This window comes from Phodopus roborovskii, unplaced genomic scaffold, assembly GCF_943737965.1.
Source record: "Phodopus roborovskii unplaced genomic scaffold, PHOROB, whole genome shotgun sequence".
NCBI lineage: Eukaryota > Metazoa > Chordata > Mammalia > Rodentia > Cricetidae > Phodopus > Phodopus roborovskii.
In genome coordinates, this window is record NW_026126540.1 from 32044363 (window position 1) to 32187694 (window position 143332).

Consider the following 143332-nt stretch of genomic DNA (forward strand, 5'->3'; position numbering starts at 1 on the left):
ACCTCTGCAAATGGATTGAAGAAGATGAGGGAGCCAAGAATGCCCACAATGAAGGTGGGAACATCCTGAGGCTGGAGGATTGTGCAGAACCTGAGGGGACCATTCAGGATCTCAGCTAGGGTGGGACAGGAGGCCTTGGAGAGAGCAAGGGCAGAGAAAATGAGCTCAGAAAGGACCAGAGAGGACATGTGCATGTGGGGTGGAAGGGAGTGCTAGTGTGCAGGACCTGTGCACATGGGGTGGAAGGGAGCAGAGAGTGCTAGTGTGCAGGACCTTGCACATGGGGTGGAAAGAAGCAGAGAGTGCTGGTGTGCAGGACCTTGCACATGGGGTGGAAGGGAGAAGAGAGTGCTGGTGTGCAGGATCTTGCACATGGGGTGGAAGGGAGCAGAGAGTGCTAGTGTGCAGGACCTTGCACATGGGGTGGAAAGAAGCAGAGAGTGCTGGTGTGCAGGACCTTGCCTGCCACTGGAAACTTTGGAGGGAGCAGAAGAGTGTCAGGATCTGGTTAATGTTTTAACAGGGTTACTTAGGCTGCTGTGTGTGGACAAGGTACTGTTCAGGTGAAGGAAACAGGGAAAACAGTTTAAGATCAATGAATAATCCAGGTAAAAGATGGTGTGATATGGACCAGGTAGTAGTGACAAGTGATTGGATTGGGATTCTTATTTATTTATTCATTCATTAATTGCTTAAAAATATCTGTGGGATTGAAGAGATGGCTCAGTGAATAAGAGCACAGATTGCTCTTCTAGAGCTTTATTTAATTCCCAGCATTCACATGGCAACTCCAAGCTCTCTGTAACTCCAGTTCCAGGAGATCTGACATCCTCATAGATATACATGCAGGCAAAACATCAATGCACATGAAATACAAATAAATTCATTTAAAAAAGAAAGAAAAAGAGATAGGAATATTTACTTGTAGACCAAGTACAGTGGCACATGCCTTTAATCACAGCACTTGGCAGACAGAGGCAAGAGGATCTCTGTGAGTTTGAAGTCAGCCTGGTCTACATACTATGTTCCAGGACAGCCAGAGCTATGTGGAAAAAATGCTGTCTCTAAAAAATAAAAATAAAAATCTGATGATCTGGTACAAGCTCGTGAGCAGTCTTGACAAAAGCTGGTTGCAAGTAGGAACAAGCACTGGGGGAGATAAACTTTAAAACAGCCAAATTTAAGGCCACAAGTGAAAAGGGAAAAGGGTAGAAGATATGATCCCTTTCCCTAATTAAAACAAAACAAAACCCTCTCTAATTGAACCCTGTGGCATGGTGTCTTTCTCTTAAGCACCGCTTTTCTTAAATTACAACAGTAGCCTCATCAGGCTTGGAGACACACTCCTTTAATCCCAGTGCTCAGGAAGCAGAGGCAGGTGTCTATCTCTGAGTTTGAAGCCATACATACATAGCAAGTTGTAGGTCAACCAGGGCTATCTAATGAGACCTGGTCAAAAAAAAAAACAACCCCCCTTTCCAAAAGAACATGTGATGATAGGGTGTTTGTTTATAAACAGGGTCCTATTCTGTAGTCCATGCTGGCTTCGAGTTTATGGTACTCCTCCTGTCTCAGCCTTCTGAGGGCTGGGATTACAGCTGTGAGGCCCCACATCTAGTACCACAGTGCTCCTTTATTACCCCTCCGGGCTCTTTTCTAAGCATTTTGTATTATTTGATGTGCTTAATATGTTATGGTTTTCCTCACTTTAATATGCCACGTTTCACTTATTTGTAGGTTGGTTTGTTCTTGTGGAGTGTTAATTCCATGAGCATAGCGCTTTCCTTTCTGTCTCTTGTTCTCTCAGTGCCTGGAGAACACTGCACTTAGCAGGCAGCTAACCCGCTATTTGTTATTTGTAATGTCAATGTAATATAATTATATAACATTATATAATAATATAATAATGTCCGTATTGTTTGTTAAAGGGCTGAGTTTCCCACACCTTTACTGTGTGCTGTTATTTCTGATGCTAACTATATCCATTACTCTTCTTAATACTGTGGCAAAACATCTGAAGAAGGCAGCTTACGGAGAATGTTCAGGGTTAGGACCCATTGGAGCAGGAAGTTGAGGCTGCAGGACTAGGATATGGCTGGTCACAGTATGCTTGCACTCAGGAAGCAGGGTGATATGAACTTGGTGTTCAATTCATTTCTTTTTTCTTCAGTGCAGGGCCTCCTCAGCTCAAGGATTGGTCCCACCCATATTCAGGGTGGGTCTTCTGTAGCGGCGTCTTGTTTCTGATCTCTGACCACAGCCAAAGAGAGCCAGCCAACCCCTCCTCTTCCTTATAAGGGGTCATATTTGCACACCTGAAGCCATGCCTCTACAAGGAGGTCACTATTGAAAGTCTGTTGACAAAACAAGATGTCACCACAGTCTTCTTACTTGGCTTCTCAGGAAAGCCCTCAGAGACACCTCTGGACATCTTCTAGGTGGCTCCAAGTCAAGTGGACAGTGACTAACCCTCTGGGGAAAGTTCCTGATGAAGCAGATGCTCTGGTCTCTACTCTGCAGATGAGGCAACAGGCTACCTGACTAAAATCATTCTCCCAGGGTGGAGAGATAGCTCTGTGGTTAAGTGTTTGATAATCCGGAAAGGACAGAAGTTCTGTCCCCAGTATCCACATTGGATGACTCACAATCTCTTCTGGCTTCTCCAGTCATACACATTGACATGTTCACATACATAAAACTAAAATAAACCTTTTTTAAGTGGAGAGGGACTGGAGAAACGGCTCATCAGGTAAGAACATGTGTTGTTGTTGTTTTTTATAGGACCCAAGTTTGGTTCCCAGCATCAACAATGTAGTTCACACATCTTAAAAAGGAGTTTGAGACCTGTTGGTGGTGATGCACATCTTAAATCCCAGCACTTAGGAGAAAGAGGCCAGCCTGGTCTATGTAGCCAGTTCCAGGACAATCAGGACTACTTACAGAGAAATCCTGCCTCAAAAAACAAACAAACAAACAAAAAATTCGAGGCCACATAACCCGTTTAAGAACCCAGAAAATGATCTTCAGAGATTGTTGACTGACTGAAGGGGTAAGAATTTGCCTCAGAATCAAAATATTCTGACTTGTCCTTCCCCAGTTTTACTATGTGCAGGGGGAGACTTTCTCAGGAATCCCTTTTATAACCGAGGAGCTGAGGAAAGCCTTTTTTTTAGGTGGGGGGGGGGGAGATAATTAATTGTCTTCAGTCTGCTCCCGAGGAATCTCACTGAATAGCTAGGAAAGCTTCAGCTGTTCGAAGGAGAAAGAAGGGTATAAGCCCCAGAACTCTTGCCTAGACCCAAATCTGTCAGTCCTCCCCCAAGATGAAGAGGTTACCCCAGAGACTTCATCTACATAATGAGGTGACCTTTCTTGAATCTGAGCTTTCTCGCCAGTTACTTAAGCCTTCACCATCTGGCCCTTGGGGAGACTCAGAGCTTACAAGCGCTGTGATTTCTTTTCCTGCCCTGTTCATGTTAATGAATTTATATACCTTTTCTTTCTACTAATCTGTCTATTGTTGATTCATTTCAGTGAACCTTTGAAGGGAGGAGAAATCTTCTGTTTTACCCTTCCACCAGTTTTTCCTTTTCCTGTCTCTGTAATAAAATGTCCCAACAAAAGCAGCTGAAGGAAGAAGAGGTCTATTTCAGGTCACAGTTCAAGGCACTGCGGTGGGAAGTCAAGGCTCCAGGAGCTTGAAGCAGCTGGTCACACTGTATCTACAGTCAAGTGACAGATGGCAATCAACACATGCTTGTGCTCAGCCCGCGCTCTCCATTTCAGAGAGTTCAGGATCTCCTTCACAGTTGTGATGGGTTTTGCACACCAACTAACATAATCAGGATAATCCATTCAGACATGGTGGAGGTGACAAATGTCTTTAATTCCAGCACTCCAGGAGGAAGGCAGAGGCAGCTGGGTTTCTGTGAGTTCAAGGCCAGCTTGGTCTACATTTCAAATTCCAGGCTATGTAGTGGGAACATGCCTAAAAAAGGGGCGCAGGGGGGTTCTCAGCTAGAAGGCCTGGGCAGTCTAAGGGACCCCAGACAGTGGAACCAGGATGTAACCCTGGTGCACAAAAGGACTTTGGGAACACATCCCCCATGGAGGGATACTCCCTTAAGCTAGAGGCAGAAGAGAAGGCCTATCCCTACTCCAAATGACTTGACAGATTTAGATGACCCCTCCTGGAAGCCATCACCCTACATGTGGAGTGGGGGGGGATGGGAGGGGAGAGTGGGGGGGAATGAGAGGGAGGGAAAGACGGAGGGAGGGAGAGGGAACTGAGATCTATATGTAAAATAAAAATTAAAAAAAGGGAAAAAGGGGGAGGGAAGGAGGGAAGAAGGAAGTAAAGAAGGAAGGAGAAAATGTGTAATTTGAATTAACTGAAGAGCTTAAAGTCACCTGCCTTCACCTGTCTCTCACGTCCTTACGGAAGGACTACCATTACTGATAAAAGTGTCTTTGTATGGTGGGACATCTGACCACCTCGATCTGACTCTGTCATTGTATATTGGTAGCTAGGGAAAAAAAGGAAGAAGGAAAAGGGAGAGGGGGAGGGGTAAAACTTGCATTAGAAAAGAAGGTTCAGAAGTGGGAAAGATGGAGGAGCAGTGGAAGTGATGCTGTCTAAGACCATACAGGTCCCAGTGTGCAGTTGAGAAAAAGCCACATAGCAAACACTGGCAGGCAGGAAAGGAGCCCTGGTCCTTGCTGCCCTCCTCATCCACTGGTGACCTGGTAGTGTGTCAGTACTCATTTTCTTCTGTGGCAAAGACTCCCAGACAGCAAGATTTTCATCAAGCAGGCTGCTGCTGAACCTTTGGCACAAATCTCCCCAAACGCAGCCCTGATCCTAGGTGAGATCAGACCTCATTCAGCCCACCAATGACTGTGAACCCCTCTGCTGTGGGCAAAGATGAAAGGAAGGCCAACTTGACTGCCTGACATCTGGTGGCCAGGAGTGACTAGGGAACTCCCACAAGTCAGCCGTTGTAGTAAGGACTACCTCAGTTCTAATGCTGACAGCTGATACACAGACACACAGACACAGGCACGCACATACGCACTCACTCACACGTGAAGGGGAAAAATGGTTTTGAACAGCTCAGGACCAAGACAGATGGCTGTGGTTGATAGAGTCTGGGGAAAATAGCATCTCCTGCAGTTGGGTTATCATATGAGAGATCGCTAAGAAAAAGGCTTTGTTCTGTGCCGGATTCTCTGGGCAATTAATTGTAGAAGATCTGCCATGAGGTCCCTGCTGGGTTTGAAATACTTCAGACATATTTCACAGATATCTGTGGTTACTTCAAGCTTTCCTCTCCCTCCCCCATCCCCCCCCTGCTTCCCTCACCCCTTTCCTTTTCTGTCCCTCTGCTCCTCTGTATTTCCCCCATCCAATTTTCCTTTGCTTCACCCTTTCTTTGCCGGCTCTTTTCTTCCTCTTCTGTGGCTCCCAGCTTTCACCCATAAATAGCAAATTATAAGTGCATAGAAGGGGACAATGAGGGCTCATCGAGTGGGGTAGAAATTACAAGTGACTTTGGGGACGGACAGCTTTGGTATCCCTATGTGGTACTTCGCACTATGAACTTAAGGGCTCCTAAACACCAGGCAGCTCCGAGAGGCCTGGAGGAGATGTGGCTGCTGGTTGCTTCCCAAGGGCCCTGGGATGAGGCTGGGGATGGGATTTGGAGATCCCCAGCAGATGGTCCTCCCCAGCTCTTGTGGATGAACTAAAGAGAGTAATCAGTAATTAAAGTTCTTCATACAAGTCAAAATAAAAATTTGTTCTCAGTGTCTATGTGAATTACCTCCTGCGTGTGCTTAAGAGAGTCAGGTACTGTGGCCAAGTCACCCTACTTGAAAACTTACAAAACAACGTCCCCAGTCCCCATCCCAGCTACTGCAGTGTCATAGAGCCCAGGGACTGGAGGCCTACTCTATGGTGAAAGTAATTTCAAGGGCATTTATTCATGGAATCAATCCATTATCCCGAATCCATTCTGTGATGCTTCCATTGACTGCCCGCCGAGTGCCAGCACGGTTACATGGTTAACAGAGGTTAGTCTGTAACCTCAAGAAGCTTGCTAGGAAAAACATGCATTAAACAAAGAGCCTACGTCGGTGGGAAAGCATTGCCCTGGTCATCTCTACCTAGCGGCGGAAGACATGAACTCACTCCGGAAGATGGAGGAGGAGAGATGTTTTTTACTCATAAAAGGGTGGATGATTGCCAAGCTAGTGGCAGCAGTAGACGAAGGGAAACACTTGCCTCACGGAGTACCTGGCACATCCAGGCATGGCTGGAAAACCACAGCTAACTGGCAGTACCAAGAACATAGGGAAGGTGGAGAGAGATGGCATGTTACGTGAGCTTTCTGACCCAGCAGGTCCTGCTGCCCTTCTCAGCCCCAAGGAAACACACAGACACTTTATTAGTTATAAAGCTGTGGCTATTGGCTAAGGTTTCTTATTGCCTAGCTCTGTCTTAACTATTAACCCATTTCTACTAATCTATGTATTTCCATGTGGTCTGATCTTACCGGGGAATGCGGAACCTACAACTCCTTTGCCTGCTACATGATGACTGCTCAGAGTCTCTGCAGAGAAGAGAGTGATTTCCTGTTTGTTCCTGCTTATATCCTGATTCTGCCCAGTTATGACACTTCCTGTCTGGCCAATCAGCCAATCAGTGTTTTATTCATTAACCAATAAGAGAAACATATACAGAAGAATATTCACCATCAATCAAGGAGATGCTTAGAACTCATCTAGGATGTTGTTTTGTTTTGAGTCAGGGTCTTAACTATGTAGCCCAGGCCAGTCTAAACTAGAACTTAAGACAGAACTTAAGAACTAGAACTACTGCCTCAGCTCCCTGGAGTACTGGGATAAGACATATATCTTGGAAGGGCAGATAGAAGATGGTGAGGTTGTTAAAACACAAACTAAGCCACTATGTAGTCCTGGATGACCTGGAACTTGCTGAAGACCAGGCTGACCTTGAACTCAGAGATCCACTTGCCTGCACACAAGCAATACCACATCTAGCTTTGATAGCATTTCTCTTTGCTAACTTTTTTTTCATTTATTCATTCAACTAGCATTTGTTGAGCACATGCTGTGTATTAGCCTTGATTTTAAGTGTTGAGCACACCCTGGAGAACCAGGCAGAGCAGATCCCAGCTACTCTGAGCTTCCATCCTCCTGGGAACGCATACAATAAACATAGAAGCACACAGAACAGAATCCCAGGAGGACAGAGAATAGGGCTGCCTTCTTTCAGTTTCCATGAAGATTTATTTCTATTTATCTCTATGTGTCTTTGTATGCCACATGTGTGAGGAACCTGGTGAAAGCCAGAAAAAGGCATTGGATCCCTTCAAGCTAGAATCACAGGTAGTTGTGAACTGACTGGCGTCAGTGCAGAGAACTACCTTCTTTAACACCCTAGGGCACAGAACAATGTTTTCAATTAACTGAATATGTATTTTTTCTCTTTTTCAAAAGACAGAAGCTTGCATCCTTGCTGTTTTTCAGTGTAACTGAATAGCCCCTGTTTCAGCTACAGTGTTGGTTCATTGTGTTTTCCTTCTTTAGTGAGTAACACTTGGGCACGTGAAGGGTTAAGCACACTTGCACGTCATTCTGGAAATATAATAGGCATTTATCATATTACTGTTATGGGAAAATATGCTCTGGATTCCAAATAATTAACTCGCAAGTGAACTTTGAAACCGTCAGCCAGGCTCATGTATATTTGGGGGGGAAGTTTGCCAATGTCTTTGCACTCTTTTACGGGGAGGGGCAGCATGCCAGCCAAATCAGCCCAGACAGCCCTGGCGATCACGGGTAACAGATGTCTCAGAAAAAGCACCCCATCCAGAAGGTTTTGCTAGGTTTTGCACTCAGTGTTGGGATTCTTAGAATCTCAGACCTGTGCTGACACATCTACCCGGGTACAAGGACAGCCACTGTAAGCCAACTTTTTTTTTTTTTTCTTCACCAGAGGGACCAAGACAAATTCTTCAGAGTTCTTCACCTGGACTATGGCATGGCTGGAAGTGGCAGCCAGCCTGGGCACCCGGCCCAGCAGCCCTACGACATGGAGCAGGAGAAAGCTTGGGGGTCAGCCAATGTAACTCAGCGAAGTCACTCCAACATGACAAGCAGCATGGCATCTAGCCTACCCACAGCCTCTGAGGCTTCTCGGTATTTTAGCAAAGGGAGAACACACACAGAGAGAAGGGCAAGAAGTGGGTGATCTAAGGCTGCTAGGTTATGAACAAAACAAAGCAGGATTTGCTGAGATGGTGAGCCAGGAAAGAGAGCCTTCAAATGCTCAATGTTTGAGGCTGGGAACAAGGGTGTTCTGTGGACCACACCTGGGACTAGCTTGAGTCTGTGACTCCAAGTGATGCTGTGTAGCTGAGAGGCTCTTTAGTCAAATCAGAAACACTGATCAGAGAGGATGTGATTGTGAATCCAGGCAGGTCTGTGTTTGGTCATTCCGTTGCTGTGACATTAATACCTAACATTAAGACCACGTGATGAGCCAGGCTAAGCAACACACATTTTTTTATCCCATCCATCAGGAGGCAGAGTCAGGTGGATCTCTGTGTGTTCAAGGCCAGCCTAGTTTATATAGTGAGGCACAAACTCCTCCCTCTGGGGTAGGGGGTGTGGAGGGAGACTGGGTGATTTTTATAAATGAAGGATGTTTGTTTAGTTTGCGGCATTGGCATGGACCTCCAGTGAGAGCCCTGTGACGTATTGGTACCTGTGGCCAAGCGAAGGGGGAAGCAGGTATGAAGTGGAGAGCCTGGGTGAGAAACAGCAAGACAGCAAGGAACAAGCTTTAGATAGCCAGCTCTCTTTCCTGTGCTATGACCTCCTCACAGAGGTGGAACTCCATTATCTAATCACCTCTTCATAGTCCCTCTACCTCTTAACACTATGACATGGCCTTTCACATTTCAAGGACCCACATTCAAACTACAGCTGACACATCCTAACATTTTGGCCTTTAGAAATCATATGAAACCAAGTTTCAAGCAGATGTTGAAAAACAGAACCTTCTAGATGGGTGCAGGAATCTATACTTTTAAACATACCTTTAATCCCATCACTTGGAGGCAGAGGCAGGTGGACCTCTATGAGTTTGAGGCCAGCTTTGACTCACTTGCTCTGTAGACCAAGCTGGCCTCAAACTCACTGGGATTAAAGTGCTTGGATTGAAGTGCTGAAAGTTTGAGGCTAACATGAACCACAAAGTGAGTTCCAGGCCAGTCTGAGATACAGAGCCAGGACCTATCTCAAAAACCAAAACAAAAAAGCTTGGTGCGAGTTAGGTGTCAATAAACCCAGAATCGGGCCCTAAACTCATGCATTCACTTTTAGAGCCATTGTTCTCTACCAGGAATGAAAGAAGCAAGCACAGTTTTGTGGAGAATGGACAATGTTCCCTAAATAGAATTAGACTTTCCTTTCTGTGATAATCCCAGCATCAGAGTTCCACCTATTGGAGAACCTACTCACTTCTCTAACACTAGGTGGCGCATCGAAGGTTCTGAGTACCCACCTGTGGGTGAAGCCTTAGGGGACTACCCACTCTCTACCATGGTCTCAAGATATAATAGTCTCTGTGTGTTTGAAGACAGATGGCAGCCTGTGTAAGCTATTCCTAGTCTCAGCTCCGGGGATCCTTGTCTGTGTAGGAGGTAATCACCGAGGAAAGCTGGCTTCCAGGACTGTTGCGCTCACATGCAGAGCCTTGCTTAGGCTGAGCTGTGAGGTAGGAGGCTCTGCTCTTTTCACAGGACACTTCCTGGTGCCTAGAAAAGCAGTCAGCACCACGGGAGAGTGAGGAGAGGGGGTTGCTTGTGAGAGTGTAGTCTATGCCTGCTCTCCTGAGGCAAAATCCTTTGCCCCCAACATTCTTTCTTTCGGATGACAAAAGAGAACGTAGATAGTCACCTTTGTTTGTTTGTTTTGCCTTAAAATTTGAACTTCTTGCTGTTTTTTGGCTTATAATTGATCCTTTTGATTATAACTGTCTGTGGGTCTGGTAATCTTAAACTGGTAGAATCTCTTGACCATGCCTTACTTAAAAACAAATTTTGTTCTTCACAACATTTAATTTAAACACTAGGTCTGGTGGGTCAGGTAGGCCTGTCACCCCAGCTGCACAGGAGGCTCAGGCAATTTAAGATCAGCTTGGGTAACCTAGTGGCCCCTGTCTTAAAATAAAAAGGGGGCTGTGGACATATCTCAGTGGTAGGGTTCTTACTGAGCGTGTAGGCAGCCCCAAGTTCAGTCCCTGAGATGGCCAAGGCAACAAAATAGAACACATCTTGCTGCCAAGCATGATGACCCTAGTTTGGCCTTCAGAACACATGATAGAAGGAGAGAAATGACTCCTACACATTGTCTTTTGATCTCCCCACAAGCATGGTAACACACACACACACACACACACACACACACACACAAATAATAAACGTTTAACAAATTAGAAATTAGGAAGAATTCTCAGGAATGTCTAGATTTCCTGGATCTCTTAAAGTAGGAAACCAGGTCCTTCACGAGTGGTACTTGCCTGGGATTCTTAGGGACTGTATCTTCAGTCCACCCAGCCCCAGCCCTTCTCCCCCTCCTCCTTTCCTCCTGCCCCACCCCATGCCACCTCCCATCTGTTCCTCAGAGAGGGTAAGGCCTCCCCTAGGAAGTCTATTAAGTCTGTCCCATCATCTCGTTGAGGCAGGACCAAGGCACCTCTCCATCCCCCACACCCCTGTGTCTAGGCTGGGCCAGGTGTCTCTCCATACAGAATGGGCTCCACTAAGTCCATTTGTACATTAGTGTTAGGTCTTGGACCCACTTCCAGTGGCCTCATATATTGTTCCAGTCACACCATTGTCACCTATATTAAGGGAGTCTAGTTCAGTCTTATGCAGGTTCCCCATTTGTCAGACAGGAGCTCGCACTAGCTCAGGTCAGCTGATTCTGTGGGTTTCCCCATCATGGTCTTGACTCCTTTGTTCATATTATCGCTCCTTCCTCACTTGAATTGTACTCTAGGAGCTCGCTCTGCCCAGTGGTTAGTTGTGGATTTCTGCATCTGCTTCCATCTGTTTTTGGAAGAGGGTTCTAGCTTCTCTGGGGTTGTGGATCGTAGGCTGGGTATCTTTTGCTTATGTCTGGTATCCACTCTTCTTGTTGCCGTTTCTCCATCTGCTCCACAAGCTCCATCTGTGCTGAGCTCCCTGATGGAGAAGATTAAGGGGTCTTCCAAGACTCACAAAATACCTACCTTGTCCCAGGCTGATCTTGGAAGGGATTGAAAGTTGAAATGAAAGTGTCCTGAAGCAAGCAGCTAACGTATGGACAGGACACGGGGTGGATTTGGTGGTAGGAACCTTCTGCATGTCTTCTCAGTTGATGCCTTTGCTCCCCCTTGGGACCCTTTCCAACTCAGTTCTGCACCTGTCTCTGATTTCCTAAAGGGGCCACCATCAACCCTGGTTCTGGTTCACATTGACTTCTCCCACAGTGTGTGTGTGTGTGTGTGTGTGTGTGTGTGTGTGTGTGTGTATGTGTGTGTGTGTCTGGGAGGCAGAGGCATTGTAATTGTGCCTTTCTTTCCCTGTCCAGCAGTTAGCACAATCACTTGCATATTGTAGATATTTCCTAAATGTGGAATTTAGAAAGAACCTGATGCTGGGAATCTGCTATGGAGATGTAGGCCAAAGGTTGAAAGAGAAGGTTGCTAGGCATCAGGAGGGGAGGGGAGGGGCAGGTTTGGAAGGAAAAACCTGGGGACAAGGGATTATTGAATTTAGAGATTCAAGGTTGGAGGTCCAGGTAGAAGGCCCAGGAAACTGAGTTTTGAGAAGGGTTTGGCAGCTTAATAGGGCCAAGAGCTCTCAAGCAGGCTGAGATGGACCTTCAGGTAATTCCTTGGTCTGTTTTTCTCACATTTTCTATATTCAGTTCTTCAGAAAGTGCAATTGAAAGGTTCCCAGATCCCATACATTTGTCACAACCTTCATATTTACTACCCTCAGGGGCTATGACCCCTCTCACCTGCACTATGTCAGAGGCCTCTGCCCATCACCTTCCTTCCACTTTTATTCCTGTTGCTCTTCTTTCTACGAAGCCCTTAGTCCAAAGTGCTTCGCAGCCATCAAGGTCCTATAGTCTGACCTCTGTGGCTCCTTCAATCAAATTCCTCCCGTTTTTCCTTTGTGCTATATTAGAAATCCTTTTAAACTGGGCCATGGTGGCACATACCCTTAATCCCAGCCCTCGGTGGCAAAGGCAGGAGAATCTCTGAGTTCTGAGTTCAAGGTCAGCCTGGTCTACAGATTGAGTTCCAGGACAGCTAGGGCTACAGAGAAACCCCATCTTGAAAACCAAAGCAAAGCAAAGCAAAACAAAACAAAAATACTACCTGGCAGTGGTGCATGCCTTAATGGGAGGCAGAGGCAGGTGGATCTGTGTGAGTTTGAGGCTCCAAAGCTATACAGAGAAACCCCGACTCAAAAAAACAAAAAACAAATAAAATAAAATAAATAAACAAAAAATACTTTTAGGGGTTGGAGAGATAGCCCAGCGGTTAATAGCACTGGCTACTTTTTCAGAGGTCCTGAGTTCAATTCCCAGCAACTACTTGGTGGCTCATAACCATCTATATAGTGGGATCTGATACCCTCTTCTAGTATAAAGTTGTATGTGCACACAAAGTACTCATATACATGAATACATCTTTAAAGAAAAATGTTTAATTTCAGAACATGCTAACTCTTGCTATCTCCTTCAGTTGGGGCACTCTTCCTTCAGATAACACCATGTCCTCCTCTTCCCCGAGTCTAAATCAGGTTTCTGTTTTAATCTCTCTCTGACAGATCCTCCTTGATCAGCTCATCTAGGACAGAATTCCTCTCCTCTCCTTGTCTCACCCATACCACACACACACACACACACACACACACACACACACTATTCCATCACCCCACTTTCTTTAGAACACATGCTATTGTGTCATATATTTGTTTCATTGCCTGTGTTTCTCCTGAGAATGTAGTAAGGAACAGGGACATTGCTTCACATGTAGATGTTTAGGAAATAAAGGCGTCTAGTATGCAGGATTGGAGACAGCAGGGCCATTGTTTCCTTGGGGGAAAGACTGGAACATGTAATCTATGCAAGGAGATTTTTCAATCAGTACTTAAATATGTGATAAATACTGAATTTGATACAATAGAAGTATTTGTAGTTCCACTACATATGCAGATCAAATGCCAAGAGTTGTTTGGGGATAAATGATAATTGCAGGGCAGACTGCCTTCAAGGAATTTATAGCCAAGAGAGAGGGGAAAGGACAAACACAGACTTTTCAATTATCTGGGTATCCCCCTATGTCAACATCTCCATTGTCTTGTACAATACAGGTATTGAATTTGGGGAGGGGTGAGTTATCAGTATAATCATTTTGTTTGTGTATATGTTTGCATATATGTGTCCTTGTGTGTAGAACTCAGAGGACAACTTCAGGCATGGTCCCTCAGGTGCCACACACACACATTTTTTTTTTTTTTAATGTGGGTTCTAGGGATCAAACTCAGGTCCTCATATTTACATGGCCATTTCCTTGGCCGGTCCATGTTTACTATCAGTGCAGTATTTTGCTCTCATAGTCCAATAGCCCCTTTCTGAGTTCTGAAATCTGCTGGCTGTTTCTTTGGACATAGCTATCCAGTCGAGATACTGCTTGGACATCTCAAGCTCAAACCTTCATCCTCATGGTGTGAATACTGATCTTAGTCACCAAGACTCCCTCACACTCACCTGGACATCCCACAGAGTGACACCAAGGCTTGCCTGCTAAACCCACTCTGCCCCTGTAGCTGCCTGTGTGGTCTTGGTTTCTTCCATTTCCTGGATTTTCAGCCATCCTGAGCGATGACATCTTCAGTCCTAGGCTAAGTGGTTTTATAAAATGCTCATCTGTTAGCCACAGTTCCCTACTCTGTTGCTTCAAGGGCGCCTCCTAGACCCAAGCTCAAGACCCAATCCTTCATCCTTCTGCCCTCTGACTCTGTCACAGACTCCTTACCAGTCATCTAGTCTAGTTGGGGACCCAGCTTTCTGTCATGGGCACTGAGTCTTTCCTCTCTGGGCCTCTCATGGTGTGCTTCCAGGGCGCATGGCGTCTTCGTACTTTCTCCCCCTGTATTCTGCTCCATGGAATTCTTAGTTTTCTTTAGGAGGAAGCTTCCTGGGCCCTATCCTACCCAGCATTCCACCCCAGTAACACAGAGTTGGGAGCCCTCCTCAACCCCATTTTCCAGTTATGCACTGGTTCATGTTAGTATCCCCAACTAGATAACAATCTCCAGGGCAGTACGATCTGACTTGCTCGTCTGTAATGAGTCGTTCAGCACTTTGTTCGGTAATATTGAATAAATAGGGAGGCACTTGCATGGAGAGCACAGTTATAAAATAACCACAGTTCAGGTTTATTGAGTGGTTTTGACATATGAGGCATTCCTCTCAGTGCTTTACAAGTATGACATGGGCATCACACACAACCCTATCAAGCAGAGGTTTATTTCCTTTTTTGTATCAGATGAGCAAACTGAGGCACAGAGAGGTTAAGCAACTCGGCTCAGGCCCACAGTTAAGAAGTGGAGGCATCTGGGTAAGAAGCCAGGCTGTTTTCAGGGTCCAGATTCTATACTAGAGTGAAACAAAACGTGGGAGTTCACTATAAAAACAAATTGAAGTCTCCAGCAAAGCACTCTTCTATTGTTTATCAGGCAAAAGACGCGACCCCAGGACCTAGCTTTTGGGAAAGAGCCAAGGTGCACGAACCCAGGGTTAACTTTCCATCAGCTCATCCCAGGTGGTCCGCAGCTGCGCACCAAGGCAGCCTAGCAGCTCCCGGGCGGTGGGCGGGGCGTAACGGGGGCGTGTCCCTCTGAGGCCACCGCCCTCGCCCCTGCTCGCCACGCCGGGAGCTGCGGGCCAGGCCAGAGCTGGAGGGCGGGGCCTGGGGCGGGGCGGGAGCGGGGCAGCCAGAGCCGCTGCGGGAGGCGAGGAGGAAGCTGCGCGTCTTGGGAGGCGTGCGGGACGCGTACTGGCGGACTATCGGCCGCTGGGAGCTGCGGGACCCCCGGCGAGGTGAGCGCGGACGGACGCGGGTCGGGGTCGGGGGCACGGGGAGCGTAGCGTGGGGGATCGACGCCCGCCCCGGGCCCAAGCCCCTTCCTCCGTTCGACCCGGCGCGCGCGGAGCGGGCTCGGCCGACGGCGAGGGGAGCCCCGGGCCCCCTTCTCCTCGGTTCCTTTTCTTTGCCAGCGTCTCAGAATCAACCGCCGGGGAGGTAAAACAATAGCGGGCCACCTGGGACGCGGCGCGCCCGGGCTCCCACCGCCGGCGCCCCGAGTCGCGGCCCCGTGCCAGCCCCGCGGCGCCCCGCGCTGCCGAGGGTGGGGCTGCCCGCCGCGCCCCGCTCCGTGGACCGCGACGGGAAAAGCCCGCGAGTGAGAGGCATTTGGTGAAAGTGTTTTGAGAACAATCATAATTGCCCGGCTCTGGGCGGGGAAACTGAGGTGTAGGGCACGGAAGGTAAGACTTGTACAAGGTCAGGATGCACACATTGGCTGCCCTAGCCCAGGGAAGGGACCCGGGTGGCTCGGCTAACCCGCGCTTCGGCCTCTCTTGGTTTTGCGGCGGTTGTGTTGGCCTTGGATAAACGTCTGCTGTGTTTGTTTTAGAAATCTGCCGGCTTTTGTGGGACCGCTCCTGGGCTACCGAATGCTAGCTTACTTCGTGTGCTTCTGGGGCAGGTGACAGCACCGCGATCTATCACCATGGATGGAGATGGACTTTTTGATGAAGAAACCCGAAGTGTCTTTACCAGTCAGGTTGCTTTGGCTGGCCAAGGTTTTGATAAAACCTGCCTAGTTCCCTCTGGGGGACACGAATGAGAGATCTCAGACACCTTCACTGCGAAGCCAAGGACATTTCTGTATAATCAACGGATGAAAGGGTTCCCTCAGACGCTCTTTTCTCCCATTTTCCTTGAGGATTAATCCACCAGAATCCACAGTTCCGGTGGAGACTGCAAGGCATACAATGTGGCAGAAGCCTAGAGCGCCTTCGGAATTGCTCTGGACCCTGCCGTTAGCATAGAGGACTCTCATTGCACATGCCACTCCCCTCCCCTGCCCCCAACTCTCTCCTTCTGTCTTTGACTGGTTCTCGTTTTTCCCGGTGAAGTTCTGTTTCCAAACTGTTCCCTGGAGCTATAAGTGGATTGGCAGTAATGAGAGATTAGGCGGTGGGAGAAGCACGGTGCCCTGTGCCCTGTCCTCTGCCTGCTGCGGTCACCGCCGACATGAAGTGCTTTTTCCCAGTGTTGAGCTGGCTGGCTGTGCTGGGTAAGTGACTGCTGATCACTTCTATGGCTGTGAAAGTTTAACCTGCTCTTTCTGCTAATGCCTTGTGGTTCTCTCCCATCAACATTGGGTGTTGGGGGACAGCACGGGGTAGCCAGAGTAGGTGAAAGTACCAAGAGGGTCCATTGCTGACCCAGGAAGAATGGTGGAATGCTGGTTGTGTTTACTGCCTTTGGTTTAAGCTGCTGTCTGTGGCTTAGGGATTTCGTGTGGGTTGAGGCTTCTCGTGTTTTCACTTTTGTGTTGGTCTACATTGGTTCCAGGGAAGTTACAACATCATCCTCACTCTGCTGGGAAAGGTGGTTTGATGGATGACAGTGCCTTTTTCTCTTTTATTGTTTCTGGAGGGGCAAGTGGGAGTAGTGGGTGGGCCAGGGGTTGAAGGAAGGCTTTGTCTTGTCTACGAAGTCTGTAGGCTAAATGTGTTTGAAAACACTAGTCCTGTGTCAACGCACCAAGGAAGCCCAGCTCATGGGCCTTGTAGGGGGTGATGTTGTAGACGTTGGAGCGGACTGGCAAGGGGTATGTTAGGATGGTTTTTCATACCCTCAGAGAAAAGTCCATAGGCTCAGAGTCAGAGGAAGAAACTATGATCTCAGAAGTGATCTCCTGATGGCCTCTCTTCAGGGTTCCATGTCCAGCGTAGGTCACCACCCCCCTTGTCCATTCTTGTTATGCTGTGGAGCACATCTCCGCTGTGTATCTTCCAATGCTTCAGTTTATAGTAAATTCTCTCACCGGATCTCCTCAGACCTCAAGGATGGACACACCCCCTGCATTCTCTGTGCGACTGTCCTCCCAATTCAGAGAAGTTATCGCTGTTGGCCATTTGCTTCTCCATTCTAGGTATTTTGCACTTACGGAATTTTCCCCTGGAGATTGTCTCTGAATTATCTGCTCCCTTAACAAAAGTTGGCAAGTGTGTGGAATGAAGATGGACTTTGTTAGAGGCTTGAATTCTTATCTCAGTCTCATCTTGATTGACAGCTGAATCTCAATAAAACATCCCAAGTCTGCAATTAAGGGATGTCCTAAAGTCTTGACTGCCTCTCAATGTGTTTGAAACTCACAATCGATGTTTTCATTTGGTGGTGCTCAAACTTGGGTACAGACTGATGTCCTTAAGGCATCTTTTAAGAAAAATTTTGATAGTCAGGTACCGCTCACACCAGTGACAGCAAATTCTCTGGAATGGGAGTGGAGTCTTTGGCTGAGTCAGGAAACTAGTGTGTGAGTATGTTAGTGCCAGCCTTTTCCTGCCCAACACACAGGCAAGCATACTTCTGTCTGTCTGTCTCAGAGTTTAGTCAGTCTGTTCTGTTGTTGGGATACAGGGTTCCCTTGTCTCCTGTGTGCTGGGTAAAGGAAAGTGGGCAGGTAGGTTTCCCTTGGCCAGTCTCTTAGACTGTATTTGTATGTGTTGTACAGTATTTGTCATTGTGTCTCAGCTTGAATCAGCAGTTAGTGATTCATGGAGATTGGAAAGGACGCAAACCGCTCCTCCCCCCTCCCCACTGCTCCTGACTCTTCCCAGGGTGTGTGGCTGAGGGGATGAGTGGAGCTCAGGGCAGAAGGAGCCACCAGTGGGAAACCAAGGAACTATGGCATTTGTGCCCTTTCTTTCTTCCTTCCTTCCTTCCTTCCTTCCTTCCTTCCTTCCTTCCTTTCCTTTCCTTTCTTTCTGGCTGTTGAAATGTGAGGCTGCCTGCTGGTCTCCCTGCTGTTGGATCTCTAGGTCCCTCTGTGGAGGGGCGCTGGGTCCCTGGCACCCAGTGAGTGCTGTCATTTTCTTTCTACTCCCACCCTCCTGTGCAAAGAGGGGCCCTGAAGGAAGCTGAGTCTCCAGGTGGCTGTAAAGGGCCCCTGGGGTGGGAGGCCAGCTGTGTGTGAAAGTGGAGATGTTTGGAACTGTGGACAGGCACACTAACGCCTGCCCGGTTCTGAGCCCCGCTGGAGGACTCTCATCTGATAGCTGGCATGGTGGCTAGGAGGCTTGCCGCCTACTGGCCTTAACCTGGGAGAAGCACAGGGTGTGTGGGGAGGGAACAAGCCCACACTTCGGGCTTATTTCCTGCAGGCCGCCTAGTGTGGTCTGATTCATGTGTCAGCATTCTTGTGGTGCAATGGGAATTAGTGTGTAGTGTGAATTCAAAATAGTAAAGAATCCCGAGGTTTCGAGCCCATGTAGGTCACACACCTAGAATAAAATTGTAAAAGTTGAGTCACGTTAAGTGCTTGAAAGTGAGACAGATAGAGGAACCACCTTCCAGAAACAGCAATTTGAGCTAGAAAATCCTGTGACCATCTGTGATGGGGACTGCAGGGTGACTCTGTGAGATGTGTGTATACCTTAGGCCTGCACATTTCTGTTCCCTTCCTTTGCTAGAGTGTGGAGTTTGGTTCAGATTCCTCTTTTGTTGCCTGTTTAGGACACTGACAATGCAAGTCTCTGTCCCTGTCGTCCCGACTGCCCAGTCTCCTGTCCAATTCTGTCCCAGGTGGCTCTCCCAGTGACCAGCCATTGGCTGCTAGCTACCACCCTCTTGTTTCCATTTCAAAGGTACCTTAGGCCTGGGCTGGTGAACAGCAGAATCTCCACTGACAGAGTGGATGGAGCCAGAGGGGCAGAAGATGAGAGAGAGAGGTTGAGGCTCATCTGAGTGTGAAGAAGAGGGAATGGGGAGAGATGGGGTCACTGGCCCTGTGTCTGTGCCTGGTGCAGCCTGTGTGAGTAAATGTGACATGGGAAGCTGACAGTGGCGTGCGTAACAGAAGAAAGGAGGGGTTGTGTCTTCTTAATCAGGAAGAGACCACTCTGGAAAGATGCATGTAGGCGGTAAACATAGAAAGCTTGGTTCACTTTTATGTACCATGAAGACTTACACCTTCCAGACCAGTGTGGGATGTTGCGAACAAGATAAAAGGGCTTTGCAAGTGTTAGCAGTGAGGAATGTGGGGGATGGACCAACACAGAACATCGGGATGGTTAGCGTGCATTTGTGTTCTCCGGTGTGTTCATAGGGTTTGGAAAGCCTTGAGTTTGAACAGGGTGCGATGAAGTTATCACTTTAGTTCCAGTTATTAGGGAGAGGCCAGAGGGTGCCTCCAAAAGAGATGGAAGGAAACTTTGATGTACTGGTAGGCATGAACTCGGAGGCAAGAGCATGGTGATCAAAGGCAGAAGAGAAGGAGGGAGCAGATGACAGAGGAGGGGGTTTACGTCATTCAGGGGAGGGTTCTAAAGCAGGAATGGGCACCGTGATTGGATGAGCCAGCACTACTCTCCAAACACTTGGCTTCATGAGACCATCCCATGAAGGTGCTAGTAAGGAGGACTGGACTGGACTGGCCAGGATGCCTCTTGTGGTAGTCTGCCTTCCATCATTGTTACAAAATGCCAGACATAACTAGCCTAGAAAAGGTTCATTTGGGCCTGAAAGCTCTGTTGCTTTGGGGCAGACAGGGCATCATTGTGGGGGACAGGTGAAGCTGCTTACCTCATTGCCAAGGATAAAAAAGGAGGACAAGGAGCTGTGTTTTGTACTTTTTAAAGGCATGTTCTCAGTGACCTGAAGACTTACCACCAGGGTCCCACCTTGGAAAGGTGCTGTCTTCTCCCCACACCGCCAGCCTGTGGTCCAAACCTTTGGGTGTATAGGGGTCATTTAAGATCCAAACAGTAGCATCTTTAGACTGTAAGGATGGTTTGAGTCACCTCTCTGTACCCAAGGCCGGGTTATGCCCCCTTTGCTATTCTGTCCATTACAGCAGGGCCACGGTTATTTCTATAGTAACAGTAATTCCAGCTCTCTAAACTCTAGTCCTTACTGTGAAACAAACCTATCATTCAGACCTCAAGGCAACCTTAGGCAGTGGGTACCTTACATTCCCATCCTTTCATAGATGGGGATGTTGAAGTCCAAGGAGATTTTAAGTAACTTGCCTAAGATGGACTGTTGGCCAGGGTAATGCATTGCACAGTATTTGGGCCCCAGGCTCCTTCAGGCTTGTTTCTTGTGTATAGCATTTATTATCAGTATTACCTCATGGTCCAAACAACCATTCTGGCTCCAGTTATCAGGAGGGAAGAAAGGAATACTGAAGGATTCATGATGATTCTTGTATGTTCAGGAAGGTATGCACATTTCTTCTGCTAGTATTCTCATTGGCTTGAACTTGTGCATAATGGCCATACTTAACTGCAAGAAAGACTGGAAAGTATGCTCAGTCTAAGTGCCAGGGCCATTCTTAAAACCTGGGCTTACATTGCTTTAAGGATAGTGCAGGATTTGGTGGACAAATATCAGCCTGTGCCATAGCCACAAACATAAGTGGCTGAGTATAGTGCTGAAGCCAGGCGCGTCAGTTCCAAATCCAGGGTTCTTTCATCAAACAAGCACTGCCTCTGAGAGTGAGGCCCGACTCTGGCCAGTAAGGAGCCTTATTGGGAAGACATGAGCTAGACAAACCAACAGTTGTTGCCGAGGAAGCAACATAAGCCAGCATATAATTACAAAGAGCATGTGTGGCTTTCACAGTGAATACTGTGTTTATAGGGTGTGCCGTGCCAACACTTCCCGTAGTGTGGCCTTCAGTATAAAGTGCTTGAGGATGGTCTGTCTCTACATGAGCTCCAGAACGGTCTTGTGCCTGCCACCAAGGAAGTAGGTGAGTGGGTTCAAAGGTAAATAGACATGCTTTTGTTTGGTTTGCTTTGCAATGCTGGCAATGGATCCCACCTTGAGCCACCCTAGGTATGACGGTGATTACCATTGAGCTATGTTCCTAGCCCTCACAAAGAAAATACTGTTTTTCTATTGGCTGCCAAGCCACAGAAGGTAAGGAAGTATCTTTGCCCTAGAACAGCAGTTCTCAACCAGTGGGCCAACACCCCTTTTGGGGGTCTCATATCCAGATAGCCTGCGTATCAGATATTTACACTGTGATTCATAATACTAGCAAAATCACGGTTTTGAAGTAGCAGTGAAATAGTTCTATGGTTGGGAGTCACCATAACATGAAGAACTGTGTTAAAGAGTCACAGCATTAGGAAGGCTGCTCTAGAAAGAGCTGGAAGTTGTCAGAATCTGGTTTGGAACCCACGTTTCTAATTGTGGCACTCAGACCTTCATTCTACCAAACGGAGATTCTGTATCTTTTCTATTCCCCCTGTGAATCCTTTTGGCAATCTGGTGAACCTGAGCATAGCATTTAAAAATATATAAATACCCCCTCCCCAAAGGAAATCAATTACATTCAAATAGCGCTACCAAAGTATTTAAAAAGAACTGTGTGGTATTGTAGCATGCCTCTTTAATGACACATTAAACTAACAGCTCCTGACATCGAATCTAATAAGCATTAGTGTTGGAATGGTGATGAGTGTTTGGTATTTAGGATGAGTCGACTTCATTGATAAAAGTGTGATCCTACTTTGAGAATCACTGATACTGGAAACATTCCTGGGGTAATCAAAGGGATTGTTCAGGTTCACTTAGAGGCTAGTGAGAATAAAGATGTGATTTTTCTCTTCAGGTTTACATGTCTCCTGAATTCCCCCACAGGTGGGCAGGGTCAGAAGCAAGCCCCCAAAGTAGTGGTGGTTGGGGGAGGAACTCCAGTATTCTAATTTCTAAATGTTGGCTTTTCAGTGTAAGGAAATTTAGATCACCTGTGTATGGTGTTTAGCATGGGCAGGATGTGGAGGGGTGGGCAGGAGTCAGCCGTTATAACGGGCCATGGGGATGACTTTCTAGGTGCTGAAGAAATGACTAAGTGACCTGAAGTTGAAGTGGAAGCTCCCCATTTAGGTTGGAAGGTGCTAGAAAGAGGATGTTGTAGATTGTAATGAATTGGGGGTTTGGGCTTAGAATCCAGAGCTGGTCCTGCTCTCATTGAGTTGGGAGCCTGAAACTGGAGGATGAGGGTCTGGGTGAGGACCCTGGTGCTTCCTGGCTGTGGGTGCCCCAGGGCACGCTAAGTATCACTCTTCACCTCACTTTCTTAGCTTCCTTTGGGAGTCCCTCATTTGCCACAAGCAGGCACCTGTTTCTTTTATGCTTCCCGGGGAAGTGAAGCATGGTTCTTCCTTATAAAACGTTGATTTTTCAATTTAAGAAAATTTAGGACACCTGTGTGTGAATGCCCCCCCCCCCTGATTTTCAAAGAAATGAGCAGTTACATAAAAATCAAGCTTGCAGTTGTCGAAAATCACATGTTGCCAAATTCCCTCACCAAGAACCCTTTATTAAGCAACTAATTGAGAACCACAGAGGCAGGTAGTCAACAAAGACCTTAGCAGCGGACCTCCCTTAACCTTGAAGTGGAGTTTGTTTTTCCGTTTTTCAACTCTGCCTTCAGAAGGGCAAAACTCACCAGCTGTGGGTGTATTCTTCAATTTAGTTTTCAGGCAATTGTCTACCCAGTCTACATTTTTTTTTTCCTTTTTGCATCTATAATTATAGTAGTAGGAGAGAATGATGAGCCTGGGGCCCTGCAAGATCCTAAATCAAAGATTGAATTATATGAACTCTACAGGGCTGGAAAGTGGTCAGATGCATTTTAAAAAGCTTTATAATAAGGCTTTATACTAATGAGAGTTCAGGCAAAGTTTCTGCCTAGCCCTTTAATTAAGTGTACCGGATAGGAGAGTGCCTTCTCACCATCCAGGTGAGGTTTTGCTGAGCACACCCAGCCCTCTAGGACAGCACAGCGATTGTTAACCTGTGGGTTTTTGACACTTTAAGGGGCTGAGCAACCCTTTCATGGGGTTGCATATCAGATATCCTGCGAATCAGATAATTTACATTACGATTTGTAACAGTATCAAACTTACAGTTATGAAGCAGCATTGAAATAATGTTATGGTTGGGGTCACCACAATGTGAGGAACTGTATCAAAGGGTCACAGCATTAGGGGGTTTGAGAACCACTGCTCTAGGACATGATACTCTAAAGCCACCAGGGAAACCAAAGGTGAATTGATTGGCAAATAGACTGGCCAATACTGTTGTCTGTTAGAGGAGGGATGTCTATTGTTGGGAGTCAGAGAGGAGCAAGAACAGCAAAGAGACCCCTGAGGAGCTGGTCACGGGAAGACACTGGAGAAGCTGGTCACTGGTCCATCTGTAATGCTCTCTGGAGCAGCTTAACTTTTAGACATTTCTGGTGGGATTATGGGAACTTCTCGGAGGGCAGGGAAGATTGTCAGTGAACCAGGTCCTTTGGTGCTGGTTGGTAAGAACTGGAGTAGGCAGTTAGTTGGTTTGCGAACAGGGTTTTGAGATCGGACACAGGTGGCAGAGAAAGTTGTCAGTGGGAACCCTGGAGGATCACTGGGAGAAGTGGTTGGCGAGCTCCCAGGTTGTCACCCGAGGTGGAAGGGTCCTGAGGTAGAAGGGAGGATGCATGCTTGCTCTTGAACCAGATGAAGTTCTCAGTTGTCTGTGCTCATCACTTGATAATCAGAGCAGAAGCAACCAGCAGAGAATTCAAAGAAGCCAGTGCCGTCCGTCCGTCTGTGCCTCGATGTCCCCCATGCCCACCCCACCCCCTGTATTGAAATAGGGAAAAATGGAAGCCAAACTGATGCTGGTCATATGTTCCTTCTGTGATGGTTCTCTGATGCTGTTTGCCCAGGCATGCCTTAAGTTGGTGTTATGTTTGTGTGCAAATCAGGTTTTGCCCCTAGCACCATTGTCTGATATCCAGAGTGTGTTATCTGCTGTTACTCCCTGCGAGGAGAGGTGACCTCTGCTTGCTGCAGGGTCTAGAGGCAGGCTTCCAACCTCCACTTCTCAAGGGCCCATTCTGTCATTCCTTTGTCCCTGAGAGCTGCCCAGTTTGAAATCTTTTTCTCAGAGACACTGTCTATTAAGTAATAATTAGTGTGCTTTTCCTTTGTGATAATCAGTATGGTAGCTCACTTTCATATGATTCTGCTGTCAGCCTGTGTGGACAGCAAAGATGGCTGAAGTCCACACACACCTGTATGCTGCGGTCTTGGCACGTTGGCTCTAACCTGGGAGTGGAGGCACTCTCAAGTGTTTTGAAATCTCCTAGGTGGCCGGCCAGCTTCCTGACCACAAGTGGTGGCTTGAGGCCTCTGGGACCTTAGGTAACTCAGTGGTGTGTGTCCCTTATTTACATTACTAACCTTGGCTGACTTTGGCTGACTTAGCCAGGAAGCACTTTGAGTGAAGAGGGGGATAGGAGCTGAGCTGTCACTTGGTACTGCTGGTCAAGCTGCAGCCCAGCCCAGCCCAGCCCTGCCCCGTCCCAGGACTCACTTACTAAACGACTTCTAGAGAATGTACACATTGTGTAATCAAAACACCGAGTCAGCTCCATAAATATGCATATTATATCAGCCCAAAAAGGAAGCAAAGAAAGAAAAGGAAAAAAGACTTTCAGAGAATGGAATGTCACAATCTCTTAGGTAGGACCTGCCTACAGGAAACGTGGAGTCAGCTTTTTTTGTTGTTGTTGTTTTGTTTTGTTTTTAACAGAGCTTGTGGTTTGAATTAAGCCATGATTTAAAACAGTTAATAAAATGCTGTAGGCTAGAGTGTTGTATAACAGATGATGAGATACTGGTTTTAATTTAGATGATAGTGTATATTTACTTTATTATTATTTGTTTTTAATTTGAGGCTTTTGATTTTTGGCAGAGGTAACGAGAACGGAACTCTGTTGTACATTGTAAAATATGTAGGAGGTAGGGGCTGGGCTTGCTTGGTGGTAAGCACTTGCCTTTTACCTGCAGGGGTGACTGAGTGTCATTCCTAATGCTGGAAAAAAAAAAAAAAAAAAAAAGACAAAGACAGAAATTAAAATGTGCACATTGCTGTCTTTGTCCCACAGCCCTTGCTGGATTTGCTGCATCTTCCTCACCGTCAGTGTATAGTGTCTCAGACACTCGTGTGCATGCTCAGATATACATTTTTCTGACGTGAACAGAATCACACAGAAAGAACATTCTGTTCCACAACACGATTTTAAAGGGGCGATTTACCTCACTTCTTTTTTCAGGCTTAATTTTATAGTCATATCAGAACTGATTTGCTTATTTTATAGCTAGCTGAAGCTGTAATTTGTAAAGTCGCCGGGGAATCGTGAACTCATTCAGTAGCTATACAACAGAATAATTTCATCTCCCCATCATCAGGCAACCAAGAGTCATAATAACAACACTGGCCTTAAATGTTAGTATATTTAATGAGGATAATCGACTTGTTTATCCTGAATATTTTTCTCTGAAAAAACACATAAATTTGACAAATTAAGCGCATTCATGTTTTACTGACCAGTTTGTCATAATGTTGAAATTCTGTTAGATTAAAAATGAAGCCCATTGAGAATTTGTTTAAGGAGACAGCCATAAACACTGGGGTTTGTGTCTGACTCAATCCAACATTCTTGTTTGTTCTCTTACTGGAACAGATCTGAGCTCTCCATTTCCACAGGGTATTCCCAGCTCACACAGTGATGGCAGCTAGCCTCCAGGCTCAGGGGGCAGCAACCCCTCCCTTGAGACTTCCACCCCAGGATGAGAACTTGCCTTGCCTCCTGCAGTGCGATTGGCCTCAGGATGGTTACTTCTTAGGCTCACTGGTGGCTCAAAGAGCCTGGCTCACCTTTCCACTGCCTCCTCAAAATAGCTGTTATTTTGGGGAGGTCTGACCTTCTGTCACCCTTCCTGAGACCACTGCAGGAGCCCTCTTCTGTTAGAAGCTACTTTAAGACTTCCCGAAACCTTTTATCCATTCACCCAGTCAATATTTGAGTGTCTACTCCAAGTGCTCTCTTATCTCAGATGCCTGGGAATGAAAAGTTAACGCCCTGACAGGCATTCTAACTAGTCACCTGATAAGTATTTTTAATCTTTAATAAATAGGGGGATTAATTAAAAACACTTTGGTACAAAGGCTCTCTCTTTCTCGCCACCTCTCTCCCTCCTCTTTTCCCTCCTTCTGTCCCTAAGGTAAGTCTGTTTTCTGGCTGTCACTTTGACATCCTTTCTTTCTTTTCTTTTTTCCCCCTCAAGTCTTTAACGGCCATGGGTCACTGATACCCAAGACAGCCCATGACAAAGGACCTTTAGGGGAAGGATTTAGAGTATTGCTGATGTGGGGAGATGAAGCAAGAGATGGTACAGGGACAATTCTTTCTGTTGAAAATATGCAAGTACCCTGAGCACCGGGTATGTATAGACTCTTCCCATTGACTGCCGGGATGCTGTCTGGACACAGGGACCAACTGTTGTTATTGACTGTTGGGGATGGTGTCTGGATACAGGGACTGACTGTTGTTATTGACTGTTGGAGATGCTGTTTTTCTTGGGGAAGTGGGAGTTTTTCACCCTGGACTCTGAATTTCTAGGAAACCAGAATAAAAGAGAAATAGAGAAAAGATACACTTTACATCCGATGGGAGACTGTGTCTTTGCATTGAAAGTTTGATGGTCAGGTGATTGCTCTTCTTCCCCTTCCATTCATCCCCATCTCCGTGAGGTGTGACTTCTGTCTGTCAAGGAGTCTCTAGCCCAGGCCACACCACGGCTGGGCCCTACCCCACCCTAGCTAGGCATCCTTACAACCTTGATGGCAGCTCGAAGAAGGTATACCTGTGCTCTCCTCTCCTGAGTTCCTGTTGGACTCCAGGGTAGCCAGGGGCATCTCCCTCCTCCAGTACTCTTTAAGTCTGTAGGTTTATGCTGGTTATAAACTCTGCCTGGTGGACATGGCTGTGGCCCAGTGCAGGCAGCTGCTGTCCCTGAGAGATCTGTGCTAGGCCTGCTTTCATGCCTGAGGCCATTCTGGTTTTCCTCATTGGTTTTGTTTGGCAATGGTTCAGCCCTGGTCTGGGAATTCCGAAGCACAGATGCATGTACACACTTGTTATTTTTTGGGGGGGGGGCAGGGCGTGTTACACATCTGTTTCAGGCTTGCCCCCAAACTAGACAGCCCTTTCTGATTCTGCTTACAGATAATCTGCTGAACATTTTTATATTGTCTTCAGGTGTTTAAGAATGAGCAATTACATACTGAACAGTCCTGTGGCAAGATCCTATTTGAGCCTGCTTGGCTCTCTCTCTGTCCCTTTCTGGAAATAGTGATGCTCTCTGGCTGGGAGACTAGAACAGTGGGCTTCTTAGAAGGACCAGAACTAATGGGTCCCTAGACTTGAATTTGTTCAGAAAGAATCCTGGCAGATCTCCTGTGCAGTCCTCTTGATTATAGAGGTGAATTATTCTAGAGGTGAGGAAAGGGATGGTGGTAGCCTTGAGGGTGGAGAGTGAAGGGGTGGCATAAGGGCTAGACAGTTCCCCTAACATCAACTCTGCAATCGGCTTTGTTGCACTTAAACCATCGCAGGAGATAGACTCTTTCCACTCTTACCCCCACCACTGAGGCTCTGCACTTTCCCATATTTGGCTTCTGGGGAGAACAGGGCCTCATGCGAGTCTAAATCCAGCTTCCATCTCTGATATCTGTGTTTTTTGGGGGAAAGGAGTGAATGCAGGAGCCTGGCATTGCTGCTAAACATAGGATTCCTGTACATGCCTCCCTGCCACTGTTACTCAGCTCCCATCCTGGAGCTGGTGCTGTGCCCATCAGGAATCCGGCTCTTGTTTTCTTCTGCATATTTTCCCTTCTGCCAATGTGTAGGCATTCAGCTTTAATCAAGGAGCCTTTTACTCTGTGATCTGTGGCAGGGATGACTGAAGTCACGGAGAGGATTTTAAGTAACTAATCTCTTAAGACATTCAGAACATAATCTCCCCAGCCCATGAGCATCCTGCCTGCATCTGGGAGATTTGTAAAGGTTCTGCAGAGGAGGATGGATGGGGCCTGGTATTTGGAAAGGGCCCAGTGTCTTTCTAGCTGGCAGCAGGTTTTTGTGTGTCACTGGCACAGGGACAAGGCCCGATGTTCATTTGCCATGTCAAAACAGTTCAGGATGCCCCATGAATGTGACCAGTGTGTTATGAAGTCTCCATGCTGGTACTCAGAACAGTAAGTGCACTAGAGTGAAGGTCTCATCCCAGCTCACGCATGATTCTGCAGTTCATGTCTGGAGCTGGCTCAGGGAGATGCTGTAAAACCCATCAGAGACTGGCTGCCCACAAATGAGATCGGGTTCATAAGAACATCAGAGTGCAGGATCTGACATTTCCATGTGCTTTGCTTACGGTTTGGATGTGACTTCACACGGATCTGTGTGCTGGACTAAATTGGATTACAGTGGCTCTTCAAGTTGTCGTGTATTGATTTTCTGTTTTTCTACCTACTTTGAATGTGAGCTCACGTTCCCACTACCAAAGGTACCCTTTGAAAGAATTTGGTGGCCAAGACCCCAAGTGCAGCCTTAGCCGTTTCTCTTGGTAGAATGATCAAATCCCTACCAGTGTAGACTATTGAGGAAGATTAGTTAAATTAGTAAAATGACTGAATTACCAAATATTTTTCAAGAAATTCACTGTTATTACTTGTAAGTAAATATTGTAACTCAGTCTAGGCTAATGGAGTGCCTAATAAAGATCCTTGGGGGACCCGCTATAGGAGAGAAGTAAGAATGATTTGCAATTAGCAGACCCATTGTTGATGCAAATGGAGTTTCTGAAATACTAGATTGTGCCTGAGAACCGTTTGTTCTCCTAAGTATTTTAAATAGTCCCAGGGAAACTCCCGGATGCGGGTAGTTTACATGCTGTGTTAAGATCTGTATTGTTAGGACCCTAACTCAACCATGTCGGCAGTATCAGAGATTCCATAGTTTTCTCTTCCAAATGCTTCCACACACCTGTATTTGTCTGTCACGACAGAAGCCAATACCTTTAACACATGTGTAATGTGTTCTGTGTGCTTGTCAGTGTGTCTATTGGAGGAAACTCAGCCGCCCGTGCTAGCCTATACAGTGGTAGCAGGCAGTCAGCAAGGATGCCATTTATAGATGAACAGTCAGGTCATGCATAGGAGAATTGGTGCCACTTGTGGGTAACGTTTGTAGCGAGTGGTGTAACACTAGACTCTACACTCCCATCCTTACAAAGATTATGTCTGTTTCTTGTTGTAGTGTCTCAAGACTCTTGCCCTTGCTTGGCACAGGGTTGATATTAAGATGAACTGTATGATGTTTACCAGTTTCAAAGGTCAGAAAAATGAGCCAAGTGTCAGCAGTGCCATAGGGTTCAACCTAGTGGTTGCTCATTTACTATGTATTGAAGGTTGAATGTATGACCTAGGTGTGTCCAACTTGTAGGTGGTACAACGTGACCTTGTCATTTCCAAAGGTGATCCCAGAAAATGGTGCAGTCGAGTTTTTAAAATTGTATACTATTTTCAGTAAGTTTATGATGTTGTGTTGGGCCATACTCATAGCTGTCGCCAGCTGTGTGCAAGCTGTGGGCTGTGGGTTGGGCAGTTTAGCCCATGTGGTTCTCTTTAGCCAAGGAAATGTCAGCTACAGTATTTAGAAAGAAATTCCTAAACTTCAAGTAGTGTAGTCTTCTGATGCAGCCTGGGGCCACTGGGAGGGCAGAGGGGGTGGTGGAACCTTGCTTTGTGTATAATTCCCATGAAAGGTTTAGGCCCTTTTACAGCTCCACATGGGGACATGTGTATCTGGGGCCGGCAGTGCTGTCAATAACCCGAGAAGCTGGGAGAGTATGCAGGAAGTCTGAACTGAAAGGCAGGGGTAGGGGTTGGCTGGCCTGGGCAGGAAAAAGGCAGGAGAGAAGGCTTAGCACAGCTGAAGGATCTCTCCAGGCCAGCACTCCTGAACCTGTTTGTTCACTGACAGCTTTGTGTGGCCACAGAGCTGTTGTGGTTTGGATCTTGAAAGTCTCTCAAAAGCCAATGTGATAAAGATTGGGTCACCAGCCTGTGATGCTTTTGGGAAGCCTTTTAGGAACCTTTTAGGGGGGGGGGTGTGGCTTAATGGGAGGATGTATGTCTTTGGGGTCATGCTCTTCAACAGGCCACTTCCTGTTTATGTGTTTATGTCCTTGCCCCCATGAGGTTAGCCCCTTGGTTCCATCCCTGCTCCCTGCCGTGGTGTTCTGCCTTGCCAAAAAGCAAAAGGACCAAACCGCTATGGGCTGAAACCTCTGAAATCCTGAGCCAAAATAGCCTTCCTTTCTTTTGTTTGTCGCAGCTATCTTGTGACAGTAAGGGAAAACTGACAGGTATATACCGGATGTTCTGTTACTTCATGGACATGAACATTCTTCCTCATGAGCTTCCTTTGAGCCTGGAACTTATGTGTAGGGAGTTATGGGCTGGACTGGCACCCACTAGTCCATCAGAGGCAAGAGTTGAACTGAGGAGAAGGCCCAGCTGGGCCTGCTGGAAGCCCAGCTCCTGGCTGGGATCCCATTCCCTATCTGTGGAACTGGGAGTTGGGCCCAGGCTGGAGTTGGATCAGAACTACCCCAACCTCTCTTATGAGAACGTCTCTGCATCTGTTAGGATTTCATGGCTGTCTTTCTGGTTTCTGTACACAAATGTCCAATTGTACCACCATGCTATGATGCTCAGCATTTTCTCACAGGCACAGGGTAATTTCTAGTTCTGCTCAAGCCCAGTTATTTGCTGAGCATCCTCCTGTGCCAGCAGGATGGGGCTGAAGTGTGAGGGGAAACACAGATGTATGACCTGGCCTCTGCTGGTGCAGGGATAATTGATTGCTCATGTAACAGTTACTCTTTTGTCTTTCTGCTGGGGGGGGGGGGTGGTCTGTATGTCGTATTACTCCGTGCACACCACTCCAGGAAAGGTGATTCTCCTTCCAGCTCTGGAGTAAGTGCTGATCAATCTAAACTAGTCACAGCAGTCCGACACTGAGATGGGGGCCAATGAGATTGGACAATGAGATGAGAAATCTGCTGGGGGGTCCTGGGGAAAACATCTTCTCATAGGAATCATAGGAAAGGGGAAAGCTCCTCCCACTAGATTCTTGGAGGCGAAGCAGCCTCCAAGCCTTGAGGAAGGCAGGTTTGTCAAGAGAGAAGAAAGTGGGAGGGATTAAGGTGTTTGACTAAGGTCCCTGAGAGCGAGCAGTCCAGTCTCCATGCTTTCTGTTCTCCGTGCTTTATCGGATGAGTTGATATTTTTGGCTGCTCATAGTTGGAGGTAACCTATATCAGGCACTCCCTGAGTGAGCATGAAATGGGATTTCTTTTCATGAAACAGTGCCATTCAGATTGTCATCAAAAAGCATATTGTTAGGAGCCAGCGCTCAGGCCTGTGGTAAGCCAGAAAGAAAAGTGGGTAATGCCCTGACAGGGAACACACGAGTGATTGCATCTGGGGTGGATGGATTCTGAAGAGGGATTAGGGTCTGCGTGGAAGAGCAGGGGCTGTCTGAGGAGGGGGCTAGCATGAGCAGACCTGTGGACACAGGTGTGAATGGGGAGGAACCATGGTCGGAATGCTGACGTTATATCCCAGTTTCACCGGGATCGGACAGTACCTCAGACGGTGCATGTAGACTTTGATTTATACATGGAAGTATTGTGGGCCCTTGGGCAGAGGAGAGGATGATGAGCATGGACCCTGGTGTGAGTAGGATTAAGGAGCTGTGAGTCAGGCTGACTGGAGGAGGCCAGGAATCAAAGCTAAGTGGACAGTTTAAGCTACCAAAGCATTCTGTTGTAGGGGTGTTCTGAGTTGGGAGGGTTAGGGAATGGGGGCGGTGGTGAAGACAATTGGGGAAGATTGTGACGGAATAGAATAACCAGTGAAAGGTGGCTTGGCTACTGAGGGACGGTGAAACCTGCACGCTGATTCTGGGGGCATGTGTGTAATGACTTGGAAAATGACATGCAATGGAAATTTGGGAGGGTAGGATTTTAGGGAGATGTTATTTGGTTTTTGCCACTGGGGCTTTGAGATAATGGTGGAAGAGCCAGGAGACCTTGAATTCAGTGAGACAGTGGGCTAGACTCTGAGAATGAGAGACCAGGAGTGACTGAGACATGACAGACCACGGATCAGTGGACACACACTGAAATGTGGTGGGCACCACTGGCTGCCACTGGTGTAGGGTCTGCGTGGCACGTGGTCTTCAGGGTGTAGCTGCTTCCCTTCCCGGTCTTGATTTGCTCAGGGCTCTGCAGCGAACAGGCCAGAGCTTACAGACCAATGTCATTTCCTCCCTGGGATTCTCACTGTTTTGTACAGCAGGTTTTCCTCCTGACTTCAGGACTCTTCAACTCTCCAGGAGACGGAATTCTTGTTGATGAGTGGTGCAGCCACTCTCTGCATGATCGCTAGAGAGTCAAGTGTCTTTCTCTGGGCACTGTTTGGTGACTGGTGTCTACTGATGACTGCTGGGTGTGTCAATCAGTGAAATGTGGAACATCAAGAAAAAGCTCTAGCCCCTGAATAGGATGAATTGTCACTCACACCTTATTCAAAGGCTCCTTTTTCTTAAAGGTTCTGGAGTCCAGAGCTAGGCGCTGCCAGTCTGCACTGCACACTTGTTAGGGGTTAGTCTGGCTGCTGTCTGGCTCCCCTTACTCTCCTAAGAGCACAGGGCCCGCAACTGCCCGGGGCACTTGACATCTGGTTTTCGTCAGGCAGCAAGTGAGGGTGCCTGTGGGGGAAGTCAGCTCTCCCTCTCTCACTGTGTGGCTGTGGGAGCTCCCATTGTTGACTCCAGAAGCACCCAGAAGAAAACTCTTCAGGCTTAGGAGACAGATGGCATTGCCCACTTGGGACTTTTCTCTCCGAGCTGATAAATTTTAAGACAGGGCCAGCACTGTCTGTCTTCCTAATGGAGTGCTCGAGCTCTTTTCCCTCTGCTTTCCCATAACCCAGGGTGTCGTCGTGAGTGTTTGTCAAGGCTGTTTTGCTTACTGGCAGCTGCTCGTATTTCATACCCCAGTCTTTCTTCTTTTTTCTGACGGGCCCGTGCCACATTTATTCCCAGGAAGAGGGTGATACTTTTGGCCCAGCCTTTCATTTGTCTGTCTGTCTTTCTAGTTGTCCATCCTCTTCCCCCAGTTAGCATTCAGCAAACATTGGCTTGGGAGACAGTAGCATGGATTTGGGCAAATTATCGAACTCTCCTAAAGTCTCATTTCCTAGGCCATAAATGAGGAGGCGTGAGCATGATGGTGAGAGCCCCTAGGGAAAGCACTTGGCACGGAGCCTGGTACACCGCTCCTGTCCTAGTCAGTGGTAGGCATTAGTGTTGGCCAGGCCAGGGTTGCCACCCTCCTCAGCTGACCAGCCACAGGTTGCCTTCAGCATGGTATGGCCATTTGGAGATTGGCTTTATGCCGTGGTACATAGTTTAAAGCCATAAAGACGTGACCCTTGACCACATTGTCATCTCCCTTGGGATTTTTTTTTTCTTGTTCAGTTTTGATAAGGCTATTGTGACTTCACTCTAGAAGACTGAGCCCATATTTGGTTGCCTCTGAGTGCTTGCCAGTCCTGAATGTGATTGCGGGCAGCTTTGGGTGGCTACTGTGCCTCGCTCACCGTTTGGATGTCACTGCCTGGGTCTCCCCTGGCTTTCAGTGTCACCTTTTTGACCATTTGTTACAATGTGACTTGTAGGTATGTCCCCTGACATTGGAACTTTTTATGTCTACCCTTCTTTGTCTTCCTGGACCCCTGCCAGTCCTGCTCTTCTCTTGCCTGTGGCCAGGCTTTCTTCTGTTTGCTCTTCTCCCTGTACACTGAGAACAGGGCTGAGCCATCGTGTCCCAAGCTGTGCGTGAGGCTGGAACCAGCATTGGCCCTCTGAGTGTAGGCGGCCTCAGAGCATTTACTTAGGTAATCTGGGGAAGGTCCGCGCTTGATGCCGGGAAGGTCAGGCTCTGGTACCTGAGTTAGAGTTGCTCGAGACAGACAGGTAATGGGCAAGTGCGCTGGTCAGCTGTCAGGCTATCCTGGCTGATGGCAGTGGCCTTAGGCACATTCTCTCAGCTGCCTTTCTCATCTCAGCTGAGCTCTGTCTTCCTCGAGTGTCACAGCTTACAACTCGGTCACTTCTGCCCCTGGCCATCTGGGTTACCTGGAATATGTCTCAATGCCACTTTTGCCTGGCTCCTGCTCTCTTTCAGCTAATTGAGGAAAGTTGTTGCACTGCTGGCGAGCCACGCACTGACCTTGTCTTGATGGATAATTTGTGGTGTGCTGAGAGGAGTGATCCATGTGTGAACTCGTGTGTCCTCACAGTTTCAAGTTTCTAGAAGTTTTGGAGCTGTGCTGTTCTTGGCCCATCTCCCAAAGTCTCTACCTTCCTGGATAAAACAGCATTTCATTCGAGGTTAGACCAAGGCGTGCTCTGTTTGCTTGCAACAATGCCTGAGGGACTGCTGAAGCCTGCGATCCATGTTTCAGCCGCAGGGTTCAAACTGAGACAGTGCGAGCAAACTGCAAGTCACAGTGACTTACAAAGGGAACTTTGTGTTGCATTTCAGGGAGGCCGTGTGCACAACCGCTCGCTAAGGCCCAGGAAATGAGGTGCTGAGGCCGGTGGTTGACCCTGAGCTGAATGATCAAATTGTTGCCGCTTTGTGCTATTCCTGCACCCCACATTCCAGCAAGTAGCTTTTGTGACTTCCGTGTGTCCTTGGTTTCCCTGAGCCCAGGGTTTCCCCAAGTTCATGGCCTCTGTGAAATCCCTGGATGGTTCACCCACACTGCTCTTTAGGTCTCGCTCTATTCAGTGTCTGTGGCTTGTTTTCCAGCGCATCTCTGACTTAGCTACCTAGAGGGTTCGTGGCTCTCTGGGGTATCCTGCCTTGGAGAAGGTGAGCAGGAGGTGCTGTGTATTGTACTCCCACAAGCAGTCTAGGCTCTGTGTGTTCACGTATGTTCCTCCAGTCAGCCTTACAGATGCCTGCCCATGGGTGGCCATGCAGTTGAGGCCCAGAATGTCATGGCGTTTCTTCAGGTCACAGGCAGCATGGCCATATCTTTGTGCTCAAGCTAAGGTTAAGGAGCTTAGTGTTTTAGTTCAGTTTTATGTTGTGGTTTGCATTAAACACGATTCACTGATTTAAAAGTGTGTGGTTTTTCTGAATGCTGTCCAGTGTGAACAGTTACAAGTCAGCAGGAAGGGCAGCTAGGTTGGGCAGCCTGGACACATGGAAGTGATTATGTCTATTACAGTAGATTCCACTGTAAGTAGTTCCCTGTGCTTCTTTGCAGTTGGCCTCCTCCCTAACTTCCAGCTACTTGGGAGCAGAGAATATGAATCCTGTTATTATAGACGTGTCCTGTCCAATATGCCAGAGGCATGGAATCCTGCAGTGTTTCCTTTTGGGTCTATCTTCTCTCAGCATAATGCTTCATGTTGCTGTGTCTAGTTTATTCCTTTTTATTGCAGAGCAGTATTCCAGTGTGTGGATATACCGCGTTCAGAAGCAGCTGGACATTGGTGTTGTTTCCAGCGTGTAACTGATAAGAATAAAGCAGTTGTGACACTTACTTAGGTGTTTGAGTGGACTTGGTTTTTGTTTTACTTGGGTAGATACCTAGGCATGTGATTTCTGGGCCATCCAGTAATTTTATGTTTAACTTATAAGGAATATCTAGGCTGTTTTCCAAAGTGGCTGCGTCATCCCACACTTTGGCCAGTCCTATGTGAAAAGGACCTGGAACTTGGAACGCAGAGCCTCTTCTGTTACAGTGTCCCTGTGCCTTGCGCCTGGCTTTAAACATGGGTTATCAGGGACAGTATAACCCTGGGGAGCTGGCTGGTGGTGGAGATGTTTCCTTGGGGAAACCCTTAGCTGCTTTCTCCAAAGGCTACCCCCTTCTCCTGTTGGCTTTCATCTCTGTTATAGCCTTGGCTGTCACGAAGACTTACTGGTGGAGTTCCCTCTGCTCTGGTGGGGACCCAGTTGCAGCCTGTGGACACTGGGACGATATGCGCTGTGTGGTTCACCTCTGATGGTTTTGTTCCCACCTAAGATGCTGGCTCCTGGCCAGAGCTGCAGTGTTAGAGAGGACACCTGAGCACAGACGCCATGGGATGCTGGGGGCATTGCCTTAGCATCTCGGTAGCGGAGGGGGGTGGTGCTGTTTGCTGTTGTGCAGGCTGTGAGGGGCCTTCGCTGTTTTAGAGCCCATTTTAGGCCTGGCTCTCCCTGCTCAGGGCTCCTCTTGACTGGCAGCCAGACTGCAGTTTCCTGCATTGCTTTCCTGTTAGGTCCCCTGTGTTTTGAAAGAGCCAAAACTAGACAGGGGCGCTATCAGGTTACAGCTCTGCTCTGTGTGGAGTCTGAAATGGAGAGGGGATGCAGGAACATGTGGTTGATTTACTTTTTGTTTTCCCCCTTATGTGAGGCAGAATTTCCTGAGTGGGGCCCACTGATAACTAGGCATTTTCTGATTCAGAGGTTCCAGTGAAGGAACGCGCGATTCATGTTTTCTATAGGACTGTTGTTGCAGCGAGTGCACCTACTGTGGAAGCCCATCCTGCAGAGTGTGTGTGTCTGGAAGCAGCCCCGCCAACCCAGTGCATGTTAGGGAAAGGCAGAGAAAGGCAGATGGGCTTGCCTGCCTGCCTGCCAGACCTGGCCTTGGGAGTGAAAGTTCTTCCTGCCCCCTCCCTATTCCTGCCAGTGTCTGTGAGTGTGCATGGATCACGTGGCCTGTCTGGACTTTGCCTTCCTTACTATGGAGTAGAAGTTTCATTCAGTCTCATAGGGGATGGAATCTGCTGTCATCTGCTACTGGAGCTCCCAGGGTTTAGCACATCAGAAGCTTTTTAACCTGTGTAACAGCTTGACATCTAGAGGTGGCTATGTCTCTGGGTTTGTGCTTAGCTGCAGAGACAAAGCTAGCACTCAGAAAGCCGCCTGCTGTCTCTCCCTTTATCTTGTTGGTCCCTGTGCTTGTCCACCCAGGAGTGATTTTGGCAGTGAAGGCTCCTTTCTTGCCTGTGAGCATAGGCAGGTTTGGAGTGTCTTGATGGGCCCTGTGACTGACAATGTCAGTAATAAATGTCAGAGAGCAGCTGGGGAGTGTCGAGATACAGAGCACCATCCGGAGAGTTAGGGTTCTTACAGGTCATTCTAGCAATCCTCTTGCCTTGGCTTTGTCAGTAGCCTGGAAGTATTAGGGGCTTCTGGATGGATCACGAGAGCAGAGACAAGAGCATGGATTTGGGAAACAGGGAATCTAAGTTGCCCAGGCCTCTGGGGAATTAGTAGGGGCAGGAAGCTTGCAGAGGCCGGCCCACAGTCCCTTTTGCATAAGATGAGAGGGCAGGGTCAGATGAGCTCATTGCACTGGGGAGTAAAGCTACACAGAGGTTCTGCTTCCCACAACAGCCTCTTGGGTGGGAGTCCCTGTGGGTTAGTAGATAATTGCGGCAGGGGCCGAGGTAGGGATAGGAGGACTGCTGCTTTGGGACAGATAGGGTCCAGGTAGGGAGATGTTCTCAGGCCACACTAAGGAGAGGCACCCAAGAATGATGCTGCTAAGCACTTTTGCCTGTAGCTTGTTGGCAAGTGGCCCGGATGGCCTCCGCTGTCATCTGCTACTGGAGCTCCCAGGGTTTAGCACAGAGGTGATGGATGGTGCCGCCACTGCAATGCTTCTGCAGACCAGCCCTGTATCTGCTGCATGCCAGGGCCCTGGCTTCAGAACACCAGCTGATGGGCTCTGTGTTCCCTGTTCCAAACCGTGAGTTTAAGTCCTTGTTAGGGCTTTGCCTCTGGGAACCTCTGAGCGCTGTTGAGCCATCGTGCTTCTTACTAGTACAGCGGACATCTTGTTTCCCTACAAGGAATATGGTTTGACTCCCACTTGGTCCATGGTTTGTTTTTAGATAAGGTCTCACTCTGTGGCCCAGATTGGCATGGAATTCATGGTGGTCCTCTTCCTCAGCTTCCCCAGTGCTGGTTATTACCATCATTCATCATGTCTTGCAGTTTCGTTTCTCCAACTCATCTTTTACCTTCCAGGAGCCCTAACCAACTCTAGCTCCCGGACCTCTTTTCTTAGGCAAGGGTTCCCTCCTTACCACCTGCTCTGAGTTCCAGGAGGACCCAGAATTCCAGTGTTCTTAACTATTATTGCATTTCCATTAGGAAGACATCTTATCCTTGCCAAGTGATCCCAGACTTTCCCTCCTCTTCCAGAACCCAGTAAACTTTGATGCCCTCTACACACCTGAAAAGTTTTATGTCTGTACATATGTGTATGTTTGTGTGTGTGCACCCTCGTTCTTTTACAGGCTGTGTGCAAACGTGGAGTCAGAGGACAAACATCTGAGAGTGGGTTCTATGTCCTCCTGTGCCATATACTCAAGTCTAGCTGCCGGTGACTTCCAGGTGATTCCTGGCCCTTACCTCTTACCTCACTGCCTCAGTGCTGGGATTACAGTGGGCACATCGGTAGGTTCTGGGGATTGTACTCAGGTTGTTACGCTTGTGTGAGAGGCACTTTTACATGGAAATATGTTTCTGGTCTCTGTGTTTTAAATAATAATTCTGTTCTGTATTTCAAATAAATTTTATTTATTTATTTGTTTATTTATTTTTGGTTTTTCAAGAGAGGGTTTTTCTGTATAGCCCTGACTGTCCTGGAACTCACTTTGTAGATCAGACTGGCCTGAAACTCACTGGAGACCCATCTGCCTCTGCCTCTCAAGTGCTGGGATTAAAGGTATACACCAGCAGTGCCTAGCCAAATAAAAAACTTTAGTAGTAAAAGCTTGAGGCCCTTCTCTCTCTCTCTTTCTTTCTTTGGACAGGGTCTCACTATGTAGTAGACTAGGCTAGTCTTGAACTTAGTGAGATTTGCCTGTGTCTGCCTCCCAAAGTATGTGTCACAAAGCCTGATTTTCTTTTTAAAGATTTATTTTATGTAGTTTTCAAAATCCATTTTGTTTATAACTCCCTCCCTCCACCCCACCCTCCCCCCCGTGTGTGTATGTGTGTTATGTGTGTGTGCGCACACACACACTCGTGCTCATGCAGAAGAGTGCAGGTGCCCATAGAGGCCAGAGGTGCCAGAATCCCTGGAGCTGGGGTTATATGGAGTTGTAAGTTGCCTAATGTGGATGCTAGGAACGAAACTCAAGAACGTACATATTCTTAACCACTGAACCGTCTCTCCACCTTTTTCTTTCTTTCTTTTTTTCTTAATCTCCAAACATTTTGCTAGTGCTGCCAGGTTGTACAGGATCACTAGAAGTGTGAATTTGCTAGTGTTAGTAACTTCTGAATGAAAACACAACTCAGAAACTTCTGGCCTCCTTTTTCTGCCCTTTAGCCTTACCAGTAGGCTCCGCCTCTATTTGTAGAATGCCCTGCCTCCTGCAGTCATTGTTGATCTTCTCTAGAGAGTTTTGGCAGCTGTGAACCTCTGCCTTTCTTCACTGCTCCTCTCTGGAGAGTCTTGGTAGATGACCACGGCTTGCTTTCTTTTACCTTGCTACTGTGGAAAAAGTCAAATGGGTACCAAAGGAGAGGGAATAAGATAATGAAATTCCATGTACTTCTTCTAACAGTTGCCAGCTTGTGGCTCATCTTGTTTTATGTGAACCATCACCCAATATGATTTCTGAGAAAACACAAGGTCTGCTAGTGTATTCCCATGTGCTGTTCAGAACTCTAGTCTATTAAGCTGAATTTATTAGGCATTTATTTTTCCATTAAAAAAATTCATTTTCAGAGTAAGAAGAAGGTAACCTTTTCATCTGCAGTGGATCAGTGCAAATGTCAGGCAATACTAAGAGTTGAGGAGACACAAGTCGGGATACTGGAACGCTGCCTGGGGACTATAAATCAGGGCAGCATTGTTACAGAGCTTTGAACAATGCCTGGTGTGGGTGAAAGGTCCCTTGGGGACAGTTAGAAGACTCTAGATTGCAATGGAAAGTTGCAGGCCAGTTGAAAGTTCATCATTTGGAAAATGAGTTCACTGGGCAGCACCTGCTGTTAGCCTAGGAGGCCCTGATACCCAGCAGTTGAAACAAATGCTCTAAGAGGACTACTCTGGTGTAAATGTTTCCTCAAGTCAGAAAAGAAAAATGCAGAATGGTACCTGCAGAGCGATGCCATTTCTGACAGTTTTAAGACATGCAAAGCTCCATGTTGTTTATGACTCTGTAGTAAAAGCATAAGTGTATCAGAGTACTTTGGGGCAGGCAGGTGGGAGTGACAGGGTTGAGAAAGTGGCAATATTGGGACCCGAGCAGAATCTATAATACAGGCTTCCCTGGGTAAAAGCTTAGAGCAAGAGGTGCAAACTGTCAGGGTTTGGCACAGCAAGGATGTGCACAGGTGTTTGTTATTTACACTTTCTGAATGCTTAAAATCTTCCCTATTGAAAAAGAAAGCCAGCTACTGGTAGTGTACACCTTTAATCCCAGCACTCAGGAGGCAGAGGCAAGTAGATCTCTGAGTTTGAAGCCAGCGAAGTCTACAGAGTGAGTTCCAGGACAGCCAGAGCTACACAGAGAAACCCTGTCTTAAAAAACAAAACAAATAGATAAATAAGTAAATAAAGAATAAATAAGTATAAATAAATGGCTTGATGGCCACTGGGTCGGTAGAGTGCATGTACTTATAGTAGTCTGAGCCACTGAGGGAGACTGAGGCAGGAGAATTGTGAGTTTAAGACCAGCCTGATCAAAATTAGTAATGTAAGGAATCCAAATCCGTATCTCAGAATAAAAAGAGAGGTGGATGGGAATGCTGTGTCTTCTAGTGTTCCGTGTTCCTTTCTTGAGTTCAGATAACTTGGCTTTTTTTTTTTTTTTTTTTTTTTTTTCCTGATCCAAAGGAAGTGTGTTTTTTCATCACCTAATGATAGCTCATGGCTTTGCCTATGAGTTCCTAGAGGCCCATGACTCCAGGTATTTCCTGGATGTCTGTGTTGAGCTGTACAGTTCCAGTGATCTGGGTGAGAAGCCGCGTTGCTGGGTTTTCACTGTTCCTCGAACTTTGAGGGAGAAGCTCCTGGCCTTGTGAGTCAGATCCATGCAAAAGGCAGCTTCCCTTGTCTCCTGCAGTTGGGCCACACCTGTCTCCACCCATGTGGTTTGCACAGAAGTAGGGAGAATGGGCAAGGAGGAGATGCCACCTTAGCTGCTAAGGGACAGTAGGCTATAGATGGTAAGAAGGAATGCTTGAGTATTTGCTACAGGCTGCAGGGCCTGTCTTTAGTGTGTCACAAACAATTGACCTCTCCCTGCCAGTCCACTCTTCCCTCTGCTGCTTCCCATTTCCCTCCCTTCCAGCAGACCTCACACCCCATCTCAATGACTGCAGTCCTTGTTACCTGCCCTGCATTACCTGCCCTGCACTACCTGCCCCGCATTACCTGCCCTGCACTACCTGCCCTGCACTACCTGCCCCGCACTACCTGCCCTGCATTACCCCTGCACTACCTGCCCCGCACTACCTGCCCTGCACTACCTGCCCTGCATTACCCCTGCACTACCTGCCCCTGGACTGTCTGCCCTGCATTACCTGCCCTGCACTACCTGCCCTGCACTACCTGCCCTGCATTACCTGCCCTGCACTACCTGCCCCTGGACTGTCTGCCAGACTTGGCCACTCACTCCATACTCTGGCCAGGGTGTTTACTGAGTGAGCCACCCTCCCACAGTACCTCATACGTTGGCACCAAATCAGATTTTGTTTTTAATCCCATGCTTGACTCCTTTTCCTGGGACTTCTCTGGGAAGCCATTTAGGTGGAGTGGCTCAGGCTGCAGATGCTGGGAGTGACCCTGAGCAGATAGGCTGGCCCAGCTGGACTCTCCTGGGGCTGCATCTGGGGAGTGGCATCTGCATTCCCATAGCTGGGGGAGCTGTATATTGTCACACATGAAGCCCCTAGTGGAGGGTTTGGGCTGTCAGAGCCTGTTGCTGTCTTCCCCATTCTTTCTTTTTTCTGCCCTCTCTTCCTTCCTGTGCTTCTTCTCTTCCTCTTGTTTCCTCCTTGGTTTTTGGTTGCCGACAGACACATTAATAAGGAAAAACCTAGAGGTGAGAATTATAAGTGGTGGGCTGGGGCAGGGGTGATGGCATCAGCTCACCAGATCACAGAGGGGTGTTGGGAGGGGTCAGTGGATCCATCAGAGATGGAGTGGGGCCAGAAAGCCAAAGCCTTGAGTGAGTAGGTATATTAGTGCACACCTGTGATCTGACCCAGTATGTAGTGACGCGGGCTCCCAAGATCATCTGGACCTATATAGTGAGTTCCTGGCCAGCCTGGGCTACCCGAGATCCTATTTTTAAAAATGTCATAGCCTTGAGTGTTTAGAGACACTCAAGTTTGTATCTGATGTGGCTCACCATGGGTGGACCTGTCTGCCAGTGGTTGGTAGGGTGGATTGATGGAGCCAGTGCAGACAGTGATAGTGATACTGCTTCCAAAATACAGAAGGACCTTGAAGACTCTTGGTGCATTGGGGGATTCTATCCTTAACTGCATTTTCCTAGTGAGTTTGATGGAAGTAGGAACTACACCAGTCTGAGAGGGTGTGTGTGGGTCTGTCTGTCTGTCTGTCTGTTTTCATGGCCTTGGGAATTAAACCTAGGGTCTTACCATGCTAGTTGAGTGAGTGTTCTACCACCAGGCAATATCCCCAGCCCTTATGTGTATGATTATAAAGCAAGAAGGGCAGCAGGTGTACAGACTGGCTAGTAAGGAGAAAGGCTGACGGTTTGGGTCTGTTGGACTCCGACTCCAGATACACACTGTATGTAGGTTGGAGACTGATGGGGTAGATAGAGAGTTTTACTTGGCAGGCATCGGCCATGCAATGTCTTGTATGTCTGGATCTGCTTGCTCCATCCTGGTCAGACCTGAAGAAAAACAGTATGCAATTCTGACAACACACTGAGGGCCATCGACAGACTGGAGCCTATTTGCAAGAAGTGGGGAGCGGAACTGGCCCATCAGCCAGCAGACTGTGCCCATGAATGTCCTGGAGTCTCAGTGCCAGTGCCAGCATCCTGTTGATGGCATGCACTCAGCTGCTACCCGTTGAATAGATACATGAGATTGCGCTTGTCCCATTTCCAAGATCTCAGAGCCCTGGTGGTGTCTGTTCAAGAGAGGACTTTCCTTTCTTTTCTCCTCTCCTCTCCTCTTCCTTTCCCTTCCCTTCCTTCCCTCTTTCTCATCTTTCCCCCCTTCCTCTTCGCATTCCCTTCTTTCCTCGCCCATCCTTTCTCCTCCTCCTCCTTCCCTCCTTCTCTCCCTGGCTGGCACTAGGATCTTACATATGCTAACCAAGCTCCCTGCCACTGAGCAATATCCCCAACCTCAAAGGAAGAGCTTCCTATCAGGGCTGTTTTCAGTAGAGACCTCACCTTCATGGAGGGTTGCCTATAGAGACGGGCAGTCAAGCGTGGATGGTGGTTACAACCCTGCACCTCAGAAACCCATCCCTTCTCCACTTTGGGACTTTTGGGTCAGGGAGCATAAAGGAGAGTGAGAGAACTCTTTGGTCAGTGAGGGCAGCTGGCAAACTTACAGGTATAAGCCCACCCCCACACAATGCTTTTTATAATGTTTCTAGGTAAAATGCCCTAATTTGAAACAACACTAGATAGAATTTAAGCTAGTAGTGTGAATTGCAGTCCCATCTGCTCAGTTCCGTGGCCCAGTAGATCTGCAGAGCCATTTGTCACAATTTGTTTCAAAGTCTGGAAGATAAATAGTCCTGGATGCTCTCCAGACCCTCCCATGGAACCCTGCATTTGGAACTGGAAGGGGCGGTTGGTGAGAAACCTGGGGTTGGACAGAGGAGGGTGCTGTGTTATCAGAAAGAGGTACCTGGTATCCCCTCCTGGGTTTGCTGGTGATTGCATGGTGTCTGGTACAGAGGGGGCTGGGCAGACCCCATCCTCTCTAAAACAGGAGGACAATTTGATTGTTCATTCATTCATTCATTTTGTTGTTATTTTTGTTTGTTCGCTTGTTTGAGTTCTTATTATGTGGGACACTACATTCTAGGGATTGGGGAACTGGTACCAGTATTTCTAGCCTTAAGACCTAAGATGCCACATGTATCACCATTATTTTATTAATGTTACTTAAGCAAAGCATTTTAGATGTGAGGACCTTAGCTCAGAAATCTCTAGCTTTTGCTCTTGATGCACCTGAAGCCTAAACAAGAAAGTAAGAGGCGTCCATGAGGGCATGGATAGCAGAGTAGGTGCATGGTGACAGTCAGAGAATAGAGCTAGCTGGTGGAGGGCACCTCCCCGGGGACTGTGTTGTGGCCTGGGCTTTGTTTGATGGGATGCCTTCTGGGAGGACTGTGATGGGGTGCTGGTGTTTGTACTTTGTACTGGGCTGGGCTGGAGGAGACAGGCTGGTGATTTTCCCAAAAGCTTATATTGGTCATCTGCCTCTTGGGGGCAATAGGATGAGGCAAGAAAAGGCTGTAGATGGTGGTGGCCCTCAGCCCAGGGAGGAAGGTGGTTGTGGAGGGGGGTGTGTGTTATGTGCTGTACTCACAGCACAGGAGGTCTTGGTGATGAAGGAGGTGAGGGCAGTTTCCTGGCAGAGCAGACTAAAGGACTTCAAACTGTGACTAGCCAGGAGCTGGCGTCAGGGTGGAGGACAGGTCTTCTCCCAGATGAAGGACTTCAGGGGCTCTGAGGCCTCCTGTGAATGCAAGCCAGAGACTCCTGGGCAGGTGTCCATTTAATTCTTGGAAGGATGGGTCAGTATTTCAGTGCCCACAACGATGGTCATTATCCTGTTTGAAGAAGAGAATTCTTGGTGCTTGAGCTATTGCCTTAAGTCTTTCCTGGAACATTGTGGGTGGGAAATAAAAAAATAGCCCTGTTCTGTCTGTGTGTGGGGAGTTGGAGAGGTTGACTTTCTGGAAGGCCGCTGATGGGGCCCCAGGTGCAGGCGCCTGGGGAAGTGGCCAAGCTGAGGCAGGAGGAGGAAGAGGGCCAGGGCCAACAGGTGTCAGGACTGAGCAGAACCCAGGGATGACTCCTGGGTGAGGGTCAAGTTAGGAAAGAAGGAAAGAACAGACTTCCTGAAGGCCAGGGAGATGGAGGCCGGGGGCAGCCACAATAGAGGGACTGTTTGGAGGGGCAGGCAGAGCAGACGGAAGTGGTGAATTTATCTAAATCTCTGGAATTGGTGGCTCAAGGCCTTGAAACCAGTAACCAGTAGTCAGTGAAGGGAGTAGGGAAGGGGCTAGGCTTCTTGGTCCACTGTGTAGAGGCAAAGGCTGAGGTTACCTAGTGCTACCTTAAGTCTGAAAGACTTTCATGAATTCTGAATAAGACTTGAGGAAAGTGCTGGTTCTGGCCCTAGTGGCAGACAGGTGTGGGGATATTGGGAACTGGATTTGGGTGCTGGCCCAGGCTTCTTCAGCGTATGGTGGGCTTAGAACAGTCAGAGTGTACACAGCAGCTCCTGGCACCAGATGGGCATCCCAGATTGTCTGTAGAAGTTGTATAACTTTTATTATTATCTAGGCTTGAAGTCCAAGAGCATGCCTTCTGCTAGTCAAGTTTATCAGGTTAAAGAGGAGGGAAACACAGAGCCCACCCCTCCAGCCGGAATCAGGGTCACTTGTCAGGTGGGCGAGGAAGAGGGGATGTTGTTACTACTGGCCTGGGAAGCACTCAGCCCAGGTGAGGAGTGACAGATGAGCTGCCTCATTGCATGGTTAGGGGTGGAGGAGAGCACCAGGCATTGCCCAAGGTTGGTGGCAGACAAGAGACAGGAAAGAAGGCAGCAGATGACCGAGGGCTCTGCAGGGGGATGGAGGAGGAAAACCAAGAGGTATTCTGGGCACAAGGCAGGATAGATATGGTTACTTACAGGCAGATGTGAGCAAGTGAGGATGGGAAGGAGATGGGCTTGGGCAGGACCATGCGCTCTTGTTTTCTAGTGTTTTCTCTGCTTGCTCCAACCACCCCCTCACCTCATTTTTTATTGCCCAAAGATTTTTAAGCAATATTTTATTAGGAAAAAGTTTAAATTTATCTTTGTTTTTACCATCTCCATATACTACTTTAGCTTGAATTTTTATTCATTTATTGAGTAGGCAGTGCATACGTATGTGCTTATCAAAAAGGAGTAAGAAAGAATCAGGGTGGGATGGCATACAACTTCAATCCCAGCGTGTGGGAGGTAGAGGCAGGAGGATCTCTCTGACTTAGAAGCTAGCATGGACAGCCAGGGGCTACCTAGTGAGACCCTGCCTCAAAATTAAAAACAAAACAAAACAAAACAAAACAAAAAAAAGTACAAAATAGGCAGTCAGTGCAGATTATGTCAGCTTCTCATGCCTCCCCCTTTCCCCAACCTCCCCACCCTCCTGGTTTCTATGTATGGCCATCATTTTTAACTCTTTGATGTTGATGTAGTAAACTGCCCACGTCTGCAGAGCTGATCCGATCTTGAGCCTTTAGGTTCAGTTTCTGCAGCGTGGAGGTCTTGTCACAGCCATGGGCATCAACTCCAGACTGGGCTACCTACCCACCTTCAGAGAAGGCAAAGCCTGCAGGCTTAGGGGATAACCGTGGTTCTGGATTCTGTCCAGCCTTTCCTAAACCTGCAATTTTAAGAGCTGCTTCTAATTCCATTCAGATCCTTCCTTCAAGGATGCTCTTCATTCTGGCTTTCTATGGTTTCTCAGTGTTGTTTTGATCCCGAGATCATGACTCTGCAATTTTTTCCCTCCTCCCATCACTTAAGGGAGTGCCTTTTCCTGGCATAGAGGAGTGTGTAAGTTAGGGAACCGCAGGTGCTTTGAATTTCACAGTTCAATTCCAGGAATTACACAATCTTAGAGCTGAGAAGAGATTTTAAGGATTATCTCTCTTCCCTTTTTATTTTTTTAAATTGATATATAGAGAATTCATCCCTAGAAAGGAAATTATAATATCAAATCCATGTACCCACAACACACAATGCCCTAAAAACCAAAGGAACCCTGCAGAACATCATTGGGTAGGTGGTGACATTCTGTGACCTCCCCTCCCCCAACCAATAGCCTCGGTCAGGAGGACAGAAATGCTTGATTCAACTATGACAGGAATGCTTGAGCCGGGGCATCTTCAATGGCTGGATTGTGGGGCAGTGTGCCCTGCCTAGGCCTGGGGCTGATTTCTTAGCTGGCCTTCAAAGGGACGGATTGCCACTGAACTCTGGGTAATACCCAGATGTAGCTTGAGGAAGCCCAGAGCTGTGTCTCTGCAGTATGCATCATCGATCCGTAGCATTTGAAGCTATTTTTCTCTGCAAGCGTCCACAAAATTCATTACTTTACAATGAGCCTGGCAGGAATCATGGCAGTGGGAAACTCTACACGGGTCCCAGGCTCTCTTTCTTTTGGAATTTTGCCTTGGCAAGTAAATCAAATACACAGTAAACATACTTGTGTCACCACCATCCCTCAACGGGGAAGATTTAGAACTTCTCCAAAGCAGCTCCTGTCAGTGGCCTTGTCTGTTCCCCACTGAGCCCTTTCACTGTCCTGGGCTCCGCCTGCTTCCTGTGCACTGGAGCTGGGCCTTGTGGCTGTACAGGTATGGCCAGCTAATCCTGCCAGGCAAGGTTGACAACAATTAATGGGCATAATCTCTCTCTCTCTCTCTCTTTTAACCCCCTAGAGCCAGAACTTCCTTTGATGGCTTTCCTAAATCTTGAAAAAGGATTGAGTGGGGAATTGAAAATTCACCTTCAGATCCACGTACCCATTCATTGCTGTGTGAAGTTGCCCTGTCTGTCCCTGCCTCCCAGGGCTGCTTATTCAGAGTGCTGAAGACTTAGGTAGCAGTCATCTTGAAGCTGCTGCCTGAGATGCTGCTTAAATCCTAGTGCTCATGTCACCACCTGATAGCAGTGTGCCTTGCAGCGGAGGATGCTGGTCCCCTCCTCAGATCCCTATCTTAATTTGCTGTACACAGAAGAGCTCTGAAGCCTTTCTCTCCCCCAGCAGTAGATGGAGTGGGAGTCCTCCAGGGGTGCTGATTGGTTCTGAGTTTTGGTCCTCAGGAAGGCATTTCAAATGTGCAGCCCCACCAGAGTGTCAACCTTTTCAGCTGCCAGCCATTCATGGGACTGTGTCCTCTTCTGGTCCTGCCTTTTGGGTGTATGCACACATGTGTATGCACTCATGTTCCTGGAGATGGAATCTGGTCCCCTCCCGTAGGCTAAGTACATGGCCTGCCGCTGAGGCCAACCCCCACTCTCCCTCAGCCTAAGCGTTATTTTCCAGCATGAATGTCTCCTTTGTCCTTGCCCTCTCCTCTCGGGCAGCTTTCTGAGCCCTTCCTTGATTGAATGTGTAAATTTGGAGTCCACTGCTTTCCAGGAATGGACTTTGCCTTGGTGACTTTGGCTCTGTCTTGACCTTCGTGGCCAGCAAAGCTTATTTGGGAGCTTCGGGGTATGCAGCTGATAGGGACTGTGAGGGGATCGAATGGCAGGTATTTTAAAGTGGCCTTGAATTAACTGTCTTCTGGCATCCTTCTCCACAATCGATGGACAGGTTATTGTGGCCCGTGAAGGCACCGGCTGTCAGGAAGCTTGCCATCCTGTCAGCTCTATGATTGTTGCCTCTGCTCCCTCTGTCTTGCTGAGCACTGGCTGCAGGCGAAGACACAGAGCTACAAGGCAGGGTGGATTTCTTTCCTGCAGCAGTCAGTCACTCAAGGCCTGGGACGAGGTGGCCCTCAGGGCACCCTCTGTACTCCTGTGTCTTGCCACATTTCCAGTGAATCTCTGCCCCACTACCTACCCCCTTCACTGATTCCAGCCATAACGTCTCTAGCTGAGGCATCAACAGCTCTAGACTTGACCATTCCTTCTAGAACCATCTTTTAAGTTCGAAGTGCACACCCCCACACCTTCCCTCCTCAGCGGTCCGCCACTATGCACAGGCTGAAGCTCAAATTGTCAGCCAGCCTCCTGGGCCCCACATGGATCTAGCTGCTCTCTGCTGTTGCTTCATGGTTTTCCTCTATGCCTGTGTGCACCTGCCGCCCAACAATGCAAGCCACTGTCCTCTGGACCTCCAGTTCCTCACTGTGGCCCTTTTGTCTTTAGACTCCTCACTTTGTCTTCCAGGTGTCCGTCAAAGCACGATTTACACCCCCTTGCTCCTTCCTGGACTGGGAATATAGCTTTGTAGTTTGGCCCTTAGCATCTTGTTCAGCAAAGAAGCAGCGCCATCAGTGCTGTGGGAGGAGTGGACCTCTTTTATGTCACCTGTAAAATGGGAGCGGCCGGTTCCCACAGGGCGCTTATGCAGTTGCCTGAGGAGGACCCCAGGGAAGTGCTAGTGTAGTACAGGCTTGGACGGTGTCTGCCCATTTCTCCTTCTGGTGAAAACCCTGGCAAAACCCTGGGAGAAGTGAGGCCTGCCTCTGGGGAGCTGGTGAAGTGTTGAATGAATGAGTTTGTTGACTTGGGCACAGCCATATCAAGGACACCCTCTCCCCATCTCCTCAGACCCATGGGTATGGCAAGCCTTCCTCTCTTCCCTGTACAGCTGTTGGCATTGTATGCCGGAAATGTCACTGTAGCTTTCTCCTTCAAGATGTTTACAGCCCAAGACTGCTCCCTTACAGACACCCCCTCCTGAGATGAACTAACCCTGCTTCCTCACTCCGTGTCTAAAATAAATCCAGACCCATCTCCTCAATTCGGTGTAAATTTGATGAGTTTCTGAGCTGCTGCTGGTGTGTCACCGTCAGAGCTCAGGGCCAGCTTTTCTGTTCATGTCTGTGCCCGTCCTTTCTTTGTCCCTGTGTTCCCCCAGTCTGGTTTCCAGCACCCAGCTTTTTGGGTCATTACTCTCAACACTCAGGAGGCTGAGGCAGGCTGATTTCTGTGAGTAGGACAGCATGGTTTACATACAGCGGTCCAGGTTAGCCAGGGCTAGTAATAGCCTCTTTCAGTCCCCACTCCCTACCCCCAAAACAAAATAAAAAAACCCATCAGGAACTAAGTCATGGTAAGGATGGCCACATGATAATGACTCTCATATCTTTTGTCGTCTTCTAGAGAAGGCTTAATCTACCTGAAATAGTAGGGTACACCTTGGGGAGCTCCTTACAGAGTCTGAGCTGCAGCTGCATCATGTTGTAGAGGCTTTGAACCCTCACTGCTAGGCCTGCCCCTGCTACAGATGTTCACAACCCAAATCCAGCTGTCTCAGTGGCTGCAGGCCCTCACACTCCCCAGGGGTTTAGAAATAGGCTGCATGGTGTGTCATATCCTTGGCCCTGTCATGGTCAGCCAGAGGGGATGCCTACCTTCTCAGGGCTCCTTGGGCCATCTGCCATTCAGGCGCCCTTTTTAATGTCCTGGAAGGCCGATCTGAATCTGGGCTCCTGGTGTCTGTTGATACTGCTTGGAGGCATCCGATTGGGAGATGCCAGCAGCAGGGCTGTGGTAGAAAGCTCAGACCGGATCAACATGGAACTGGAAGTTTAATAACTCAGAAAATAAGGAGTTTCAGGAAAGTGACTGGGCTTAGAAAATATAAGTACTGGGGTCATATGTGTTCATACCGGCCTCTGAGCAGTTAGAATCTGGGCGGAAGGCAACTGACATCCCTCCCCCCCACCTGCCCAGCTTACCTGGCCAGGCTGGCTATAGCCATCCTTTTCTTCCTAGCTCTGTTCTCCTGCCCTATCAAGCCTTTGGTCATAATTCCTGTCACATTTACACAACCTCAGGGTAGTCTGCATTAAAATACTGCCCTCTGACTCCTTTTGTGGGTTCTGCAAAGCAAGTGATTTGAGGAATTGGCTATGATCCTTTGTTATGAATTAGAAAACCCCATGCAGGGAAGAAGCCCATCCCTCCTTACTCATTCTTTTCTCTACAGATGCTAAAAGCCCAGTACCTCCCCCCACGCATTTGGAGGTGGGGGAGTGGTTATCTTTGGAAAAATGCTTTCAAGTCTTTTTATAGCTTCTTTTTCTTTCCCTTCTACTTGGTAACATGCCTTCAGCACTGTCCAATGTTTACATTTTCTCGTGTGTGCGTGCGTGTGTGTGTGTGTGTGTGTGTGTGTGTGTGTGTGCGTGCGTGCGTGTACGTGTGTGTGTGGGGGGGGTTAGGAGATAGGGGGTGGTTGCTGGCAGCTGAACCTGGAACATGCTGGGCAAGCACTCTGCTGCAGACAGAGCTAAACCCCCAGTATCTTTTCTGTGATTTTAGTGGCCAGCTTATTAGGAAAGAGATGGCCATGATTTACTTAGTACAATCTTTGGCTTGCTTTTTTTGTTCCAAGGAAGGAGTTGAGACAAGGTCTCACTATGCAGCTCAGGCTGGCCTCAAACTCGTGATCCTTCTGCCTCTTGTCTGTGAGGTGGGGTACTTCCAGGTGTGTTATCACCAGGCCTGTCTGGGGTGTTGTTTCTTAGTGGACCTCTCTGCTTTCTCTTGTGAGCTCCTCCCATGGTGTAGTCTGATACTTTTACCGCATGCATCCACTGCTCTCTTGTCTGGATTGCTGCAGACCCCATCTCTGCCCCGAGGCTACTTTGGGTGTCTATGATGCTGACTACTCTGTGTCCCTCAGAAGAACAAGCCAGATGGGCCCACAACTCACTACCTATGTGTAGTCATGCTCAAATCTTCCTTGAGTTGTGTGACCCCAGGGCTTCCCACAGATGAGGGCAGTGTGCGACCTGGACCACTAACAGCAAACACCAGAGATGAGGGAAAGGGAGGATCGATGAATGTCACCATAGGCAACAGGTGCCTGGGAAGTCCCCAAGGATCTGTATCAGTGCTCGAGACTACTTTTCTGTTGAGTGCAGAGATTGCTCTCCAGAAAATGCTAAATGTGTTTCAGGGGCCTAACCGTCCGTGCCTAAATCCCTGCCCTAAGCAGTTAAGTCTAGTTGACAAGACTCCAGGTGCCCATCTGACCACACACTGCTTGACTTGGGTAGAACGAATACATGCCATAACGGATCCATGATTTTGAGGACTGTTTTAAAAGAAAAGGCTTGGGGGAGACCCCCCCCCCCAAACTGAGCCATGGCTCAGTGGGTTAAGGCTCCTACTGCACAGCTTAGAGATCTGGAAGTCAAGGTGGAAGAGAGAACAGACTCTAAAATGTTGTCCCATAACTTCCACACATGTGCCATAATACACCTGTTCACACAATCACGCACACATTCATACATGCACTAATAAAAACAACTACTAATGGCCATGTTGTAAGCTGCCTGGATACCTGAGTGTGGCTGGTCTAGAGAATTTGTAGACACAACAGTCGCAGCAGTGAGCATGTGTGAGCAGAGCCCTTGGCGCTCACACTGGCTGGGTGAAGGACATGCCCTAGAGGGCAGAGTATCAGGGAGGCCCTTCATCATCACCGCTGGTGGGGAAACAACCTTTGTGAGGTGAAGAATGAAATGTAGGTCAGGATACTTTAGCAGGACCAGGGTCAAACGTCTAGAGTCTGACCTTGCGGTTTCAGCACAGTAAAACTTTGGAAACAACAAAGCTTTAGGCATCGCTACATAGAAGTCTCTAGCAAAGTAGCAAAAGCACCTTCCACCTTTACAATAAGAATGAGTTGTATTGGCTGATAAACAGAGCTCAGGGCAAGGCCTAAGGAGGAAGGAATAGATTTTGTTCATGGAGGAACCAAAGTGCAGTGGAACTCTTTCTTAAGGGTGGGTTCTACTCACTGAGAGAGAAAGCTCAGGATTGGGGCCTAAATGATGCTTGGGATTTGGGGGGCTTCAGGAAGGCTGGCTCCATAGAATAGCAAAAAGATCAGCAGGTTAGACAACAGCCACTCCAGCCTTCCCAGTGAGGGCATCAGTCATTTTCTCCCTTTGAAGAAAATAGGCTCATGTATTTAACAAGCCTGGTTCCTCCAATGCTTTCTCCCAATTGTGTCCCCTACAGCACAGGGCAAGGGGACAGATGCTTGGCTGAGCAGGGATCCGAGCTATAGAGCTTTCCTCTTGTGATCCTTTGGGCTGCTCTGAGATCCGGCTGTGCAATGTCTCATATGCACTGTCTGCTGTCTGTCGTCCATACTTCTCCACTCACCTCAGACACTCAGTGGTTATCAGTACGGGCTTATCCCTGGGCATTCTAACTACTGAGAGGCCCACTGCAGCATTTCCAGGGGACCAGAGGAAGCTTGTCAGGAAGGCACTGACAGGCTAGCAGAGCCTGCCATGGAGTGCAAAGACGACTTCTTTGAGAGCTAGAGGGGCTTTCTGGAGTAGGAAATGCTCTGCTCCTGTGACCATTTCTCCTGAGAACCTATGCATTCCTTGAGGGCTATATACCTTATTTTCTTGGTACTAGGGAACAGAACGAAGACAGTGTGTTGACGAATGTGGCAGACTGAGTTCCCCCTGGTTTCCTGGAGCAGTGGCCACCTCTTCATAGCCAGGCCTTGTTCCTGAGGCCATTGGGGAAGCCCTTCCCAGCTTGCTGACTGCCTCTGACTGCCTGAGTGAGCGACATTTTGACATTGCCAGGGGACTAGAAGATGCAAGGGCCAAGCCTAGCTTCTTCTAGTGGCCACGTTGGGCATCGTGCATTGAGGACATTCAGATGGCACCCTGCATCTTTTGGGAGGACACACAGGAAGGACTGAAAAGCCGATGCTGAGGAGGGGCTAGTTCTTCTGGGCCTCCTTGTTTAGGTGGGATGGTGGGGCCAGTGAAGAAACAGAAACACAGCAGCGACTCTGCCAGAGGCAGAATCTGGGGTCCAGAGACTGGACAGAGATTGAGTTCAAAGCCTGAAATAGTGGCAGCAGGAGCCGTGGATGCCCTGTGATGGGAGCATGGCTTGTGCTGGTTTTCTGTGGCAGTCCTTTACAGGAAGTCACATGAAGTTTGCGGTCTTTGACTCCCAGATAGTGGTGCCACGAGGCTGCCCTTTGCAAACCCAGCCCATTTCCGTCATTTCTGAGACCAGAAAAAGAGTGGGCAGGGTAATTATAAGGCTCACGTTTACAGGCAAGTAATCTGATCCATCTTTTCATTTCCCCCATCTAGAAAATAGAAAGCATCCAGATACAGAAGCATTCAGTATACAGATACAGATACATTCAGACAGAAATGCCGTGATTGACTGTGAGCGCGGGGAGGGAAAGTATCTACCCTGTAGCTGTGGGCACAGGGTTGGCGACAGGCTACAGATTGTCCACTGCTTCCCATCCTTCTGGAAGCTTCGTTCCTGCCATCTTTAATATGAGTGCAAGGGGGGAGAAAGGGATGAGAGGAAGTAGAACTCTGGGCTGTTTTCCCTACCTCTGCAGCAGGGGCAGAATTGAAAGTGCAGGAGATGTGGTCTTTGTGCCATGAGATGCTGAGCCTGAGGTGAGGTCCTCCACCAGAAAGGTGGATGTTGCTTTGGGGATGGTTCTTTACTGGACCTTCACTGAGACAAAAGCAGGGGAATTCTATCAATTCAGGTGAGGGAAAGACCAAAAAAAAAAAAAAGTTTGTCAGTAATAAGAAAAAAATGCACACATATGCTCATCAATATGAGATGACCCTGTGATGGAATATTATAGCCATATAAGGAGTACACATCATTATGAAGTTTATTTTATTTTCTTTCATGTTTGTATGTGCATCGCATATGTGCCTGGTGCCTTCGGAGGCAGAAGAGGGTACTGGATCTCTTGGAACTGGAGTCATGGCCAGTTGTGAGCCACCATGTGGGTGCTGGGAATTGAACTGGGTTCTCTGCAAGAGCAGCCAGTGCTCTTAATGGCTGAGCCACCTCTCCAGCCCCTAAAGTGTAATAGTTATGGGAGAATTCCGAGCAATGCTGTATGCTTTCGGCAGTTATATACACACGGCCCCATATCAAAGGTCTGAGAGAGTTGTCCCTAACGGACATTTGTGACAATCTGAGAAGATGAAGAGCGCGATCACTATAGTGATCAGAAGCCTTGTGATACTTTGATTTAAAAAAAAAAAACAAAAAACCTTAAAAAACAAAACAAAAAAACCCAAGCCAGTCTTTTGGCCTGAGTAAAGAATGTAGTGTCTCCAGGCTGTGGCTTAGCAGCGACACAGCCTCAGCCTTCACTCATGAAGGACTGACTGCAAGGAAGCGGAGTCCCTGCCTAACACAGTAGCTGAGCGTCTGTCTGTCTGTCTGTCTGTGGGAAAGGCCCCGTGCTGGTCATTCAGCACTGCAGGTGTCATGACATAAAGTCATCTGAGGCAAAGTGAATCGTTGGTAGTTATACCTTCTTAGAAGTGGCGTTAATAATTTAACATTTATTAATCATCTTTAGGCCATTTCTATTTTAGGCACCATTGGAGGAGATTCACATTTTTTTTAAGACTGAAAAGATGAATGGATGAAACTCGTGCCCTTGAGTCTCTCCGCTGGCCCAGTCTCCTGCTGGTTCCCTTGACTGTTAATTTGGTATCCCCGCTTCTAGCCTTGCCCTCTGCTCTGTCTTGCAGCTGCCCCCAGAGCGATGATTCAGAAATAGGAATCTGCTCTGTCTCCCTGTGTGCTTTCCTCAGTTCTCCAGCCCTGGAGAAAGATTGCCTTTATTAATGGCTCTCAGCGCCCTCTCCTGACTGAAATGGAGGTGCCCTGGGGTCACAGGACAGACCCAGGCCAGCTTCCTGGAGCTGCAGCTGTGCTTTTGTGAGGCATGTCCTGCCCTACACTTTTGAAGCAGTTCAGATGCCACCTTGTCTGCAGAGCTGTTGTGGGTCAGGCCGAGGCGGTTTCACCTGGCACCTCGCTGCTGCCATCATTCCCTGTTGGTCATTTCTATCAGGAATATCCGCTTCGGTGAAACCATTTTACTTACCCTTCGCTCACAATGCTGTCTTGGGGTCCATCTTCGGGTAGACTCTGAAAGCACAGTGAGTGAAAGAGTAGCATGTGCAATGGTTATCTTTGCTGTGTAACAAATCATCCCCAGACCAAGCAGCTTAAAACAGTCCCTGTGTTGAGCTTACAGAACGTACAGATTGGAAACTTTGGGCCGAGCACAGTGGGCTGGCTTGGCTGAGGCCCTAGCCAGGGAGGCTCCTACAGCATTGCATACTTTGCTCATGTTTGTCCCTCTTAATCCCATTGTCTCACCGCCCCCACCTCAGTTCCCTTCTGAAGGGGCCGTTTTGATGAAAACGAGTAATCAAATACATGTCCATGTGCCTGCGGTTTTGCACAGTGACATGTCATATCTGGACTTTAGCCTGTCTCTGAGTGGGCGTGGCACTGACCCAGCCATAACCTTCATTTTAAATGTACTTTATTTAGTGCAGGTACATTTAGCCCTATTCCCCTCACTCCCTAGCCTTTGCCTCTGTACTGCTACACCACCAAATGAGTGTCACTCCTAACTGGCTGTAAGAATTATATCAGGTCATCTGTGCAGAGGATGTAGAACAGTGCCACATACTGTTCAGGGCTCAGGGTGTTCAGCTCAGCTGACAAGCATTGCATCTGCCTGTCCCCAGACCTGGAAGAGGGTCTGATAAAGGGTCGGTTTAGCTTATCCCACTTCCGGTCTTCCCTTGGCTGAAGGTTCTCAGTCTGGACTCCCCAGATGCTGTCACTGATGGGTTGGTTGAAATTCCTTTAGGGTCTTTTCTATCTGGAGATTGCCTTGACTCGCTTAGTTTCCCCTAGACATCTGGGCTCTCCAGATTCCCCATCATTCCCTTCAGGGCCAACTAGGCTAGGAGGCAGATAGGTGCTTTATCACTCATCTCTGATACTCACTGAGCCACGCCATGGCGCCGGGGAAAGCCATTAGTCATGTCCTGTGCTATGGAGAAAGTTACTTAACCTTGAAGACCATTTCCTCCTCTGGTAAGTGTAGCTATAATGACAGTGGCCTCATTCAGTCCAGGAAGAGTCCAGGTGAGGTGCGCAAACCTGAGAGAGCAGGGCCCTTCCCTGGCCTCATTCATCTTCGTCTTCAAATGCCATATACTCGCTCATTTAAAACCTGGAGAAAAAAAAAAAAAAAAAAGAAAAGAAAAGAAAAAGAAAATGGGGAACAGGAGATGTTTTGGTTCTTGTAACAGGTGGGAGGTAACCCTGCCCTCACCACTTAGCAACTCAATATGATATTGTGAATGCTTTGGTATTTTCTAAGGACAGGGTTTTAGCATATTTCACTATATACATAAGCTGCCTTGCATCTTTAGCCCAAAGTTAAACATTAATGTTCCTCTTAATACTCCTATACTTAGAGCTGTTGTGAGACCCATTTTTAGATCGATATCTCATGCTGGTAAAAGTGAGATGAAATTTTAAAATACTCATTTGTTGGCTTTCCAGTATTATTTGCTCTTCAGGGTTCCCCACGAGACTGGTATATGGTACATTACGTCATTTCATTTCTATGTATTTGTGCGTGCTTGCGTGCGTGTGTATGTACACATGTGCACATTCATGTGTATGGGTGTTGTGCCTACATATATGTCTCTGTATCATATGCACGCCTCATATCTGCAGAGATTAAAAGAGGTTGTTGGATCCCCTGGAACTAGAGTTAACAGACAGTTGTCAACTATTATGTGGGTGATGGGAATTGAACCAAAAGCCTCAAAGAACAGCCAGTGTTCTTAAAACTGATGAGCTAGTTCTCCAACCCCATGAACCTTGGTTTTTGACACAGAATCAAGTAGGCTAGAGTGGCTGGCCAGCAAGGCCCAGGGACCTGCTCATCTCCACCTCTCCAAAGCATAGGTTACAAGTGGGAACTGTCACACTCAGCCTTTTTTTTTTTTTTTTTTTTTTTTTTTTTTAATGTATGTTCTGGGGATCAGAATTGAGTCCTCATGCTTACGTGTCAAGCACTTTGCTGATTGAGCTGTCATGAAAGCCCTATTTCCATATTCTAGGTTACCTGCCTGAGTCAAGCAGAATTCAGAGTGTTGAGTGAGTATTGAGGGGTGGGGCTTGAGCCCAGGTCCTCAAGCTTTCGAAGTCAAACAGGAACAGGAGGGGAAGTTCAGTTGCAAATAACCACCGATTTAATGAAGCATGCTCTTAGTGCAGGGCCTTTGTGCCTGTCTTGGGCACCATCCCCTAGCATAGTGTGTTCAGGAACCTAGAAGGCATCCTAATCACCACAGAGGTGCTCTCTCTCTCTCTCTCTCTCTCTCTCTCTCTCTCTCTCTCTCTCTCTCTCTCTCTCTCTCTCTCTCTCTCCCTCCCTCTTTCTCTCTAGATAGAGTCTCACTGTATACTGGAACTAGCTGTGTAGGCCAGGCTGCCTTAGAAGTCATGGAGGTTTGCCTGTTTTTGTCTCTGCCTCCCAAGAGTGTTGGGATTAAAGGTGTATACCACCATGCCTGGCCATCACCGAGGGTTTCTGTGTAGAGTTCCATTTCATGGGCATGCCTCATTAAATCTGTGACTATTGGTGATTGAACTTACTTTAAACCCCTCCTGTTCCTGTAGGTCTCAGATGGAGCTGAAATTTCCAGCCTGCTGTTCATGGCCAACTTATTAGAAACTCTAAGGGCCCACCTTGAGTCATTTCATTAGCACAAATTCTGATATGGTTAGAAGAGGCTCACTGGGTATCAGAAGCCTCCTGTCATTAATATTGCAAGGGAGTTAGGAGCTCAGGACTTAGGACTTAGACCAAGTGTATGAAGCATATGCATATATCATATATGTGTGTATGTATATATATGCTGCAATATAGATATTGCATGTAAATGTTTATAATATACTAGTAAGTAAAGAAGACGTTTTGTACTGCAGTCAGGTATCATTTTTATTTTGGGGTAAAGCTTTGGTTTATACTCCTTGCAGAGGAGTGCAGTATAAAAAGGGAAATAAAACCACTTGTCATCCTATTGCCCGGTATTTGTTTTCTTTTTATATGGTTATATGTGACACTTGACCTTTCTCTTCTCATTGCAGAAGTAGCATTTGCTGGTTACAAAGCAATCTGAAGACCTGAAGTTGTAATTATTATTTCTAAGAATTGTTCCTCATGCGGAGGAACCTGCTGTTGTAGGCTAAGCAGGGTCGGGTGGATGCCGTGGGCAGAGTTGGAAGGTTGCAGAGTGTGGAAGGGATTAGTGTATTGAGAAGAAAGTTCACTTTATTTCTGTATTACGGTGTACTCCCTGCTGTAATCCCGGCATTTGAGAGGCTGAGGCAGGAGGATTGCCAAAGGTTCAAAACTAGCCTTGCTAACTAATGAACAAGACCCTGTCTTAAAAACAAACAAGCAAACAAACAAAAAACTGTAAGAACAACCCTATCTTCAGGGATGAAGAGCAGTTTGTAGGGTGGGAGGGAACGACAGAGAGAGGTAATAAACTGGTATGGCTGGCTGTAGCTAACTTGCAGGATAGTATTTGTTTATTTGTCAGGATTGATTGTAATCCTCTTCCTGTCTGGATGAGTTGTTCTGACCCTGTTGCCCTGCTCATTCAGGCACTTAACATTGTTTGTCCTTTGTGGGGGGTGGAGTATGGGATCTGTGTCTGTGTAAGGTCTATAGTTAAGCTCATTGTCACATATATTGTATCAGTTGGGGTTCAGCTGCTTTGTTGGGCAAGAAAAGAGAAGAGGAGAATGGCACATTTTCAAATCCAGAGTTTATACTGTTGAGAGCTTTCAGTTAGAATTCGTCCATTCGTTTGGTTACCTGACTGGTTCTATTGAGAAAAGAGACATCTTAAGGCCAACAGTGTGTGTGTGTGTGTGTGTGTGTGTGTGTGTGTGAGAGAGAGAGAGAGAGAGAGAGAGAGAGAGAGAGAGAGAGAGGGAGGGAGGGAGAGAGAGAGAGAGAGAGAGAGAGAGAGAGAGCGCACGTGAGTATGCACTTGAGGCCAGCATTCAACATCAGCTATCTTACTTGACTGCTTTCAGCTTTATTTCCTTTGAGACAGGCTCTCTTATTGAGCCTGGAGCTCACTGATTCTGCTAGATGGGCTGCACCTGTCTGCACCTTCCCGGTACTGAGATCACAGGTGTGTGCCCTTGTGTCAGCTTATACCTGGGTAATGGGGATCTGAACTCAGGTCCTTATGCTCGTATGGCCGACGAAGCCATCTCCCCAACCCCAAGACACACAGTTCTTAAGTCTGTTATACATATTTAGGATTACAGGGGAACAGATAAAAAAAAAAATCTTGATCCTATGCTAAACTTCATGGGGCTGGCGAGATGGTAAGGACACTTGCCATCAAGCCTTGTGATCTGGAAACCACATGGTACAAGGAGAGCATCAGCACCCCCAGACTGCGGCCCAGATTGCTGACATCATAGGAAGCATCGAGGCTTTGGCTGCTATTTTCTGAAGCTTCCCTACCTCAGTGCCTCTGTGATTCCAGTGTGGGCCCAAAGATGAGAAGAGAAGCAGTCCAGAGAGGGAGGTGCCCTGCCCTTTCCCCCTTTGCAATGGGCAGGGCATGTTTGTAGCTGTGCAGGGGCAGATCACTGAAATACAAAGCAGACCCCAGTTCAAGGAGGTCTAATGTTATGATTGTAGTCAAGTTGTTTTCATAATGTTGTGCATTTCAGGAGTGCTCAAGTGTTTGACTGAACTGTCGTAGTGTATGTGTCTGTATGTATTTAAATTTCATAAACGTACCCAAAACTTGCATAAACCTTTAATCTCAGCACTTGGGAGGCAGAGGCAGGTGGATCTCCTTGAGTTCATCCAGCCTGGTCTACAAATTAAATTCCAGGATAGTCAGGACTGTTATATAGAGAAACACTGTCTCCAAAACAAAACAAAACAAACAAACAAAAAAAGGAAACACTGTCTTGAAAAACAAACAAACACCAAAACAAAACAAAAAAAGACCTAATAGGTGCCAAATTTTAACATTGAAAATTTTTCTTTTCTGTGACTTTAAATATAGTAATGGCTGTCATAAAGCAGGTTTACATGTCACTTTATCCTGCTTAGGTATTCTTTTCCCATGTATGTGTATGTGCAGGGGGATTGGAGGTGGGAGGAGTTTCAGTTCAGGGTATGTGTACACACGCATAGACATACATGTACATATATATGGAGGGGAAAGTCAATGGTGGGTATCTTCCTTAATCACTTTTTTGTTTGTTTGTTTTTCAAGACAGGGATTCTCTTTGGAGCCTGTCCTGGCATTTCTTCTATAGACCAGGCTGGCCTTGAACTCACAAAAATCCGCCTGCCTCTTCTTCCTGAGTACTGGGATTAAAGGCATGTGCCACCACCGCCTGGCACCTTAATCACCCTTTGACCTTATTCTTTGAGACAAGGTCTCTCATTAAACCTCGAGCTCCCCTTGTTGTGCCCACTACACAGAAGTTGGCTAACTCTGCTGCCCAGTAAGCCCTAGGGCAGCCTTCTAACACTACCTTCCCAGTGCTAGGATTGAAGGTGTGGGTTACTGTGCCTTGCCAGGGGGGGCTGGAGCTAAATTCAACTCCCTATTCTTTCGTGGTAAGCACTTAACCAACTAAGCTCTCTCCTTAATCCCTCCCTGCCCTTTGTAAAACAGACACAAAATTATTATTATTTTGTTCCAACAGTTGGCCTTTGGGGGTCTGTTGCCCTGCAGATTAGGCTAGCTTGCTTTGAGTCCCAAGGGCCCTCTGGGCTGGACTGAGCTATGCCTGCTAGGATTGGTGTAACAGCTGAGTCGACTTGAGCTAAGTTTCTACTGGGCAGAAGGAAAGGTTTCTTGAGAGTGGGCTACAGCTTTGGGCAGTGTGAGCAACCATGATGTGCTCATTCACAGGAGGCTACCAGAGTGTCCCTGAGCAGTTACCAACCAAGGTCTGTGTCCAGATCCAGGTCCCTTGTGTGCTTCAGCCACTGTGAGACTTAGCATCAGCATCTTTGTATTGAGTACTGATTGGTGAGAGGCTTTATAGACCTCTGAGGCTTGTAGGCCTTAAACTTATCCAAGGTAAGTGACAAAGCCAGCTTTGCATTGTGCTCTTTGAAGTCCCTTTGTAAGATAAGACCAAGGTCTGGAAACAAATGCATAACACGATGACACAGCTGTGTCTGGTCTGAGCTGTGCTAGCCTCTGAGGCCAGGCCTCAGATGCTCTTTCTGCCATGCATTGCTGTCTCTGCCATCTGCCACACCCAGCTGCTGCCCAGAGAGCATGCAGAGAGGTACCTCTCCGTGTCTGAGTGGCTCAGGAATGGTTAGCTACAGCAATCCATTTTCCTCCTCCTCCCCCTCTTAACCCTCCTTCCTCTTCTCTTTAGTATTTTGAGACAGGCTTTCTCTTTGTGTAGCCCTGGCTGTCCTGGAACTTGCTCTGTCTCTGGTCTGAGGCTGGTCTTGAACCTCTCCGGTGCTGGGATCAAAGGTGTCCACTGCCCAGCTCACAATCCATTTGCTATTGCTGTAAAAAATATCCCAAAGCATAGTGTTTATTCTAAAAAGAAGTTTCTTTAGCCCATGGTTTTAGGGAACAAAGGCCAAAGACTGTTGGTTGGTCCTGTGTGTTCTGTTTCTGGTGAGGACCCTTTTGACCATGTCACAACATAGTGATGGTATCCTGGCAGGAAAATCAAGCGAGGGACCATCTTGTAGTGAGGCAGGGAGCAAGAGATGGAGGATTTGGGTTTGTTTGTTTGTTTGTTTGTTTGTTTGTTTGAATAATAGTGCACCCTTGTGGGCGCTAACTCATCCCAGCTATTAGCATTGATCCCATCCAGTGTTCCCCTGGCCCCTTGACCCCAGCTCTTAAAGGTTCCATCCTACTCTCTTCTCCCCAAAAGAAAAGACTCAGCTTCCAGCATATGAATCCTCCCTTGTGGTGTATGCTCAGACCCTGTCGGGAGCATAGCGGACGGACGGCATGGGCAAGAGACTTGAGTCTCCATATTTCACTTCTCGCGCGTACAAGAGGATGCAGTGTGAAGGGCATGGAGGGGGGGTGGGGAAGGCAGACTCAGAAGTGACCTTGGAGTGTTGTGCTAGAACCCAGAGGCAGGGGCTTGGTGGGCCAGTCAGAGGCAAGAGACCAAGGTCAGCTAACTGGTTTTTTTTTTTTTAGGCCTTCCTATGCCTGTCCCTCTGTGTCAGCTGGTGGGAGTCTGCTCAGCTTCACATTCCTCACTCCCTATAAACTGGCAGCCATTGCAGGATCTGCTTGCCTCTATTTGTACAGGGAAAAGGATATGTTCCTTGGAATGAGATGGAAATAAAGACTGCAACTCCCCGATCCCCAAAGAAAGACTCAATGACTTTCTTGGGCCAGCCCTGCTAATCATGGGAGAAACACTTACTTTCAGCCAGATTACAAGGCGGTTGCTTTTATTTGTTTTTGACTGGATTTGTGCCAAGGATTCAACTTTTCCTGTTCATTTTATTAAAAACTTTATAAACAGCATTAATAGATATAAAACTGTTGTATAAATGACAGAGAGACCAAATGAAATTCACAAGGGTCAGTGTTGAATAAGTAACAGAGCCACGTCCTTGTGCGATCAAATTCTCATATATGTATATTAGATACAGACTTTACTACAGTGTTTTAATTAATATTTATAAATCACAAGAGTGCCTTGGAAAGGGCCAATAACCTATTTATATTGCCATCATGTCACACAAATAACAAATCCTCTGGGGACTGCGGCCTGTTTTGCATTTCGTTAGAAAAGTAAACACATTGTTATGTCTGTCTCCCCTTAGGTGTGGTATCAGCACAGCGACAGGTCACTGTCCAGGAAGGACCCCTGTACCGCACAGAGGGCTCCCACATCACCATTTGGTGCAATGTGAGTGGCTACCAGGGTCCCTCTGAGCAGAACTTCCAGTGGTCCATTTACCTGCCCTCCGCCCCGGAGCGTGAAGTGCAAATTGTTAGCACGGTGGACTCCTCCTTCCCTTATGCCATCTACACTCAGCGAGTCCTCGGTGGGAAGATCTACGTGGAGAGAATCCAGGGGAACTCAGCTTTACTTCACATCACAGAGCTGCAAGCCCGGGATGCGGGGGAGTATGAATGTCACACCCCCAACACGGATGAGCGCTACTTTGGAAGTTATAGTGCCAAGATGAACCTAGTGGGTAAGGAGACACTGCTTCTGGGTGGCCAGTGCCAGGCCTGGGTCCCTTCTGTTGCCATACACCATTGCTACCTACTGTATGACTAAAAAAAAAAAAAAATTCCTGAAGTATCTTAGAATGCATTGGGAAGAATAAGTGAACACGATTTCTGTGAACAGTTTTAAGGCTGTCACTTGGGAAAGTTCTCGAGAGAACGTTTAGAACCTCAGTAGTTAACCAGACCTTTCCTGGTGAAAGGCAACTTGAGTATATAAAGGCAAGATCAGGGTGTGTCGCTGCATGCCTGTAATCCCAGCATCCAGGACTGCCTTGTGGCAAGGACATTTGTGGGTGACACTTTGGATGCATGGCTTGAAGGTAAAGTGGGTGAGATCAGCAGGAAGGAGGCAAAGGCCTGTAGAGCAAGGGTAAAACTCCCACCCCTGCAGAAGGGAGCAGCAGTAGTTCTAATGGGAAGATCACAGCAGGGGTGCAGTAGTGTGTGTGTGTGTGTGTGTGTGTGTGCGCGTGCGCGCGCGTGCGCGTGTGAAATCTCAGGGGAGTTTCTGCTCATATAACCCAGTGAGTTCCAGATGCTCAGAGGGAAGAGAGAGTAAGAGGGGAATGAGACCATTTTGAAGTACAGTAAGTGATTTAGTGAACAACCTGGGTGGATTCTCAGATTCTCAGAAACTCGTTAACCGTTCTTTTGGGAACCAAGTGGATCTCAGAGACAGACAGTAGCTTGTGACTGAAGCTGCCCACGAGCAGGTGTGTCTTTTAAACTTCTTCCCTGTCTATCCTAGTTTAATTAATAGCAAATCCAGAGAAGTAGTAGTAAGCTCCTTCAGCAGGCCTGATCTTTGGGCAGACAGGCATTGGAATATTGCTGCTTGAAGCATCTATTATATCCAAAGGGTCTTTCTTTGAGGTGAAGTAATCGGAGCACACTATTTTGCGTCCCTGTTTTTGGGGGAAATTCCCTGGACTCCATCTCTCAGAAATGATGAGCAAAAAGGACATGTTCTGAGCTGTGGGGCTGGAGTAGGGCTCTGGTTACCCAGACCTCCGGGCTGCGGGCTAAGAAGCTATGGGCCGCCTGCCTCAGTGCCCTCCCTGTGATGTAAGCTGGAAGAGAGGGGAACATTGTGTGGACACCCCTGGCTACCCAGTGCTGGTGAGAAAGAGCAGACAAGAGCAAGGCTGTTGTGTTTTGTACGTATGCCCTGAGCTCTACTTTACATTTTTACAGATAAGAGGGATGTGTTGGTAGGTCTTCTGTCAATAAAGACACTGTCATTGTTTATGTTTTTTCTGTAATGAGCCTCGCTCTGTCTTTATAAGAGGACTTTAAATCTCAATCTTGGGACAGGCATAGGAAGGGAAACATACCCCTGTCATGACTAGAGTGCTTTTATCAGGCAGCAGAGGCAACGGAGTGGGGGTGACAGTTAGTCTTCAGAAAGATAAAGGTCGGAATAAAACTCCAGCGACCGGACACAGCAGTGGCATCATTTGCCTGAGTCCCCTGTGTGCTGTGACTTCCTTCTGCTGTGGACCACTTTGATGAATCATGAGAAGGCACAGGGGAACAGGCCAGGCTTAGTGGTGCCCATTTGTAACTCAGCCTCTTGGAAGGCTGAGGTTGGAAAATCACAAGTTCAAGGCCAACATTGGAGACTTTGTCTACAAATTAAAGAGTTGGGGTTGTAGCTCAGTGGTGGGGCACTTGCCTATTAGGCTTGAAGTCTTGGTTCTATCCCCCATACAAGGAGATTATGATGGCTTTCTCTGTTTGCACTCCTCATTGTCCTTCTAAGCACCATGCACTGATGAGGTAAACTGGGAGATGGGATGGAGAGTGTGTTGGGAAGGGAAAAGGGAAGGGCTGTGTAGGAATGTAAAGCCAGAAGGCCCAGGAGCTGTTCCCAGTCAGAAGTGAGATGAAGGTATCTCAAAGCCATACCCAAATCAACAACAAATCTTATTAGACCTCAACGATTATTCTTTACCATATTCTCAGGGAGTTTTTTGTTGTATACATTTCAGAATAAAATCTATCTTTGCTCTGAGTGGGATTAAAATACCAAGCAGGTGTCAGTCAGTGCCAAAAATATTATCCTGGCTGTCATAAAAGAGAAGCATATTTAGGTTTATATGCCTTTTGGGGTTGTCTGTGGCCTTGAATCGATGGTCAGAACTGCCTCTGTTGAGGCAGTAATCAGTGGCTTCTGTGTGGAGAAGGGCCCTCGCCTCCTGGAAGGTGAGTCTCAGATTCTGTAGCCTTGTAACCATCCTCTGTGTTAACATTCTATGTTACAGTGATCCCGGATTCCCTACAGACCACAGCTGTCCCCCAGACTCTGCACAAAGTGGAACAGGATCCTCTGGAGCTCAGTTGCGAAGTGGCCACTGAGAGTGACCAGCACAGCCACGTCTCAGTATCCTGGCTTCGGCGGAAGGGTGGCGAGAAGCCTGTGGAGGTCATTGCCCTGAGCCGAGACTTCATCCTACACTCCAGCAGCGAATATGCCCAGAGGCAGAGCCTGGGGGAGGTGCGGCTGGACAAGCTGGGGAAAACCACCTTCCGCCTCACCATCTTCCACCTGCAGCCTTCCGACCAGGGCGAGTACTACTGCGAGGCTGCTGAGTGGATCCAGGATCCAGATGGCTCTTGGTACGCCATGACCAGGAAGCGCTCTGAGGGTGCCGTTGTCAACGTCCAGCCCACCGGTCAGTCTCTCTCAGCTTCTCGTCCTTTACCTGGTGGGGAGTCTGACATGAGGAAGGCGTGGGGACTCCTTGTGTGGTGATCATGACAATGCCCCAGGGTTTTGGGTGAGGTTAGCGATGGTTGTAATGTCAGCCGGAGAAAACAAGCATACACAGACCCAACTTGCCATGAGTCCCTGACAGCTGCCCATACTGGGCCCCTGTTCATTGCCACGTTTCCTTTACCATATGGCATTATTTTGAAGAAGAAGTTTTCTTTTTTTTAAAATAAGAGATTTTGCATAAAAATGTGGCTGGAGAGAAGGCTGGAGAGTGGTCAAGAGCACTTACTGCTCTTGTAGAGCACCCAGGTTCAATTCTTAGTTGACAACTATTCCCAACTTCGGTTCCAGAGATCCTTTGTCCTCATTGGATCTCCAAGCTCGCATGTGATATACACACAGGCATGCAGGCAAGGCACTCACACGCAAAATAAAATGAGCAAATCTTTTTTTAAAAATTTTTTTTTAAAATGAGAGGTTTCACAGAAAATCTCTGTGTACCATTCCTGTTAGCCATGGATGACACCCAGTTTGATGACGTTTCAATTGCAGAGGACATTTGAGATGAAAAGCCTTCTGTTGGGTGTGTGAAATGATGGACCAGGGAGATACTAGTGTACTATTATTTTTATATTAATATTCCTGCCATTTTAATAACTTCTAAAGTGCTTTAACACATATTGTCATGTCTGTGAGACAAGTTCAGATGGCTTCCTCACATGTAGGTGAGCACAGTGAATGCAGACATGCTGTGGTGTGACATGGGGAATAATCAGAGTGTGTGCCGTGTGCCGTGAGGCTGGTGTAGAGTATTGGATCCTGCTGTGGACACTTTGTCAAGAGAGCACCTGGGTAGGGTCCCTGAGGGGGAAGAATGGTGTGCTTCGGGCTGAAGTAGTTAGTGATGGTGGCCTGGCAAACCGAAGTCCTTCACAGCTTCTCTTGGTGTCTCCTGAGAGTCCAGGTTCTGGCACGTGCAGAGCTCTGGTTTAGAACGGATACAGTTGTTGACTGTGCTGGCTGAGTTGGGGCAGGTTCTTTGGTTGGAGGATGGTCATCATGCTGTCACTGGGGTGGTGGAGGTCTTTTCTCCTCTTTCTGCTGAGGGCCCTTGGTCCTGATGAGGAGAGGACGTTTCTGTGTCACAGATGGTGGCACTCTTGTCATAGCCTGTCTCCTGTCCTGGTGGTCAGTTATCTTGGTCCTTGCATGGGTGCTGTGACATTTGAGAGCAATGCTCCAGAGTCACCGAATACCAGACTTTCTGACCCATCTCTGAAGTCCCTTCTTGGAGACTCCTGGTGGTCAGGCTGGGAAGCTGTGTCTTTGGTGTACTTAATTACCATGTCATTTTTCACCTGTCTACTGTTGTCATTTTAAAACAATGGCTTGAGCCAGGCGTTGGTGACACACGCTCTTAATCCCAGCATTTGGGAGGCAGAGCAGGCAGATCTCTGTGAGTCTGAGGCCAGCCTGGTCTACAGAGTGATTTCTAGGACAGGTTCCAAAGCAGTACAGAGAAACCCTGTCTTGAAAAAACCAAACCAAACAAACAAAAAAACAAACAAGCCCCCCCCCAAAAAAAAAACCAGTGGCTTGAGAGAAAGATACCATGTGACAGGATTTTAGCAGAGGGATTTTTTTTATTAGGGAAAGAGATCATATAAAATGGAAGGGGCAAGAGAGACCGTCCTCTGGGGAGAGGAGCAGCAGGAGAGAGGGCAGAGGGTTAGAGAGAAAGAGACAAAGGGAGACAGACAGAGAAAGAAGAGAGAAGGACGGGAGGTGGGCAGGCCCTTTTAAAAGGGAACATAGTGAATGTGCACAGCTGGTGCTCTTGGTGGCTGCAGCTGAGGGGTGTCCTGTCAGAACCTCAAGGACAGACCAGGGCAGATGCCTGAATACTAACAGCTCCATTTTGTCTTGCACAGCTCTAGAGGAGGCAGGGCTGAGAGCATCCTCCAGACACCTAGTAGGTATGAAAGAAAGCAAAAGAAAGTTGGATTCTTCTTGCGAAGGGCACACTTTTTCCATACTTAGGACCAGAACTCTTAGTGGCTTCTGGATCTTCTAATATTAAGTTTATCCAAGAGGCTTTAGTTCCTGTTTATCATGTTCCTTCCTGGTTGGTTTTAAGATCAGTGTCAAAAAAGTCTGGGCCTAATTTCAGGTCTTAATACTTTTAAATTATGTTTGATCAGCTAATCTTCTTTATTTTAATCTTACCAATTTAGAATTAGGACATTTTGAATTTGCCCTGCATATATATATCCAAACTAAGCCAGCAAAGGAAAGGGGAAAAAATGTTGATAACTTCACTGTGTGTTTCTGTACAGGCTTGGGAGTTGCAACCCCACCTTTTAGTTTTTTTCTTCACATTTATTTTCATAGACATGAGTCTTCACATCACAGAAGGTGTGGTGCGAGCATCAGGGGATGCCAAGGTGAATGACATTGCTCTTTGCACTTAGGGTGCTAAGTGCTGAGTGAACAGGGAAGGCTGTTTCTGCTCTAACTTTCCTCTGCATAAGATGGTCATTATAGCAAATCTGGGAATTCCAGTTCCTCTGGTGACTTGAACTGTGTCAAGGTTGAGCAGACAGCAGCAGGAAATGTGGGAGGGCATAGGTCACTTGGTAGCTGGCAGGCAGAAGAAAGTCAAGTGACCAGATGTTGAGTTCTAGATTGAGCAGGAGGGAAGGGGAGGGGAGGGAAGGGGAGGGGAGGGAAGGGGAGGGGAGGAACGGAAGGGTACCTGCAGTATGTGCTATGAGGTAGAGCATGAACTTGACTCTGTGGATTAGGAGTTGTCAAGCCATTCTTCTTGGAACTTTAGGGGGTCCTTGGGAGTCAAGAGACAGGGTTGTGAAGAACTCATAGGGCCAGGCTGTGGTGGTCTGGGAGGGGAGACCTAGTGTTAGAGGCAAGAAGGACAGGCAGGCCATAAAGGAGTCGTCTGTGATTCCCTGAACTGTGAGAAGGAAAGGGAGAAGAAGGGTCATGAGGACGCACAGAGCCCTGCTGGGAGGTCTGCTTACCTGTTAGTGGCAGCACTGGTTGTCTTAGTAACCAAGTGGAGGGATCCACCTTGTAGCAGCCTCTTAGAGACATTCACAGCATGGCACACCCATTGCATCATTGAACATGCACATATAGAGTGTTAGAGCTGTTAAAGACAGAACCCGCAAGGGACAAGGGCTCTGGAAAGAATAGGAACAAGCCTGAGAGATCCATGGCTTGTTAGGAGATGGTCAGAGAACAAGCCCCATTGTGAGAGGAGCAGAATGGTCAGGCAAGGCATGGGAGAGGCAGGGGGCACTTGTCCTAGAACCAGGGGAGGAGAGCAATCCCAGAGGCTAGAGCTCCCAGATTGCTCTGCAGAAAGGGGCATGCATCTCTGGCCAGGGAATGTGAAGGCTACATGGAGCATGGGGCATTCTCATGGGATAAGCAGTGACTAGGGCTGCCCAAAGTGGAAATCCACAGTGATAGCCCACTTCACCTAGGAAAAATGAGAAGATCTGAGGCCCTGGCGTTCCCTGGGATACTACTTTGTCAGTTACCTGGAAGGAGTGCCTTTTGGGTTGGTGGTGGATTATGAACTACTGTATTTTACTGGTCAGAGGGCTAGTGACACTGAAACACAGGTACAGCCTCACCTGGGTGTGCTCCGCTAGCAGACAGTAGTATAAAACCTGCTGCTTTTGCTGTTCTAACCCAGCACTGCTTCGTTCGAGAAGGGGAGGAGGCCACAGCTGACATGTCTGAGATGCTGTTGAAAGGGCTTTGCTCTGTCAGGAAATTTGGGTAATATAGGGATAGGGAAGAGTTAGTCACTGGCAAGAAATAGTGTCTGGCTCAAGAGTCTGGCCTGTGTGGGAAGGAGGGAGAGGCTGAGCTGGACTGGAGTAGCGAAGTGCTTGCTTGGCTCACATGATCCATTTTCACAGGGAAACAGGAAACTTGGGAGAGTATAAGGGATGGGTTGGAGATGACTGAGGCATGGATCTTGAAGATGGTAGTGAAGGCCTGGAAATGCTCCACAGGCAAGGCCATTGTGGAGCTGAGGTTGCTGAACCCTTAAAGTTTACACACCACTGTGATGTGACCCCCCCCCCCATAGTCTCTACAAGGAGCATAGCTAGAACCGGAAGGAGCTAGGAGCTACAGGCTCCCACAGCAGGGGAGATGATGCCACTTCCTCCCAGCCTTAACTTCTCTTCCTGTCCCCTCACTTCCACCGTGAGTGCCTCCTGATACAAGGCGACGTTTCTTGAGTCTACCGTCAACTATGTACTGTTTCTTGGAGATGTGTGATCCTGTTTACAGTGATGATATCTGCTCCCCATCCACCATCCTGCTCCACTCCATACACCACCTAGATAGCTCCTGGAAGAGTTCCTGCCTTGATTAGTGGAAGTAGATTCTTTCCTGCTGTCTGCTTAAAGTCATGACCTGGCAGGTTGTAAGCCAGTGCAAAGACATTCTGTGTGATGCAGCTAGTTTATGTTGCCCATATCTAGTTTTTAGTGTTCTTATTATAGAGAGAGAAGAATCTCAATTCATCTGAGTGTTGACTAAAATTGGTGTCAGCACCTAGACCACTCTAATTTTGTCTCATAGACCTCTGTGAGGTGAGTCCTATGGTATCTACTGAACAAACAGACATACTTGTAATCATGTTGCTCTAGTAGAGCTCAGGCTAGACCTTTGTCACCTGCCATCTAAGTGAGGCTAGGCTTGTCTGCAGGCACTGGAGGTGTAAGCTAGGGCAACATATTCCTTGACAGAGCCCTTTTGGTCTAGATGGGAGTGGTAAGCCTGCCTGGGTTTGGCTGGGACTGGTATTTAAGGATTTGTGTGGCTGGAGTTGGATTTTCTCTCAAGATGAATACTGAGTCATGTCTGTGGTTAGGGTCATGAAGAAGGTCAGGGGAATGAGGATTTCCTGAAGCACTTTGGTGGGTTGTAGGCCTCATTTGCCCAGAATGCATCCAGTTTGTTTGTGTTCCCAGACAAAGAGTTCACCGTGCGCCTGGAGACCGATAAGAGGCTGCACACAGTGGGCGAGCCAGTGGAATTCAGATGTATCCTAGAGGCTCAGAACATTCCCGACCGGTACTTTGCTGTCTCCTGGGCCTTCAACAGCTCACTAATCGCCACTATGGGACCTAATGCTGTGCCGGTCCTCAACAGTGAATTTGCCCACCGTGAAGCCAAAGGACAGCTTAAAGTGTCCAAAGAGAGTGATGGTGTCTTTGTGCTGAAGATATACCACCTCCGCCAGGAAGATAGTGGCAAATACAACTGCCGGGTTACAGAGCGAGAGAAGACTGTCACTGGGGAGTTCATCGACAAGGAAAGCAAGCGTCCCAAGAACATCCCCATTGTCGTCCTTCCTCTCAGTAAGTAGAAATGCACTGCTTACTAGTTCCTGGTGGCTAATGACATCTTGGAGAAGTTATGGGAGAGACAATAGCTATAGGGACGAGGGGCAGAGTGTGGGATAGGGCCTCTCCACCTCCTCTAGCCCCAGGTCTACAAAACAGCAGGGGCATGTCTTGGCTGGAGATGGTACCTGCAGACTTGAGCTCAAGCAGCTTGGTGTAAAACACCACCAGCCTTGCCAGCTCAGCTTGGAGGAAAACCAGGAAGTCATTTGCTTCTCTGAGGGAATTAAATCCCAGAAGAAGTGGGCAGAGGCCTGCCTTGAAATCTCACTTAAGGAAAGCTCATCTTTTATGGGAGGATTTGGGTATCATCAACTGCAGTACTAAGAAGGATTTGCTGTCTGGGCTTTTCCAGGTATCAAGGCAGGTATTTCTCTAATTGTCTTTTCTGTACTGAAATTACATCGTTAAAAGTCAGTGGGTGGCAGAGACTCGCCAGCACGCACGGCGTGTTAGGTTCATCCTAATGTGACATAGTCATCAGTGGGTGGGGTGTCTGTCTTACTGGAGTCCCAGGGACTCTGTCTCCATGCACACTGACAGTGTCAGCATGGGTGGTGCTCTTCTGGGGATACCAGAGATGAACAGTGTGTATGCATGCTGAGTGTAAATGTCCATATTGTCAAGACGTTCTTATTAATCTCTTTCCTCTCACAGTTCTGTTTTTAGCAAAAAAGTTAATCAAAACTTACAATGCTCTGATTTTAAACAAGATGGTCCAGTTTAAGAACTAACCTTTAACTTTTCTTAGCTCCTAGGACTGTTCCTCCTCTTAGCCTTGTAATGATTTCCTTTACATTTTTATTTACACATCTATGTATTCAAAATGTTTCTCTGTTAAGTGTGAAGTCCAAAGTTGATGGAGGAGGGCTGTCACCTTCTTTCTTTTTTCATCAATGGGATTGTACTTTGAACACACACACACACACACACACACACACACACACACACACACACACCCTTCCTTACCCTTGAACTCTTGTGCTTTCCTCGCAATTGCATGGTGCTTTGCATAGAGTAGGTGCTTGCTAAATATATGTACAACTGAAACTATCAAACTGAATGCCCACACTCTTTATCCTGTTTTCCTGTGCTTGCCCTAACCACAGACTCAATACTTTTAAACTAATCTCTCATTGTTTCATAAGGATGGCATGAAGGGCAGCCACACTGTTTGCTTCCTTTATCTTTTGTACTAAAAGATATCCCCCAGCACTTCCAAGAATTTGTTTGATGATCTGTGGCCTGCTATATTGCTTTTCCAGCAGATAACTGGGTAGTTAAAGTCCCCCAGCAGCACCAGATCCTGCCCCAAGGCCACTTGGGTAAGTCTACTGAAGAACAACAATCAATCGGTAATGGTGATAATGCCCTGGACTTTAATGGCACCTTTCCTCCTAAGAACCCAAAGTGCTTCTGCATAAATGATCTCTCTGCTCTCAAGCCTCCAATCCCTGTAGAAGCTAGTGTTACATCCATCTTGTGAATGGAAACGTCAGAGCACGCACAGGGAAGTGTCTGATCCGGTTGTTCAGTTAGTGGTTGAGCTTGCAATTGCATTAGGAACATTTGCTCTAACTCCAAACCCGCTGCTCTGCGCTTTAGCCTGTGCTCCACCAGCAGCCACCTGATTGGAAATTTCATTTATGAACACACGTTCAGATTTTCATTAGTTCCTAGTATTCATTCAGTGTGGAGGATTTTAACTTGATGGCTACCTTGTTATAAACCTGGGAACCTGTATGAATAGTTACAAAGGGTAGTGGCTGCACCAGATCTGGGTTTGCCCATGCCTCAGCTGCCAGAAGGCTCTTCTATCTAGGTTTATAGCCTTTCTCCAAACAGCCACCCAGAATGTCCTTAAGAGTCCACTGAGGTAACAATAGGGTATACGACTGATGCCCTCCAGGTCATTCTGTATAAGACAGGCAGAAGGTTTTCTTCCTTGATGCTGAAGTGACCTTTTGTGTCTCACCTTGAGTTGAAAGCAGCGAGGAAGAGTATTGATGGTGACAAATAAAGCACGGGGCGGTAACTTAGAGGTAGAATGGCTGCAGAGCGTCCATGAGCCTTAGGTCCAACCCTCAGTTCTGCCCATCTCCCCACTTCATCCTTTCCATGTCATGACTCTAAGGAGGCACAAGCAGAATCCCAGCTGTGCACACGAAAAATTGAGGTTTAGGAGGAACACCAAGATTCCCCCTTCGTGGGAAACAAGCACAGCACACTCACTGTGACCAAAGCTCGGTGCTGAGGCCTGGTACTCCTCTTTTCTCTTTCTGCCTGGGGGGAAACGCAGGGGTGAAGAATGAAGTGGATCCAAAGGCTGCAGTAATCGGGTGTGCTTCTTGACCTGGGGTTGACGTAATCGGTTGTCAGTGGTGCCTAGAAAATTGAATCCAAATTGATTATGACACTATGTTTTGTGTTGGTTAATTCTTATGAGCTCACTGAACTCAGAATAGGTGATTATACAGAATAATATATGTATAATTAAGAAAGTGTTAGCCATCCTGTTTATGAAAGCAGGAATATCCTTGAGTATAGTAAAATCAGTCATGATTGTGGGTACCACCCTTTAAAAAGTACTGTGTGTGTTACACAAGCTGTATGCATTGCCTTACTTGCCTTTTATCTTGTAAATTAAAAATGATATCTTACAGAAGATGAAGCTGAGGTGTGTAGAGTTTAAATCGTCCCCTTGACTGAGACTAGCTATCCAAAGGAGTGCAAAGGCTAGACCAAGCTAGGCCGGGAGCGGGGTTCTCATCCCCCGCTTTGCTTGGCAGACTGTCAGGGTGGAGAGCAGAGGTGCCCGAGCCTGAGGAAGCGAGTATAATAGAGAGCCGTAGATGATGAGCCACTGGCTGGGGTTCATTCTTCTGTGTAAATGAAAGTGTGGAACTCTGCTCTCCATGCAATCTGTGAGACTAGACCATCTGTGTCCCATTTTCCACACACAAGCACATGCCATCTTCCCAATACTTCCTGACATTTTTCCCTACTTCCTAATATTTCCCTGAAGGATTCAAATGGTACACTAAGGATGTTTATAGCTTTTGTTTGACTGCTGTAGCTCCAAGTGGTAGAAGATTGAGGTGCAGTAGGATTTAGAAGTTGTTCTTCTCACCAAAACTCCAAGCCAAAAGTCCTGAAGTGCACCTGAACAGGTGACCCATGAATCATTTTATTCTATCAACATCCTGTCATTATATTTTATTTCTCAGGTTCTGATCTACTCTTAGATCTTAGGACCTCATTATCCCAGTCCACTTCCCAAAGCAAAGAGCAGTCTAGGCTACCAGATCTAGAGAGCAGTGCCCAGTTTAAATCAGCCAGATCTTACAACAGTGAGTTGTGTTTCAGAACAAATCAGAGTGTTTTGAGTCCTTTGGGCTTCGCTGTCAGGATCATGGGATTCGGTTTGCACACTTCTTCCTGTGTCATCTGTCAGGAGGGCGCCATGGAGACTGTAAACCCCCAGTGTGGCACTCTCTCTTCTCCCCAGAAAGCAGCATCTCCGTGGAGGTGGCCAGCAACGCCAGCGTCATCCTCGAGGGTGAGGACCTGCACTTCTCCTGTAGTGTCCGCACAGTGGGCAGATTGCAGGGCCGCTTCTCTGTCATCTGGCAGCTTGTGGATAGGCAGAACCGCCGCAGCAACATCATGTGGCTAGACCGGGATGGCACCGTGCAGCCAGGCTCATCGTACTGGGAGCGCAGCAGCTTTGGAGGCATCCAGATGGAGCAGGTGCAGCCCAACTCCTTCAGCCTGGGTATCTTCAACAGCAGGAAGGAAGACGAGGGCCAGTACGAGTGCCATGTGACGGAGTGGGTACGGGCCGTGGATGGAGAATGGCAGATCGTGGGAGAGCGCCGTGCCAGTACGCTTGTCTCCATCACAGCTCTTGGTGAGTGAGCAGTAGGACCATGGCAGATGCTTTTGTGTCAGACTCCTTCTCTTCTTTTTCAGGGTTCTGGTTAGAGGGCCTGAGGAGATGCCTCAGTGGCTAAGTGTTTATTCTGTAAGCATAGAGATCTGGAATTCAAGTTCACAGAACACCAGTAAAATGTTAAGTGGGCTCGGCATCATGCCTGTAATTCTAGCCTCAGAAGCAGACATGGGCTCCTTACAGCAACTAGCTATCGAGAGCACCATCCATACCAGTGAGCTCTGAGTTTGATTGAGAGACCCTGCCTCAAGGAGTAAGATGGAAGAACAATTGAGGATGCCTGACATCAATCTCAGGCTTGTGCATGCATGTATGTGCACATGCAACTACATACAAACATGCATATACTCTTATATACATGTCAACATACACACACACACGGTAAATAGGAAAACAAGTTCTGATTGGAGACAATGGTATCTTCTAGAGGGTTTCCTTGGGACTCTATGGGAGTATGTGCAGAGTTGAGGAAACTAACAGTAGATGGTGGGTGACATATGGGGCTAATGAATCCTGTGGGCTGTTACCACTCCTGGAGCGGCGGGGGTGGGGGGTGGGGGAGATGGGGTGGGGGGTATCAGGATTCTAGCCAGATTAGTGCCACCAACTAGCAGGACATGGCTGTGGCAAAACTGGCCTGGAAGGGTATCTTGCCCAGCTGCTGACAGCCCAGCCCTCCCAAAAGTGGCTGAACAGGATGGAAATCCCATTGCCAACAAACAGTACAGCATTTGCCCTGCGTCTGGCTGGGCGTCAGCACTCATCTCAGTTGTCCCATTTAGTGTGTTTTTATCTCCTCCCCTGTAAAGCCCCCACTTAAGGAAAAACATTTCCTCATTTGCACAGAGTGAAAAGATACCTCGAGATTTGCAGAAACCAAGTAATATTAGATTTGCTTCTCACGGGGCATCCAGAGCGGCTTCTGCCTGTGTTATCTGCCAGATGCAATCAGTCTATCACATTTTAAAAGACCAGCCTGCTACTTTGCTGGGAAGATAACTTATTTTGTCAGGCCTTTTGTTTGTCAGTCAGTCTCCAGTCTCGGGAACCGTGTCACCACCTTCCCTCAGGTAAGGCTGGTGGTGCTTGCTGTCCAGCACCCAGTAAAGCTGTTCACGATCAAGTCCTTGTCCTCCCTTCTGAGATTAGGATCCTTTTGCTTTATTCTTAAATGTCTGTTTTCAATCGTCTGGTGATAAAATGTTTTCCATTCGATGTTTAAACCCCCCGTAGCAGGGCTTCCCTCAGGCTGCCTTGAAAAGGGGGAAGCCACGTGCCATATGTAGGGATCCTTGAGCATTTCAGGGCAACAAGGTGTCCCTCAAACAAGGCATGCAGTAAAAAGAAAGAAACATGCAGTAGGAAAACAGTAAGCTGCCCCAGATCCCTGGTGTTCCACGGCGCCTGTTTGGTTAGACTGGCTTGCTGCCTAGGACTTGGAATGGACACAGCATCATGTAAACCCAGATGCAGCCTGTCTTCACCCACCTCACTGTGATTGCATCTGCTTTCTGAAAGCTTCAAACCAAAGATGGGCTTGCCTTCTGCAGTCACAGGGCAGCTCGGATTTCTGTTTCTAGAAACTTCTTCCAGTGATGATAGCAGTCCTGTTGCCTATGGCTTGGCACTGCTTGGATTCCGACAGGGGAACTTGGGAGATGTAGTTTTTTTCCCATTCTGGGAGGTTAGGGGTATCCAGGAGAAGGTGATTCAGTGTTCTTTCCCTGGAATTAATTTTACAGTTTCAGGTTATCTGTCTTGGGAGTATTTTTAAACTCCTCCCACAGTCAGGGCAGTCTGAATAGCCACCTCTTCCCCTGAACCCTGAGGTTGGATCTGCTCACTTGACTCTCTCTCTAGATTTCCTCTGGAACTGGGACTATGGTTGACCTGCCAGCCATAGTCTTTTATCTGAAGTAAATAGCAACACATAGACATTTCTGTATTGCTACAATTAGGTATGGATCTCCCTCAGTGGTGGCAGATGTGTGGATGAACTAATAGGCTGCCTGGCACCACAGAGCATTGTGTCTGTGGAGGGATACCTTGGCCTCGTGCACTCTGGTCTGTGTTCACGGTGTAGGCCTGCACTGGGCCTGGGCACCATGGCTTCATATGTGAAGCCGGGAATACCCAGTACAGGGTCAGTTCCATAACATCCCTGATCTGTACCACTTGTATGGCATGTGTGCTACACACCACTGCCCAAGTGACCGGCATGGCCACACAGGGTCCGTCTCTGTGTCTTCAGCAATTTTAGACAGCCTATTCTCTAACAATTACCCGGGGATATCCCAAAGGCTCTTTCCTACCTCGTGTTTCACTGGCAGACTTTACAGTGGTTCATCCCTTTGGTTTCTTAAACAAGCTACGTGTTTTCTAGACTATATACGGGGTACTACATACTCTCTAAACCTTCACAAGGACTCTTTACAGAAAGGGAAACAGAGGCAGAGAGGGTTATTTGATTAGTGTCGCATAGCTAGGAAGTTTCTCAAGAAGCTGACTGCCTTTGACCAATCTAATGATGTCCCCAGGCAAAGCAACCTTGGGCAGCTCTGGAGAGAGACGCACATAGTCAGTAGCCTGACTACCATTTACTACACTCAATATCAGGTAGTTTACTTGACTTCTCTGGACCCTGCAAAAGGGGTGGCAAGCCTGTCTGAACTACAAGTGTTGATCCAGTGAGAGGGATGAAGGCGGAGCTTCCGACACCAGGCTTGGCATGCAACATTCAGCATATACCGGCCACCATTACTGTTAAGATTATAGCCAATGTGCTCATCTACACTGAAGGAACTGTGAATCCTTGTACTGGAGAATAAGTGTCAGAGGCCAGAGATGCTTCCCCTTCAATAAGGAATATTGAGAGGTCATAGCCCACTGAGACTGCAGGGACCTCAGTTTAGGAGTGATGCCCTCCTATAACATGCCCCTTACTACCTGCATGAACCTAACTTTTGTTGGGAAATTAGAGGAGGGGTTGGCAGCCTTCTCCACCTGCCTGCTTCAGGATGTCATGCACTAGAGGATCAGGGACAGGTATCAGGGTGTTGGGTATGTGCAATGAAGGAAATTGGTTTTGGAAGGTTTTGTTTCCTCCTATTTTGCACAGAATTCTGGGATTGCTAGGAATGATCCTGGCTATGTGGTATGAGTCCTTGAGAGGGCTCTGGTGTCTTACCCTAGAGGAGGATGTACTATAAGCCCACATGAGGATCTCAGGTGTCATTGGGAGGAGACAGGGCTGAGTTGCTCAGAATAGTTAGGTCCTCTTTGCGTGAAGTCTTAGGAAGAATTGTTGAGTTGGGCCTTAACACGGTACCTAAAGAAATAGCTTGCACATGACAAGCAAGCTTAAGAACAGACAAGAAGCCTCTGCTCTGATGGCCAGCTTTGCCAGGAGGCCCATATTTAATGACACACTGCCCCAGAAAAGCCAGATGCTGTGTCTGCTTCATGTCTCCACTCTCCCTGCAGAAACGGGCTTTGCAGTCACAGCCATCTCCCGGACACCAGGGGTGACCTACAGCGACTCCTTTGACTTGCAGTGCATCATCAAGCCTCACTACCCATCCCGAGTCCCAGTGTCAGTGACATGGCGTTTCCAGCCAGTGGGCACAGTTGAGTTCCATGATCTGGTGACCTTCACTCGGGATGGAGGGGTTCAGTGGGGAGACAGGTCGTCCACCTTCCGAACTCGGACTGCCATCGAGAAGGCTGAGTCCAGCAACAATGTCCGCCTGAGCATCAGTCGGGCCAGTGACACAGAGGCAGGCAAGTACCAGTGTGTGGCAGAGCTGTGGCGGAGGAGCTACAACAACACCTGGACAAGGCTGGCGGAGAGGACCTCCAACCTGCTGGAGATTCGGGTGCTGCAGCCAGGTGGGTGCTCAGGCTCCAGGGCCGCCCTACTGTACGGCCCACATGTGTCTACACAGTGTGGTGAGACGCTTGGGTGTGTGCTTATATGATCTGGTGGGACTGTGAGGGTGTAGGCCTGTGTGGTAGGAGACATGAGGATGTGTCCTCAAGTGACAGCGAGGCAGGGGGATGTCTGCTTATGTGATACAGTGAGACACAGGGATGCATGCTTATATGACATAAGACATGAAGGTGTGTGCTCATCTGACATGAGGTACAAATGCTTGTTCTTATCTGACATAGTGTAATATGTGAGGGCATGCTCTTTCAGGATACATGAGCCATGGGGATGCCTGCTTATGTGATATGGTAAGACATGAAGGGCATATGCTTGCAGTACTGGGAGATGTGAGGAAAGAAAGAATGACCTGAGCCCTGGCCCAGCATCTGTTTTCCAACCCTGAGAAATTCAGTCACCCGCATTCCTTCCCATGGTGGACAGCTCATGTCTAACTATACATGTTTTCTACGAGTTGTGTATATCCCCTCCCCACTTGCATTCCAGAGTAGGTGGAGGGCACTGGGACACTTCATAGATCCTCCAGCATGTGACCTCTAAGAACAGGACATTGCCCTACCACCCACAACCCATTGTCGATCTCAGGAATTCAGCATCGGTACCGTGTTATTACCCACAATTCCCTAGTTGTCTCATCAGTGTTCTTCAGTGTAACCTCCCCCCCAAGAAGACCTCTGTTAGGGAGCGCATGACACTTTGAGCTGTATTGTCTCTTTGCTCTCTTCTTAATCTAGAATGGTCACCGACTTGCCCCCCCCCCCCAGAGACTTTAAAACATGGGCAGGCCACTCTAGGTTTTAAACCCATCCTGGCAGTAACTTTGTTGGGGAGGTTTCCTTGTGTGCTATTTAGACAGAGGGACTTAGAGGAAAAAGGAAAGGCAGTGGCTTTTGCTGAGCTTCTTTGCCCCCGTAGGGAAGAACAGCTCTTTGATTAGAATTTAACATTCCCTGGAAGAGTTGAGGGGCTAGCCTGAAGTCCGTGGGGCTGGCCACTGAAGGAACCATGTGGTCTTTTTCTGTAGTCTTTTTTTTTTTTTTTTTTTTTTGACTTGGATCCTGTCATATGCACTCCATTCTGCAGTGGGGGTCCTTCTAGACACCTTATCAGATTGTCCTCTGGTTTGAGGAGTACTTGGATTTTTCTGTCTGTCCTTGTGGCTGGCTAGGTTGGAACTTGATGGAGCAGACCACCCAGTCTAGGATGCTGCACCCCAAAATAGAAAAGGCACCCACACAGCCAATAGATCCTATAAACAGTTCCCCTGCCCCCTGTCTTTCTGACCCACTCACTTTGCAAACATGGTTTGGACCTGTTCTCCCCTACTGTGATTAGTGACCCCACCTGGTCACTGCAGAGGGCCACAGATGGGGAACTTTCCAGCAGTGTGAGGTTAAAAAGTGGTAAAGTTTGAGTTTCCCCTTGCCCTTGCCTGACCCCATCACAGAGGCCTCTTCTGTACCACATTTGGAACAAATGGGCTTTATAGATGTTGAGACTGTATCTGGCCAATTAGAGTTGAACCAGACCAACAGGATGCTGAGGAAGAGGCTGTTCTTCAGTAGGTGCTGAGGTTAATGGAGGGTTAAGCGGAGACCCCATTTGATGTAAGCACTTGGGGAAGATTCCGAGATACACACTGGCTGCCTTATGGAGCAGAGTACTCATGGATGGTAATGGTTCATTTTCCTTGTCTGTCACTCAAGGTCAGTGTTCTGAGAGGCAGTACCTGTCACGTGGTTTTGCAGCTTGGGGAGGTAGCAGAGACAGTGACCCTCAGACCTTGCTTGCCATTGCTCCTGTGAATAAGCCCCTACTCTTTGCTTGTTTCTGTTACTACTTGGAATCAACTTGAGCCCTGAAGCACATGTGTGCTCTTAGTTCATTAAGGTTCTCATTGCTAGGATGCTGATTAAATTCTGGTGACTCCTTTGACCACTATGAGCCCTGACAAAGGCCAGTTAAGTGGCACAGCTGAAACTCAGCCTGAGGTGAGAGCCCACATCTCTTTGACTCTGCACATCTGCCTTTCCCAATAAGATGGTAATCTTATTGGCTCCCATCACTTCGGGGTTAGGAGTGCCTTCATGTTGCATGCACACAGGAGCGAGGGGTCCAGGGAGGGGCATTGAGAAGGCTGAATCCAGCAACAGCATCTGCTGAGCATCAGGATGCTGCTGACTACTTGTGGTTTCCCTGGGAAGTGACTGCAAGTAGTGGTTGACACTGGGAACTTCTGAGCATTCCAAACAGTCTTCAGGAGACTGCTGGGCCTACCTGCAAAAGGTAGTTATACCTGGGCTCGTTGGCTCTTGACTTTCCCTCATTGAATGAGGGTCAGGAAGGGGTCATGGGACCCACACCTGGGTATCCATCACCCCTCCCAAGTAGTTGTATTGCAGTTCTGCATTGATTGTCAGTGGTCCCATGAGCAGGCCAGAGTGCATAGGTGGGCGAAAGACTTAAGAGTAGGCTATATGTACATCTGTGGTAAACCACCATCCTGCGGGGTGCAGACCTTCCAGTGTGGCTGCTCTACGGTCGTCCCTGCTCCTGCCTTTAACCCCTCACCCACTGCTCTGTAAGAAGCTGAGTAAAATCACTAGTTATCCCAGTGAGCCTTGGTAGCGTTGGATTCTGATTTGCTATAGGGACCTTGAGGGGGTGAAGTGTCAATTGCTTTGTCCTCTGAAGGGCAAAGGTCCTGGCAATAGCTGTCACAAATCCTGCTCTTAATGGTCTGGAGACTGGGCAGAGCAAAGGTAAGCCGTGGAGCAGCCTGTGGCTCCCAGCATGGATACAATGCCACAGAGAGTGCATCTTCTAAGTGTTACTGTCTCTCCTGTGGTAATTATTTATGCACTTATCACTGAATACTTTGCAAAGAGCTTCTCCCTAAATGCACCAGCTAGTGCAGGTGTGTTCATTTGGGAGCAAGGAGACAGTGTGTTCTCTCCCTGGGTCTTTGTGTTGGTAACCCCAGAAGGAAAGTATTTTGTTTCCATTTGATAAGTGAACAGTCAAACAGTGCCCCACCCCCAACTTCACCTCCATCAGCAATGAGTGGGAGATTGGGTTTTGAATCCAGGTATGCCTTCAGGAAAAGTGCTGGTAGTAGAGACTGCCCCTTTTTTTTAAACCGCGTTATCACATCTTATTCCTTCTACATTCAACCCCATGACATCCTTTATGGAGCTTATTTTTCCTTGCAGGTCCCTGGTGTGTGAAAGCCACAGCAGTGGTAGGATTAATAACAGTTGCAGGGTGTGACTGTCACCATTGCAAACGCCTTACTTCTGATAACTTACTTCATTCTTCCTTAATCTATGTAGGGTCAATAGGTGTGTGGGTGCCTGAAGCAGCTTACAGAGGAGGACTCTGCCACCCAGGGTGAATAAGTTGCCCAGTGATTCATGAAGAGTGGCAGAGCCTAAACAGGCAATCTGGCCCCAGAGCTAAATTTTTAATTATATTATGTACTTTGTAGACAGTGAGCCAAATTTATACTTGTTTTCTTCTCCCTCTTGGCATCCTTTGGTACAATGTGTGCTTGTGTGTGTGTGTGTGTGTGTGTGTGTGTGCGTGTGTGTGTGTGTGTGTAACACAGGACTTTGTGTGTGCTAAGCATTCTACTCCCATACTGCACCCTAGCACCAGGCACTTTCTGTGGGTCCCTGTCAGGTTTTACCATCTGGATTCCCTGGGACCTTTGCTTTGTAAAAAAAAAAATTAAGGTGACAAAGCATTTGGAGCTTCCTTGAGACACAAGTTGTTAAAGACAAAATCGAATATATACCTCTTTCAGGTTCCTTTATTTCTTCTAATTTCTGCCACAAGGTGGCTCTAGGACCAGGGGGCACCAGTGCCAGCCTCCTTCCTCCCACCCTTCCCATGGAGCCTTCCCCTCTAAGCCTGGATTAGCATCTTCCAAAGAGATGCCATCCACCCCTAAAGACTATTTTAGTGAATGTTGTTGTCTGAGGGGAATTAACAAGAAACACAGGCACTGGTGACGGATACAATCCATTTGTCATTGGCTCCCACTGCTGCAAAGTCCTTTGTCTCAGTCAAGTTCTGTGTGGTCTGTATCCAGATTGCCTCCTGCCAGAGCCAACAATGCTGACCACACCACTGCTATTTACTTCACCAAGCTCTCTGGTTAACTGGCATGGGCGACTTGCTGTCAGAAGTTAGGTAGTTGCCATGGATTTATCATTGGCCACTTGTAATCCATAGGCATGCTTAGGATCCTCTGATCCCCAAGGTAATTGTTAACCTCTCTTTCTGCCTTTGATTTTAGTAAGTCTTATCTGAATGATCCCATACTGTGATCCCATGGGGCACTTAGCCAATCCAGTGTGCTCCATTCTTGTTCAGGTTTTCCTTCTATCTGTGAAGCATCATCTTGCTTCCTTCTGATTTTCTTCAGTTCCAAAAACACCCTCCAATTTCACATGGCTAAATACAGAAGCAATAAGGGAAATGTCAGCATTCACTTTACGAATGTTTATGACTATTCCTTGGTCTGGCTATTAAATATTGTGCATTAAAATTGACAAAGCAATAAACAAGCCTCCAGGCGGACAGCATCCGGTGGTAGAGGGCTGCTTGTCAGTGGGTGTATTCTGCTGGGATCTGCCTGATGGGCAGGTAGATGAATATTTAATGCCCTCTGCATGTTGCCAAATCTGTTTTCTTTGCTTCAAGTTGCTGACCTGGCAGATTGGGCTAGCTGAGGGCCCTTTTTCTGACTGTGAGTCCGGGATATGTGAACATACACTGTCCTTGTCACATAAGTGGCTCTGCATTCTCCCAGGGCAGCCTCTGGTCTCTCCCTACCCACACAGCTTCTGCCTGCTTGTTGTCTGTGTGGAACAGAGCAAGCATCGAGTAGCAGAGCCCTAGAGGAGTTCTCAGTGCACCCTTCATGCGCCAGCATCATTGCTATTGAGGCAGCAGGTACCTGCCTTACATTTGTTGCTGGTGTCAGCTAGTAGAGTCACTGTTCTGTCTGCAGACAGTTCAGGCAGGGAAGGGTGTGCCTGGGTTTCTCCTAATTGGCTGTTTTACCTCCCAACCCTTGCTGCCTTTCCCTTTGCCCCTCCCCTCCAATACCCCTGTGGGCATTTTTGAGCATGTGCTGGGACTGCAGAAGTGGGTGTCACACAGGGCTCCGGTTGGGACTTTCTGGAAGGGGTTACAAATGGGAGTAGGCAGTGCATTCAGACCTTCCAGATGTGGGCCTGAGCCAGCACAGGAAATGGACATGTGGGGGTGGGGCAGTTCCTACTTTTAAAAGTGAGGGTGAACCACATGGCCTGAGTGATTCCAGATCTACCAGATCACTGGCTCTGTGACTGAGAAAGAGTTTTTGTAAAATTGGGACTAATACTTACTTGATAGGCCGGGTGAGGAACACATAGTATTTGTAAAGAGCTTGGGGTAGAAGGTAGCATGGGATGAGTTTGTTAAGTGAGAGCATTGTAACTTGGGGATTAGGGATTAGGTCATGTATAGACTATATACCCCTTTTATTAAAGGTTTTCTTTTTAACTGTGTGCATTTGTATGTCTGTGCGTGTACACACAGACTCCAGAAGATGGTGTCAAATCCCTTGGAGCAGGAGTTACAGGTGGTTGTGAATGGACCTGTGCTGGGAACTGAGCTAAGGTCCAATGCAAGAGCAGTATGCACTCTTAATTGCTGAGCTACCTTGCCAGCCCTCATGTACCCCCCTTAGATGTCAATGAAATTCAGTGTAACATTTCTAGTCCCATGACCGTTAGACAGGGTCAGGTCCATCAGTGGTGCTCTTTGGTTGTTCGGTTTGGCCAGCCTCAAACTTGTGATCCTCCTATCTCAGCCTCCCAAGTGCTAGAATTATAGGTATGTGCCACCACATCTGGCTAGGAGAAATATATGTATGTATATATTTTTCCCCTAAAGTTTTTGTAGCAAAGTGCATCTCAGCATAAGTAAGTACTCAAAAACTGTGGCAAGAGGACACAGTCCTGGCCGGAGGGGCTGTGAATGCTGCCCTCAACTGCAGAGTGACAGCCACTGCAAAAGGGATGCCTGAAGAAGATAAAGATCTCTCCTGGCTGACCCTATATATTAAAAAACATGGAGAAAAAAAGAGTACTGTGTTTACTATAAAAGCAAAGTAGCCTTAGGCTCAAAGGCAGAATTCTCAGTCATATGAACGTCATTTGAAAGTGATGCAGGACTCAGGACAGAGCTTTACTGGAGAGAATTTGAGACATTAAGTATCCCCCACTCCCTAAACCAGTGTGCCACTCAAAAGACTTGCTGCCTCTAGGTTCCTGTGAAGATGTGCTCTGTGTGGAGTTGTCTGCCCTGTGAACTGCTGTCCCAGAGACAGGCTGTCAGCTTGGGAGTGACTGCTCCCCTGCTTGCCCTTTGGAAAGATCTCCCTGGCTGAGGCAGAGGCTGACAGGCCGAGGAAGAGCTTATTAGGGACTGGATAGGTGGTGGCCATGCAGAGGGAGAATGGCAGGGACATAGGTACTCCACCTACAGTGACTTCATGAGTGGCAGCTGCTTTTGCTGCTTGCTTCCCAGGATGTGTGGGCATGTGTTCGTGTGTGTTGAGGGAGGGTGTCCCCAGAGCTCTCCATTCTGCCCTGGTCTCCTGGATGACAGGTTTCCATGCACTTGGAGTATCTCTCCTGCCTCAGCCACCGGCCCCCTCTGTCCCTGCCATTCCTGTCAGATGTTCCTCATGTCCATTCTCTGCCCATCCCTCCTCACCTCTCTTCTGCTCTTCCCTTTTTTCCTGCACAGAATCTGCAATACCGCCACGAGAAGCTGGCCTCGCTGCCTGCTCTGGGCGCCCTTTCCCTCCTGGTTTTCACCTGTTGAACATTTGCTCATTTGTTTTTCGGAGCCCAGCTCAGGGATCACAGCTTTTTGCAAGGTTCTCTCTCTTTCATTACAGTCAGAATTAATGAACCCTCTTTTAAAAGATTAATTGGGTTTTTATTCAATCACCCACTTATTAATGTGATTAGCAATGATTGGGTCATAGTTCTTTTGCCCAGCCATCTGTAAAATGAGAGGCCCCTTTAAAAATGACCCTCAGTATAAGGCAGCTACGGTTGCGTTTAAGGAGAATTGTCTACTGATGGAGTAAGTATATTTTTGTGTGACCAGTACACGCAAAAAGCCAGTCTAAAGGACAGTTAAGGAGTCTGGGGAAACAGCTGCTATTCTCTGCCACCAAGCCCCTGCTTTCATGTTTCCTCCATGTAGCCCTGTTCCAGTAACTCGGCAGCCTTTCCTTTCCCCAACTGACAGACTCTCCTACCTTTGATCCAAAGCCTGGGGTGGAAACTTTCCAGCTGCAGCAAGAAAGGGCATTCCTGTGAATGATGGGAGCAGCTGGGAAGGCAGATGCAGCTGTACAGCACGGCCAGCCGTTGCCATCGCCTCCCCGACCCTTCTGCTGCTGTATGTTCTCTTCTCCTGCTGATTGACTGGGGGATTAACTAAGCCTCACTTCTGAGTGTCTTTACTTTCGCCTCTGCTTTCCTTGGCTCTCTAAGTCCATTTGCTGAGCAGCCAGGCCTGGGGTTTCTCTGGTCAAAGGCAAGTCTGATTCTCCAAAGAATCTTGCTCTATTGGAGATTCTCACTTAATGGGCCTGAGTCTGTTTTGAGGAACTCCCACCCACTTGATCTCATGCTGCTGGTCCACAGCACTTAGAATTTTTTGTTTATAATTATTTTATGTATGTGGTTGTTTTGCCTGCATGTATGCCTGTGTATGATGTATGTGCCTGGTGTCAGAAGAGGTGTTGGATCTCTTGGACCTAGAGTTACAGCAGTTGCGAGCCTCATTGTGGGTCTAGAAATTGAGCCCAGGCCCTCTGGGAGAGCAGTCAGTGGTCTTAACCACTGAATCATCTCTCCAGACTTATGATCTATTTTATTTTAGTGTGTGTGTGTGTGTGTGTGTGTGTGTGTGTGTGTGTGTGTGTATACGCGTGCGGGGGTAGAGAAAGTATGTGTGCACACTTATGGAGGTTGGAGGACAACTGATGGGAATAAGTGCACTCCACCCTTGGGTTTGAACTCAGATCACCAGGCTTGGCAGCAGGTACCCTTATCCTCTGAGCAACTTGACAGCCCTATCTACCGCACTTTGAAAAGTTCAGTTGCCACTTATGTCAGTGTCCCATCTAATTATGAGTTTTGATCTTGGGACCCAATAGAAACCAGAAGGGAATAGGAAGAGCTAAAATGTACCTCGTGTTCAGGGCACACCCAGCGTAGTACTAAACTCTGTAGCTACTTCATTTAATCTGTGCCTGCTCTGGGTGAATTAGATGCACACTTCTGGTGCTCTCATTTGTGCATGAAAACACAGGTCCTTAAAAAGTCCAGGCTGTCCTAACTGTGGAGAGATGAGGCCCGCAGACGCACCTTGCCCTGGGCAATGCTGAGACAGGCTTATGAATGCTTCCTAATTAGCTGTGGAGACTCCCAACTCCTCCAGGCTTCAGGGCATGTCCTTGTACCCCTGAGATATGGGAGGAAATACAGAGCTTACAGCTGACCCCCTGCCCATATGTCAGACATTAACCAGATTTCAAAAGTACCTCTTTTTTAAGCTCCCCAACACTTCATAATATTTTGACATGGGATGGCAAAAAAAGAAAAACTGGAGATGCTTTGAAATATTTCTCTTCTTTGGCTTCTAGTTTTCTGGCCATGTGACTGAACTGAAGTTGAGTCATAGGATTCCAGTTTAACATATGCGGTTACTATAGCAATTGAGGTTTCCTTAGTAACAGTTGCAAAAATAATCTGGCCCCAATTAATAATACATTTTAAAGCTCTTTCTACTCCACACAGAACAACCCAGTTCATTTGGCCATACACCAGCTAATTCAGGTGGTGTTGTCTGCACTGATTGAGATACCATTTGCATGTAGTGAATTGGGTCGGAAAGGGTGAAAGGGAACAGGTTGTTTCAGGCCTCACAGGAGTCCACTCAGAAAAGTCGACCAGCAGGCTAATGCCAACCCAGTCTCCAGGATTCCCAGTGTTCCCCAAAGGACTTTGTGTTTGAAGAAGGGAGAAAGTGGAAGACTGGAAAAATAGATGAAGCTAGAGCACGGGGGCCATGGGCCATCTCAGTGTGTTCTCCATGGCTCGAGGTCTGTGTGTGAATTCAAAGGTCCTTCACGAGTAGAAGTCCACCTCAGCAACACAAGACAGATCCTCAGAGATGCTTTTGTAGTAACGGTGCTGGTGTGGGCCCCTTCTATTCCTTCTCACCAAAGCCTCAGATCCATCCTAAATGTCTGTGTGTCACACACAGAGGAGCAGTCTGTGACTGTCAAAGCTGTCCTTCCTCACACATGAGACTCAGCCCTTGAAGCCTCTAATGAAACGGGCCAGCTGGCTGGCTTGAATCCCAGAGTCACAGCCAGGGTCCCAGTCCCACACCTGGACAGTTTCTGTCCATTCCAGCCTTCAGGACACAGGCTGCTCACCCTGGCCAGTCGGCAGGCACCCTAGTTGTTTGCTTGCTGTGGGACCTGTACCATACCCTGTTTTTCTCAGATGGCAATGCGGTCTAGAATCAAGCGTGAAGGGAGGAATGGGGTGGGCCCCTGCTTTCATCATCGGCCCACTAAGAGAATTGCCTTCTCCTTTCTTCTTTTTGTTGTATTTATTTGTTTTTTACTAGAAAAAGTAGGTTTGTAGGGAAAAGCAGAGGCAAGTGTAGTGATGCATAGGGTTAAGATTCTCCAGTTACCATCCTAATATACATTTTACTAGAGTTTGGCTTCTTGGCAGCTTAAAGGTGAACATTGTCTCTGTTATCGAGCAGGGATATCTGGAGTTGGCGGAGTTGGCCATCCCTATTATATTATCTGAAATTAGCCATCCCTATTATTATCTGGATAATTCCTATTGCTTCTGGACTGGGATAGTAAGGGAAGCGAGGCTGGTGCTTGCTCTGCTGTGATCTGCACCAACCTGCCATTACTGTGGTCATATCTCCAGTATCCTAGCAAACATCCAGGGTGGGCTTTCTGCTTTCCAAAGCCTAGACACTGTGCTAGGTACAGAAGGGAGGAATTCCACCAGCAGTTAGCGCCATGTGGCTGGGGCTCTCCCACTGTCGGGGTGCCCTCAGCTTTTTACAGCTCTAGTGGAACAGTGGGTGATGGAAAATTTCAGCTGGCTGGATGGAAAAGCTTGATCTCTGTTCCTGGGAGCTTGGTCTAGGGGAGAGGAGGGATGGCAGGGAGGGGACAACAGTGTGGGTGTCAGAGGGCAGCAAGGGAGGAACGACCTTGCCTGGTGGGATGGGAGACAGAAAGGGTCAAGAGATTGAGTGGAAAGAAGTCTGGCAGGGAGGTGGCAGAAAAGACAGAGCAATGGGGCAGTGGCCAGAGCTCAGGGTGAAGTGTGGGGGTCAGGGGAGCCAGGGGATCTAGGGGCTGAGTCCTAGGAGATGAGCCAAGACAGTTAGACAAGGGCCAAGTTCTAGGAGGGCTTTGTGCTGACCAGAATTTTATTCCATAGTCTATAGGCAATTGGGAGCCATTAAACTTTTTAAGCAAGGTCAGGCTGTGGGCAGATTGGCACCTTGGCAGGGGATGGGCAGTGGTTCAAGAAGACTGGATAGGGCTTGGGAGGTGACAGGAGGCTAACACTGATAGGTTTTGAAGGACGTTCGTGGTATGTTCCCTGTTGGACACACCCAGTCTCCCAGCCTAGAAGTGAGCTTGGGATGGGCCTCGTTTCCAGGACTGTCAGTCCTTCTAAGTTGCCTTCTTCCCTTCACAGTGACAAAGCTACAGGTGAGCAAGTCAAAGAGAACCCTCACACTGGTGGAAAACCGGCCAATTCAACTGAACTGCTCAGTGAAGTCCCAGACCAGCCAGAACTCACACTTCGCTGTGCTCTGGTATGTTCACAAGCCCTCAGATGCAGATGGCAAGCTCATCCTCAAGACCACGCATAGCTCAGCCTTTGAGTATGGAACCTATGCAGAGGAGGAGGGCCTGCGAGGCCGGCTGCAGTTCGAGAGGCATGCATCCGGGGGCCTGTTCAGCCTCACTGTACAGAGAGCTGAGGTCAGCGACAGTGGTAGCTACTACTGCCACGTGGAGGAATGGCTGCTGAGCCCCAACTATGCCTGGTACAAGCTGGCCGAGGAGGTTTCGGGGCGCACAGAGGTCACAGTGAAGCAGCCAGGTAAGAATGGAGAGAGTGGCCATCACGGACCTGTAGATTTCCTGTAGAGACCCCAGGGTCTGGGGAGCTCCCTATCCCCTGCCCCCTACACACACACACACACACACACACACACACACACACACACACACACGCTGCCATAGCCTATCAATTCTGCACAGACTATCAGTTCTGGTGCCCTGCAGGCCTTGTACTATATCTGCTGTGGTCCTGATGCTGAAGGGATTCAAGAATATCTTTAGCTCTCTCATGGGAGCTTCTTCAATGAGATACTTAGGCCAACTGAGATCTCCAAAATGCAGATAAGCAGGTGATATCCAGGACAACAGATGATTAACTCTGCAAGTCTCAGTTCTATTCTTGGTAGCCCTGGCTAGCTTTCTCCCTCTAACAGTAACTCCTGGAACAATTCAGGAGAAGTCTGGTTATTTCATTCCTAATAAAGAAACACCCCTCAGACCCTCTGCTCTTAAGTCAGCATGGCTTCTGAATGAATTGCCCTTGTAGTGTGGCCTTCACTGCCCTCTCCACCCATCTTCCTCCATGTGTCCTGTGGATATCATCACCATGCGTGCTTCCTCAAGGGCCAGGAGCACAGTCCTGCCTGTGTATGTATGTGGTCTCCTGAGCCTGAAACGATCCCTCCTACCTCTTCTCTTATTTTCATCCCATCCCAAGACTTGACTCAGCACCTCTTCTAGGAGGTCTGCACTGATTTCTTCCCTATCCCCCGTGCAGGGAGAATCCCTTGTATCCTCAGTATGATAATTATCTGCGTTTCTCCTGTAGTATATTATAAGAATGGTATGGTCAGAGCTGTGTCTTTGTATTCAGCCACTGGCATGACTTCCTTAGTAAGCCCTGGCTGATGAAGAAATTGGTGGTGACTTTCTTTGAACAACACAGGGCCCATGTGTGACCTATTTCAGCATGGAGCATGCTGGCCAAAGATACTCCTTTATGTCTGTCTTCCTCTGAGAGGCATTCCTATTTCATTTTAACTTAAATAGCTCCTGTCATTGGTTCCCCTTCCTACTTCCTTCACAATACACAGCATTCCCTGGCATTCTGTCCATTTACTTATTCATATGTAGGTAATTATGAAGCACTTTCCACATTTACACCTACAACCCACTTATTAGTTATTTATATATTCAAACACAGACACACTCACTTTGGCTTATGAAGAGTCACACATACACTCTGGATATGCAGGGTTACACACAAACACACATATACACACACCCTCTAGATATGTAGGATCTCTCTTACACACACACACACACACACACACACACACACACACACACACACAGAGAGAGAGAGAGAGAGAGAGAGAGAGAGAGAGATTTGTTGCCTATGTCTCCCATTAGATGAAGCTCCTTGGATGGGAACAAGGGCTTTGTTTATTCATCTGACTCTCAGCAAAGCCATGGGACCAGGGACAGAAGTCCAGATGGGTCTAATGCATTCCGGATGCAAGGACACCATTCCCTTCTTTCCCTGAGGGTGTCCTGTGTTCTGGGATCTGTCTGCTCACACAGTGACATGTTCTGCTAACTGTTCCACTGGTGCATAAAGCAGGAAGTCCATCTCTGAGTGGCTGTCACCATGGCCTGGGTCCTGACAGCCTGCTGGGCCACATTATAAATGTTTAAATTACTCAGGCTGCACTCAGCTGTAATCCAGGCAGGCCTTGACCTTGAGGTCTTCCTGCTTCAGCCTCCCAAGTAGCTGTGGTCACAGTGTCTGCTGCAATGTGTCACTAGGGTGGGCCTTCTGAGAGCTGACTGACAGCTGCTGCCAGGCCCACCAGCGCTCTTACTTGCTCTGCCTCTGCCTTCCATCCCAGTTTGTCTCCATTAGGATGATGGTATTTTTGCCTCTCTGATCCCCACCTCCCAAGGATGATGGTATTTTTGCCCCTCTGATCCCCACCTCCCAAGGATGATGGTATTTTTGCCCCTCTGATCCCCACCTTCCAAGGATGATGGTATTTTTGCCCCTCTGATCCCCACCTCCCAAGGATGATGGTATTTTTGCCCCTCTGATCCCCACCTCCCAAGGATGATGGTATTTTTGCCTCTCTGATCCCCACCTTCCAAGGATGATGGTATTTTTGCCTCTCTGATCCCCACCTTCCAAGGATGATGGTATTTTTGCCCCTCTGATCCCCACCTCCCAAGATCTTGTCTCTAGTCACCAGTCTTTTTTTCTTTCCTCCTTTGTTTGATGCCAAGAAGGTCTTCCTGGATCCTAAATATATTGAAGGGGTTTCCCTATCTAAGCTTCGGTCAAGCTAAGTGAGACAATGCAAAAGGGCCATAAGCATCTCCATCAGCAAGCATAGTGACATCTCTTCCATAGTGAATCTTAGTACAGAAAACTCACAGGATGCTGAAAAGCCACAATAGCTTTTGCTTTCTCAGTTGATTTTATGGGTTCTCAGTTGATTTTATGGTTTTTCTGTTCCTTGTTCCCGTCCCCTTTTTCCTGATGAGAAATATATTACTGAGCCTTTTCAGGCAGTGGGGGACCCACAGTGGAAAACATCGTAGTCTTGCAACTCAGATGTAGTGCTAGCATTAACATGTTATGTGTGTATTTTGGCCAAACTGTTTTAAAATAGAGTCATTTTGATTTTTAGCCTTTTCTTTGCAACAGCAGCAATCTTCTGTGTGGTAGGAAACATTCAGACAACACTGAAGTGTAGTGAGGGTGAGTGAGTCAGGGCCTCCTCCTCTTTACAAGTCACTCAGGAATGCTGGTCCCAAGGCTCTATTGTGTGTTTATAGTCATGGCTGTTAGCGTCTACTGGTACAGAGAGGTTCATTCGGGTCCTTTGTGAAGCTGCAGGGACACTGTGAGCAAGAGCCATGGTTCATGACGCTTCTTCCATGTAGGGGAACCTTGTTTGTGGCTGTGTACACCTCCCAGCCCATCAGACCATCCTTTCTGTGCTGATGTCATATTGTTCTCTCTCTCTGCCTTGAAAACGAAGCAATTCGGAGGCCCAGTGTCTGTGCATATTAAACTGGGTTTTCCTTGCTAGTTCCTTTATGGTTCTGGCTCTGTGCATAGTCCATCTATCATGCAGTCAGACTTAAAAGTTTACTCCTAGCACAGGCCCTGATGGTGTGGGCTTATAATCCTAGGTTCGTGGACAGCTGAGGCAGAAGGATCCCAAGTTCAAGGCCTGCCAGGTTACAGAAAGTTCACTGCTGCCATGGGCAATGTAGTGAAACCTTGTCTCAAAACACAGGCGTGGTGCTGGAGCAGTAGCTGAGAGATTGCATCTGATCCACAAACCCCAGCAGAGAGAGAGAGAGAGAGAGAGAGAGAGAGAGAGAGAGAGAGAGAGAGAGAGAAAGAGAGAGAATGAATGAATGAATGAGAGAATGGCATAGGCTTTCAAAACCTCAGAGCCCACACCCAGTAACACACCTCCAGCAAGGACACTCCTAATTCTTCTCAAATAGTTCCACCAACTGGGAACCAAACATTCAATTATATAAGCCTACGGGAGCCATTCTCATTCAACCAGCCAGAGTGAGAGTTATTTCACAGTAGTTTAGTATATGCTTGGCATGTATGGGACCCTGGGTTCAACTTCAAGTTTACCCCTGCTGGGAGAGGGGCTGTCACTCTGCCTCTGCCTGCCCCTTCTCTTGCTAGTGCCACATACTTTGGAGTCTATGTTGTTAGTCTTCTATCTCTCGTTTTCCCTCCCCAAACATCTAAACCCCTTAGGGAAGGGTTCTGAAACAGAGACAGCTGTTGCTAAATAGTGAACTCTCACATGACCAGAGATTCAATGCATTTAGGGTGCCATTTTGAGATATATGCTCTCTGTGCTCCAAGAGCACCTGCTCAGCTACCTTCTCAAAGGTGCTGTGCACTGTCTCAGTGTGTCTTTCTCCCTGTTCAGACAGCCGCCTGAAGCTCAGCCAAGCCCAGGGGAACCTGTCTATTCTGGAGACCCGGCAGATACAGCTGGAATGTGTGGTCCTAAACCGAACCAGCATGGCCTCCCAGCTCATGGTGGAATGGTTTGTCTGGAAGCCCAACCACCCAGAGCGGGAAATAGTGGCCCACCTGAGCCGAGATGCTACCTTCCACTATGGTGAACAGGCGGCCAAAAACAACCTGAAGGGGCGTCTGCACCTGGAGAGCCCATCTTCTGGCGTGTACAGGCTCTTCATCCAGAATGTGGCGGTCCAGGACAGCGGGACCTACAGCTGCAGAGTTGAAGAGTGGCTGCCCAGCCCCAGTGGTGTGTGGTATAAACGGGCTGAGGACACGGCTGGTCAGACGGCCGTCACAGTCATGCGACCTGGTAAGGCCCCTAGCCTTCTGAGTTTCTGTGTTAAGAATATTTTGGATGCTTGTATAGGCACTTATCTCGTCATAGTGACCAAAGGAGCAATTTAAGGGAGGAAGGGTTGGTTTGACAGTGACAGCCCGTCATGGTGGGTGTCGTGGTGACAGGAGTACGAGGCAGCCGCTCACTTTCCATCCAGTGAGGGAGCCGAGAGACGTGAATGCTGCTGCTTAGCTGGCCTTCTCCCTTTCCACCTTGTGTTCACCAGGACCCCAGCCTGTAGGGTGGTGCTGCCCACATTCAGGGTAGCTGGGTCTTCCCTTCTCAGTGATCCTCTCTGGAAATGCCCTCCCAGATATTCTCAAAGGCGTATCTCCTAAGTGATTCCAAATACAGTCAAGGATAAAGGTTAACTCTACGGTCCTGAATAAAATTAGTTTATTTAAAAAATTATTTGCAGGGACTGGACAGATAGCTCAGCGGTTAACAGCACTGGCTGATCTTCCAGAGGACCCAGGTTCAGTTCCCATCACCCACATGGCAGCTCACAGCTGTCTGTAACTCCAGATCCAGGGGACCCAACACCCTCACACAAACAGTGCACATAAAATAAAGATAAACCAGTCCTTTTATTTAAAAAAGGAAGAAATTATTTGCAGTGAAGTGTATGAGCATTTATATTGTACATTCATATTCCAAATTCTCTCAACTTGTTTTTCCTATGAATGAGAAATTGCACATCAAGCTTTCTCCTCAGGTGATTAGATTTCTTAATTAGAACAAAAGCCAGCAGTTAATTATTCTAGGTCATAAGAATATTTTCCTTTTAAAGCACCCATTCAGATTGGAACAGGTGGTTAATATGACAGAAGCAGTAGCCGTGTGTTCAGAAGTTATGCTGGTGGGTTTTCAGTGGAAAAGAACAGATTCTTTAAGCAGAAAGCAGCAAGAACCTCCAGCCTCCACTCTCGCTTCCCATCATTTTACTGGCACTAATGACTTTTCCATGTGACCTTTTGTCCCTCTTGTCTCTATTGCCATTTCTAAAGTGTGTAAACGCATATAATTACTGGGTATAATTATTGCTACATTTAACACATAATTAAGGCTAAGATGTGCAGAGTCCCCATGCCTCCTGCAGCATCATAGCACCATTGCATCTTATCAGAGCCAAGAGTCAGCCATCCCTTAAGGGCATGGCACAGACTCGAACTTGCAGCTTGTCAGTGTGAACGCCTAGCCTTGTATCTTCTGGGCATCTTGATGTTCACTCTCATGATCCTTGTACCACTGCACGTTGTTCATTTTGTGTCACATCTGATTTGAACTGATGTTGGAGAGTCACAGCTCTGTTGTGCCCCATTCTCTCTCGGGAGGGGGCATTGACTGACCTCACCTGTGTATGTCCATGCTGGAGGAGAAATCCCCTCTAGAGTTTCCTTTTGCTATGCACATAGTTGGTTGTTTTGCTGCTGCTGCTGCTTGAAACCTTGCCTGGAGGCTGGTGTCTTTCCCTGGAAGTAAAACACAGAGAATGGCAACTGAACACACTTCCCCCAACTCCCACCCATTTGGCAGATCACGGGGAGACCCTTGTGGAATGGGAGGAGACAGATATTCATGCAGAACCAGCTAGGTCCCTGCCCACTAGATTGATGTTTAGTCTTTGTAAAAACCCCCCAGTGGTAGATCTCTAACAAGGGAAATGAACCCTGACAGAAATTTCAGCACAGCTGATGAGAGAAGGCAGTGGACACAAGTTTCCATCCCGACACATGTGTGATCCCAGTGTGGTCCCTAAGCCTGAGGCCCTGTACAAGTCTAGCTCCCCCTCCACCTACCCTCCTTCCTACCCTCTCTCCCTTGTTTGTTTATGCATTTATTTAATTTACTTACTTCTGTGGGTGTGACTGAAAGTGTGTGTGTGTGTGTGAACCACATGTGTGCTTGGTACCTGCAAAGGGCAGCAGAAAGTATTGAATTTCCTGGAACCATAGTTAAGGATGGTTGTAGGCCACCATGTATCCACTGGAAATTGGGTCCCAGTCTTCTGCAAGAGGTGTTCTTTTTTTTTTTAATTTTATTTAATTTTATATAACAAAGTCCAATTAAATGAAAACAAACATTTATGCACAATATTTGGGAATTTGGGCGTCGTTGCAAAAGGTGTTCTTAACTACGAAGCCATCTCTCCAGCACCCACCCCCTTCTGCAAACCCATTTCGTATGGCTTATTGATGTGAGTTCTGGGGCAGCTTGAACTCAGGTCTGTGTGGCAAACTCTTTTACCTTCGGAGCCACCTTCTTGGCCTGTTTTGGGGAAATGAATCAGCCTTTTCCCCCTTCTCTGTTCCTTGTCCCCCTCCCCCACAGATGCTGCCCTGCAGGTGGACACAGTGGTCCCCAATGCCACGGTGTCCGAGAAGGCAGCTTTTCAACTGGACTGCAGCATCCTGTCTCGATCAAGCCAGGACTCTCGATTTGCTGTGGCCTGGTATTCCCTAAGGACTAAAGATGGAGGGAAAAGAGGCAGCCTTGGCATTGAAGAACAAGAGGAGGAGGGATCGGAAGAGGAGGACAGTGAAGATGAAACAGAGAGGATGGTCCTGCTGAGTGTGGGTCCTGATGCTGTCTTTGGCCCTGAAGGCAGCCCTTGGGAGGGCAGGCTGCGTTTCCAGAGACTGTCACCCCTGTTGTACCGGCTCACGGTGCTTGAGGCGAGTCCCCATGACACAGGCAACTACTCCTGCCACGTGGAGGAGTGGCTGCCCAGCCCTCAGAAGGAATGGTACCGGCTAACAGAGGAGGAGTCTGCCCCTATCGGTATCCGGGTTCTGGACACAAGTGAGTTTTTCCAGTTGCAGAAGAGGGGTGTCACTGTTGTCCCTGCAGGGTCTAGAAAGTAAATTCAGAGCCTGGATGTGGGTTAATAGGCACTTTTCCTAACTGCGGTGGGCATTTACTAGTAGGGTTTGAGATGTGGTAGAATATGACACACTAGTCTACACAGCTGACCCTCAGTTACCCCAAGGGAAATGCAAGCAGGTGAAAGCAGGGCTAGGAATTAGTGATGTGATACCGTTTGGCTTTCATGATCAACTGACCTCTGCCTGAGTTTGTTTCAGTAAGATTGTCTTGCTTGGTGTTTCTTTGTTACACATTAGAATGCCAAGTCCTTCTGCAGTGACTTAGCAATGTTTCCAGGCTCGCAGGTGGGAGCAAAGAAGTAAAAGCCTGCCAATCATGTTTCTGGGCTACTTTTATTTTGGAGGCTGACTTAGGGGTGGTGTGGTAGATTTTACCTGGTCACTGGGACCAGCCTAGAAGGCCAGAGCTAGGGGCATTCGGAGGTGCACAACAGCAGCACTTAGCCTCAGAATGGCCCCAAACATGGTTTCCTTCCTGTGAAGGGCCTTTCACTCTGAACAGAGGCTGGAGGAAATACTCTTTTGATTGCCAATCTGTTAGAAATGTGGAGTAGATGGGGCTGAACATGGTTTGCTTTAGTAGAATCAGCTTAAAATCCAGAAACAGAAGAAATCACAAGTTTTCAACCCAAACGCTCTGTCTACCCTACCTTCTTGATTTGAGTGTCCGGCGGCTCAGAAATCTCTGCCTGTATCACTTTCCTGTTAGCACATTATTGTTAAGTGAAACTGAAATTTTTATGGGTTGGAAGTCAGTAATTTGTTAGAGATTTGCGAACCATAAGTACAAGTGAGTGCTGACTTTTTGTAATAATTCCCATGGTGTAACAACTGCATGATGGAAGGAGTCTGAACTGAGTGTGGATCCATACTTGACCTGCCTCTGTGGACACCCAATTAAGCTTCATGAACATAGGGGTCACCGAGAGGCTGGGTTCCTGCCAAGGGCTAATAGTCACTGAGCACCCTGACCCGGTGTCTGGGCTCCTGGCTGTGTTCTCTTCTCTATCCACCTGTAAATCCACTCTGTGCAGCCAGACACTGGCCCTGCGATGGCCCACAATGGTTTGTGAGTTGATGGTGTTAAGCAAGTACCTTGTCTAGTACAACTGCTCCCTGGAACAAGGAGGAAGGGAATGTGCTAGATTCCCTGAGATGTAAGTCTCCAGTAGAACTAGGCACTGAAGACATGTTAGATGCTCTCTTACCACAAAGGAGGGTAAGAATTAACGGGAGTCAGCTTCTCTGCCACCGTAGACACTGTCAAGTTCACGGTCAACAAGGTCAACTTCAGTGCATGGCTTTCCCAGCAGATGTAAGGGATCTCAGTGGAAATGGAGGCACTGCATCATTTGCTCATAAGAGCCATGAATGCCTGAGGTGATGTGAGAACAATAACAGGAAAGTCTCCCAGCAGGGTGGCAGAGGGAGGGGTTGTGTCCTCAGGGAGCCCCCCTGTAGTCCAGGCTTCACCCTCACAGTTCCTTGTTCCCTTTCAGGCTCTACCCTGCAGTCGCTCATTTGCTCCAACGATGCACTCTTCTACTTTGTCTTCTTCTACCCGTTCCCCATCTTTGGCATCCTCATCATCACCATTCTGCTGGTGCGCTTCAAAAGCCGGAACTCCAGCAAGAACTCAGAGGGGAAGAACGGGGTGCCCCTGTTGTGGATCAAGGAGCCGCACCTCAACTACTCTCCGACTTGCCTGGAGCCCCCTGTGCTCAGCATCCATCCCGGAGCCATAGACTAAGGAGGGTGTTCCCCAGCAGATAGTGCCCACTGCAGGGTCGGGTCAGAGGAGCCTCATTGCATCGAGCTCTCTGATTGGACAGGCGACAGCACCCGGACTCTGCAGTTTCTCTGCAGGAGCCAGTCAGACCTGGAACGCGTTGGAAGGTCCAGTCTGGAGATGACCTGACTCCAGGCAGCAGTCCTGCTTAGCGGTTTGCACCCAGGTGTCGTGATCCCAACGTCCTAGGTTTCTAGTTTTTGGTTTTGGTAACGTAGTGCGTAGCTCCAGGTGCCGCATCTACTCGCCAGTCTGTGTCGTGTTTTCAGATCGGTGCTACGGGGTTTCCTGTTCTGTGTAATGTACTCTTTTAAGCCCCTTTGGTCCTCTCCATGTGGATCTCAAAATGTTGTGGAAGAGTATCACTCACAACTGAAAAGCAAGAGGAAGATGACTTTATAGTAACAAGAAATCTCTCTCTTCCAAGACATTCTTTTGTTTTGTGTTTGCACATTTGAAAATGCCACCCGTGGATCAAGATACACCCAAACATTTTTTTTTTTTTTAACTTTCTTAGCAAGACTTGAATAAGATGTGTAGCGTGTGGGCCCAATTTGTATCTTATCTTTTCCCTCAACTGGAGTTGTTGGAGCCACTTTATAGTCAAGATGAAAGCATTGAATTTTGCTTCAAAGAACTGCGCATGTGCAGAAAAAACCCTGCCGAACCTGGTTAGGATTAGATCATGTCCAGCCAGGGAGGTGAAAGGGGATCCTGTCCTTGCCAAAAGGATAAAACAAAAAAGCAAGACAACCTGGAGGGCGGGTGGAGGGCTCCTGGCGCCCGAGAGTGCCCAGTGTCCGAGGGTTGCCCTGAGCATACAGCCTATGTTTGTAGTGGCCAAAGCCAGTGATGGGGGTGGGGTGGGGTGGGGTGGGGTGGGGGTGGGGCTACCTGTTGGCTTGACTGATAGACCTGAGCAGGTAACTTTCATCTGCAGGTGCTTTGCCAAATCTCCAGGGGGACATGTCCAGGGAACCTGGAAGGGGCTGCCCTGGGTAGAGCACTGGCCAGAATGCCCACTGTGTGTGGCCCCACGGAGGGTGCTGAGCTTCCATACTGAGCTTGGGAGAGTGGATGCAGCTGGGGTGGGGGTGTCCCTAGAGCCTGACGCTGGAGAGGCTGCAGGAGTTCTTAGCTCTTTCTGTCTCCCTTCCAGGAGATGATGAGGTCTTCTTACCTGTCTGCTCTCTCCCCCGAATCTCACTGCTGTAGGGTTATTGTCCTAGGAGAGGACCAGGTGCAGCCCTTTGTGATCCTTCTTGTCCCCTAGTCTCAACAGGCAATGGAGCACAGGCATTGAGTCAGGGGTTGTCCCTTCCTTTGTGTGTGTGTGTGTGTGTGTGTGTGTGTGTGTGTGTCTGTGTGTCTGTGTGTCTGTGTGTCTGTGTGTGTGGTCTGCTTGTACTTTTCAGCTTTTAATTTTCAGCCCACAATTCCAAAATCCACTGCTTCCACCCTGTTAGGTCAGATGCTTAGCTGATCTAGAACCTTGTTAATTGCCTTTTGCTCACTCTGAAGATCTTGTGAAGCCTGCCCCCCTGTACCCATCTTCACTGGCCAGCCGTACCTTCCCCTGGGAATTTGCAGCCTGAATCCCAAAATAGAGCCCCCTGGAAAAAGCCACCCAGGATTGTGGAAGTAAATCTAGCAAGAACAAACAGAAAACACAGAGGCTGTGGGACTTCCAGGATACTGGGCCATGTGGTTACAGGTCCTTTCAAGGGGTCCACTGGGGGTAGGCTGAGGGCAGGGTGGGGGAGGGGAGGCAAGACAAACTTTCCTCTCCCCTTCTGGTCCTCTAGTTCTCAGAGAAGTTTCTAGGCACCACTACCTTAATCCCTTGGGTGCCTACCCTGCTGGTTCTCATTTATGCTGCATCAACACAGCAGAGGGACCAAATTGGTTCAGTCACGAAGAAAGAATGTCTTTTGTTCTGTTCCCTTTGTGGGTGTGAGCTCTTGGTGGGGCTCTTGGTGGGTAGTTGCTGACTCCTGGTTTTTAGGCTGAGTCAATGAGGGAAGATTGACTCTGTGTCTTAATGGAAAGATGCCAGAGGGCTGGCCTGGATTAAGATTTCAGATCAGTTCTGCTGCATTGGAAAATGATGCTGCGTGGAAATACGTGAAGTGGACGTTTGCAAGGAGAAAAGAAACCGAAGTCAGTATTTTAACAACTGCTTTTTGCGTGTATGTTCTTCGGGGCTGGGGGATGCAGTCAATCATTGTACTCTGGGCTTTCTATGAAAAAAACAAGAAACAACCAACCTGGAGCCTCTCTGTGGCTGGATCTATGGACATGTGTTGTCAGATGAATGGTGATGGTGCCCTCCAGTGGCTGGAAGACCTCACTGCACATTGTGTGCTGGGGCTTTCTTTGATCTTCTGAGTTCAGAGAGAAAAGGACTCACTCGACAAAGACTCCTGACATCTCTGTCCGCTTCAGTGTGCTAGGCATGTCCCAGGACACTATACGACCACACCCTCTCTCACCAGGGTGTTTCTGTAGCAAGTTTTCATATTGTTTCAAACAGTGGTTCCTCTGCATTCATTGTTGGAGAGATGGAGTGAGAAGACTGTCCGTGCATGAAGTAGAGAGCTGTTGGTTTGTTCCATTTTTTAAAAGGAGAAACTGTTTGTAAGCCGCTGCACTAAGACATTTTATATACACTGCAGAGACCTGTAGTAAATTATGTTGACAATACGCTGTTTACATTTTCTGGAGTCTGATGCCCTCCTGCCCCTCACCTCCAGCTGTGGGACTGTGCACGGTGGGTAGCCTGGAGTTCTGCCCTTGGCACTGATATTCCAGATTCGAATTTTACAAGCTGTAGCTTTTCTATGCATGCCCTCGCCCAGTCTAAATTATGTTTTTGTACAAATGATAAAAAAAAATCTTTCTCAAGACACTTTTGCCACATGCTGAAATGTATTACAACTCTCACCTACCCCCATTGACTCTGCCCCGGGAGCTGTGACACAGAGCATCCCTGGACCCCTGCTAGGCAGACCAGGGAACTAACATTGTTATGGGTCGGGTGTCTGGTTTTTCTTTGGTGGGAAATTTAGGGTAAAAAGACAGTGATGAAAGGCTCACTGGGGCTTCTGCAGCTGATCCCACCATCCCTTCCTTCTCAAGCCCTGTTAGCATTAGTGAATGGAAGTGGTCAGCAGCCATTTCCCGGGTGGACACAAGGCTGGGAGCTGGCCAGCCCCAGGCAGTGAGAGTGAGCACCAGTCCTGCTGGGAGCGGCCAACAGATCAGAGATGCCAACTGAGAACCACAGGGAATGTAGGCCCCAGCAGTGGTCACAATTTGTTGGGTTCTTTACAGTTCATAGAAGATGCAGGGGAGGAGGGGACAGAGGGCTGAAAGCAGCTCCTCCCCTCCCCTGCCCTTCCCTGCCCTCCTCTCCCCTTTCTTCCATATCCCATTTTCAGCTGCCTTCCAAGGCTCAGCCATGTGCTTTCCTCTGCTCCTACCCCATGTGCTGTGTTCCTTATCACCTTCGCGCAGCTGCTAGCTTGGCCGAAGCTAAAACTGCAACTGCTTATCCCTTAGGAGCCCACAATGGTTCCCTGTTAAGTCTCACACATTCATTTTGCATGATTTCCCCCCCCCCCCATGCCCTCTTTCTACCAGGAACTAAATTTTTAAAAGGGGAGTATTATGGAGTAAGATTACCCCTATTAAGCCCTGGGGTTAAATGAACACATGTACCGCCCCATAGGGCGGATGCTAAAAATGAGCACAGGTGTGTTTGGGCTTGGGGGCTGGCTGTGCCTGGTCACTATGTCCCAGATTCCTACACTGTAATTCCAAGTGTTTGGCAAAACTGGAAGCCCAGAGCAGCAGAGAGTGGCATGCCCCAGAGCGTAGTCCAAGCCTCTTGGGCCATCTTTCCTTACCTTCTCGTGCACAATTTCCCACAGTCACAAGAAGGAAAAACTGGACCACACAATACCAGTCACAGGATGAATACACATCAAGCAGTCCTTAGAAAGAGAGGTAGAGACATTTCTCAGCGTGTGAAGGGAGCTTGTTGGCTCTGCCGAATGCATCATGGGCATCCTAAGCCACTTTTGATTCATGAGGTCTGCTAGGCAGGGTCTGTCACACATCTAGAGATTCTTGATGAAAACAGCCTTTCTCTTAATGAAAGGCCTGGCACTGGCCACTGGTCAGAGTGCAATCAAGGAAGGTCTAACAAGTCTACCCTCACCCAGTACGTGGAGACCATGACCCTAGGCACTTCCCCAGCCCCAGGTGATGGAGCTGTCTTTTCTGCAGCTTACCTCTGCCTGTGCTGACAGCCACTGAAGCTCAGTCCCAAAGCTTCATTTATCTCAGACCATTCCTATGTGGGCAGGGCAAAGGGGAGGCTTTGGACCAGACCCCTCACTGTGTCTTAGGCAAGCCATTTATTTATTTTCTCTAAGCCAGTTTTCTTGGCGTAAAGTAGGATGAGCAATCCTGTGAAAACCAGCCAGGTGATATGCTTACCCTGCTCTCTCTCTCTCTCTTTCTCTCTCTCTCTCTCTCTCTTTCTCTCTCTCTCTCTCTGTATCTCTGTCTCTCTCATCATTCCTCCCCACCTCCAAGACAGACTTCTGACAGCTGCCTGGCACCTGAAGTCTGACCTCTCCTGCCTTCCTAGTGGGACATTCTGACTGTCAAGGGTGTGGAAGAGAATTTATTTTCTCCTTTTCTGGCCACACCTTGTATCTGCTTGGTCCCCAGGATCTACAGGTGATATAAAGTAGGTTTCGTAGGGCGGGGCTTCAGTCCCTGGAATTCACTGACAGAAAGACCTTTAAGATTTTATGACTAGTTTGAAATGTGGTTCCCTGAATTCTTGTCTGACTGGGCTCCCACCTGAGGGTAAAGGAGATGATAGCAAGAAGCATGTGTCATGTTCACAACTGGCGACATGCTTTGGCGTCTGTTTGGATGGCAGAGAGTCCTACTCACAGGACAAGTGTTCCGTCACTCCTTCAGCTGCACAGGGCCAAGCTTGCTGCTTCTCTTTGCAAGAATGGTACAGCCAGGAAGGAGGATCTGAAGCCGTGTCTGAGAATAGTAATTTGGCCTGGGATCTGGTGGGTTGGAAGAGTCCACATTCCAAACCTGTGAAAACTAAATTAACACACCGTCTCAGGCTGGGGTGCACGGGGGTCAGAGGCCACCTGCTCCCAAGGGAGAGAATGGGTCTGGTAGCCCGAGCACTGTTGGAGATAGAGAAGCTGGAGGTGCAACTCTATTGCCATGCTTTCCTGCCCTGGGTTCCATGGGGTACTAAGAAATCAGTCTGTAACCCCAGTGCTTGAGAGATGAGGCAGGATGATCAGGAATTCAAGGATACCCTTCATGGCATGTTAGGTTCTAGGCTAGCGTGGGCTACAAAAGACCCTGTCTATAACAGAGAACAAGGGACTACAGAGATAGCTCTGAGGTTAAGAGTGCTTGCTGTTCTCACAGAGGACCAAGTTCAATGCCTTACACCTACAGGGTGGCTCGCAAGGGCTTGTGATTCCAGTTCCAGGGTATCTGGCACCCTTTCTGGCTACTGCATGCACATAGTGCTCATAAACTCACCAACATACACACACACACTTGCGCGCACACACACGCACGCACACACACCGGGGGGTGGTGGTGGTAAATAACAAAATCCACAATGGAAGAGAAAAGCCAAGGCTACTGGTAGTCCTTGGAAAATTACGGAAAACAAGTGCTGGTATGAGGTACTCCAAGGACCTCCCCCCCTCCACACACACACACATTCTAGCAGTTCTATTTGAGGAAAAAGCAGGAAAGAGATTGTCTTGTGCGAGCTGAGTAATGGGAGAAGAGGAAATGTATCTCTTGATGGAATGAAACCTGTTGGTCTATTGTGTCACTTCCAGACCAGCCCTGTAGGGCACAGATTTTGGAAGTGACAGCCCCAGCGTGACCCTCCACTTCTAGTTGCCCTCATCAGGTCCCTGTGGCTGTAGGAGGGCCTCGCAGACCAGTAGGAGAAGTGGTGGACTATGTGCAAACACTTCGCCCTCTGTTTAACACTGAGCTCACGGGCCTCGCAGACCAGTAGGAGAAGTGGTGGACTATGTGCATACACTTCGCCCTCTGTTTAACACTGAGCTCACGGGCCTCGCAGACCAGTAGGAGAAGTGGTGGACTATGTGCATACACTTCGCCCTCTGTTTAACACTGAGCTCACGGCAGGACCTCCAAAGGTGAACTTGGGGGCCACTGGGCCCATGCATTTGTTCCTCTTCCCAGTATGACCACGTTTAATCATTCTCCCTTTGCTTTTCATAAACTACGTCCTTCCTTCCCTCCTTTCCTTCTCCCCATCCCTTCTTTTTCTTCCTTCCCTCCCTCTCTCCCTCCCTCCCTTTCCTTTCCCTTCTCTCCTTCCTCCCTCCTTCCCTTACTTCCCCCCTCTCTCCCCTTCCTCCCTCCCTTTCTTTTCTTCTTTTTGCCTTCTTCATTGGAATATTAGGATGAGTGTCTGAACTCCTGCTTTTTTGAAACCTCTAGAACCCAGGCTTGTACCCTAAAAACTCCTGAAATGGTGTCTCTTTGAAGTGATGAATCCATCCAGAGGTCATTTCAGCCAGCAAACCTGTGTTTAGCATAGCTGTAAATGAAAAGTGTTTGTAACTGACTGCTGTGGCCCCATTAGAAATGAGCCCTCTGGGATCCTAACCTGCCTCTCCAGATACCTGAAAAACACATCAGCGAATGGTCCTCACTATAGTTAGACCCAGTTGTGGATCTTGGCTCCCCCTATATCTCAGTCATGAATTTGAGGAAGTTACCTAACTTCTGTGTCCTTCAGTATCTTCACCTTTGATGAACATATTACTTACATGAAAACGGGTGGAAGAGTAAAATATGAATGGCAATCACTCAACGTAGTCATTTTCCTTGGTGTTTAAACTTCCTCCTCAACTCAGATGGACTCGGAGTCACCTGGGAGACACACCTCTGGGCGAGTCTATCAGTGCATTCCCTGAGAGATTTAACAGAGAAGATCCATCTTGAGTGTGGGTTGCACTGTCCTATGGGGTACGGTCTCAGACTAAATATAGAGGAAAAAAGGAAGCCAACTGAGTTCCAATATTTATCTCTCTACCTCCTCATTGTGGTCTCAAGGACACCATGTTCCTGCAGCCATAGCTACAGCATGTCTTACTGGGCACTAGGCTGTGTCTCACAAGGATCTACTCATTGGCCCTCAAGTTCCATGCCTGGATCTCTTAAAGATGAATAGTCAGGCAGGGCAGTGGTGGTGTACGCCTTTAATTCCAGCACTTGGGAGGCAGAGACAAGAAGATCTAGAGTTGAGGCCAGCCTGGTCTAGGGAATGAGTTCCAGGATAGGCTCCAAAGCTACAAAACCCTGTCTGGGAAGGAGGGCGGAGGGGGGGGAGAGAGAGAGAGAGAGAACAGTGTATGAAATGGAAAGTTCTGGAGGGTTTTGAATGGCCTATGATAATTGTGTTTTCAGTTTTGAACAAGTGAGTCATTATTAAATACTTAGATGACCAAATCATAAGTAGCAGACAGAAGCAACAGAAAGGTAGCAAGACATCATTAAAACAGTTCACAACACTCAGCATAGCAACTGGACTAGCCTGAGATAATGTCATCGTTCAGAGCTTACCAACATCCAGCAGAAATCCACTGGGGAAGTAGAAGTGGTCATTTGGAGTTCTTGGTGGAGCTTTCTTTCCATGGATGGTCTTGCAGCTTCCTGTTCCTACAGCAGGCATTTTTATATCATGGAATAAGCAATAGCAACCTCTGTTGGCAAAGTGTTCCTTTGTAGCTATTCCCAAGGACACGATGTTTTTCATACCCTTAGCTGCTTGCTGCTTCTCCCTCTCCTCATTACACAGCCAGGGGGCCAGCCTGACCTGAATGGGGTTGTGGTGGTTTGGTGTTTGGAATAGACATAGGATCCCCCTCCTGCCCTACCCCACCCCACCCCCCAGGGTCTTTTTATCAACAGGCTTAAGGAGCCATGTTGCTTTATCAGTGTAATATGTATGATGAAGTGTGTGTGTTTTAATAATTCTGTCGCCGAGTGGAGAATTGTCTGCAGAAAGGAGCGGGGGCCCCCAGGAGCAGCACAGGAACAAGATGAGTGGAAGCTTGGACAGGCAATGGAGGATGTGAGAAATGCCTGGCTTTGTTCTGAAGGCAGAGCTGGCATGGGTTGGCACTGGCTGACTTCAGTGACACGTGGATAGGACCAAGCAAGAGCTTAACAGCTGGAGGCTTCGGATCTGGAGCCACCACCTTTTCCTGATAAACGTAGCACTTGCCACTCATCGAAGAAGCTTTTTCTTTGCAACAGACAACACCGTCACAGAAAACTACAACTGGTCAAAATACAGAGTACAACTGATCATACGGTGGCCAGCCCCAACTGAAACATGAACAATACAACTCCAAGGCTCAGGGAAGAGGGGCGGAAAGATTATAAGGTCCAGAGGAGTGGGAAGTCTGCTTTGCAATTGTGTCTCCTGGCAATGACAGGGAAGCTATTCTCAGGATACTGCAACCATATGGCTGCTGAAGTAAGACCCAAGCAATGGCAACACCAGTAAACATGCTAACATAATGGGGAAAGGGAACCCTGGACAGGGAACTACGGGTGACTAACAACTTCTGAGGGGGAGAATTAGTCTTCCCCACAGATGAGTCCCCTGATTGGTTATCCAATACCATGTGGTCAGCCCTGAAATCTGGCACATATAAGCAACAGTAAACACATTCAGAGGTTGGATTTATATATTTATGCATGCATAGATATTATATATGTGTGAATATGTAATATACATAAATAATAAAGAAAAGGGGCCGCAGGTTTGAGAGGACCTGAGGAAAGAACATGGGAGGGGCCAGTGAGAGGAAAAGGAAAGGGTAATGATGTAAATATTTTAACTTTTTAAAAAATAGAATCAGGGGTCTGGAGAGAAGGCTCAGTGATGGTGAGCACTGGCTACTCTTCCAGAGGACCTGGGTTCAATTCCCAGCACCTACATGGCAGCTCACAACTGTCTATATGTACCTCACACAGACACATGTAGAGGCAAAACTAATGCATGTAAAAAAAATTAATCAAAAAAATAAAAAAAAAAGACTGTAGGGAGTCCAAATGATACCTGAGATGACATACAAATCTATGTTTTGACTTTTAAAATATGCTGAAATGTCTTGTTTTTTTTAATATAAGCAAAAAAATAGCCCCCAAAAGCAAGAAGCAAAGCAAAAGCTAACTTGCCTTGACTTCACAGCTTGATTTACTGCTGGCCACCACCTTTTGCAGCCCTGCTCGTTCTGCTGTGGTTGTGGTTGAGCCTTGCGTTTTCCAGTTCTCCCTGTCTATCGTTGAGTTCCTTGCACTTAGGCACTGATTCCTCTCCAAAGCTTCCACTCGTTAACTTGCTTTAGCTTTTTTCTTCCGCACTACAGAGTGTTCAATGGGAGCATCAGAGGGTGAAGTTTGTCACTTGTTTCTCCAACTGTGGTTAGCGCACATTCTCACACATGACACACATCTGCACAATTTACTACAGCCACATTCAGATAGTCCTATGTTTTTCTTGAGAAATAGTAAAGTCAAATCTAAACTGTTACAGCAGGGTGGGTAAGTAACTAAGGCTTTATAATGACATGATATTGTATTCTTTATACAGAGACCTTTTTCTTTTTAAAATTTATTTTGTGTGTACAGGTGTTTTACCTGCATGTATTTTACCCCCCCCCTTTTTTTTTTACTTTTAAAATGTGCTTAATCTTACTCTTTGAAATGTCTTATAAAAATGTGCATTGTCTTTTACTCAAGTGGATACAGCAATGGCTCTTGTCCATGGAGGTCAGCAGAGGGCATCAGATCCCCTATAACTAGAGTTACAAAGGGTTGTGAGCTGCCATGTAGGTGCTGGGAACCAAACCTGGGTCCTCTGGAAGAAGAGCATGCTCTTAAACACAGATCCAACTCTCCAAACCTCCCTTTTCATTTCTTTTTCTTCCTTCCCTCCCCCACCCTTTTCCCCAAAGTCTGAGCATGTTGCCCAGGCTGGTTTTGAACTTGTGACCTTAAGCATTCCTGTCTTAGCCACCCAAGGAGCTGAGGCTCTAAGTGCTTGCCATTGCAGCTGGGTATAACACAGCTTTATTGAGTGGAGACAATAGGCTCAAGCAGGTTAAGTACCTCATCCAAGTTCACACAGTACATAAATGCCATAGTATCTTGAGCCTACCTGTGTGTAGCTTTTCCCTTTGCATCCCCAAATGTGGGAGGAGCAGTCTTAAGGCTCAGGAACTTAGAAGGCTTAGGAAGTGCAGGAAGTCACAGGACTTTTAAGGCCCTTCCCCAATATTATAAAAGCCGAAAGTGGTCGCTGGCAGAGAGGTGAGTCACCTTCAGCTTGCCTGAGGAGTGTGTGTTGGGGGTGTCCTCTGAAAGTATGAGGTAGACATTTCTTCCCCCAAAGTTAACAAAGTTAAGTATAGAGAGGGGAGTGGAGATTGTTCACCCAGATCAGGATTCTATCACCAGCCAGGTGTGGCCATAGTGTTAGCCTGGAGTCTGTCAGACCCAGGTTCACCACCAGTGGCAGGCACAGTGTGCTAAGCTAAGCCACATAAACCAGTCCTACCAAGACAAGTAGTGCTGAAGAGAGGCATAGAAACCCCACAAGAACAACCGTACTGGGCATAGGAAGCAGGATGCATCATGGGGAAAGACTAAATTCAGAAGACTAGATGGCCAAAGTGCCTTTCATCTATTACTCTTGTGATGAAACAATTGGCGGAAGTGAGGGGGACCTTGCCAACACTTCCTTTTTAGTATTTCTTTAGCCATGCCAGACCAAGAGGACCTTCTTTTGGCAGACCAGTGGCCTTCTGTGATCCTGTCCATGCTCCACAAAAGTGTCCCATGATATAACACTAACACTTGAGTGCACTGCAGATTTGGAAGCATCTGAGGAAAAAAAAAAAAAAAAAAACCCAGTGAAAACAGAGGCTAAAGTGTTTGAACAAAGGCACCCTGTGTGGGTGGGAGGAGGCAGTCTCAAAACCATTTAGGCAAAAGTCACAATGTCAAGGGTGAGTTAACCTCCTTACAGGTTTTAGACATGGAGGCCCCCTGAAGTCCCATAAACCATGAAAGTTACTGCCACGGTTATTGCTTTATGCTAGAATGACTACTGAAGACATTACATGCTTCGGTTGCAGGAGGTGGGGACTCAGCTGACGGCAGCTGTAGTCAGAGAAGGTGCTAGTGTGCTGCTGGGAGGGTTGTCACCAACAGTCCTACTTGGTTATGGACTCTGGCTGCTGTACTACCAACACGCCCCGCCCCGAGAAAGAAGTGCCTGCATGGTGCCAGATCACGTGATTGTTAGGACCGCAGCAGCGGCTTTCTGGTACGATTTAAAGCCTGCTTCACAGGAGGGAACTCCTGTCTGGCACGACAAAACGGGGCAAAAGCCATGGCTAGGGAGGTCATAGGCCCCATAAGGGAAGCCATTACTGCTGTCTTGTTAAAGGGGTATGATGTGCCTGTCAGTTTGCTGGCGGCTTCCTTTGCTTAGGCAGGGAAACTGCTCCTGTGCAGTAGGTGGGGGCACCCCAGAGACTCATAACTAAAAGGAAGGAGATACTCAGATGTCTGCATTACCCTCTCCAGGCCATAAGGAACACTGCGGAGGAGGGGTGGGGAGAATCTGTGAGTCAGAGGAAGGGCAGGGGTGAGTCAGAGGAAGGGCAGGGTGTGAGATAGCTATTTCCTCTGAGCTAAAACTTCCTTCCTCGGAAGAGGAAGGAGGAAAGGAAATTTGGAAATTTACAGGATTCACCCTCCTACCCCCAGGGTTAGAAGAACAGTTCACACTTGCTGGAGGTTGGAGGGCAGGGGCCCGGGGCTCTCTCTTGAGTTGTCACCTAAGGAGATGTACGCAATCCTAGTCAACCCATTGCTTCACTTGGTCACATGTGACACTCAAAGGCAGAAAATGGGGCAGTTTATTCAGACTTCCTGTTTCAAAGCAGAGAAACCAATCTCTGCCTGGACTACACACACACACACACACACACACACACACACACACACACACACACACACACGGGATGAGGAAGGCGATAAAGCAAATTCCCAGACCAATTTTCCTTTCTTTCCACCTCTTTTTCTTCTTTATTAGAAAAGAAACCTTGGGAATAAATAAAAACATCACACACCAAAATTAAGCAGACTCAAAGACTATACAACTTAGTGAACATATGCACAGTTTAGACTTAGCACTCAGAATGAGAGCTGAGGAATTTTGGCACTCGTCTTTCACTTTTGTTGTTGTTTTGAGACAGGGTTTCTCTGTGTGTGTCTCCAGCTGTTTTTAACTCACTCTGTAGACCCGGTTAGCCTCGGACCCACCGAGATCCGACTGCCTCTGCCTCCTCAGGCTGGGATTAAAGGCATGCGCCAGGTGCCTGGCTCCATCTTTCAGTATATTTTATGAACCTATCTACTACCAAAACAAAAAGTCCACAACAGTGTTAGAACTAGATAAACACATTTGCACACTTTCCCTCCTTTGCTGCTTCTCAGGTAGTTTCTGCTTAGGTACAGAAGGCTGTCCGTCTGTGTACTTGAGGGAGCCTATCACATTCTGCAGTCACAAATCCCACCTTCCGCCTCAGGCCTGTGAGTGGAGCCATTTGAATGTGACATGTGACATGAAAACCCTCAGGAAAAAGCTGAGGCGCTCTTGCATGAGGTCATCCAACATCTGCTGCTAGCTTAAGAGGAACATGTTTTACACCCACTTGTAGACCCAGGGCATCTTCTTTGACCTCATTCTTTCTCCATTCCTTCCCCTGGCCGCCTCGGCTTCTTGCCTTTCTCGTCTCTTCTTTGAGACTATGCTGATGATTCTTAGTCGATGGCTCCTCAGATCAAACCGAAACCAGGGCAACTGGAAGAACCTCTTGTCCCAGGCCACTGAAATGACCGCATGTCTGTCCCCTGCCTCCATGTGGGACCACTATATTAAATTATATTCTCTATCCATGTCCATCACGAGGATCAGCCTGATAGGAGACAGAAAAGCACAGAAATGAGCAGCAGCAATGGGCTGGGGTTAAGTAGCGTATTCACTGCTCTTGCAAAGGACAGGAGGTTGGTTCCCAGCACCCACCTTGGGTGGCTCACAACCACCTGAAACTTCAGCAAAGGATGCGATGCCTTCCTGCCTGCCTCTTCAGGCACCTGCACTCATGTGCCTATGAGTTTCTGTGTGCACACAATTATAAAATGAGTCTTTTAAGAACTTTTAGAAAAAGAGAGCACAAAACGACTCCAGTTTGGCAGCTAAGTTCTACGAGCGCCATTCAAGAAATAGACTGGCTGCCAAAGGTATATGCAAGGCAAGTTTCCAGGAAGTCTTAATCTTGGGGTGTAGGGAGCTCGTTGCTTTTTTTTTTGGGAGAACAGGTGGCTGCAGTTCCCAGTCTAAAACCAATGGAGGCGGGGAACTGTGATGATATGACAAACGCAGGCAGGTCATTGCCTTTGGCTATCAGAGAGAAAAAGTCATGAACTTGGACTGAGGGTAGAATAGCAAGGCAAGACAGGGATGGCTCCAACAAAGGTGACACTTAGCTTCAAAGCTGCTATCAGAGCCTGGACCTCAGCTTGCCCCTGACCGGCTCAGTGCTCACTGTCAGCTGCTGCTCAGCTCCTCTGGCTCACTTGTTTGAATGCTTTGTCGTCAGGGAGTGGTGCCACCTGACAAGGATTAGGAGGCGTGGCCTTGTTGGAGTAGGCGTGGCCTTGTTGAGGGAAGTGTGCCATTGGGGGTGGGCTTTGAGGTTTCCCAAGCTCAAACCAGGCCCAAAGGCACCCGTCTCCCTGCTGCCTGCTGATCCAGCTGTAGAACTCTCAGCTCCTCCAGCACCGTGTCTGCCTGCATGCAGCCATACTTCCTGCATACTTCCTGCTGTGGCAATAGTGAACTAAATCTATGAACCTGTAAGCCAGCCAGCCCCGATGAAATGCTTTCCTTTATAAGAGTTGCTGTGACTGTGGTGTCTCTTCACAGACACAGAACCCTAAGACAGTCTTCCCCCGAAGCCTGATAATTCTTACCCCAGAGTGTTCTACTCCATACCCCATCATCTCAGGTTCACTGTTACTTTACTGGGGTCCACTCAATCACAACCCTCCCCCCTTATTTGTACTCGTCTGCTTGGTTTTCTCATCATCCTTTAACATCTCCCACCACAGGAGATCGGCTGTTGCGGGCTCTGCACCCCCTGCAGCATAGACTCCAAGAGGGTAGCGGGTTTGTCTTCTCCTCTCTAGTGTGCCTTGAACACTTATTACAGTGCCTGGCACCCATGAGGGACTCCACAAACATTTGAGTAATGAATAAAGGAAAGAGAGGGACTCTCTGAGTTTTGAGGATTAAATTAGTTGATAAATAAATCCCTTAGAAGAGCTTGGCACACGGTGAGCCTTCTGTAAATGTTTGTGCAGCTTCCACGGTTCAATCCTGCTTCTGAGAGGACCTCACCTCAGTCTCCCCGCAGTGCATTTCTATCGAGCTTGCTGGGAGACGCAGGCTGCTCACACAGAGCATACAGACAATGGTAACCTTCTTTTCTGTCTGCATAGCCATGGAGCATGCTTACCCCGGACCTGGGAATGACTCACCTGCGAATTCCTGGACTTCAGAGGACTGATTATTTGATATCCAAGCAGGCCTAGAATTTGATAGCATGACTGTTGCTGTTCTGTGGATGGGCAGATGGTGGAGGGAGGCTTTTCTTCCTAGGTGGCCACTGTTCCGATCATCCAGGAGAGCATCTCATGGAAGTGTGCTATGATACATGCAGAGCAGAGAGGAACCACTATAGGATCCCAAAGCCACAACAAGGAGAAGCTCATTGGGGGGTGGGGGAGCAGCCCTACAGCCATTCCCTGCTGTCTCAGGGCTGGGATCAGACTTTTAACCTGTGATGTCAATATCCAGAAGGAAATGTCAGGGTTACAGAGCTGAGCCCTGGAACTCTGGGGAGACTTTTTATTGTTGAATGATTAAAAAAAAAAAAAAAAAAAAGTAACTGTTGTTTTGGTTTTATTTCTTGCAAAATACCCCAACAAAGGGCAACTTGGGGAAGAAAGGGCTTATTTTCGCTCACAGTTCCAGGTTAACATCCATTATAGGAGGAAAGCAAAGGCAGCCAGAACACAAAACAACTACTCACGCCGTGTCCATGATCAAGAGCAGAGAGAGCACCTGCCTGCCTGCATGCTTGCCAGCACTCAGCTTACTCCCTTTCTTCACTCCAGGGTCCAGTCCATGAATGATGTGGTCCACATTCAGGGTGGGTCTTTCCACCTCCAAAACCCAATTAAGCAAACCCCTCTCAGGCGTTCCCACAGGCCAACACAACCCAGACAATTTTTTACTGACACCCTCCCCAATTCCCGGCTGGTTCCTGGTTGTGCCACATCCACAGTTAAAATTAAGTAACGGAGATGCTTAAATCTACAGGTCACAGAGAACATGAGAATAAAATTTTTATAGTTGCATCATTCATTTTTAAGAACAAACTCAAAGAATTCCTGCCCTCTGTGAGACACCTCAGCCTGCCCCTAAGCAGGTGCCACATGAGTCTTAGATTAAATAAATGAAAATTGCAGTCAGCTGCAACCTCAGGACCCAGGTGGGAACTGCCAGGGGGATTTGTGGCTGGAATTGAGGGATTCTCATTAACTGCAGAATTGAAAATAGGGTGATCATGTTTGCAAAATGAAAAAGTTAAAAAACTGAATTGCACTTATGTCATGAATCCTTACAAGATGAACTATCAAAATGGGGGTGTTGTAAGCACTTTTTATTGTTGACACAAGGTTTCACTATGTATCCCAACTGACCTGGAACTCACTACATAGGTCAGGCTGTCCTTGAGCTCACAGAGATCTGCCTACCTCTTATTTTATGTGTACGGGTGTTTTGCTTGCATGTGTATCTCTGTGGCCAAAGAGACCTTGTAACCAGAGTTATAGACAGTTGTGAGCCGCCATGTGGGTGAAATTTTTTAATTAAAAATAAATACATAAACTCTCTGTGGTGTGTGTGTGTGCAGATGCATGTGTTCAGTCCTGTTTGCATATGAATTTCTTGCGATTTTTCCTGTTTCTGAATCCTATTATTAATGCCTTTCATTCATCTACCTCTCCATTGCTCTCTCTGCCTTCCTCAGATGTATTTACCCATGTGCATGTGGCTGTGTGTGTATGTGCAGGTACACATGCCTGTGTACATGTAGAGGCCAGAAGAGTGTGCTAGGTATCCCCCTCTACCATTCTCTGTTCCTTTTGAAGCAGGGTCTCTTCCTAGACTTGGAACTCACTCTTGGTTGGGCTGGAAATCAGCCAGCCCTGCAACCATCCTGTGTCCTCCTAGAAGCTGGGGTTACAGGCCTTTTTGTAAGATGCAGACTGGCTAGCTGGTTACCGAGGTGTTCGACCTGAACTCTGATCCTCAAAATTGCAGAGCTAGCACTCTGAATCAATTACCCATGTATTGTCCATCTCCCTAGACCCATGTGTTGTCACTTAAAAAACAGTTACTGAATCATCCCCTCCTGGTCTACGTATCAGACCACTTATGGTCTTCTTTGCACCTCTCCAGTCAACTTCTAAGAGGCATGCACAGGCCTTCGTCTCCTACTTCAGATGCCCTCCCTAGGTTGTGGTCCTCATATGCTCTGTTTGAGTCACCTTTCTCTCGAGCCCACACCTCTTACCAAGTAGCCACCGGACACCTACGCTGTGTTTACAGGCCTCTCACACTTGCACTGACCACAACTTAGAGCACCATGGTCCAGCCTAGCTCCAGTGCACTGGCTTCTCTTTCATAGAAAATGACCTCACAGATCCCCCAGGGACAAGGCACCTGAGACCCCTCCCTTCCTTACTCACGTGTTGTCATTCCTTTGGTCCTATCCGTTCTACCTCCCAAATGTCTCTTGAACCACTCATCTTGGTCCCAAGCCACTCCAGACTGACCAGAGGACCATTGCTGGAGACAGACATGGGATCTGCTTGCTGGCTGGTGCCTTATTCTCTTGCCCTGCTCTTCCACTGTCTCCCACACTGAGCCAGACATTTTGATTATGTGAAGTTTTAGGAGCTTTGTACAGATGACATCCATTTACTAAAGTCATCAGGCAAAGCTAGATTTAAAAACATTGTGAGACTGATAACATTGTGTGTGTGTTTGTGTGTGTGTGTGTGTGTGTGTATTCTACCAGGAGCTCTTAAACTTTGATGAGAAAAAGACTAGCAATCTGACAGAAAAGAAAAAATGGCAAAGGATGTGAAAAGATTGATCTCAGAGAAAGCAACATAAACCATCAACAAGAAAGATGCTTCCAGCCCGAAGGTCAGAAAAGTACATCTTCAAATAGCAGCAAAAGGTTGCTAGTGGCCAATAGCTAAGTGTGGGAATCTAAACCAAAGGGCACAGAGAAAATATGTTTCAGACATCACTAATGGAAATGGGAACTGCAGCCTTTTTTTGTAAGTACTACAGTGGCTTCTATTAAAACACAAAATTGATTTGCTCTTTGATTCAGCAACCCTAGCCCCACTCATGGATCATCATTCTATAAATACAAACCCCACACACACGAAGAAAGTTATGTCAGTGTTACTGCATAATCCAGGAACAAAAGGGACACTTCACAGGTAGAAAGACGGCTCAGTGGTTAAGAGCATGGGTGCTGCTCTTGCAGAGCACCAGGGTCAATTTCCAGCATCTGCATGATGGTCCACAACTGTCTGTAACTCTGGGTGTAGAGAATCCAAAGCCTCTTCCATCCTCCTCAGACACAAGGTATACAAATGGTGCACACACACACACACACACACACACACACACACACACACACACACACGCGCGCGCGCGCGCGTAGGCAAACACCCAAACACATTAATAAGGATGCACCTCATTAGTTATGGTATGCCAATCAATAATGACTCATGAACAGAATATTGTATAGTTAGATCAGTTGACTTGGTAGGGATATAGGATTATTGATGAGAGTAAGGCATGGTGGCTCACACCTTTAATCCCAGCACTCAGGAGGCAGAGGCAGGCCGCCGATCTCTTTGAGTTTAAGGCCAGCCCAGTCTTCAGAGTAACTTCCAGGACAATCAGGGCTGCATAATGAGACTCTTTCTTTGAACACAAACACAGACACACACACACACACACAGGTGAAAGGTAGGGAAAAAGACATATACATAAGACCACTTTAATAAAACAATGTACACACACATAAATACATATATTATATGTGATACACATCTGTCTCTACATTAGTAAAACAATGAAAGATGAATAATCTTGCTTATCAACTTGATGGGATTTCAAATCACCATGGAAACAAACTCCGGATATGTCTATGGCAGAACATCCTTAAAGGCTTCATAGAACAGAGGAAATCTAATCTGAAGGTGGGTGGCAACAGCTTGAGGCCTGGGGTCTCAGAATGAGTGAAAAGGAGAGAGTGATTTAGGTGACATTCACCCCTCTCTGCTCCCTTGACTGTGGTCCTTAAGTAGCCAACTGTGTTCACACCCCCTGCTACTATATCTCCCCCACCAGGATGGATTGCATCTTTAAACCATGAGACAAAGTAACCCTTCTTCCTTCTGGAAGTTACTCTTGTCAAATATTTTGTGATAGCAATGAGAAAAGCAACCAAAATAGACACACTGTTGATTCATTAGTAATGAGCTTACAGCCAACCACACTGGAGCTAATGCTGGACAAAGCCTGGCTAACACGGATGCTCTCTTAGGAAATGTCTTCTTACACTTGGAAACTAGTTGTGCTCCAATACCACACATGGGACCCTTTAAAACCATGAAATCAACACAAAAATCATAAGCATGTAGAAAGCATGTTCCAAATTGACTGAAACTCAATTCTTGTTAAGACAACAGCAAAAATCAAAAGCGGCACTTTGGTGGGCTCCACCTCAGCTGAGGATGGTGTACTGCAGGGCTCTTCTCGTGTCTGAGAACGACTGTCGTGAACGTTGACTCAAAGAGCATACATATAAATATTATCAAAGGGACAAATTTCAAGTAAGAACTTGCTTCTCCCACCGGCGTGTGTGTGTGTGTGTGTGTGTGTGTGTGTGTGTGTGTGTGTGTGTGTGTACATACATGTGAATGCAGGTACCTGAATAGGACAGAGGAGGGCATCAGATCCCCTGCAGTTGGAGTTCCATGCATTTTTAGCTGCATGGCATAGATGTTGAGAACCGAACTCAGATTCCACACCGAAAGAGCGCTGCTGAGATAGCTCTCTGAACTCTCTGGTCCCCAGTGTGGGTGGCTTGTTTGTTTGTTTTGTGACAAGGACAAGGTCTTGCTATGCAGCCCAGGATGGTTTATGTACTAATGCTCCTGCCTCAGTCTCTCCATACTGGGATAGCAGCATGTCCAGCTTTGACAGTGTCTGTTTTGATGGATCTGGCTAATTCTTGTTTGTTTGTTTTTCATGACAGGGTTTCTCTGTCCTGAAACTCACTGAGATCTGCTTGCCCCTGCTTGCAGAATTCTGGGATTAAAGGCGTGGGCCACCACCACCCAGCTAATTCTATTTCTTTACTTATGTAGTTTGTTCAGGGCACAGGCCGCTGTTCACAACAGCACCGTTACTTGTCATTGTGGCCAGTGTTGTTCTGTTTTTAAAATGTGCAAATGCCTCTTAAGAAAATTAATTTCAAACTTGACTTTTCAAAGGCTAAAGAATAAATGTCTCAGAGAAGAATTCAAAGTTGGACGTTTCAGACAGTTGAACAGAAACAAAAGCTTTTTTTGTCTTCTTTGTTGCCTGGAGTTGCCACGCATGCCAGGTCCCTTCATAGAACGCCAGTGCTTTGAGTCATGGAGTACTTTGTAGGCCTGGGAACACAGCCTAGTGCTCCTGGGACTGGCTCCAAAGCCTCCCTGTGGCCACGGTCGGTTTCAACACACATTCTACTTCTGTCCCGGAGCCAGACTCGGCCAAAGCTCCCTTGCTTCTGCCTGACACTCACCCAACTTCCTTGTGATGGCACAGGTGGCTGTCCAGGGACCAAAGGGGTTGTCCTGAGTTGGATGTTAACTGGAGGCATGTAGTTATCCTGCTGGTATTGCTTCTCCTGGGGGCTCTAGAGGAGGACATGGGTCTTGAGGAACGGGTGACCTGGTCTCAGTTTGTCCTTTTCTGCTGATCAGGAACCCCCTAAGTCTTAAAGGACATCAACCAGGATGAAAATGGGAGGGGCGTATGAGTCACACCAGCCGTCACCAAAATGAAATTGCTGGCTGGTTCTCCCCAACAGGAAACACTGCAGAGCAGATTTTCTATGAGGTCACGAGTGCCATCTAAGACCTGTGTCACTCCACATTGGGAGGCTACAGTCAAAGTTACAAACCAGATTTCAGCTTCCTGGAGCAAGCCCTTTCTATATAGTAGCCACACATGGTGACTTATTACAATCCTGTTTTCATCTTTGAAGTACATGCTTCACATTTTAATGCAATTCTATTTTCATATTTTTTTTGCATTTTAATTAGGCTGGCTTGGTGTTGCATGTCTTTAATCCCAACACTCCAGAGATAGAGACAGGTGAATCTGAGTTTGAGGCCAGCCTGGTTTTTATGGTAAATTCCAGGCTAGCTAAGACTACACAGTGAGATATTGCCTCAAGAATAACAACACACACACACACACACACACACACACCTACCTAAAGTTACATTTCTGTCCCCGGTCTCAAGATAGACACATTTCAAGTGTTTGCTGCATGGTGGCATATGGTGGCTGGCACACAGGTTAGTCCTGGAGTAGGCCCAGTCCATCAGTGCTGAAAGCTCTGTTGGCCAGTTCAAACAGGAGCTATTTGGGAGCACTAATGCTTGAATGTAATTTCCCAAAGTACTGTTTCCATATTGCAAGCTACAAACAGCACAAAGCCCCCTTGGTAGTACATTAGCAGCCTGCTGGCTGTCCACTAACACTGTTAGAGAAGACAGCCAAAAGACAGCTTCTACACAAGGAGTACAATGCTGTGTGAGAACAAACTTCTAAATATATATATATTTTAAGTTGTACTTGTGTGTGTGTGTGTGTATGAGTGTTTAGTTTGCATGTATGTAAGTGCACCATATGCATGCTATAACTGCATAGGCCAAAAGAGGGGGTTGGATCCCTGAGAACTGGAATGAGAGGAAGTTTTGAGCCACCATATGAGTGCTAGGAACCAAACCTTGGTCCTCTTCCAGAGCCACAAGAGCTCTTAACTGCTGAGACAGCCCTAGGAGTATTCATAATGCCCCACAGTGTGATAATTACTGTCTCATAGCAGGTTAGTCTCCAGGAGCTGAGGTCATTTCCTGCTCCCCGGATGCCTTAGCTAATGCCAGGGGTGCTGAGCACCCCCAGGACTTCACAATACATTGGTCTAACTAAGTTCTTTCCAGGTGGAGAAGATGACTCCTGTGTTTGGTAAAGTTCATCCCAAGGAACTTCCACGCATTGGTCCTTCAGAAACACTTCCTTCCAGAAGCAACTTAACCTCAAAGCCGAAAGCAGGGCTACTTTTGACAGAGTGCCTTCCTGGGGGCAGAAGCAGAGTGTGAATAGCCTAGATGGCTGGTTGTAGAGGTCAGACAGCTCTGCACACCGTAGCCAACCCAGTGGTTGGGGCGTCTGGACCACTGGCACAGCTCTAGGCTGAGTCCAGTGTTCTCTACGGGGAGGAAGCATGTGGCACGGGTGTCCAGATGCCTGGGATCATCTGTACTAGCTTGAGTGGCTGTGGAGCAAGGAATGGGGCAGTCTTAAGTGTGCCTGGCTGTGAGTGGAAAAGCAGACAATGGAATTTTAGGACTTAGTCTGGCAAAATGTAAAATACCTAATTAACAGTGTTTATATTGTTTGCTTATTGACTGATAGCACTTTTAATACATTGATAGAAATAAGAATATACCATTCCCTGTGGGATGGTGACAATGTTCTAAAGTGGATGATAATGATAATTAGACAGCCGTGCATACATTCAGAATCATAGATCTATATCCTCTAAATGGGTGCATTGTATAGTATGTGAATTATGCTTCAGAAATGAGGCTGTGGTCTGTTTGCTTTAAAGAAGAAAACACAGGGAAGCTAAGGAATTAGAGGAGGGAAGAGATTTTTATCCAGACCTCCCTGTCAGCTTCTTCACCAGAGACTGAACTCTTGGCGACTGAAGGCTGTGTAGGCAAGTGTGGGTCCATCAGGACTCTGGTTATTTTCCCTACACTGCTGGGAAGGGAGTTGCCAGGGTATGAAGCACTTTGTTGGAAATCCCAGTGCCAACAACAGTCTTAAGCACACACAGGCTGGCGAGCCCGGGAAGGCTCTTTAACCAGAGTACTTCCAGATCATCCAGTTCTCCTCCTGGGCCTTACATCCAGCAAACAAGCCCCAGGGCTTCCTGTCTTCTGCATCCCATCCCATCACACTATGTGCTTCCAACCCTCCCCCCTCCTCCTTAGTTGTCCTCCATGGAGCCAACATTCCAGCCAGCTCCAGTCCAGCCAGCAGCCACCCCTGCCGCCCAACCTCAAGCCCCTCTCTATGATTCATCACAAATGAGGAGACAGACAAGAATTCACCCAAGGTCATTTGGTTATAAGTAGCAGAACCAGGATTCAAACCCAGGCAATGCCGCTGGAGAGACGGTCCTATGAGAAGCGTTGTGTTGCCAGTCTTCAATGTAAAACCTTGAGTCCCCAGAACACCTCTCCAAGCTAGACTGTGTGGTTGCTCTACGAAAGAACTTGTCCTTAATTCAATATTGCTCTGCAGAGCAGCTCCCTTCTAGCCACATGCGCTGCACAGAGAGCAAAGGCACCCCAGAGGGTGCCCAACTCAACTGCTCGAAATACTGGAGAGGCCTTGGGATAAGGACACAGGGAGGTGGGTGCCTGGACAAGGTGTCAGAGCTCATTTGTGCAAGAACAAATCCACAGGAGGATCAATGATCTGGCTTCTACTCTTGCTTATCATGACCTCCCAGCATGCCTTGCAACAACTGCCCTCTACTCCACTCTGCTCCATCCCACTGCGTCAGATTTTGACTTGCCCCAGCCTGAAGATGCAGTGTGGGCCCTTGGGCCACACAGGAGGAGGCCTGGCTGTGGGCAGCGCTGGGTGAGGCTGACAGCACTGGCCATTGTGAGGGACACCGGCTCTTCTCGGTCTGAGTGGGAGGAGTGGGCAGGGTCAGAAGTCAGAACAGAGAGAGACACTTGCCAGAATGCTTGCGCTGATGGTGGATGGCTGGGGAGCAAGGAGTGGCCTTCCTCTCCTGGGGACTTCTTCCTTCTCCAAGTTGGCTTTTTTCTTCAGTATTTTCTCCCCCTCTTCCTTTTTAATTGCTTTTCATATGTTATTTGTGTGTGTGTGTGTGTGTGTGTGTGTGTGTGTTCACACAAATGTCCCACTGTGAGGTCAGAGGACAAATGGGAATGGGCTCTCTTCTTCCTTATATAGACAGACCCCCAGGTGAAGGGCACAGGCTGGTACCTCTAGCTGAAACATCTCTCCATCCTCTCTCTCCCTCCTTTGTTGATTTGTTTTTGTGACTTGGTCTCTTGTGCAGCCCAGGCTGCCCTCAAAAGTGTGATGCTCCTCTGTCTCAGCCTCCCTGGTGCAGGGATTACAGGTGCGAGCCAACTCCTTGAGTTCAACAGTGCCCCTCCCCCTCCGAAGGTTCTTCTAGTCAGAGGAAAAGCTAGAACCCATTGGAGCTGGCTTGCATGATGATGTAGAGATTGCTGGAAAGTACCCCAACCCCAAGGTCTCCATCCCCAGCCCCTGGGATCCCCTCACCTCTCCTTGTAGGAAAGCAGCTCAGGTTGCGAGTTAGGTCTGTGATGTGACTTTGAGCATTGCAGGGACTTTTCCAGGAGGCACAGCTCATTAAACCACTTCATCAGCCAGTGTCTCCTGAGGTCTGGCATCCCGCCAGCCCAGACGGCGCCTGGTGCCTGAAGCAAAAGAAAAATATGTGTGCCCTCATGAGCATATCTTTATGCCTCTTATTCATAGTTAATTGTTCTTGAATATTAAGGTAGCTTTAAAATATTGAAATGTAGATGTATTAAAACTCTTCATTATTTTAAGTTTAAATATTTTATTTATTAAGAAAATCAAAACCAGAATACATTAAAATACTACTTTGGCATTAACGGAAGAAAATCCATTAATAAAAACTTCAATATGTACCTCTTTGCTTATCTTGTTTTAATTAATTTAATCAATTAAGAGCATTGCCGTCTTTGGGGATTTCTCCTGTACAAGTGGTGATGTTTAATGATCTTTAATTAATTTTCGCTCCACTGTAAGTTTTCTGGATGATATTTTATTCTGCTCATCTTTCATTGCATTCTTTGTGATCTTTTAAAAAGTGGTGCATTCTGTGAGAGGCCAGGCGGGGCCTCTGGTGAGGGTGCAGCTGAAGTTCAGGACTGATTCAGGACTGCAGAGAAGTTGAGTCTTCGCCCCATGAAGAGAGCCTAGGAGAAGCTATTGGTGAAATGCAGCCCAGTTGCAGCCGGAAACCCCAGCATTTTGGAGATGCCAGTTGTTGTTCTTTTGTTACAGTTATAGGATAAAGCTGGAGAAGGCGGGGGGTGGGGGAGGGGTGGGGCTGAGTCTCCCGAGTGGAGATCCCAAGGTAAGCGACCACGTGGGAGAGCATAGCAGGTTGTATAGCAGGAGAGTGACCGAGGCGGAGGGAATAACGCGCCAGGCAGTGAGAACTTTATTTAGAAAGGGGAGTGAGGGGGAAGGGAAGAGACATAGAGGCACCAGGAACAGAAGAGGAGGGAGAGGGAGAGAGAGAGGGAGAGGGAGAGGGAGAGGAGCTAGAGAGAGAGAGCAAAGAAAACAAAGAACAAAAGAGAGCAAAGTGGGCGGGGTCTGACTTTTAAAGGGTCCTTTGCACCTGCCTGCAGACTAGCACTCATGGAACCCTGAGCTGACCAGAGTACTGCCTGAGTGCATTCTGCCAGGTGACAGGGCAGGCCAGCATAATGCCTGAATCCTTACATCAGTACCATGGGATGACGAAAAAGAGCAGCTGCTGCAGTGGAGTGGGCCTGCTGGACCTTAGAAGACAAGCTGAGAATGCTGCAGAGGGCAGGGCTGGAGAAGTGGCCCAAGCCCCTTGCAGGAGCCCAGAAGATCACGAGTGAATCCTAGACATTGGGCATGAATTATTTACACTTTTGGAGTCTGGTTTTGTCTGATTTCATTGTGACTATGCCTTGGCCCTTCCCTCTTGAAGTAGGAAAGTATTTACTTTATTTTTGACTGTAGAGGAGTTCACAACTGAGAGACTGTGGAAGTACAAGCCAAATAAATCACCCCCATCCCATAAATTACTATTTCACAGTCCTATCCTCTGAACCAAACAGCCATCATCTTTGTGAGTTCAGCTGAGCCTGCTTGCAAACGTTTATTGTAGCTGGGCCTGTTGACTGCTGATGTTCTGGGAAGGGTATTTGGATCCTCACTTTCGCATTCAGTCACCTCTATCAGTCATTTGCCTTAATTTCACTTGCTCTTGGGGTCTTGGGGAGAGGTTAGCGTATATAAGCTGGGAGTAGGGAGTCTGTAGGAAACGAGTCCACCTGTGCAGCCAAAGGTCACTCATACCCCTGCCAGTGACTCCTCGCCCACTACTCTATAAGTAAATCCAATAAAACCCATGTGTTCTCCAGGGTCAACTTCGGTGGAATCTAACTTTGGTTTGTTACTGGAACCATAGAAAGAAGAAGTGTAATCAGATGTTTCCTTCCTGACTGCCTGTTCCTAAATACCTGGCAGCCAATTCCCAAATAATGGGCTCAGAGACTTAATTTTACTAATAAATTCTCGGTGGATAGCTCAGGCTTGTTAATAGCTAAATCTTACACTTAAATTAGCCCATATTTCTGTTTATGCTTTGCCACGTGGTGGTGCCTTTTTTAACTGGGCATGTTCATCTCCTGGTCCCTCTGCAGCTGGCTGTTTACTCCTGACTCCGCCCTTCTCCTTTCCATCATCCTTAGTTTGGTCCCTCCACCTATGATTCCTGCCTGGCTACTGACCAACCACCGTTTTTATTAAACCAACTCAAGTGACAAAGCTTCACAGTGTACCAGAGGGTTCTTCCACACCAAAGAAGTTCCTGCCAAGGGAAGAAACTCTTGAGATAACAGGCAGGGTGGCAATGCCTATAATGCCAGCAGTTCAGGAGACTGAGCCAAGAGGATCAGGCTTTCAAGAGCTGCCAGGGCTACAGAATGAGTTTGAGGCCAGCCTGGACAACTTAGTGAGACCCTGTCTCAGGGCAAAAAGTGGGTAGAGGGCTGAGGATCTGGCTTAATGGCAAAGTGCCTGGCTAGATTATGTGCAACAATAATTCAGTCTCACTACTGGTAAATAGTTGCATTAAAAGGTTACTCATTTTGGGCTGGAAATGTAACTCAGATACTAGTTGCCCTCAATGCATGAAGCCTATGTCCCATCCCTAGCACCTTAGAAACTGGGTATGCTGACACACAGCCATACTCCCAGAGTTAGAAGGATCAAACATTCATGGCCACCCTTAGCTACAAAATGAGTTTGAGGCAAGCCTGGGCACCATGAGATCCTATCTTAAAGTAAAATTTATTGGGATTTATTGACGCTTCCATAAACCTTGCGGCTAAGGCAAATGCGTCATTCTTTATCCCAGCCCTAGCCCTACTGAGCATCTTAAGTTAGGGCCATTATCATAGGGAGGGAATGAAGGAATCCAATTCATTTGTCCAATGATGAATTCACCCATCCCCTGCCCAGTACATACCAAGGACCTACCATGTGTCAGGCATTCATAAAGATACTTGGGATATAGTTAAGTCCAAAAACAACAAAATGGATCTGCCTTCTGGTGAGGACAGCTAGACATCAAAGGAAATAACGCAAAGGTCCACAGTAAGGAATGCTAGAGGAGCAGAGAAGGACTTGCTGGTAACCTTCAGGCAAAGATGGGATCTCATGAGCACCCTAGCAGAGCCCTGTAGTGGGAGGCAGTCCTGGCATGTTCACAGAGCATGGAGGAGGCTCCCTGCCCACCAGGTTCAGTTTGCCCCGCCTCCCCCAGTGCTAAATATCTCTTATTGTCTTTAGATGGGTGTGGTGATTAATAGCAATTAAGGACACCTGCTTCTGAGCATGCCCATGAGGGATTACCGATACTGGATTAATTGAGGTTAGAATAACACTCTAAACAAGGCAGAACTATTCCATGGGCTAGAGTCCTGGCTGGGCAAAAAATAATTGAACTGAGCACAAGAATTCCTCACCCCCTGCTTCTTGATTGAGGATACGGTGCAACCAGCGGGCCCCTTGCTCCTGCTGACATGATATCCACCATGATTGACCGTATCCCTTTGAACTGTGAGCAACTTCCTCCTTTAAGATGTCTTGCTCAGGCATTTAATCACGGCAGTGAGAGACATAACTGATGCAGTGGGCAACTCCCTGCATTTCCCCACAAGACCTCCTCTTTGTGGCCATGAGTTCATTTCCTTCCTGGCCTCCAAACTCTGAAGATATGTGTTCTTCAAATACATCCTGGGGGCAACAGAGCATGGCAGGACAGATGGGCAGGGCAAGAAATACACACCCAGCTCCTTCATAATGGGAAAGCCTTATCCACTGTGCTAGGGCAGGGACATCTCCCCCCGACCCCAGAAAAGTCTGTGCTTCAATTTTCCACCAGCCAAGAGAAGTATGAAGTCAGGATCAGAAATACTTCGAGTTATGGAAACTAGGGGGTGTCAGATATATTTAGACCATAGTGTATGGACCAAGAATAGGATGTTCCTGAGAAAGTGATACCCAGAGCCTTGCCTCTACCTCTAGAATGGGCTCTTCCTTGGGAACATGGCACCTTGTGGCAGGGGTAGAGTTCCTAGCTCCCTCTCATTGCTACAGATGTACCCAGATGCTACCATTGTTGTAGCATATCCCTTTAAGAGCATTTGTCTCACCCAAATTTCAGAACAACTTAGTGGGTCAGGCAGTCATCCCTTCTTATAGACAAGGGGTCAAATGTGATGCCATGTGATAGGGTATCCAAAGTCACTCAGCATTAACCTGGGAATCTGAAGCTGGACCAAAGTCCTGTACCTACACTGTCCCAAGACAGGATGGTGAGCATTTTGTCTGTCCCCATGCAAACCAGGCCACCTACCCTAAATGTGCCACATCAATAAAGTACTATGCAGTGGATTACAAAGAAAAAAAAAAGCTTGTAATTTTCCATGCCTCCCCACCCACACTGACTGTATTTATCAGCTATCCACTACTATGACAAAGTACCTAGAGAAATCAACTTCTAAGGAGGAAAGGAGGTCTGGGGATATCTTAGTTGCATGCTTTCTTAGCATGAAAAACTTTGGATTTGTTCTGTGGCATGGAGACACAGGGAGGTCCAGGGAAGAAGTTCAAGGTCACTCTTGGCCATATAGGCCTGTGAACCTAATATCTACTTCAAGGACACACCTTGAGTGACCCAACTTCCTTCCCCTAGCCGCTATCTTCTAAGGGTCCCATCATTTCTAATAGTGCCGTAGGCTTTCCCTAAGCTTTCCACATACGGACCTTTGGAGGATAGTCAAGATCCAGCCTCAGCATGTAGTCATGCACTTGTAATGCTGCTATTTTAACCACAGAAGCAATGACAGAATGAGAGGACTAGGAATTACCCAGCTCCTAGTACACAGGGTTTCTGGTGAGGTTCTGCTTCTAATAGTGACTCACCAGGTCACAAGACCTTGCACACCCTCTCTGAGGCATCTTCACTGCTGTCTGCTGTGGGTGCACTAAATGTTCAGGCCAGAAGGCAGCCCATATCACCCACCAAGTCAGGCAACCGAGACATCTTTCTTTCTGTTGCGAATTTGTGTGCCTAGGTGAGCTGTGCTCCTGAGCCTCTTTTGCATCCGCTCTATTTTCATCCATGTCAGGTAAACTGGTGAGATATGATTGCAAAAGAAAGGGAGGTATTGTTCCTGCCAAGAAAATAAAAATGAGCTGACAGGTTCACAAAAGCATACTAGAGGAAAGATGCCAAAGATTGTTGTGGGATGGGGTGTAGGCAAGACAACGGGCGAGATGAAGGGAGCCAGCATACTTTCAAATGCTCCCATGCTGGAGTTACCCTCCACATTCTCACTTGCTCTACAGAAACTAATCAGAAATGACACACAGGTACCAGATGTGTGGGGTTTTTTTTATATATATGAAAAGATGCTGCACAGCTCCCCAGAAGATACTTGCTCTCATGGAGGACCTGGGCTCTGTGTTAAGATCTTGGTGAACCTAAGGTATGACAGCTCATACCTTTAATCCCAGCATGCAGGAGGCAGAGGCAGGTGGATCTGAATTAAGGCCAGCCTGGTCTACAGAGCAAGTTCTAGGACAGCCAGGGCTACATGGAGAAACAAAAAAAATATGAACATTTGCATACCTGTCATTTTACACTATTGATGAATGCAATTTCAGCACACATTTTGTTTCTGTTTCTGTGTTCCTCTGTCTTCTTCCCTCCAGCTCTCCTCCTGCCAAGCCTACCCAGCCAGCAGAGCTCGTGACAGCAATGTGGTCTGGACCCTGATATTCTTTCCCCACTCATGTGTCAATCACACAACTGCATAGAGATGGCATCATGGCTTCTCAAATGTGGTAAATTTATAGCCAAGTTTTCTGCACTCGATCTCATCTCAATTATTAATGAAAATCTTCAAATCTTCCAAATTATTCTCTTAAATGTCTGAAGAACAGTTCCAAACACCCTGCTTCTGAAGATCCTTAGCTTTCTGTCCAGACTTTTTATCCCACCATAAACAAGAATGTAGTATAGATACCATGTATATAGCCATGTGTTCTGGTGTTTTTTACTTCTATGGAAATACAATGTCAAGAGTCATGTGCATCTTATATTTTAAATAGCAAAGTGGTAGAGCCCTGGGTTCGGTCCCCAGCACTGGAAAAAGGAAGGAAGGAAGCAGGGAAGAAGGCAGGTGGATTTCATTTGCAAGCAAGAAGGAAAAACTTGATACGCACAGTATCTTAACTTTTAGTTCTGTGCTGACAGGTAAGATGTACGACGTAATAAACATTAGTCTGTTGCTATCAGAAACCATTCAAAAGCAAACAGGAAATGAAGGCTTAAAAGGCCTGTGTATAATGTAGATGAGGCTAGAAAATTGAAAGTAAAAGAAACATGAAATGCCAGGATACAAAAAAACAGAAATTATGAGCCATGTGGGACACAAACTAGTATAACATGAAAATATAAAGTAAGGGAAGTAAAGGGAAGCACAGGAAGTCAGACAGACAGATGGGCAGGCAGGCAGGCACACACACACACACACACGTGCACATACATACACACGCACGCACGCACGCGCGCACACACACACACACACACACACACACACACACACACACTGCCATTCACTGCATGTTGGCTGACTGTGAGCTGGGCTCTATACTAAGTGCACTGGTTGCATCTCACCCTTCCTAAGGCCTTGGCAATATCATATCAGTCCTAGGTACGGATAGGAAGGCAGGGTCATAGATGTGAGGAAGCAGGGCAAAGGTCAGACTTAGCCAGTATAGAAACTGCATTTAGTCCCAGTGTGCCTGACTCCATGCTCCTAGTTTGAGAAGCACCTGGAAGGTCGGTCCCCAGTGGAGACTAAGCTGGCACCAAAAGAGCTCTGATTGAGGCTGGGTTCCAAGCTGGGCCTGGGCAGGGGCTGAAAGGGAAACAAATGGGAAGGACCAGAAGCAATGATACTTGGTGTGGTCAATTTCCTGAGACTTCTCTGGGGACTATAGGACTGGTTCCCATCATACAAGTCTTCTCAAGGCCTGAGGTGGGGCAGGGAGGGTAACAGACATACTGTTTACAAGGGTCACTGTACCAAATGAGTTCCAGTCAGATCAAGTGAATAGCAGCCTGCCCTGATGCTCCACCATACTCTCTGGTCATCATGGGGAAGGAAGTTTCAGGATAGTAAGTTTAAGGACGAGTGTATTTAAGGAACCGTCACTATTATTGGCTCAGGCCCCAAAGAGAGCAGAGTCTCGTGATCGATGCTTCTGCTGTGGCTGACACTTCGTCTCCTGCCCCCATATCAGCTTTCCTGTGACAAGACCCTCTTAGGACAAATGCAGAGAGACCTGAAATAGCAGTGGGCTATGACCCCCTGGGGAAGGGAAGGGGGCCTTGTTAGTAGCAGGTGCCGTGAGTACAGAAGCTGGAGCAGCTCCAGACCACATGTCTGCTGCCACCAAGACAGGAGGCCCCTTCCTGAGTTGATCACACATGACCTTAAACCTCTGAGGAGCCCATTCTCCAACAGGGAAGATGCTCAGGTCCACAGTTGAAATTCAGATCAAACCTGGGTGCTGAGGGAGATGTGACCTGACAGCTGCTGTTTTCTGGGTTACATCCAGGCCTCTCTGGCCATAGCACTTTGGTGAGTAGAGGCAGGAGGAGGGAGAGTTCAAGACCAGCCTAACAAAGACAACCCGTGCCACCCAAAATGAGGGCAGTGAGGTGGATCAGAAGGCTAAAGGCACTTCACCCAGCAGGAGTTTGATCCGTGGGACACATGCAGAGAACTTCAGCCTATCCTGTCTGATGATCTTGTATGATCATGGGGTGTGCTCACCCCAACACAAAATAAATAAAATACAATAAAAAAATATTTTTAAATCTCCACAAAAAAGTAACCATCCAAACTGACAACACAAATTTTCTGGGACAAAGCTGAGCTGGAAGCAGCTAAGACAGCTCCCCAAATGTCAAGTTGTTGTTGAAGATCAAATTTGTCTACAAACTGGACTCCAAAGCTCATGAAAGGCCCTGAAGTCTGGGTTGAAGAGAAACCTTGTAAACAGGCTATGTGCAATGGAAGTGTTGTTAGGAAATGCATGCAAAGGCCTTGGGGGTGGTGGTGAAGAGACCAGCGCTGTTTAGTTTTTTGTACTATGGCAGTTCCTCAAAGGCAACAATAGCCCTATAAAAACTACCTCCCCTCCCCCGCTCCCAGTTTAGGAAATTAGTGTCTTGGCTGTTTGCAGATGGTAAGGAGTTCAATACCACAAATGTACACTAGAGGGCGCTCTCACACAAGCAATGTAGTAGCAATTCGGATTCTAGAGCAAATGGCAGCCCTTGGCAAGCTTTGAAAGGCCTATCCACACCTGGGTGGGAAGACTGCTGCAGCTTGGTCACAGTTATGTGACAGTCTGCTACAGGTTGACAAGCCAAACTTGACTTTTAGTGGACTTTTTAGCCAGCCTTCTTTCCTATGCACAGTAGGCTCCTGGTGACAATCTCAGCTGGCTGAGATTACTCCTGGGTGTCTACACAGGGTGCAATTGCTTCCCAGTAAACACTGAGACCTGATGATTCCCTGCTGCTGGGGCCAAGCAAGAATCACATTCAGGTTCCAGTGGCAGCTGTCACCATTCACAAAGCCCTTCAGAGCACTGGCATCTGGGTTTGTCTCTTGCTGGTTATGTAACCTTGGACAAGCCATCCTCTTCCTCAGTTTCCTCATCTGTAGAACAGTCGGTACTAATTTTAAAATGGTTTCTAATATTAAATTGAGATGGATGGTGTCTTAGTCTGGGTTTCTATTGCTGCGATGAAACATTAAGACCAAAAGCAACCTGGGAAGGAAAGGGTTTATTTGGCTCACACTTCCACATCCATAGTCCATCACGGGAGAAAGTCAGGACAGGGACTCAAGCAGGGTCAGAACCTGGAGGCAGGAGATGACGCAGAGGCCATGGAGGATGCTGCTTACTGGTTTGCTCCTTACAGCTTGCTCAGTCTGCCTTTTTATAGAACCCAGGACCAGCAGCCAGAGAGATGTTGCCAACCAACAATAGGCTGGTAACATTCCCTATCAATCTCTAATTAAGGAAATGCCCTACAGGCTTGATTACAGCCAGATCATATGGAGGCATTTTCTCAGTTGAAGCTTTGTCTGCTCTGATAACTCTAGTTTGTGTCAAGTTGACATAAAACTAGCCAGCACAGATGGGAAACACCTTTAAAGGAATATATTGAGTTAGTCACATTATTGCTTCCAGCAGGGCTCAACAAACATTTTCTGTAAAGGGCCAGACCGCGAATAATCTGACAATACATAAACAGATTAGTATGGCTGTATTTCAATAAAACTTCATTTTATTAAAATGGGCAGTGAGTTGTGTTTGGCCTAGGGGCTTTATTTTACCAACCCTCATGGCCTGGGGTATGTGAGCCTGGGGTGAGTTTGGTGTCTAAAAGGCTGTAAGAAAAACAAACGAGCAGCTATGTATTTACAATCTCAGCTACTTAGCTGAGCCAAGAAGATTACAAGTTCAAAGCTTGTTTGTCTTGAGCTGTAGAGTGAGTTCAAGACCAGCCTTGGACTTAGCTCAGCGACAGAACACCTGCCTAGACTATGTGAGGCAAGAGCTTCAGACAGAAGGAAGAGGAAGTACCCAGGAGATGACTAGAATCCTGCTTGGTGTGGATGAGTCTGGAAGAGGCCTACATGATTGAAGGCAGGGCAGACGAGAGAGAACGTGGATATGCAGGCCACAGTGATGGCCTTGGCTTGCCATTGGGTGAAATGGAAACCTGATGCAAGGCTGTGGACAGGAGAGTGATGAGACTGGCCTCGGGTTTTAAAGTAACCATTCTGGACGCTGGATGGAAAGAAGCCTCTCATTGGGTCCCTGCCCTCTCCTCAACATGCTCTTTGAGAATTCACGTGGAACCCTAGGGTACCTAGAAATACAGTTCAGAAATGGGCAGGCTGGAGAATCTCTTGGGGTCCATTCAGCTCCAGGTTCCCACGTTGTGTAATCCTGCCTCTTGGATCACTCGGGGCCGGCTCATTTGGAGGAGCGGGTCTGGACTTCAGTAGCCAGGCCTCTGAAAACTGGACAGGTTTCAGGGTCTGAGAAGGAGAGGGATTTTGAAAATTAGCTCTGCTCCCACAAACTGCATGTGGGACTCTGTGTGGATTGCAATGTGAAGAGAGATCAGGGAAACTCACTTGCTGGGATGGAAACTAGGAAGTCACATAAATGGCCAAGTCCCGTATCTGCAGCATCCCTGGCCCCCCTTGCCTTACATTCCTTCACTGTGGCTCTGAGCCAGTGGTCCCCAAAACCAGGCTGGCTGTGATGTCATCCAAAGAGCTTGAGGGTATGTGAACTCCCATGGTGCTCCTTCTAGATTCTGACTCAGGTGGCCAGGGTTTGGCCTAGAAATCTGCATGTGAAAAATCTCAGCTGCCCACCCTGCTTCCCTGTGTTTGGGTTAACTCCCAGATCTCATTTGGGCCCAGCTATTAATGTGAGAAACCATCCATCACTGAGATGCAGGGCATCACAGATCACACAGAGGGGGAACCATGCCAGGGAGACCCAATATGTGGTAGGATCCCCTGCCCCAAGCCTGAAGGAACCCAGACATTCCCAAGCCATAGAGAACAAGCAGGGACAGGACATGAATTGTACATGAAGAAGTGGTATTTTTTCCCCTTGGGTACCAGGAAGAGAGAACAGACCCGGAGCCATCAACTAAAACGATTTCTGACTCAGACTCCTTTCCCGGAAGCTGTGAACTTTATCCTCAGCAGCCATTAATCTAATATTAAGCCCCTTAACCTTCCTAATTGTTCTCCTTTGGTATCAGCTGGCTTCATATTAACCTTTCAATCTTGCCTCTAATGCAGTTACCTCCAATTCCAGCTGGATCTGATTTAGAAGCTGCAGCAGACCTAGAACTTTCCTCTTGCTGCACCTCCCTTCTCCTCATAACTTGTTCTGTTTCCCCCAGCATGCCTTGTAGACCACTTGACTGCAGTAGAGCCTTGGGAATATGCCATGTACTCTGGGGTCCCTGGCCACCCCTCTTATTTGACATGGAGGAAGCATTGGGTGGGAAACAGCTAAGGCCTGTCAGAGCTAATGGGCCTCAGGTCAGGGCTGTGGTACTGGTGTTAGGGGCCTCGTTCTTACTCTCCCAAGAGAAACCCACTGAACTCCTGGGTCTGGAAAGTGTGATGCCTGTCCTGGAACTCTCTCTGTATACCAGGCTGTCCTCAAACTCACAGAGATCCGCCTGCCTCTGCCTCCCGAGTGCTGGGATTAAAGGCATGTGCCACCACCGCCCAGCTGAAACACTTGGTTTTAACCTGTCTGGGACAGGCCTCCCAGCCACCATGGGCCAAAGCAGTCCCGGTGTGCTCCATGGCTGTTAGGCCAGGCTTGAGCTTTGAGGATGCCTTGCCTACACATCAGGCTTCAGGAAAATCTCCAGCCCCCTACCACACTGAAGGAGCACTGAGGGGAAGAACAGGCTGCCTGTCATGTCTGGCTCTCAACCAGGCCTCCTGCATGCACTTAAGCCCTCCCTTGTCCCCATGACCTGTGCTTGTGCTCCGCCCCCACAGTTCTGTGGCTTGCTGGGCTGAGTGTGATGTCCTGGGCAGTCCTGGCATGAATAGACAGCTGTGGGATCGGTTGCCCTACCCGTGTGGGTGCTCCTACACTACCTTCCCCGCAGCATCCGGGCCCCTAGGATCATGTCTTACTGGTTAGCTGTGCATGTCAGAACCCAAGCTTGGCTAACCGTGGTGTCCAATAGGCACTTCTCCCTGACACGGACGGTGAAGTCTTGCGTGTGTGCACACGTGCACATAGCACTCAAGGCACACACACAGCCTTAGGTGGGAAGTGGTTAGAGAACCCAGGTCTTGGTTAGGAAGCCACACTCAACGGGTCTATTATCGTTCCATCACCGATGAGGAGGGGCTCATAAGGGCTCCTAAGGAGCATGGGCAAGTTAGTGGTTGCTAGGGGAGGGCCTGTCATACTCCTCAGTGGTGGAGCCATTGTTACATTGTCCTCGGTCAAGTAAACACACTCCCATCCTCATGCAGCCCACTCACAAGTGGTCCCAAACAAAGACATTAGAGTGTGAGGGGGCATTTGATAGGAGGGAGGGGGTTGGTGTGATTGGGAAGGGGGTAGAGAGGAAAGTAGGAATATGGCCGGAATACGTTCTGTGTGTGTGTGTGTGTGTGTGTGAGAGAGAGAGAGAGAGAGAGAGAGGCACACTCACACATGGGGAGGGGGAGAGAAAGAGAGAGAGGGGGGGGATACATACTTATTACATACTTTCTAAAAGGCACACTCAGGCTGGGGTTTCAGTTCAGTGACTGGGAGCTCCCAGATGATTGGCGTGCATCAGGCCCCAAGTCATGTTAGGATCCCTGCAGCCACTCCCCACACTGCCCCGCCGCCATGTGTGCACTGCGGCTTCTCTCAGGCTCATGCCTTGGGTGGTGCAGGCATTACCATAGCAACCAACTGCTCTGATACCGAGGCACGATTCCAACCCCAGGTGGGTTGTAGCAGAAGCCACATATGACACTGCTAGTGACAGAGGCCCAGTTTTCTAGGCGCCTCTGCTAATACCAAAGGGGATGAATGAAATGGGGCAAGCAAGGGTTAAATCTCCCATTGAAAGCAGCAATAACAATCTGATAGGCTTAAGAGGGCACTGGCTGGTGAAGGTGCCTCAGAAGAGCCAGCCCATGGGTTGACAAAAGTAAAGGCAAAGGAGGTGCCTTGGACTCTTCAGATGACATCCCTTCAGGTTGGCATGCATCCCTAGCTGGAGGAGGTACCCTGTTGATCTTGAGTGCAGAGCTGAGTGTCCCAGGCACCCAGTCACCCACCTGTCCTGGTCCCCATCTTGTAGATGAAGTGGTTTGAGTGCTGCGCACTTAGGTTCTGTCTAATGCAGAGGCCTGTTTAAATGGTGAGGCTATAAATGTCACACTGAATTGACTTTTAAGTTGTGTTTGTATGTGTGGGTGTATATGCAATATATGTTGACAATACATGCTGTTTGTGTGGGACATGTGTGTCCACACCTGTTCCTATCAATGCCAGACGTCAATGTCTTTGCCTACACCACTAATTTTTTTTTTTTTAAGTTACTTTTGGCCAGTACTCAGGATTGAACTCAGGGCCTTCACACAACTGCTGGTCAGTCATATGATCACTGAGTGACAGCCCCAGCCCACACATTAGTTTTTGAGGTAGTGTCTCTCACTGAACCTGGAACCCACTACTTGACCAGACCAGCTGGTTAGAGAGCTGCAGAGACCCTCTTGTCGCCAACCTTCCAACTCTGGGGTCACAGGTTCACACTGTCAATACGTGGCTTTCTTTATGTGTGTGGGGATCTGAACTTGAGTCCTTAAGCTTGTGCAGCAGGCACTTTACTGACTGCCCCAAATGTTTTCACAAGATCATTTCTTATCCATCATTTCTACTTCTGATGAATATCGACTGGCCACACATATGACAATATTAGGCCCCAGGAATAAAGGAAGAAACTAATGGTACCTTTGGGGCCTCCACAACAAAGTGAGGAGGGAGCAAGCAGGTACATACTGAGACCCAAAGGACCCAGGTTGGCATCTGGGTGTGAACAGATACCCAGGCAGTAGCTGGAGAGAGCTCTCTATGTCCCAGGTGCCCCTACACCTAAAGGCATGAAGTAGCAAGTCTTCATGACGGGTGGTGTTGCGCAGAACCGAATGTCCGTGACACCTCAGAGAAGAATCCGTTCTCTTCCAGCCTGTGGGAGAGTTGACTGTGCACACTGTCTCCGGATGTTTGACTTCCAGAGTCTTCCCTGAACAATGCCACTACTGTCCTGGCACCCCTGGAAAGCGGTCCCATGACAGCCAGGTTCTTGTCACATGTCATTTTCCTGGAGTGAGTCACTTGAGAACTGAGCTGTAGTCATAACCTTCAGCTAAGGGAGGTGAAAGTGGCCCGGAATGAACACAAAGTACAGCTTGGCCTCGGCTCCCTTCCATGGACATTTCGCCCCAGGCTTTGACCTTGCAACTCAAGAAAGGAGGACCATATGGTGAGTGGGACAAACTAATGACCAGCTTGTGACCACCACACGAAGGGCCTCTCAACCCCCCTCCTCAAGATCTTATCTCTTCCCTTCCAGTCTAGCCATTGCAAGTTAGAGCAAGACTGTTAGAGTCCTGGGTCCTGGGAAAACTCTTGAGTTCCCTCCCCAGAGAAAGGGGAGTGACCAGGGCATCTTTGTGGGCAGGCTGGGTGTCTTCCTTCTTCCGGTGTAAAAGCATGCCACTTTATCACCACAGACACAAAGCAGAGCTCAGCAGTGTGTGCTGTCCATGTGTGACTTTCATGATGTAGCTCCCGGGGTGAGGTGTGACCTTGGCATGGATGAGGTCTACAGCCTGGACAGCTAGTGTGGCAGAGCAACAAAAGGCTGAGTGGTAATTGGGACCTTTGAGTCTGCCTTCTCTCTGTCTGTGTGACCTTGGGGTATGACCCTGTGCACTTTTGCTTCTCTGAGACTGCAATTCCACATCTCAAAAGTCTGGATCACTTGATTCAAATACTTCCACTACCCCAGGCTCCAATTTTCTTGGCTACTCAAGCACAGAAATATATATATATATATATATATATATATATATATATATATATATATGAGAGAGAGAGAGAGAGAGAGAGAGAGAGAGAGCTGGGCTATCAGTGAGCCCTCCATCTGCTTTGCTTTCTCTTGCTCTCCCCCTCCTCCCCTCTCTCCTTCCCTCCCTCCCTCCCTCCCTCTTTCTTCTCCCTTTTTTTCTTTCCTCTCTTGTTTCAAGACAACATCTTGTGTTGCCCAAGGTTGGCCTAGCACTCGCTCAATATGTAATTAAGGATGATATTAAGCTGCTGATCTTGACTCCATCTCCTACGTGCTGGAATTATGGGCACATGCCATTGTGCCTATGTGGTGCTGGGGACTGAACCCACTGCCACACTTACGCAAGTCAAGTACTCTGTTAACGGAGCTAATTTCCCAGCCTTGTCTTTACTCAAAAAGTGGAGTAGGACTTTGTTTTTTAAAGTATGGAGAGATGGCAGCAATCTTTACCAGTATCCACTCCACACTTCCCAGCTCCCCCAAACACAAGTCCAGAAGGGGCTCCATGATGGCAGACCTTATATTTGTGTGTTCAAATGGAGTCCAAATGCTTGTCCCCTCTCTGACTTTTTGAGTTCTAGAGTACCCAGCAGATCATTCTATGAGCCGGTCACATTCAAGGCCATTTCCCACCATTCTCTTCTGTGGTACCCCAGCCTCACTGTGCTGCTCAGATCTTCAGATGCTCTCTGTGACCTCTGAGGAGGCTGGCTCTGGGGAAGCTTGCCTTCTAGCAGGGAACAGAATACTTGCCATCCAGCCCCAAGAAAAACAGAATGCAGCTTCCGGAAGGAGGAAGCCTTGCTGCTGAGCCTTGTGAAATGGGTAGAGTTTAGGAGTTTTGCCAAAGGAAGAGAGTGTGCCAAGCTTGGGACAGAGCCACAGGGATAGAAGAGCAGCATAAGTCACTGGTCAGTAACAAGTATTCCTTCATCTGGAGCTTCAAGAGGACCTGAGCTGAGCTGTGAACTTCAGGCCAAGGCAGTTAGCATTTCCAGAATTCTATGACCTTGGACTTGAAAGCATGAGATGGCATTCTCTATCAGAGCCAGACAGTGATGTGATTTGGGTCCTAGGAGAGTAATGTACTCTTGAAGGAATATGTGTGGAATTGGAAAGATCCAGAGGACAGCATTACATTAAATCCAGACCAGTGGCCATTAAGTTCAGTGGAGACCAGTTAGTTTGCCACTCAAAAAGGCTCCTGTGTGTATTCATGCACGTGTACACATGTGTGTGTGTTTGTGTGAAGAGATGTCTTAGTTGTTAAAAGCAAATACTGCTCTTGCAGATGACTAAGTTTGCTTTCTCAGCACCAATGTTAGGCAGCTCACAGACACCTGTAATTCTAGCTACAGGGCATTCCATGCCATCTTCTGGTCTTAGTGGGCATGTGTGCACACATGCACACATGCATGTACATACACATTCACACATACATACACATAAAGCATACACATATGAGCTTGTGCACACATGCACAGGTACACACATGTGCACACACACAAGTAATAGAAAATTAATCTTTACATGAGGCTCTTAGACTAGAGGCTTACTTCCCAGCTTGAGGCAATGTTGTGAGGTAATCAGATCTTGAGGGTACAACCTTATCAATTAAGTTAATTCCTTGATGGGTCATAACTGAGTATATCATTGGGAGGTGGGGCCCAGTTGAAGGAAGTGGGTCTCAGGAGGGTGAGCCTTCCTAAAGTATATCATTTCCTGAATGAGCATGTGGGCTTCCCACTTTCTCCTTCCTTCCTTCCTTCTCTTTCACTCATTTCCGCCTCCCCTTTCCTCTCTTGTTCTCTACTTCCTGCCAGCCCCCTACCTCCTCCCCCTTCCTCTTCTGTTGCTGAGTTTCTCTTGTCCTGCCAGGTCCTGCCGCTTCAGCCCCAAATGAACACACAGAGACACTATATTAATTATTAAACTGTTGGCCGATGGCTAGGGCTACTTATTGGCTAGTTCTGTCTTAATTATTAACCCATAACTACTGATCTATGTATTTCTACATGGCCTTATCTTACCAGAGAACGCCTGGCACATCCTACCTTCCAGGTCTCTTCATAGTGTCTCTCTCTGCCTACCTTTTCCAGAATTCTCCTTGTCTTGCCTACCTTTCTTCCTCTACTGGCCAAACAGTGTTTTATTCATCAAGCAATGAGAGAAGCATAATTCAGAAGGACATCCCCCATCACTCTTCCTCTGCTTCTCTGTGTGCTTCTTCCTGGCAGCTATGACGTGAGCAGCTTTCCTCCCACAGGCCTTGCCACTGGCCTAATGCAACAGGGCCAGCTGTGCACAGACTGAAACCTCCGAAGCTAACCCACTCTGAATCTTCGGTTGTTTACCAGTGGTGTTTTGCCAGTCATGAAAGGTGTCTAGAAGAATTAGAAGGCAGGGAAACTTCAGGAAGACTGATAAGGCAGCAGAGTGGTCAGCCCGAGGCAGGAAAGATGCTGCAGGGAGAATCTGGTAGCCTCCCCACACTGGGCTTGTAGGATGGCTTGTCTTGTATTGATGTGGAAGGCTGTTATAAAAAAGTTCATGAGGGATCCATGAATGGGTGTAGGGGAACTGACGCCCTTCTATCTGCTTTCCTATTAAAAACAGAACCCTTCAATTTTAGCCAGGCTCATGCATCCTACCTGTGTTTCTTACATCTAGGTAACGCCACATAACTACACATGGCCCGTTATGACATCTAGAAAAGAGTTTTTTCATGGCTGACACTCTGGCTGTCTTGAACCATGAGGTAAAACTTCATGCCTAGGATAATGGAGCCACATGATGCTGATTCACGGTGAATGTCGCTCCACCATACGTGTTCCACACTGCTGAGCTCTGAACTTTACTGACACGGGAGAGAAATAACTGTAGATGGTGTTCATGCTTCCATCTTCTGTTTCTGCACCCAAATTAATCTAGTCTTAGTATATTTAATGAGCCACAGAGAAACAAAGCACACACTCATCTACACTTTCTGAGAAGAGAAATATCTATGTCCACAGCATGTCATCTTCCATGGCTCTCGGCGCTCAAAAGACCCACTTACTCATCAAAAGATTGTTGTGTGTGGGTGTAGAGTTTTGGAGGTGGGAGAGGCAATGATACCAGGTCATCATGGCCTATAAACACCTTTCCTCAGTGTACAACTTAGTCATCCTCTCATGCCAGGAAAGCTCGTGTCCTCCATGTCCTCATTCTCCTGGAAGGACATGCCTCTCTGTTTCCCTACATCCTAGGCAATCTGCTCCTAGCTGACTTAGAGTACAATAGACTTGAAGGCAAAGCTGAGTGTTATACATGCCTGTAATAAAGATAGGAACATTTTGAGTCCAAGGCCAGGTTAGACTATACGGATTCCCTCTCTAAACAAAGTGAGGTCACTGGTTCTCAAAGTTAGAATTGGATGTGTGCACTGCCCTTTGTGAACAGGACCTCATAACTGATCAGTGGCTTCTAGATAGAAAATCTGTTGGGTTGCTTCTGTAGTTGCCACTGCTTAGTTCACAGTGCTTTCTTAATTCATGATGCAGCATATCATGTGATCTCTGTCCTAAAGGATGCCTTGTCCCAGGTCCTGACTGACAGTGGGAGAAACGACAATTACAGAAGAAAAAGCCAAGCGTGAGGCTGATGCATACATTTAGAGCTGACACTGAGTTTATTCTGCTTTGAGACAGGGTCTCACTGTGTAGTTCTGGCTGTCCTAGAACTTGCTATACAGACCAGGCTGGCCCTGAACTCACAGTTCCACCTGCCTCTGCTTCTCAAGTACTGG

General features: G+C 47.7%; 1 protein-coding gene across 3 annotated transcripts; it reads left to right on the forward strand.

Annotated features, from left to right (window-relative positions):
- The first annotated feature begins 15070 nt into the window (after positions 1 to 15070).
- Igsf3 (immunoglobulin superfamily member 3) lies at positions 15071 to 101673 on the forward strand. Of its 3 annotated transcripts, none has more exons than XM_051199514.1 (12): positions 15071 to 15195; positions 15792 to 16457; positions 64055 to 64432; positions 66734 to 67144; positions 72201 to 72590; positions 73901 to 73960; positions 76144 to 76545; positions 80071 to 80475; positions 91360 to 91770; positions 95699 to 96106; positions 98465 to 98935; positions 100518 to 101673. In XM_051199514.1, the coding sequence occupies exons 2-12, from the start codon at positions 16415 to 16417 to the stop codon at positions 100766 to 100768; spliced, it is 3630 nt and encodes a 1209-aa protein (XP_051055471.1). In that variant the 5' UTR covers positions 15071 to 15195; positions 15792 to 16414; the 3' UTR covers positions 100769 to 101673. The 3 variants fall into 3 exon arrangements, with proteins under 3 accessions (XP_051055471.1, XP_051055472.1, XP_051055473.1); XM_051199515.1 differs by having other exon boundaries at positions 73904 to 73960; XM_051199516.1 differs by lacking the exon at positions 73901 to 73960.
- The last annotated feature ends 41659 nt before the right edge of the window (positions 101674 to 143332 follow it).

Coding starts and splice junctions, on each gene's coding strand:
- Igsf3 (XM_051199514.1), top strand. CDS start 16,415: ATGAAGTGCTTTTTCCCAGTGTTGAGCTGGCTGGCTGTGCTGG. Junction 64,433..66,733: donor TGCCAAGATGAACCTAGTGG/GTAAGGAGACAC, acceptor TCTATGTTACAG/TGATCCCGGATTCCCTACAG. Junction 80,476..91,359: donor GATTCGGGTGCTGCAGCCAG/GTGGGTGCTCAG, acceptor TTCCCTTCACAG/TGACAAAGCTACAGGTGAGC.